Source organism: Cololabis saira, chromosome 23 (assembly GCF_033807715.1).
Source record: "Cololabis saira isolate AMF1-May2022 chromosome 23, fColSai1.1, whole genome shotgun sequence".
Taxonomy (NCBI): domain Eukaryota; kingdom Metazoa; phylum Chordata; class Actinopteri; order Beloniformes; family Belonidae; genus Cololabis; species Cololabis saira.
Genome location: NC_084609.1, coordinates 25,904,755 through 26,031,150, shown reverse-complemented (window position 1 = coordinate 26,031,150; position 126,396 = coordinate 25,904,755). Strand labels below are relative to the sequence as shown.

At 41.8% G+C, this 126,396-nt stretch overlaps 7 protein-coding genes across 12 annotated transcripts in view; 3 read left to right on the top strand and 4 right to left on the bottom strand.

The window, feature by feature from the left end:
- The window catches only part of zgc:162331 (uncharacterized protein LOC793007 homolog), a 25,845-nt gene extending 24,278 nt beyond the window's left edge, over positions 1–1,567 (top strand). Inside the window, exon 5 of the mRNA XM_061714613.1 lies at positions 822–1,567. Coding sequence (XP_061570597.1) covers positions 822–1,158 — 337 coding nt within the window. The 3' untranslated portion in view covers positions 1,159–1,567. The remainder of the gene's footprint in view (positions 1–821) is intronic.
- A 12,022-nt stretch (positions 1,568–13,589) lies between these two features.
- LOC133423834 (basic helix-loop-helix ARNT-like protein 2) lies at positions 13,590–32,442 on the bottom strand. Of its 5 annotated transcripts, none has more exons than XM_061714144.1 (18): positions 32,281–32,442; positions 27,406–27,447; positions 25,152–25,245; positions 24,990–25,028; positions 24,868–24,909; positions 24,536–24,693; positions 24,373–24,455; positions 24,189–24,281; positions 23,550–23,667; positions 23,312–23,452; positions 19,911–20,148; positions 18,777–18,878; positions 18,445–18,595; positions 18,196–18,251; positions 18,023–18,112; positions 17,736–17,814; positions 17,494–17,620; positions 13,590–14,152 (listed from the first exon to the last, which is right to left on the bottom strand). In XM_061714144.1, exons 1-18 carry the CDS (start codon positions 32,342–32,344, stop codon positions 13,995–13,997), a joined length of 1,875 nt encoding a protein of 624 aa, XP_061570128.1. In that variant the 5' UTR covers positions 32,345–32,442; the 3' UTR covers positions 13,590–13,994. The 5 variants fall into 5 exon arrangements, with proteins under 5 accessions (XP_061570128.1, XP_061570127.1, XP_061570130.1 ...); XM_061714143.1 differs by having other exon boundaries at positions 18,001–18,112; positions 18,772–18,878; positions 32,281–32,439; XM_061714147.1 differs by having other exon boundaries at positions 13,968–14,152; positions 18,772–18,878.
- Positions 32,443–41,302: 8,860 nt separating this feature from the next.
- LOC133423859 (serine/threonine-protein kinase 38-like) lies at positions 41,303–54,565 on the bottom strand. Its single transcript, XM_061714180.1, has 14 exons — positions 54,207–54,565; positions 46,694–46,833; positions 45,503–45,554; positions 45,293–45,415; positions 45,108–45,191; positions 44,913–45,036; positions 44,239–44,393; positions 44,041–44,143; positions 43,851–43,912; positions 43,532–43,649; positions 43,286–43,409; positions 43,084–43,179; positions 42,605–42,696; positions 41,303–42,316 (listed from the first exon to the last, which is right to left on the bottom strand). Exons 2-14 carry the CDS (start codon positions 46,825–46,827, stop codon positions 42,192–42,194), a joined length of 1,392 nt encoding a protein of 463 aa, XP_061570164.1. The 5' UTR covers positions 46,828–46,833; positions 54,207–54,565; the 3' UTR covers positions 41,303–42,191.
- Positions 54,566–56,902: 2,337 nt separating this feature from the next.
- med21 (mediator complex subunit 21) lies at positions 56,903–61,481 on the bottom strand. Its single transcript, XM_061714381.1, has 4 exons — positions 61,367–61,481; positions 60,853–60,967; positions 59,958–60,058; positions 56,903–57,734 (listed from the first exon to the last, which is right to left on the bottom strand). Exons 1-4 carry the CDS (start codon positions 61,406–61,408, stop codon positions 57,555–57,557), a joined length of 438 nt encoding a protein of 145 aa, XP_061570365.1. The 5' UTR covers positions 61,409–61,481; the 3' UTR covers positions 56,903–57,554.
- A 19-nt stretch (positions 61,482–61,500) lies between these two features.
- On the top strand, positions 61,501–66,640 carry fgfr1op2 (FGFR1 oncogene partner 2). Of its 2 annotated transcripts, XM_061714380.1 has the most exons (7): positions 61,501–61,552; positions 61,653–61,788; positions 62,796–62,932; positions 63,719–63,836; positions 65,177–65,319; positions 65,820–65,933; positions 66,196–66,640. In XM_061714380.1, exons 3-7 carry the CDS (start codon positions 62,798–62,800, stop codon positions 66,331–66,333), a joined length of 648 nt encoding a protein of 215 aa, XP_061570364.1. In that variant the 5' UTR covers positions 61,501–61,552; positions 61,653–61,788; positions 62,796–62,797; the 3' UTR covers positions 66,334–66,640. The 2 variants fall into 2 exon arrangements, with proteins under 2 accessions (XP_061570364.1, XP_061570363.1); XM_061714379.1 differs by lacking the exon at positions 61,501–61,552 and having other exon boundaries at positions 61,567–61,788.
- A 1,511-nt stretch (positions 66,641–68,151) lies between these two features.
- On the top strand, positions 68,152–87,488 carry tm7sf3 (transmembrane 7 superfamily member 3). Its single transcript, XM_061714210.1, has 12 exons — positions 68,152–68,394; positions 74,590–74,744; positions 77,619–77,769; positions 78,101–78,221; positions 81,284–81,455; positions 81,546–81,723; positions 81,809–81,895; positions 83,188–83,268; positions 83,375–83,527; positions 83,603–83,703; positions 84,935–85,097; positions 86,894–87,488. Exons 1-12 carry the CDS (start codon positions 68,325–68,327, stop codon positions 87,145–87,147), a joined length of 1,686 nt encoding a protein of 561 aa, XP_061570194.1. The 5' UTR covers positions 68,152–68,324; the 3' UTR covers positions 87,148–87,488.
- Positions 87,489–93,481: 5,993 nt separating this feature from the next.
- On the bottom strand, positions 93,482–125,913 carry gas2l3 (growth arrest-specific 2 like 3). Its single transcript, XM_061714612.1, has 9 exons — positions 125,793–125,913; positions 110,459–110,514; positions 103,742–103,928; positions 100,865–100,983; positions 99,092–99,233; positions 98,179–98,242; positions 96,881–97,022; positions 95,994–96,098; positions 93,482–94,786 (listed from the first exon to the last, which is right to left on the bottom strand). The coding sequence occupies exons 2-9, from the start codon at positions 110,480–110,482 to the stop codon at positions 93,482–93,484; spliced, it is 2,088 nt and encodes a 695-aa protein (XP_061570596.1). The 5' UTR covers positions 110,483–110,514; positions 125,793–125,913.
- Between the last annotated feature and the right edge of the window lie 483 nt (positions 125,914–126,396).

Below are 126,396 nucleotides of genomic sequence, written 5' to 3'. Positions count from 1 at the left end.
TCATCAGGGCAAAAGTACTAAATGTATTGCGTGTGCTATTTTGCTCATTTGAGAGACGCAGTCCTCTTTGCACGCTGTTAGTAGATCAGCTGGCACATTGGTTTGCGGGTGATGTCAAGTTTGCACACGTTTTTACACACGCAAACCTTTAGTAAATCAGGCCCTATGTCTTTTAATTTCTGTTAATACCAGCTGGTTTAAGGGGGTGGAGTCAGCATCTTCACCCCGCCCTCTACTGGGGAGTTTAGCTGTTTTGTTTCCACAGCGTTCATCAGAGGTTCAGCAAATGTTACAAGATATGAAACTGGGTGGAGTTAGATGCAGACAGGGAAGATAATACTGCACTGATGTGGGCCTGTGATGTCACAGTTCTCTGCAAATCTAAACAGTTCATTCAAGTATGTATGTTCAGTCTGAATCGGGCCCAAGCAAATTTACAAGGTGGTGTTATGTAAAGGATTTTCCGTATCTCGTCACTTTAGCCTCTAAAACATTCATGAAAACACTTTTTTTCATGAAATGTTCCCTTTAAGATTTTTATTGTATGTTTGACCTAAATCCTTTCTGTTTCCAGGGTCGTTTCTACTAAAAGTTTATGAGCCACTTTTAGTAGAAACCTGAAAAACACATGAGTATAAGGCTGCATAATATCTGTTTAATGATGACCACTGGTTCGGGTATTTTCTACCAACAAAACCTCTAATGACGCAGGATGATCTTTTGAGTGATTTCACTGCTCAGAACAGTAGCGTGTAACTGGGTTGTGTCGGTGAGAGCTGACGGTGCGTCTGTCGTTGCTCTTTGTGTCTCCCTCCATCCAGGAGTCAGGAGAGCTTGCTGAAGGCCTCTCATCCCGGACTCTACCGCTCTGAGTCTCAGCTATACCCACATGTGGTCCTGCAGCGAGTCCCGACCCCGACCGCGCCCTCCGCCCCCGCGGCTCCCTCCGCCCCTCTCTACCTCCACCTGCCATCCTCCTCCGCCGCGACCACCTCGGCGGCCCACACCGCCTCCCAGAGCCAGCCCCGGCTGGTGGCCCAGTACCCCACGCCGACGTACCCGCCCAACCCCAACACAGCCGTGCCCACCTACCCCCTCCCGACGCCGGCACCCATCTACCCCAACCCCAACCCCCAACCGCAGAGGCCCTGGCAGTAGCTCTGTCTTCCGCTGTCCTTATTTTCAGGGCCCCGCCGTCGCTGTCCCTCCCAGAGGTGCTGAAGCGGGGACGAAAACATCACAAGCATGTTGTGGAGACACGTGAAGTTTTTTTTTACTCTTTCTTATCCTTGTTTTCTCCCACAGAAGTCAGCAAATACCATGTTCCAAAGCAGACATGAAGGACATGCAGCCAGTATAGAAGCGCCCCGTTTTACCGCATGCTTGAAGAACTTTTGCTGCCATTTGAAATCTATATAACGTAGATTTCACAGATGCTTGCTTCTTCTTCTTTTTTTTTCTTTTGTTTTTCTTGCCGAACTGCAACTGCAGGATTTCCTGCAGAAGAGGAGCTCTTTAGAGGAAACCCTAGTTTCTATTTACTACCCCAGGAACACTTCCTGGAGTCAGTCAAGTGTCAAGTGGATGCAGCGATGGGAATTTGGGGTGTGATAATTATCTTCTAGGAAAAGAAAAGAAAAGAAAGAAAGAAAGAAAGAAAGAAAGAAAGAAAGAAAGAAAGAAAGAAAGAAAGAAAGAAAGAAAGAAAGAAAGAAAGAAAGAAAGAAAGAAAGAAAGAAAGAAAGAAAGAAAGAAAGAAAGAAAGAAAGAAAAGAAATGCCACATCAGGCATGTTTCTTTTTTTCAATGATTTGCTTTAATGAAACAGCTCTATCAGAGTTCCTGAGGTCTAGTCCGATAATCCAGCTGTAAATAAAGTGACAGATGCACATATTGACTCAACATCTGGACTCTCATTCGTGACTAGATCTGTGTATGATTTTATAAATTCTACTCGTACTAATTTATTCTCACTGAGTGGGGGACGCAGACCGAAAAGGTGTATCTGCAGCTAGTACACTGTGATTAAATGGTTGCCGTTGTTACGAGCACTGAGAGATGCCAGTTTTGCAGCACTTATGTGCATCTGAAATGTAGCCATCTTTGTCAGCTGATGTGCCATCGGGACAGTCCTGCGAGTGTTTACTGTCTCTGCCGCGGCCCTTTGTGTGACTTTGTTTGAATCATTCCCATCGAAAGCACGTTTCGCTGTTTAACTTCTAAGATACTCTGGTATCCAGGGGCCGCTGTTTTGTTTAAGATCATGGACTCATGAGTCCAATAATTATTGCAAATGTGTCATGCTGGTAAATACTGGAGAAGTTATAAAAATAACTTATAGTCTAATGGAGTAATTTTTTTAAAAGCGCTTGTATGATGTAGAGAAGTGAGACAAACTTAATTCTGGATGCATTGAACTAACATGTGAGGTTTAAGCACTTAGATGGAAAAACGTCATAACTTTAAACATCACTGCTCCCTTTGAGGTTTGTAATTGCATTTAAATCATCTGTCCCAAGGCTCCTTTACTGCCAAGAGTTTTATTTTTAGTAGACTGATGTGAACAGAAACAATGTAAATAAAAACAATGAAGCTGCACTTTACTGTTCTTGTGTGTTAAACAACTTGAGCTTGACGGTCCAAGTAAAGTCTTTCACTGTGAACTGTCTTTGCTTATAACCGTGAGACTGCCGCTGAGGCTGAAATAAAGAGATTTTTGTCTAGTTCAACCGTCCACCGGCTTCAGCTCGTTCTTTCTGTGGGGAATTTCTGACAGCGACAAAGGAGGACGGAGCGTACGGAGAAATTCAGACTTCAGCCGTCACTGTGTCAGGACAGCTGGAGGTGAAGAAATGAGCTCATTCGCCTGCAGAGAGACTGATCCCAGAGGAAAATGGAGCGGTTTGTTTGTGTGCACGTGACTTCTGTGAGAGAAACATTGTGTAAGACCGTGTTTACGTCGTCCAATTGTTCACGGACTTTTTCCTCAGTTATATAAACTCCCAGTCCACTTCGTTAGATACACACATCCAGTTACTACAAATATCTAGATTGCAGCATCACGGTGTGCAGGTATGTAGACGAGGTCAAGACCGCTTGATGAGGTTCAAACGGAGCATCAGAAGGAGGATGAAGGTGATTTCACTGACTTTGAACGGTTGTTGTTGCCAGGCGGTGGACGCTGGATTTTCATGCACGGCCACGTTTACAGAGAGCGGCCCATAAAAGAGAAAATCTCCAGTGTGCTGCAGGTCTCGGGGTGAAAGTGCCCTGATGATGCCTGCGACAGAAGAGAAAAATGATACAGCCATATAATAGCATCTCACATCATCGCTCATTACAGCCACGGTGTGTGGAGGATCATTTCTGAGGGCGCAATACATCACACCGTGACATAAGAGGCCTGTTTACACATGGTATCAACATCTGTTCACCAGACGTTTTCACACTAAGTATAGTTGTTAAATCCCACCGGTCACACTGAGATCCAATCACTCAAACCATATTCTGAGATGGTCTGGGCCACATGTACCCACATTATTTTAGAATTCAAGCTTTATTTTCACAGCACAAGAAGTACACCGGAAATTAATAAAGAGCTAACTAGATATAGTAGATACAGTCTGTATGATAATAATTAAATGGGTGGGAAGGGTTATGAAAGTTCAGTTTAGTAAAGGCTATCAGAAAAAAAGCTATTATTTTAGTCTGAATGTTCTGTTTCATTGTCTTTTCCAGATGTTAGCAGCGCAACATCCTTCGGGATAGTGGAGCCTCTGCTCCCCAAAGATATCGTCCAAAGAGAGCAGTGTGAGTCCTGTTAGTTTTGGATGTGTTTATTACGGTGGCCGACAAGGGCCAAACGCACCGCAACGGCCTAATGCGTCTCAGTAAAGGAAAACGGCTTCAAGTACAAATTCACAAACTCAAAACGAGGTATAAAAAGAGGAACGTGGTGCAAATGAAAAAACGTGCTGTAAAAAACAAAGACAAATGAAGCATCATCAAACGCGCTGCAAATAGAGAAACGATGCAAAGCACAAAACGATATAAAACAAGAAACCCTCTTCAAAAGAAAAACGCTTCATAACCAGTTACCAAACCTGCAGGGGGCGCTCTCAGCGTAACAGCTCAATGGACAGACACACGGGATGTAGAGAGAGACCGAACAGCTGACTATAACGTTAAAATATAATAAAGAATCGTCTCGTAATGTACAGCGTTGTACAGTGATATAAACCACATTATATCACATTACCGTTCCCGCTGTATGTTTAAACCATGGATGTAAACACTGTGGTTCAGTCAGCTGTTAGATTAGATTAGATTAGAGGTTTCGGGTGGCGATAAATGTCCTAATCTACACATAGAGTGTTACTGAGACTCATGAAGCAGCTGAGTGACTGCTGGGGACAGAAGTGTTAAATGCGGAGTCGTCGTCAATAAATTACATTCTCACATATGTTCCCTTAGGGAAGATTTGTGTGAGTCCGGCGTGTCCTCTGTGGACCTGTGTGTTCTGAACTGGTAAGGACTGAGGTCGGCAGGAAGCCTGGAGTTGATATGTTTGATATTATGGGAAGTGAGTACTGCCAGTCCGTAGTCATCCAAAGAGGTGATGTTAGGCTGTTTGAGCACCGCGGGGGGGGAGTGGCTGCTTTTAACTCTGCAAGCATAAAGCATCCAGGGGAATATTCAAGGACCATCTACTTAACTAATAATTAAGTTGAAAGGATGCATACATTCATGCAACAGCAGCATCATATTAAGTGCAAAACAAAAAGCAATAACAGTGGACACAACACCACAGGGGAGAAATTCAAGACTGTCTATATTAGTTAGCTTTCACACTTAGTAGTATTAGTAGAAGTAGTTGTTTGGTTTAGTATTACAACTAAACCAAATAGGTTTGCTATTTGTAAAAATTATCAACAAAATAACTATGACACATGAACAGGTGAGACTCAGATTAGAGTGCTGCGCAGAGGTGTCAAAAGTATTCACATTCATTACTCAGGTAGAAGTATAGATACTAGAGTTTAAAAATACGCCTGTAGAAGTTGAAGTATCAACTCAAGTTTTTTACTCAAGTAAAAGTATAAAAGTACTGGTTTCAAAACTACTTAAAGTATAAAAGTAAAAGTAATGTAAGGGGGAAAAAGCCATTAAGGACAAAAGCCATTGAAAATGAATTGCTGAAGGTACTGAAACATTTTCGAAAGAAAATGAATGAATCTTAGTATAATGCAAATATATTAAAGAACCATATATGTGTACTATTGAGCATTAACATGTGTTTCAGAGAGCAGGCGCGTACAAACCAATAGGGTGTCGGAATGGTATTATGTTTATACTAACAAGGCTGTTTTTAAAATGTAAGGAATAAAAAGTACAGATAATTGTGTGAAAATGTAAGGAGTAAAAGTAAAAAGTCGTCTGAAAAATAATTACTCCAGTGAAGTATAGATAACCAAAATTTCTACTTAAGTAAGGTAACAAAGTATTTGTACTTCGTTATTTGACACCTCTGGTGCTGCGATTAGGCCATACAAACATTTAAAACATTTTCAACTTTCTTGCAACTGTTCAACTCTGATGAAGAACCTGTATCTTTTGCAAACGGTAAACCTTAATGTTTTAATGTTGTATAGCCGGGTGCAATTACCACATGGCCTTTAACTACAAAATGATCCAGTAAATAGTATTACATATCTCCACTTATACACTGGAAAGGGGTTCTTCTAGGTTCTGCTAGGTTAATTGATCATTCTAAATTGCCCGTAGGTGTGAGTGTGTCTGGTTGTTTGTGGGGACTGCGGGTGGAAACTAGCATTTCTGCTAAACCCGGTGTATTTACACTGCTTAATGTAGTGTTCATGAATATGCATTGTCCCGTCTAAATAAACTTTGAAACTTCTTCTTTGGGGTAACGGACACTTTTTAGTGTATTGCCTCCACCTGCAGGTAAACGAGTAACACCACATCCAGTCTTTGCAAGAGGATGGCGTGTATTTGGTTGTGAGGATTAGAGGCAGGGAGTGAGATCTGCTCATAATCTGTAAATAAAGGCACATGTAGAGACACGTTATGGCCATGTGCATACAGATGTGTCTACAGCTGTCCACTTGTGATCAGATCACCGAGGACGGATGGCAACACCAGGACCAAACTTCATTATTTACAGCTGAAACCAGAAGTTTACATACACTGCAAAAAGACATAACATTTTTTGTCTCACTGTGAAGTTAAATCAGACTAAACTTCTCCTGTTTCAGGTCGATCAGGATTACCCAAATTATTTAATTTTGTCTTTTGAAATGTTTTTACAATTTATGAAGTAGATTCTGGGTTCAAATATGTCCTGATTGTCCATTCAGCCCCATTTAGATAGTTCCATATGGGCATTAGTGGTTTATGGGCACCTGATTAGGTTTTGAAATGTGGGAGAAAACATGATAGATACATGGTAGTTGTTTTTTGACTCACCAAGTCTGTATTACATGGCCGTTACCAGAAACTGACAACAGCAACTGAGCACTAACACTTAAACTTCCATGTTTATAGTGCTGAAGAGTGGATGGAGATCTTTTCCCACGTTGCTGCGCTGCTAGTTTAATGTGCAACTTGTGACAGACAGCAGTTCATGCCTGTAGCCGCAGAGGGAGAGAGTGGCTTTATCAGTCATAAATGTTTCACTCCTCGCGGAGATGCACGTATGGGATGTGAGCATGTGAAGAGAGCGTGCAAAGATCATAGTCAAGGAGCCACTTTACACTTGGGAGGGCTGACTGTGAACATCCATCGCCACAGCAGTCGACAGGCGGCCTGGCGAAGTCGTTAAATGTTAAACTGCAAAAGGTTGAAGTCATGTTTAAATGTGCAGACTGACTTCTGCAGGTCAACTGCTTCGGTGGTTACATAAAACCCCAAAATGCATGTATATTTCTGTGCAGTTCAGGTAGGCTACTATAATACAATCCTCTCATCGTGGTACCTTTTTACCTCCTCAGATGTAAATGTGTTCAGTAGTCACTGCTGTTTTATTCATATTCACAATGACATCAATATTTCACTATCTGAATATCAAAATAATCATCTTTGCTGGTTTATGGCATCAAGTTTACGAAGTATAATTTTCATATTAAAGTGCATACATGTTGTTTCACTGATGGGGGAACAGTAAATCAGCAGGATCCGGCTGTAAGGACAATCACCTGCTCGGTGAAGGCGCTCATTCATGGAAAAACACTCAAAAACACAGCATTCAAGAGAGAGAAATCAACAGCAAACACCTGCTCATGGGTTTTGTGTCTGCCCGGTTCATAATTGTGGGATTGTGTTTGCATGTGGAGGAGGCTGCAGGGGCTTCTAATAGCAGGAGGGGAAGAGTGTGAGTGGCGGCTGATACAAGCTTCGGAGACTGGCATGGAGAAAATGATTGGAAGGAGGTAAGAGGGTAAGAGGTTTTGATTTACTTTTAACTTCTCTTCTCATAAACAAATAGAATAAAAATAAATTATAAGATAACAATAGTAATAATAGGAATTTAACTGACGATTTGTGAGACGTCGACTTTCTGCATGAAATCTGAATAAAATGACATTAGATTAGATTAGATTAGATTCACTTTATTGTCATTGCACATGTCAAAAGTACAGGGCAACAGAATGCAGTTAGCATCTAACCAGAAGTGCTTATGCAGTGAAATAAACACATATATACACACACACACATATATATATATATATATATATATATATATATATATATATATATATATATATATATATATATATATATATATATATATATATATATATATGTATATATATATATATATATATGTATATATATATATATATCCTAAGCGGGGTTTCTCATTGGTGGGTAAAGCTTTAAAGTCCGGCTTCTGAGCACCAGACGCCACCACATTGCTCCACAGACGTTTAGTTGAAGATCCTTCGGTACCAGGCATAGTTATTGTTTTTTTCCAATAAGACGATTTAAAAGTACTGTTAGAAATGAGTTTGGTAAGTTGAAGTTGAAGTTATGGTAAAAAGTTATGGTAAAAGTTATGGTAAAACCGTGATGTGTGTCATACGAACGAAGTCTAAAAGGTTTGTGAAGAAACTGATCCTTTGAGGTCATCAGCCTCTGTGATGTCATCATTAATGTCATCAGGCTGTGTGATGTCATCAGCCTCTGTGATGTCATCATTGATGTCATCAGGCTCTGTGATGTCATCAGGCTGTGTGATGTCATCAGGCTGTGTGATGTCATAAGGCTCTGTGTTGTCAATTCTAGAATGGGAGGGCGAAGCTAAAAAGGGCCGGAATCACAGGCCCAAGTGTTCCAAATCACTTCTATGGTCTCTGTCGTGGAAAATTCTATTAAAACACTCTTTTTTTGTGAATCTTATTAAAGCAGCAAGAGGTTTAGTCAGAGATCTATCCTCAGGGAGTTCTTCAATTAAAAAGGCATATTCATCCTGACCACAGGGTTGCCCTGCTTGGGAGAGGAGGACTCCCAAGCATAAAAAAAAGTTAAAAAAAAAAAAAATTAAAGATAACATTTGAATAAAACACAAACATATTTCATTTAATTTTCATTTATATTCAAATTTTTAGCTTCTTGTGTCTTGCAGGTTTGATAAAAGACTATTGATTAAGATGATGGTGCCGTTTCTATCATCATTTCTTGCCTCTTCCTCAATGATTTTGTTGTTTTGTTGAGTGTTTTTTCATTCATGCCTTGAAAAAGGTCTATGACCGAAACGTTGGCCCAATAAACACGAGTACGGTGAGAAGAAGGTGTGCGGGAGTTTTCTTTTTAAAATTGGCTGCAGCTTTCCTCCTCCGACGCACCTTTCTGCATATCTGGTGTGCTAAAAGGTTTCTACTTTGGACACTCCTTCATTATGATTCACAAAATTACAAAAACACACAAGTGCATTTTTTCATGACTTTTATACGTTTGATTAAATTTCATGGCTTTGGTACATTTCCAATGCATGTCTGGTCATATTTCTCTCTTTGCTTCATTACCATACATTATACTACATTTAGCAGAGGCTTTTATCCAACGCGACCTACAACAGAGTCAGTCAAGCCACAGTAACATAATGGATCACAAAGTGCAGTTAAGTCAGTATTCAGCTAAGTGCAGCTAACACGGCATTCAAGTGCAGTCCTGGAGGTTTAAGAGAAGCTGCATTTTCACATAGAATATGTTTTTTTAAAGAGGAAAACCTTCAAGAGCTTCTTTTTTATGTATATTGAAAAGTGACACAACCAGGAGACCGAGACAATGTGGTCAGAGAATGATAACTGGTCATCAAACCTGACGCTCAGGTTCGTTGTAAACTTTGTGGGAGTGACGGTGGTAGATGCAATATTTAGGTTGATATTGAGGCTGATCAAATGATGAGCAGAGATAATCCACACCTGAGTGTTAGACAGGTTAAGTCGAAAGTGGTGACCCTTCATCCAGGTTGGCAGATTGGTCGAGACTTTGGGGTCATCCGGTGGGAATGACAAGTAGAGTCTTGTGTCATCTGCATAAAGTTATATGAGAAGCCATGTGATTGAATAATCTGGCCCAGAGAGGTGGCCTATCTGGCAAAGAAGAGGGACCCAAGTACCAAGGCTTGGGGCATCCCTGTGGCGAGGTGATGTATCGATGTTTATAAAATGTTTTCCCTTGCCATGACACTTTAAAGCAGGGGTCACCAATCCTGGTCCTCGAGGGCCGGTGTCCTGCATGTTTTAGAGTTTTCTCTGCTTTAACACACCTGATTCTAATTAATCATCGTCATCAGCTTGTCATTGAGGTCTGCACAATTCTCTTAACGACACAGTCACTTTTATCACGGTGCAATGAAGCAGCGAAACATGTAAAACATGCAGGACACCGGCCCTCGAGGACCAGGATTGGTGACCCCTGCTGTAAAGGCACGCCCTGTATGGTAGGATCAGAACCAAGAATGCGCTAAGCCTTAGATGCCCAAGTTTGAGAGTATAGTTAGCAATATCTTGTGCTTAAAGGAGCAATGTGAATATGAAGATAAAAATTCAATTCATAGCCCACACTTAAATCCAAATGAGGGCAGTATAGCTGCATAAAATGAGTTAGTCGCAGTCCCTCCTTGTTAATTCTGTAGCATAAACTCAATGCCAAATGTATTTCCAATCAAAATGCAAAATCTGAGACTCAAAACACAGAATCTGTAAACAAGAAATTAAAAATCTCTACCGTGTTTCTCAGTTACCCCTTTTCTTGCCATCATTTTTAAAACCAACTCCATGACCTTTCTTAGGTGCGCTTTTTCTTTTTATGGTGGCAATTCTGAAACAAGTCCAGTCAGAACTAGATCAACGCACTGTGGGTAGGTGGGACATAGATCATCACATCTGTTGTTAAATTAACGTCAGAGTAACTTGACTTACCATTACAATTGCAGGGGAATAGGAGGAAACACAGCTGATATTTATTCTGGTTTTAGCCCCCAGATTTTATCTGCTCTTTTTTTGTTGAACAATACTTTTTTCCAGTATCATAAGGTTGTGGTATTGGCAGTTCTCCTGCTGTCACTGTTTTCCTATCCTAAAATGGTAACTAGGGGGCGATACCTCCATGACTTGTGGGTGTTTAGCTACACCCACAAACCTTGCAACTTCCTTGTGTCATTATGTTGCACTGAGGCCTTCATGTTGCATGCTACCGCCACACATGGCAGAAACTGGTTTTACGAGGCTTTACGGACTAAAGCTAGACATTTAGCATGCTAACTCGCTAGATGCCTCAACAGCCAAATACATATACATGATTTTTGAGTCATGACTGCACATATTTCTTCTCATTCTCCTGCTGTTGTAGGTAATTCTAGGTTTTCATTGAGATGGGGGATGCTAGGTCCTCTACAGATGATGTCTTGGAAATGAACGGTCACATATGATCCGCACAAAAACGCTGATCTGAATATCTATATAAACTTTTTAAATAGAAATCAATTTAGACTTTGGACAATTCATGAAAAAACATCTATTTTTACTGTCGAAGACTTCAGCTTCTATACTCATTACAGCAGATGTTTGATAACAATCACATACACGTAGCAACAACGGTGTCTTTTTGAAAACAGGGCATGTTCAGGATGCTTGAGTGTCTATTTCAGATGGCACAGATGGCAACAGCAAATACGATCAGTTCTGCTTTTACATCCAAAAAGAGTGCATAAGTGGATTCGCAACAGAACCTTGTCAGAAGCGACACGCATTCAAGGCAAATCGATCACATCTTATTTTCAGGAGAACCAGCGGTGGTTTGGGAGTGCAGTTTTGAACCGAGTTATACTTAAATCCACGAGTCAAACGCTCTCATAATGCTAACATGGAAACACTGAAAACTCTGGGGTTGTTCTGTGATATATTTAAATTTAGAATCAGCTCCATTTCTGTCCATCTTAAGACAATTACTAGTTGATACGATTCTAGTAAACTGACAGACCAAGGTGAAATGAATTCAGCTTACATGAATCTCCCTGAAGTTTATTTGACTCGATGCTGGCAGAATAGCTGCGTTAGAAATGTCAGAACGCTACAAGACAGAGTTTCTACTTAGAAAATGATCCTGTGGGACATGGGCACTCAGAAACTGCAACGTGTTTGTCTCCCTGGTAACACAAGCCCTATTCCACATTTCTGTTTAAATACTAGTAACCCACAACAGGATACACAAAACATGACACAATGAACTACTGTATGTTGACCTGTCTCTTGTTAACACTGGAAAACATTTACACATCTGTGAAGGCAGTACTCGAGTTGTAAAAAAAAAATCAGGGGGGATGGTGGATTTTATCATATGGGGACACATAATTTGTGCTGATTACAAATAATATAATATATTACAAATAATAGCAGTGACCAAAACACCTGCAGAAATACTGCAGGAATGACATAGCAGCAGTTAAATGCAGCCTTCTGTAAGCTTTAAATATCCACTGGGCTTACATCAAATACATCAAAACACAACAATAAAAAACAGTTTTCTGAACTTATCAATATGACTCTGTCCTTCACAGGATAAGTAAAATGGATCACTGCAAAAACTCAAAATCTTAACAAGAATATTTGTCTTATTTCTAGTTAAAATGTCTCATTTTAGTAAAAAAAATATCATTACACTTAAAACAAGACTCATCACTGGAAAAAACAACAATTGTCACCTGTTTCAAGTAGATTTTCACTTGAAATAAGTAGAAAAGATTTTTTTGCTTGTAAAGATAAATCTTGTTCCACTGGCAGATTTTTCTACTTATGTCAAGTGAAAATTTACTTGAAACAGGTGAAAATTGTCAAATAAGTTATTTTTCTGGTGTTATTTTTCTGGTGATGACTCTAAATGTTGAAATAGCAGTAAAACCACATTCATTGATGAAATGACATAAGGGATGGAAAGGGGGGATGGCAGTTTTACAGGGGGGATGATTTTGACCGTTTTTATTTCAGGGGGGGGTGCCATCTCCCCTCATCCCCCTTCATCTCGAGTACTGTGTGAAGGCCCTTCTGTATTCCACCAGGAGCTCAGTGGTCATCTTCATAACACAGATCTGATATGTTACGTTGTGTGGACCCCAACCTTTTATTTTCTCTCCACAGATGTACATTCACTTAGATGTGATTTTCACCAGCAACCTGGAGTAAAAGGAAAGGGAGCTGTCCGTGTCAGGTTTCATCTTCAGGTTTTCTTCTCTAATAAGAAATGTGATGATCAGAGACGACTTCCTTTTTTTTTTTTTCTTGTTTTTTGCCAGCCTACTATTTATCCGGGTATGGATATGGTATACAAGGTATACAAGGCTCAGAATTCAAGTATTTATCAAGAACAATCCTCAAACTGCCACTTTCCCGTGCAGTTTGTTTTACATCAACTCTGACTTAAAACATAGTAAAGTAATAAACTCATTCATTCAAAACTCAACATGAGTGTGGCGAATACCTTTTCTGAACAGTCTTTGTAGAGGTCCTGCAGTTCTGATTATTGGTTTTCACAATTCAAAATCTGCCCCAGGGAAGAGGAAACTATAGTATAGTTAAGAATGGTTTTTGGGGCCTTAATCCTGGTACCGGTGTTAGCCGTTGTTATGCAAGGTTCTTTATAGTTACAGATACAATGAAAATACTACCATTTTACATTTCTAGAAATCAGTTAGTCTGTGATGGCGGATGAGGTGTTTGCAAAAACCCTCATCTTATACTTCCACGGTAACAATTTCAATCCAAATTCATTTGATCCCAAAAATGTTTAAATTCTTGCTTTTTTGAAGATGAGCTACAAGATCAGTCTTGTAGATCATAAAACTATTCAGCTTGAAGTTCACATCTTTTATTCTATTTGGAATGTAACTGAACCAGTAATTATCGCCGGAGGCACCTCTACATTGGCAACATGGGACGAATAACTTATCTTTTTTTTTCTTTAACTTTTACATGAAATGGATCCAGTGGGGTCTTCAGAAAACAGTAAAAAAAAACAACCCAATCAGACCACATAATAAAACAGTCACCGTGTACCCAGAGATCCAAATGTTTCTCTAGCAGCGCCGTACACGGCAGGAGTCTGTTTCTCCTCCACACTGAGGTCACTGAGGTCAGCAGACGTCCTTCTGCTGGGGAAAGTGTCGGCCGACGCCCCCTGGAGATGCTACAGTGTCAGTGAGGAAGACACAGGATCACCACAAGGTTCGGGGCCACTTCGACCTCACTTTCCTTCAAGCAAGAACCCAGGAACCAACATCACAGTCACAATTATTCCTATGAGCTTTCTTTTTTGACGTCCTCAAGTATGACATGTCGCGACCTTTGGCGCAGGTTGGTTGGGTTCCACCGTGCGAAACCAGACGAGCCTTGAGATCACACACAGCTGGACAGGCGGTGTCTCAGCGAATGGTAAAAAAAAACGGCACGTGAAAGGATGAGAGTCAGAGGCGCCCGCTAGAAAGGCCAGTGTAAGTCCTCGAAGTCCCCCGACTGACCCAGGTTTGCGTCCGTCTCCAGCAGGCTCATGATGACGGCCATGGCTGCCTCGTCGCTGCTGAAGCTGCTCAGCCCGGGGACAGCCAGGCTGTCCAGGTCCAGCTGCAACGCATCGCCTGGGGGAACACAAGACAAAGCTTCAGGAAGGATCCTCTCCTTCAGACATGCATACATGACTGTGTGGGATAATACTTTATTTTCTGTATTTATACAGAAAATTATTTATACGCCTAAGGTGCTTGAGTCCTGATTTGTTAACTGGTATTTAAGGTGCCAATTTGTAGAAAAGAACCCAACTTGTGGCACATTTATGACACACTCCCAATGCATGTGTCACTGTTCTGTATAATTATAGCAAACAAATATTACTGCTGTTCCCAGGGGACATGTATAACTTGTTATATTACAGTTTTACAAGATGTATCCATCTCAAAGGCAGTCTCAGATTTCAGTGTTAAGTTTTGTTTCTGTTCTATGAACAATGGGCACTTGTACATGTCATGAAGCTTAAAGGGGACCTATTATGGCATCTAATACCTATTTTAAACAGGCCTTGAATGTCTTAAAAACAAGCCTTTGATTGTTTTTGCTTAATAAATTAGAAATTCAGCCTCTGAGCCATGTCTTTATCTTCCCATTCTCTAACCTCATTATCTATGCGGGATTCTGAGTGGGCGGGGCTATGATAATGAGGCTCTGTGCTGATTGGCTGCCTGAATGACACGATACACCGCTACGAAAAAATGGCGGAAGCTCCGGCCGGCGGAGTTGTTGTTATTGTTGTTCCGGCCAGAGTTAGTTGTGGGCGTAGTTTCACGCATCGGAGGCCAACCTTTGTAAATCACATTTTCATTACGTTACGAAGGGAGCAGAATCTGAACGGCTCGTAGATCCACATCACACTGGACGGCTCATCCGGGCGGCTGTACAGACACTGCAGAATTTGGTTGCTTTTTGGCAGGCTGAGGGGAGACCACTTTATATATGTTAAAGCAAGAAAAAACGTGTTTTTCATAATATGTCCCCTTTAAATTAATAACAAAGATGGATGTTCAGGGCAGAAGTCCCCTGCCATGGACCAGAGACCTGTCCAGGGTGTTCCCCTGTTTTTCACCCGTAGTGAGATGGGAAAGGCTCCAGCAGACCCCCGTCAATGCATATTATACACTTTAGAATATACTGGGTTCACGCTGCAATAGTGACATGCTCAGTGAGTATTTCTCATGTTTGCTGCACATGAATCCAGAGCAGGCCTTTCTTCTCCTGAGCCTGATTATCAGCTTTGGCTCAGTACTTGCTTCATGTGACTTCTGAATGAACTCAGCCTTTACTGTTAGCTCTTCCAAGCCGTGACCTGCACGTTCCGGGGCTTCTTAGAAGAAAGGTAACGTTGGGATGGGGACTCTTTTTTTGTGCCACAGGCTGGATCTGCTGCCTGCTTATCACGCTGCCCCGGGACGGGGACTTTATAAGAGCTCTACATTAAAGTTGTGATGTTGTGACATCTGGTGGAATAAAATGGAGATTACAACATGGGGGGTGGTTATGATCATCGTGAAAGATCTGCCCTAGAGCCACGTGTGGCTCCTATTTGCTACTGTATTAATGTGGCAGAGGGCAAGAACAAGGACTCAGGATTGATGGATATAAACTGATCATTCTCAGCTAAATAAAAATGCAACTATTCTTTTTTAATGTGGATTAGTCCTAATTAAAATGTAGTTATGAATTATTTATGTTGTGAATTTTTCATATGTGCTAAAGGGGGTTTGCTAAAGGTTTCGCACCAGAACAAACTGCTGATGAGTTTACGTGTTGAGCCCTTGAGGCTCTTTGGATCAGCACATCCCAGAATAGTAATAGTCCCAGAGATGGAACGTGAGCAGAGCTGCTCTGTGGGTCGCTGACTATCTGTCAACCCTAGGTTTGTGCACATAGGGGGAGCCTCCCGTCTACGTGATGGTTGGTAATAAAGGTGTTTACAGCCCCAGATTTGTAGTTGAACTGTGGGTCACGCCGCCGGTAGCAGCTCTCTCATCACTCTAACTTGCTGGGGTGTGTCAGAGGGGGGCAGAAGATGGAGGGAAATACTGAACAGTTTTGCAGACCGGTCCTGCAAGAATCAGGGAGATGGTGGTTGAGTTTTAGGAGGATCTCTTACCAAGTACCCTCGCGTCATGGTCTCTAGGAGGCCGAAGTGGTAGAAAAGCACAGCCACTATTATTGTTTAACATCAACTGCAGTGCAAAAACTCAAAATCTTAACAAGAATATTTGTCATATTTCTAGTTAAAATGTCAAATTTTTAGTCAAATAAATCTCATTACACTTAAGACAAGACTCAAAAACTCAAAAAACAACTATTTTCACCTGTTTCAAGCAGATCCACCTGGAACTCATTACAAAGCACTTTAAAAATCAATTCACTAGTATCTTTTGGTCATTTTAAATCCCTGATCTTAAATCTTTTAAGCACTGTTTGTATCTATTTTAATTGATTTTATTGTTACATTATTTATTAATTGCAACTTCATATTTGTTTAATTGACTGTTCTTTTGTTGTTTTGTTTTTGTTTTTGGCTCGCCCTCAATGATTTTCGAGTTTAAATAAAGATATATATATATATTTTCACTTAAAATAAGTAGAAAAATCTGCCAGTGGAACAAGATTTTTTAGCTTGTAATGAGAAGATAAATCTTTGTTCCACTGGCAGATTTTTTGACTTATTTCAAGTGAAAATTTACTTGAAACAGGTGAAAATTGTCAAATAACAAGTTATTTTTCTGGTGATGAGTCTTGTTTTAAGTGTAATGAGAGTTTTTGATTAAAAATGAGACATTTTAACTAGAAATAAGACAAATATTCTTGTTAAGATTTTGAGGTTTTGCAGTGTGATCCTGCGTATGAGAGGGGTATCTGAAGAGGGTGGTGTCTCAGGGAGATCACATCTTTGATCACGTTAAATTAACTGTCTGATCTACCGGTCTGTGGCGGTGAGGCCAGTTGATTTTACTGTGGTCTGCTAGGTGAGGTGGATTGATGCTTCAAATGCCAATGGGATTAAATGGGATTTTAAATGGGATTAAAATTCATTTGTAAAACTACTATAATTATCAGAAAGAGCCTAGAGACATCTGCGTCAGAGAAGGGGAAAGTACTGAAGAATAAAACCTCTTGCCATCAGGGGCAATGGTGTTTAATGCTTTAGGCTACTAATTACTATATTGTTCATCTATCTACCTGTCTGTCTGATGGGGAAAAATAACTTTCAACAAAAGCAACTCATTATTCAGATGTCATAACAGATTTAGCCACATTGAGCGTTGTTTTCCTTTGTATTGGTTTTCAGTGACGTCACTGTCACGTGTTTCATGTCCCACGGCTCTAAAAACATGGGTGTGATCAGTAATTATAATGAGGTGCACGCAGAAACTGAAGATCATGCAGCAGACAGAACCTGAGGTTTCAGACGTTGCACTGCTGCCATCTGCTGCCATCCTGGAGTCGGCCTGGGACTGGGACTGGGACTGGGAACAGGACTGGGACTGGGACGAGTTGCCTGCTTCCTCTTCTCTACTGGAAGCCTGGAACAAGCCGTCACATATCAATTCAGAGGGGCTCGTGCTTCCATATTTCTCATGTTAGACGAGGATTCTGTCCACAGCTGGAGCAGGACAGTATCTTCATTTTGCAACTTACACTAGTGCTGGTCTGTGAAGATTTGTCTGGCACAAGATGAAAGGGACTTGAAGCTCCGCTTGATGGAGACGAGTTTGCCCTATCAACAACGGAAACAATACGGTTTTATTTTTATTGAACATATTCTTATAAATTCATCGTACCGTACATATTATCTCATCCGTCTTTTATATAACTGTTTATTTACCAATTGTACCATAATATTCAGGAAAAACGTTGCGTCTCATGTGATAATTTCCTTTTCCACACGAGTTCACGGATGTACCTGTAAGTGTCGATGAGCTCACTTGCGATTTGCGTCCCTATGCTGCCTGCATAGATCATCGTTCCCACCGCACTGGAAAGGCCAGGAATTTCTGGTATTTGCTTGGCGTCTTCTGTTGACACGTAAAGATACAGACAAAGGTCACAAATGACACAAATGTCAAACTGAGAGTGCCCTGCAGCAAGCGTTTCCTACCCTGAAGTAACTTTGAGCTGCCGGCCTCCTCCACGTATTGTGCTTGAGCAGCTCCCCTGCAGGTGAAAACAAAAATAGTGTTGCTTTATATAACTTTGAAGGCATCTTACAAAATCAACACATAATAAGGGATTTGGGGCTTTTAATAGATGTAAAAGCTTGAATTAATTTTTCAGTTGGAAAATGTGAACTAAAAGAAGGGATGAGCATCCTTCCTTCATTAAATCTTCATAAATGATCAATACTCACGAGAGGACTCTGTTCGAAGACACGATGAACTCGATTTCTTTGGTCCATGGATTTGTGAAACCAAACCACTGACTTTGGAGAGAAATATAGGAGCCGTATTTTGTTTTGAACCTGTAGGACTGCGTCTCGATCTTGTCTTTGCTTCGAAGAACTGCAGAGAGATCAGACATGACAGTCAACAGAATTACACGAGGAAGAAAACATTGACATTTGTTTTAATACATACTATGTGAAAAAAACAACATTTTATCAGCAAGACATTTGCATTTTCTAAGACTTGCTGTGTACATTTGTTTATCCTTGAAACACGGACATGTGCTCCATCACCTTGCCTGTGTTTCGCTGCTAGGTGCTGTAGGTCGTCCTGGTGAAAGTATTCATAACACGACGTGCCCAGAACTTCTTGCGGCAGATATCCTATAACCGTTGTTGCTCTAAAAAAAATGAAAGGAGGATGAAGTTCATTTATTTATTTTAGTTTTCTGTCTCTCACACCATCTCTCAGCATTTTGCCAGACACTGACAGCTTTTTAGATTTAAATCAAATTTAAATTTATATTTTTTATTTCAAACATAAGCACAAAAAATATATATAAAACAGCAGAACAATAAATCAATAAAATAAAACAGAACAATAATAATCACTAAATAATAAATGTTATATAAACAAAGTAGACGAGAATTAATAAACATAATAGCAAATGTGTCATGCTCGACAAACAGAATATATTCATATAGAAATCTGATTCAAATAGACAATGTAAAATATTTCTATAAAATAATAATGTGGTTCTTGAATTATTTTCAGACTTCTGAGCCCAAGACGATGTTTTATCTTTTTTTTATTTGTATATATTTGTTCATAAACTTCATTTCAATCGTTGATAAACTGTTGTTTTTGGCGTGTAACAGATTTTAAATTATTTTCTAATGTTGCAATAATGATCGTTAACTTTTCCTGGATTCTGCTTCACCTGCTTTAATCAACAGTGTCATATTTTTATTTTGCTATTTTGAATGTGGTTAAGTCATAAAATTGATCAAAAATGGATGTATATTAAAAAAAGAAAGGTAAGAAAGGGTTCACACTGCACTGCAAAGCAACCAAATCAGAGTAAACATCAGAATTGTCTATTTTTCATCTGAACTTCTTCTCATTTGCTGTTGCAGGTAAACTGATACACTGTACAGTACATGTGGGGTGTAATTACGTTCCAAAAAAAGGGAAGAGATTGTCATGTGATGCCACCAAGATGCACAGCTTCTTCTGAGAAACAACGGCAAAGACAGAAACAATTATCTCCACTGACAGGTGAACTGAAAAACTCATGCAGTCACACTCAGAGACCTCAGCACAACATGCCTCTGCCATTGCTTTCTCAGCAGAGCCGTGTTTTCAGGACAAATTCATGACCGAGGAAAGAGTCAATGATGTAGAAGGATGTAGTTAGAAACAGGAAACTCACTGCTGATCTACAAAAGTGAACTTGCCGTCGATTGCACACCGGGTGACAAACTCGGTGGCTTTGACGTTGACGTCTTTGGAAGGATCTTGGGAAGGGTGAGAGTGGAGGCGGCACATCATCACCAGGCAGTTTAGGCTGGAGCTTTCGAAGTCAGCGCTGTCGGTCTCGGGGTCCAGCTGGCTGCTCGGCCAGCTGCGCATGTAACCGGTGCAGTGGAGGGTACAGTATCTGTGACTATCTGCAGGCAGCAAAACAAGCACTTTATTAAAGGATCATTTATTAAAGCAGAGACACTGATTCTGGTTTATTTCATTAAATCAGTACTTTTGATCCCTTTACTAATGATGACTATCATTATCTACTAAAGAGAATCATGGAGTCATGTTTTTGTTGCAAAGTTAATAACGTTTTTTGCATTTTGATGATTTTCATTTTGTCCTTATAATTAACTTTAGACTTTATCAATGAACAAATGTGTTAACTGTGTATAATTCAATGCATAACATGTCCAAATCATATATCATCAAACACAGTCAAAAAGTTAGGATTAGAAGTGTGAGAGTTATCTTGTGGTGAGCCATCACGCATGTTTGTTTTAGAAAGACTGAGGACATGTTTGAAACTGCACACTACAGTGAATGATAAAAAATATGCACTGATTTTGACTGAATGGAAACTCCATACCAAGCAATTTCACAATCTGCAGAATATTTAAAAATACCTGGATCATGTACTACTTTAGGCTGAGGTCGCAACTTACCCGTCTAGCTTGCATGCTTTCATGCTACATCCCAAAATCCATCGAGGTCAGAGATACTACATACTCTGTACTTTTTATTATGTGTAGTACGAAGAACGTGGTTTAAAAAAAATATACATTCAAGTTGGCATGTCAACTGAACACTGAAAATCATTTTCCAGGTACTGTTAGGAATAAATGTATTTTAGCCTTTGCAGGAGGTGCAGAGAACTGGGAGACAGATTTAAAAAGGCCCAAACATCATTTGTGACTTGTGACCTGGCTCACAAAGCCTGTATGATACGGAGGTATCACCCACGTTTACGCAGTTTAGCTCATAATCACTTGAAGTAGTTCCTTTATCTCAAGCAAAGAGCGATAAAGAGGAGCCAGCCCAGACTGGCTACTTGAGTACAAGGCCAAACCTACGATGTTTGGAGCGAAAGAAGACGAATAGAGCTGAGTGATTGGGAGCAATCAAGGCTCCAATGAAGGGAGGGCTAAGTCTAAACCACGGTTCCTCCCATCAGTTTAGCCAATTATGTGGTAATCATTTATCTAAATATTTACATTTTTGTCAGTAGAAAACTACGATGCATATTCTTGATGTGGTCTTTTCTGGGATTTGGCTGCTGAACAAAAAACGGTGTGTAAACTTACTTTGAATCTCCAATAAGAAACTTTAATTGAGAGAAGTTTGTCTTTATTTCTAACCCAGTGTCTACTTTCTCACCCCAACGAGCATGCAGGTTTAAAATACCTAATAATACTTATATCTGTTGAATAAAGGTTGAAACAAATTGCAGATTCCAGTTTTTGTTGCATTTTAAGCAACTTCACAAAAGGCCTAGAGGATTTTTGTTTGTTCGGTGTGATTTAAAGAGGTAATTTTAAAGAGGATTTGTGGTAGGGATAAACTAAATAAAAAAAAATAAGTTAAATAAAATTTGTTCATCAAATTGATGGCCCACTCTTGACATTTCAAAAGGATCAACTTTTATTCCTAAAGTTAATATTACCTAAAGTGGAAAAGAAACCAGCAGAGGCTGACTGTGATGACAGAAGAGTAGGGAATGCATCCATCGAGATACTTATGAAATTAAATACAAAAACATATGGCTTTTTATACATTAATGTCATGATACTCAGAGATGTAAATTACGAACGTCATGAAACTACATCATAAATCATGCAAACTGTTCAAGTTCTAGTAAAAGGAAACTGATGCTGGCAGGTGAAGCTACAGATGCTGAAGTGCAGTTGCACAGGTTTGCCACTATGTGGCGCCTAACTCCTGCCTGTGCTGGAGCCTGGATCTTCGGAGTGAGAAGTTTGGCCCGTCTTCACACTTTGAAGTTATGTGGTGTGACAACACTGGCCTCCTGCCTGTGCAGGATATTGTGCAAACAACAGGACTATTTTTAACCGATAGGTCACTCCCTAAGCACTTTTTTACAAACTAAACAGTTGTGAAACAGCATCTTAAATCAGATTATAATTAGATTACTCCCACACGTCAACGGGGCATAAAACATCAACTGTGCAGGTCACGTTGCCTAGAAAGCATTTTAATCTTAATATTCGTCACGTTTGGATTGTCTACCATCCCCCTCGGCTGTCTGGGCTTCAGAACCCTGCAGTCTCAAGACTAAATCTGGCTGTGTACTCCAACTTCATCTAGAGTTTCTCCAGGGATCACATTCACACAGATGGGGATGAAAATAGGAGGCACGGTCTGCTGTTTCTTAGAAAATCACAGATAGTTTTAAAATATATTTCAGGCTGACTCTTGTGGCACCTTTTCGTGTAGTTAAGTATTCTCTTAATTTGAACGCACACAAGCAATGGTCGTGTGAACATGAAAAAACACACCACTTGTAGCAGCTGATGCTGATCATCATTCATTGAGTCGTGATTTAGAGGATCCCAGTCCTAATACACTGATACAAATATTGTGCTTGATCTATTTAAAAAAAATAAGTCAACTTTTTGGATGAGATTATTATGTAGATCAAGAAAGACTAGTCTTTGTATTAACTACTTAATTTTTTGTATGTAAATACATTTTGCAAGTACAGTCAACTTAATTGTGTTAAGTTTACTTTATTTATCAAAATTAAGTTGACTTTACTTGCAATGAATTTTGTACATACTAAAAATTAAGTAGTTTATACAAAGACTATTCTTTCTTTATCTACATAAAAATCTCATCCGAAAAAGTTGCCTTAATATTTTTAAAGTACAGTAGATCAAGAAAGATATATTTTACTGTGGTGTTCTACTCAAACAAATAAAGCATGTTTCATCTAAAAACTGTTCAATCTGCCCAATAGATTAAAATTGTTAAAGGAAAGGTAAATACAACAAGATCATTGCTTGTTGTTTGTGTGTAAATTAAAAGATTGCCTGGGATTACATAAATAATGTTTGCTAAGGAAAAAATGCACAAAGTCTTGTTTTTTGAGCAAATGCAGATTAAGTTCAAAACTAGATGTATTCATGTAAAGCAACAAACTTCATTTTTAATTGTTGATATCACAGATTTAAATATGTTACATTTACATGCGCTTAGATTTATTTTTTTCAGTGTAGGAAGCAGCATGCCCATCAGATGACTCGTTACCTGGACAGCACAGATATATACAGCACACTGTGGACTCACCTTTCTTTTTAGAGATGCTGGGCAGGGACTGCTTGCCTTCGTGTTTCCTCGAGTGTTTCATGCGACAGAAGAAGGACCGCCGGGCTCCGGTGGCCAACTGGGAGGTCCTTACAGGAGCCTCTGCATGGACCTGGACCCCAGCTGCACACAGAAACCTCTTGAGACTACAACTCACAGCACTCGTTTCCGGTTCCTTTACCTCTCCAGGTAATGAATATTGATCAGTCAGTGATCTTACTTGATGCATCGATGAGGCGCTGGCGAGGGAGCATCTCTGAAGAGGACAGTTGCTCTTTCACCTTGTTAATGTCTTTGGGGTGGATGAAGTCAAACAAGCTCTTACCAGCAAGCTCCACCTGGAATTACAACCACAAAAAACTTCTGTTGAAGCTTTTTTTTAGACGGCCACTAGTTTCTTTAATGAAAATGTATGTATGCACTGCAAAAACCCAAAATCTTAACAAGAATATTTGTCTTATTTCTAGTTAAAATGTCTCATTTTTAGTCAAAAAAAATTCACCTGTTAGAAAAATCTGCCAGTGGAACAAGATTTTTTTGCTTGTAATGAGAAGATAAATCTTGTCCCACTGGCAGATTTTTTTACTTATTTCAAGTGAAAATTTACTTGAAACAGGTGAAAATTGTCAATGCTGAACAGTAGTTGTTTTAAAAAATAGCAGAATAATGTTTTGTTTTTTTTTATGAATTTTTGGTGTTTTTTTTTTTTAGGCTTTTTCTACAGGCTTTTCACAATTTTTTTTACTTTTAAATTAGATGAATATTCATCTAATTTAAAAGGTGAATCGGCTAAAGGTGAATCAGCAAAAGACAACCCAATTTCCCCTCGTTGCTCCAAATCAGCGGTAATGAAACAGACCTGGCTGAAGTTGAGGATCTTGGAGACGGACTCGGAGATGAACAGGATCTTGGCCCGGTCACATCTTACCACTAACAGGAAACCATTTGCAGTCTGGTGAGCACATCATAGAAAGATTAAGCACCCGTGTGCATGTGTGTGTATAATCAAACCAGATGAGTGGGTGTTGCAGGCGTGCGTCTACCCTGAGCAGGAGTTGCCTCAGGTCGTCATAAGGCATGATAGAAGGCTTGCAGCTGGTGTCATTGAAGGGGCCGCTCGTCCCACCTGGAAACACACAAGTTTAAACTCAAAACAGAACTCTCATCACCCACACGTCTAACTGCAGGTGCTGCTTTAAGACCTACCTTTGAGGGATTTCAGGTATTGTACAGCTTTCCGTAACACAGTGAGCTTGTCCAGTTTCCGGGACATGGGCTGACAGGAGGGGATCATGGCGGACAGCTCGTCAATCAGATTGTTCATTTTGTCTCTTCGTCTCTTTTCAATCTGGCGGTGAGGCTCCCTGTAGGCACATTAAGTTAATTTCAACATTTCTAACAGTTATTGAGTTCCTGGGAAAAACAACATCAAATAAAATTAGATTATCTGTGGTCTGGTTTGTCCGGTTTGTCCATGTCAACACCCAGATACCAGGTTACAAGCACAGATAGCACAATAACTGATATAAAAACTTCACCTAAAGCATTTCATTTTGACTTGCTGATCCTCCCCTTCAGATCTGTAAATGAAAGGATTTAAATCAAACTTGATGCCAGTATCTCCCCCAGTGAAAACATAAAGCCCGGGGCTGAGCGGTACCTGTGGAAGTCGTCGTCCACATCCATGTCCAGGTCTTCCCTGAAAGATCAGATCAACACGTTGTATGTCACTGAATATGCCACACGGACTCCATGTGCACTATTCAGTAGCACATGTATTATAAAACACTCATCAAATGTGAACTGTACATGACTGCCTGACCTCTCTTCCACATCTCCCTTTCGTTTCCTTGGCAACTCAGCAGCTGGTGTGGAGCATCCTACGTGGCTCTGCCCCTCTTCCTCTGCAGCAATATCTGATGGAGGGATGTGAGATGATATAAACAGAGAAACAAAAAGCTTGAGCTCTTCAATAGAGACATTTTAGTATGTTCTATTTAATAAAAAAATAAAAATCCAACAGATATGAAGCATAAAAGCCTTCTTTTATTACCAAGATCAGAAGTTCAGATAAACCAAACTTGTCCTTCAACTTTGTCGCATCACAATTTCATTGATTACTAGTAGGATGTGCAGTAGTTCATTTTGAAAATGAGTTTTTTCAGTATAGTTTGAAGGTTCACCCAGGGTTACGCAGGTTTTCTCTGGTCTAAAACATACTTGTTAATTTGACGAAATACTCAGAAAACTGTCTCTTTGTGCTGTAATGACGTAGCGTCAGGTTCAGAGTGTACCTCACCTATCGCCGGCTCCAGCTCCCCAGAAACCCTGAAGAGTACTGAAACCAGTACGGAAAACTGATAGATGGCTTGATATTACGTTATTTTTGCATATCTGAAACTTTTTTAATGTCAAAGTCTGATTTTTTTGGTTTGTTTGTTATATATAGTGGGTGGTATTTATCACATAAGGCTGACAGCTCACTCAGGAATACTTACATTTAAAATCATGGAAAATCTGGTTGACAAAACACTCGCCTCTGTCTAATAATTCTAACAATAACTCCTCCGTCAGAGACAGAAACTACACAAGGATCAAAACCCGATGTCCTGACTCACTGCATTTCTGCAGTCATCTGTTTCTGGGCAAGTTGTCAGCAGAGCCTGAATCCTGCCGTTGCATGGCGCAACATCTCTGCGTGAGCTGACAGTTTATGAGGTTAGGCGGCACGTGAGGGAGAGGTTTTGGGCTGCTGTCTTGCCTAATGCTTGTGTAATGCTGTAATACTGACCTACTTCTCTCTCAGGACCGCATACTTTAAAATGAGATGTTCACTTGTGGGAAAAAAAAGAACTGCAGATAAAAGCAAAGGAAAGAAAAGGCTTTTCAAAGCTCCTGCCAACCAGGTCTGACCTGATTTTTCTTCTCGAGAGGATGAAAAGTAAACAGTAGAAAGATCAACCATGCTTTAAATGTGATAAATAACCCATATTATTTTCAAATGTTTCTTATTTAATACTACCAGTCAAAAACTTTCCACAATACTTTGAATTTTCAAGTTCTAAGTTTTGATTCTCAACTTTTGCTGAGGTGTGAATAAAACCTGATTCAGTATAAATGTCTGTCTGATATGTCAACCCACAAGAGAAGAACTTAACCAACGGTTGAGTGAATTTCAATGATATTTACAGTATTGTTTTTTTTCTAAAGCCCTCTGGTGGAGTTTAATGGGTCATCGCTGACGCAGTTGGGGAGTGTAGGAGTGTAGGAGTGAGCACTCGCCGGCTCTCCTTCCACCCACCACAGCTCTCCAGCACTGCTGCTGCACGGCTGCTGACTCCACATTAACACGTTTGGTCCTGTTTTCATTTTTTGTTTTGCCTTGTTTTCCCGGGAATTTCCCCCGAGCACCTACATAACCCCTGCCAGCTGACTGGTGCGGCATCGAGGAAGTGACTCTCTGCTTCAAGCTGTGCCCAGTGCAGGCACAGATGGTCAACACTCGGGTCACGAGGGGGCCAAGAGCACCGATCGTGACTGGAGCACTCATGAGAGGCCGAGTCTGCAGGGGAGCATGTGACTTACTGGAGGGCAGAAAACCACCCACGGTGGCAATGTGCTTTTCCTAGATGTAAAAAGGTGCATAACATGACCTGCATGACCTTCTTCATGTTGTTTAATCTCACGTGAATAACTTTGATGGTGGAAAATATATGCTGATTTGGACTGTGAGGAAAAAAGTATATATATACTGTATATATATCTTATCTACAGAGCTGATGAAAGCAAACATTTTACAGTAAATACTTTTATTTTTATTTATGCAATGCCAAAAAACAACAAAAAGACACTTTGAGGAAACAGAGACTAGCCCTAATACTACATTCAGTTATAACAGACACACACACACATGAACAGACTACAAAACCCACACAATGGTATTAATTTAAAAGTAAAGAGGGAGAATTACGTGTCCTAATAGGAAAAGTTACAGCTGGAGAATTGGGATTGTTTCAATAAGAGACATCATCACTGTACACAGAGTCAAATCAGAGAAAATGAGACTTTCCAATCACCTTCATCCATCATCCCTGGACTGGCCTGCCTGCAGTACTGACCTGTCATCAATAAAGAATGTGCGGAGAATTTAACATTAAAATGTGTTGCATTCCTGAAATGCACAAACTGATGCACAGTGTATACACAAATGAAATGAAGCGGGACGAAACAAAAGATATCTTGGGTTTATACTTTTATTTCAAATTATTCCAAATATCTCATTTACACTGAACAGTTTAGTTTACAATAACGTTTTGGAAGCGGTTTCAATCATTTTTTTGCAAATAGAAACATATAATCTCATTTGCGAATTGTAATTTTTCAAATTAGTCAAATAAGTTTTTATTTTATGTACAGTCTCCTTTCTTATATTTTTCATCTTAATTTACCCAGTAAAGGTCTGGAGGCTGATGCACACCTAAAAAAGACTTGGTGAAACAGGTGCGTAGGAGTAGGTAGGAGTGAATCAAGGAAAAAAAAAGGGGGTCTCCCGCACACTGTAAGGTCAAGTGCAAAAAACTTTAATAGGGTAAACAAAAAAGCAACGTTTCGGTCCACAGGACCTTTCTCAAGCAGAGAATCTCTGCTTGAGAAAGGTCCTGTGGACCGAAACGTTGCTTTTTTGTTTACCCTATTAAAGTTTTTTGCACTTGACCTTACAGTGTGCGGGAGACCCCCTTTTTTTTATCTTAATTTACCCAAACAGGTGTGCATATTTTCATCATCATTCTAATTTAGTTGTAACCTTTCATGTCTTGTGTTTTACATGACAGTACAACGTTTGGTTCTAACAGTTTGGTTCAGAGGATCCAGAGGTATTTGGACGATGATGCTCTGGAATCAGATTCTTTAGACAGATAACAGATAAACTTGTTTAAAGGTGATGGAAAAAGAGCAATACAAAAACAGGAAGGAAGAGCAAACCGCGTCATGAGTCAAGCATGGTGGAGGCAGTGTCATGGTGGAGCCATGTATGGCAGGTCAATAAACTAGCAGATTAATGAAGGTCTGGCAAAGTATCCCCAGGTGTGTAGGAGCCCCGGACCCGCCTTTGACTGCAAAGGGCTTTCATCCAAAAATGATGGGCATATTAACAATTATGTCAAGTTCTTTTGAGCCCCTGAGAATTGAAGTTTTTTGCTTCAAATGGCTTCAATTCCTGGCGGTAAATGCAACAGGTTTGTGAAACCTCTTAAAAACCACTGAGGTGGTGCAATAATTTTAAAAAGTCTGTCATTGTCGAAAGACTTCTGAACCTGAATGTAACTAGCTTCATCACGCTCCTAAAAGACACTTAAAGATCACTTTATTTCATTTTTCAGTCCTGCCATCCTGCCATACCTGTACATACTATACATTTTTTACTTACTTATAATATTTTTTTCTATTTTTATTTCTAATTGTTATTTTATTGCTCAGTGGTGCGGTTTTTACCAAATTCCTGTGTACATTGTACATTTGGTGAAATAAATAGATTTCTGATTCTGATTCTTATTTGGACAACTTTTACAAAACTCAGACAGTGATGATTTTATTCATAAAACAAATATGAGTAGAAAATGAACCTTCCACGTGTTAAATTGAGCTATTTCCACAGTTTAAACTGGAACGTCATTTTTGATGATGATCATCAACACATTTCAACACAATGCACGGGTTCATTGGGAGTCAGACTAGCTGAACCAGTGATTGTTCACCACTTTCAAAAGAGTCTGGTATCTACAACAGGATGTCATACATTATATAGTTTGAATGAGGCAGGAAGCGTTTCAGATAAAACAATAGTCACAGTTATTGATATCTTCATTTTAAAAAACTTCCTTTTAAACTAGCGACTTATCTCATCCTGCTCGTGCAGCCAGTCAGGACTCATGAACTGCAGAGCCTGGACTCACATTTCTGTTTTGCTGAAGGTGTACACTCAGCACTTCCTTTTGTTGATATTAAAGGCCACAGCAACGGGATTGTTAGTGCCCTACTTTCACATGGCCGCTGTGTACCTATGGATCAGAACTGCCACGTCACATTACTGAGACAATTTTTGTTCTTTTTGTTAACTTTAACTGCAAAACATAACTTTTTTCGGTGCTGCTGCCCTGCTGCCCGCTCTGGGGAACGTTTAAAAGCACCAGTGCTGGAGTTTTGGATGGATGTGGTGAAGTCGAGCATAAAATCCTGTAGTTACAGGACCGTGTGTTCTCAATTACTTCTGGCTGATTGGCCTACAGCAGAAGAAACTCCTGACCCCATGTATGAAAACCATAAAGAAGCTTTGGCGCGGGCCGTTATATCGTCACGTGTGTGTGGTTGACCAATGTGGGTTTTTCTGTGACTGATGTTGACTTTTAGAAATCAGACCGATGGTGCCGATTTTTATTTTTCGGCCAAAATATATTGGGCTGATTTTCTTCCCTGTCAAACTATTTTTTTTATTTGTAAGATTCCTTGTTCTTCCCCAGAAATTTAAGACAGTGTTTTTCTTCTTACAAAATTACTAGAAACATACTGGGTTCTGCTTGGCAGACCCAAAGGGAAACCCCATGGGTTTAACAACACAGAGCTGAGTACACTTGCCCACTAATTAACTAGATATTCTTAAACTTTGGTGAATGTCCATCATCAGAAATTATAATAATACATTATTTAATTAAAACAATAGCTAATGATTGGGCTGATTAACAAGTCTGCCTTTTAGTTTTAACATGGAATTATATACAAGTGAATCAAAAAGGCAGACATTTTAAATAAATAAATAAAAGAAAATACATTTAGTGGCAATAATAGCATTTGGGAACAAGAGATTACCCACAAATAAAACAACTTTCTTTAAATATACTGTATGATAAACAAACAAACAGTTTGTATTATTTAAGGGTTTCATTCGCTTCATTTGCAGAAAAAGCCCAGTATGTCGTGCAGTACAGTTTAACTGGATTAGTGGTGACAAAACTGAACTTTAAGTGTTTAAGACTTTCTTCTTCTTTTTTGGCCCCTGCATATGCTCAACCCTCTGACACATTGAGAGGTTGCCGTGAAAATGAGAAATAAACGCTTGTACACTGTTTTCATCCACTTTTTCACTTGTTCTTTTGCAAGAATTTGAATTTTAAACACTTTTGATAAAAGTTTGTAGTACATGTAATTGTGTTTTACAACATTTCATATGACTTAGAAGAGTTTACTGACATCAGGCGGGTTTATTGTCTGTAATAAAGGCCTCTTAACACAGGAGAGACTGGATCATTATGCATATGTAGATGTATACGAAAGACAAAGGGGAATAAACTGGATCATGTCTTCAGTGGATCGTGGTCCAGAATAAACTCGCTGATGATGTGTATGTTACTGGGTGTCATTTCTTTAACTGGCTACTTATGTTAAATACAGAGGTGGGTAGTAATGAGTTAAATTTACTCCGTTACATTTACTTGAGTAAGTTTTGGGAAATTTTGTACTTTTAGGAGTAGTTTAGAATCACTATACTTTTTACTTTTACTTGAGTAGATTTGTGAAGAAGAAACTGTTACTCTTACTCCGCTACATTAGGCTACGTTGAGCTTGTTACTTTTCTTTTATCCCTTTTATCCGCGTACGCGTTAAACTCATGACATCACTGGGTGATTCTTTGGGAAAAATGTTTGTTTTTGCATGTTTTGTCACATATACAGACTCAAACACACACACAGAGTTTCTATGAGTTCATGGGCTTGTTCTAGTTCTGCCTGGTTAAAAAAGAAAAGTACAAAGACTTGAAATTTTGTGCTACTTGTGCTTAATTAATTTTTTTATTCTGTTATTATTTTATTTATTTTATCATTTATTAAAGTACTTGAATTTACTTTAAGATTATTTTAATTTAAGCATTTTTTTTCTTTTTTATTAATGTTAATTTATTTTATTATTTTATTGATTTAATTTGCCTGAAGATGATTATTTTGTACTTTTGTCTGTTTGAATGGTTGTGTTAAAAAAATAAATCAGACGTTACTCAACAGTTACTCAGTACTTGAGTAGTTTTTTCACCAAGTACTTTTTTACTTTTACTCAAGTAATTATTTGATGACTACTTTTTACTTCTACTTGAGTCATATTATTCTGAAGTAACAGTACTTTTACTTGAGTACAAGTTTTGGCTACTCTACCCAGCTCTGGTTAAATATATAATATTAAGTGTGTTCAAACTTGACGACCTTTTTTCTCTTGCCTCAGCTGTGCAGGAGCGGCGCAGAGCGTGTGGCTCCCTCTGCTGGCCGCCGGCGGCATTGCTGCTCCACTGATCTACTGACCCACTTTTCAAGGGAAGCTGCACGAGAGGAATACGGAGCTCCTGCGGTCACGTGACCCGCTAAGCTCATCTAGTTTGGCAAATTACACTAAAATGCCGCATGAAAGTACGAACTTCAAAACTAATGACAACCGAAGACGCAGGAAAACGCATCTTCGTTGTTATAGTGATAAGTTTGAGGGACTGGAAAAAGGAAAATGAAAAAAAAAAAAAAGATAACAGACGGAGTTCCACCGGCACGCCCGGGCTGGAAGCGCGCCCCCGCCCCGCGGACACGAGCACGTAGTACGGAGAGATGAATGAACCGCAGACGCCGCTCAGGCGACCGGCATCTTCAAAACCCGAGTTAAATGTCCTCGACAAGACTGTTTTCAAACTACTGTAAAGTCGGAATTTTTAAGAGAAAGCGGTCACTCATGTTGTCAGCTCCAATTACTGTCACATAAAGTTTATATTAAACACAAATGATAGCCTAAAACCGCTCACTGTGTGAATAAAACTTTTAAAACAACTACTTAATGTCCTGCAAATGATGCAACAGATATTTTGATTAAATTTGACTAAATGATAAGAGCATTTCCATGGTGATGGAGCACCGGGCGCCTACCTGCCGGCGTGTCCGCTGTCCCGTCGGAGCCCCCGGCAGACATGCCCGCGGAGGGAGCGAGCATCAGCCCCGGCCGCAGCGGTGCAGCGTATGCGAGCCGGCCGGGGAGGAGGGAGCTTCATACACCCGGCTGTTGTATAAGTGACTTCATTTTTTTCTTCTCCCACCCTCCTCCTCACGTATCTTTTTTTTTTTTTTTTTTTTGTAAACCAAGAAGAGGGAGGGTGTGTGTGTGTGCGTGTGTGTGAGTATACAGTCGGGTGGGGTGAGGAGTACAGAAACGTGAGTGACCTATGTCCTATAGAGAACAAGGAAACGAGGATGAGTTCATCCTCGTCTCCTCCTCCGTCGCCCTTTTGGTTCATTCATGCGTCCGTGTTCCCTTGAACTCCAGAACAGCTGCAGGCCATTCATTCCTGTCTGTCCGTCACAACTCACCCTGCACAGGGGGAACGGACTATGTTAACAATTACAATTAAATAAATAACATGAAAAGGGATTGGTTGATTCACTATGGGGTACACTGATGGAATTAACGTATTATTGTTTGTTTTTTTGTTTGTTTTTTTTACGTATTATTGTTTTTAAATAGTAGCTATTTTCTTTTTTTCCTATACCAATAAAGAAATATCGTTCCTAGGTGTCATGCACGTTTTGGTGACCTGAATAAAAGCCCTCGGGCGCGTTACCGATCTGACTTTGCTACAAGCTTTCTTGCTTTCTTCCACCCAGAGAAGAAGGGAGGATGTCACACTCTGAATGTTTTTCTTGGTCTTCCAATATTGCTACATCAACACTATTTTAAATATATTTACATTCATGTAAGGATACAGCACTTTAAGGTTCACATTCCAAATAAAGGGAGCAGCGTATTTAAATATTTTTCCTTTCCTCATCTCATCTTGGTTTGGGCATGCAGTGGTGCGTAAACGTAAGGTTTGTGATAAATCCCCATGTTCCATGGTAGACTGAGTCCAGACTGAGTCCAGTCCATGTTCACATTGTGAAGAAGCCTGCACACAAATGGCATCAGCAAATTCCTCAACAGATAACGTGCACAAGTTTCACAGTAGTAAAACTGACCTTGAATCATCTTCAGCACTTGTTGCAGTCCATACAGACGATAAGGCATGTCGCAGCCTGAACAGATCTACGTGGATATAAATCAAGTTGAATGCACATATTTAAAGAAATGCACACAAAAGGAGTGAAAATACATTTTATTTTCAAATGTTTGCATAAACCTTTAGAGATAAGGAACGTTCCTTATAGGATAATGCTCTGGATTAAGAGGAGGTGTGCTCTTTGGGAATAAAACGTTTTACTGTTGTCACTGGCAACAGATCAAATCCCATAATGAAAGGTCCACCTTGCCTTCAATAAAACGTGCTGCGAGGCTAATTTGATACTATGAGATAAATGGATGATGAAATCAGAACACATTGTAAATGTCACCCAGTGTCATATAAGTGTGTGTGTGTGTGTGTGTGTGTGTGTGTGTGTGTGTGTGTGTGTGTGTGTGTGTGTGTGTGTGTGTGTGTGTGTGTGTGTGTGTGTGTGTGTGTGTGTGTGTGTGTGTGTGTGTGTGTGTGTGTGTGTGTGTGTGTGTGTCAAAACACAAATACAGAATGTACCCTTAAGTTAGTAGTTATTACAATGTGCCTGTAAAAATAAAGCGTACAGAAACATGTTGCAGTGACCCATCACTGCTACACTGACAATCTTCGGCCATCACCTACATAGTGTAATTCGAGACCTTTGCACGAGACTTTATGTAAGAGAGAAGGCTGCACGTGCCAGTCAGAAACGTGTTGACCTATATATTATATAACTTAGCGGTCACGTGTGGCGGTGGTTGCTTCATTAACCCATTTATAGCGCGTCCGCGGAGAAAGTACGTCGTGTCCGCGACTCGGCACCCCGGAAACGCCATCAGTGCAAGTGGACAGGAAATACCAAAAGACGTCATAAATCGTGACCAAACTACTGTCCGCTGACACAGTGCATGATAAAACTTGGGAATTATTCTGTCCCAACACTACAAAGCCGTGGACTATGCTTAATTTTAACCATACATGTTTATTTTTAAGCTTCCCTTGGGGATCACAACTGAACAGATGTGTTTTGATAAGTGTCACACATTAGTTAGTGAGTAGGTGGATTGTGTTCACTGAATTTAATTTATTATTTTTAATCTATTTTATTTCAGTGTCTCAGGATCCCTGCCGGTGCTTTCACATTTAAAAACATCCCAGCTTTAAATAGCCTTGTTTTGATGTTTGATGTCCATGTTTTTGGGGAGGCAGTCTGTTTAAAATGTTGATTCTTGTCCTGGTTCAGTTGTGACCTTTCACTTCTGGGATCTCAGTTTGGAGTCGTGTTTATGGCCTTTCTGGCTCCTTAGGGGAAAGTTTGAACTTCTGGAAAACTATTTTCCCTTCGCTATCAGGATCAAGAAGCATTTAAGGTTATTTATTTATATATATATATATATATATATATATATATATATATATATTATATATATATATATATATATATATATATATATATATATATATATATATATATATATATATATATATATATATATATATATATATATGTGTGTGTATATATATATATATATATAGCTTATTATTATTATGTATACATCTATTTAATTTGCCAAATAGTGACCCTTGTGTCACGTGATCAAACTAAACAAGCATAATTGCTTGTTTAGTTTGATCACGTGACACGGGGGTCACTATTTAGCAAATTACAGGATCATTGATTTTATAAAAACACGCTCATAAGAGGGTAATATCAGCCAGACCACATTAAATGTTTACCTTTTATTATTCTGGTGGTGATAAAAGGTCCTTACACAACTGTTGCCTGTGCAGCAGGTGAGTTTGGGAGCACGCTAGTAACCTGATTTACTCATGAAAACCAGAAACCCGGTTTCCTTGTGCGGGTGAGAGATTAGAGAAACCCGGTTAACTGCAGGAGAGTTGTGTCTCCGTGCCAGCCCGCACGTGTGTGTCATTGATTGTCCGGTGCGGTTCTGATGTCATGGTAGAGTAATATAGTGCAGAATGACACATAGAGGAGAATCATTTTGAGGTAGAATCTGAGGAAAATTGTTCTTCTTAAAAGAGTAGAAAATATAAGCCTTTCAGAAAAAACCTTCGAGTCACAGTTCTTTAGTAATCCTTGGCTTTTATTTATTCATCCACTTCTCTACGCATGTTGACAACCTTTGTCCGTCAATATCCGCCAAGCTTGGAAAAATTAAAGTCTATTTCAACAACTAAGCCCATTCAAGAAGATCCTGATCAGTAGAATAAACATTGAAGTGTCTTCAGCGCCCTCTAGAGGTCACGACGAAGCACTGCAACAAGCTGAAAAAAGAAAAAACTGTTCTCAAAATCTGTCCTGCACACTGTCAGTGCTAAGTGTCCTAGTTTTGAAAGTATCTTGTTTCGCTCATTCACAGCTCCGAGTTGGAAACTTTTATAGTTCTAATACCGTTTGAACACTTTTAAACCTGTTTCTTTACTAAATTGTGTTTTTGCACACTTGCACTTTTTGCACACTACTTGCTCTTGCACATGTACTGGACTTTTATTCTCTTAAACTGTTTTTATTACAGACTAATCTACTCTGCTTTTTAACTTAACTCTTAACTTAACTTTTTTTCTTCTTCTTTTTAACTTATTTTAACTCTTCTTAAACTGTTCTGTTGCTGGCTGACAAACCGAATCTCCCTACGGGGACAATAAATGTTTTCATTCAGATTCATTTAAATATGGGGAACTCTGGCCAACATGTCTTAATGCTTAATGTCTACGATTTTACTATTACTATTTACTATTCTATTCTTGACTTACTATAACAAAATTCCTAAGAAAATAATGAACCTTGAGTTTGAATGGGTAATATTTAATAGATATGATTAATTCAAAAGATTAACCCGATGAAAACACACCAGTGGAAGGTGGAGGACAGTGTGCAAAGTGACTAAAGGGTCCGAAGCGATTCATTCTCTCTCTCTTTCGAGTTCTTGTTTGGCCATAGCCACAGTAAACCCCTTCAAAGACAAAGACAGTATAGCAGGTTTGCTTATAAACTAGTTATGCAAGTGAAGGTTAGATGATCCTGTACTCGCTGAACTATTCACAGCATAAAGGACAGAAGTTCAGACATGATATGTGCTAAAGTTAATGTCACCTCTTTTATTGCTAAGCAGAAATCCTCTGATCATCGTGGGTACCTGGAAAATACATCCTCAGACAAAAGCATATTTTTTATTTTCCTGCATGCAATTATTAATTTAACTACAATGAAGCCAAAAAGGAAAAAAAAAGCATTGATGATTCAATAGCTTGTAGGACTGCATAAAGCAGAGAGTTCGCTCACATTGCTGTGGGGGATTTTGGACCACTCTTCCTTACAATTTTGGCTCAGTTCATTGAGGTTTTAGACTTGCTGAAAAGAAAACTCACTTAAAGACAGCATTTAAATGGGTTTGAGGTCTGGGCTTTGGCTACTGTCCTTTTGCATGACCCAATTTCAACCGCTGTCTGACAGATGGGCTCACGTTTGCCTCCAGAATATTCTGGTGTGCAGAGTTCACGGTGGACCCAAAGCCTGTAAGGTGGCCGGGTCGTGTGGCTGCAGAACAACGCTCCGCCGTCATGCCTGACAGTGGCTGAGAAGTGTTTCTGCTGAAATCCTGTTTTTGCCTTCGCTCAGATGCAGTTTTCAAAGCCGTAGTCATGTTTAGTCATGGACTTTAAAAACACAGATCAAAATCAGTCCAACATTCATAATGACGCTCTTTTTTTGCTTTTTCGGTTAAATCTTGAACTCAAACTTGTTTCAAAAGGGTTTTATAATCCTTCCCAGATAGATTCTAAAATCCCATTGCTTATGTCTTTCCCTTTTGGCGTTGTGTTAACACACGCCTGAATGCTCCAGATTAGCTACAGCCACAATTTCTACTTTTATAGTGGTCTGAACACCTGCTGGTGATTAACCCATCGATGGAAATAACTCCCATGGATTTCCCATAAATCCCGTGGAAGTAGTCGGGGGTGGAGCTAAGTGTCAGTCACACTTTCCTTTTCTTCTTGGCTTCATGTTTGTTGAATAAATGGTGGAAAAAGTTGAATGTTGTTCCTCATCTGAGGTTGCGACTTACCCCAAGCTATCTATCTATCTATCTATCTATCTATCTATCTATCTATCTATCTATCTATCTATCTATCTATCTATCTATCTATCTATCTATCTATCCTTTCATCCATCCATCCATCCATCCATCCATCATCCATCCATCCATCCATCATCTATAAATCCTTTCATCCATCCATCCATCCATCATCTATAAATCCTTTCATCCATCCATCCATCCATCCATCCATCCATCCATCATCCATCCATCCATCCATCATCTATAAATCCTTTCATCCATCCATCCATCCATCATCTATATATCCTTTCATCCATCCATCCATCCATCCATCATCCATCCATCCATCCATCTTCTATATATCCTTTCATCCATCCATCCATCCATCATCTATATATCCTTTCATCAATCCATCCATCCATCATCTATATATCCTTTCATCCATCCATCCATCCATCCATCATCTATATATCCTTTCATCCATCCATCCATCCATCCATCCATCCATCATCCATCCATCTTCTATATATCCTTTCATCCATCCATCATCTATAAATCCTTTCATCCATCCATCCATCCATCCATCATCTATATATCCTTTCATCCATCCATCCATCCATCCATCCATCCATCATCTATATATCCTTTCATCCATCCATCAATCCATCCGTCAATCATCTATATATCCTTTCATCCATCCATCAATCATCTATATATCCTTTCATCCATCCATCCATCCATCCATCATCTATATATCCTTTCATCCATCCACATATCCATCCATCCATCCATCCACCCATCTATATATCCTTTCATCCATCCATGCATCCATCATCCATCCATCATCCATCCATCCATCCATCCATCCATCCATCTCTTGCCCCTCACAACCACATATGACAGAAACCTGGGATTTTAAGTGTTTGAATTTTATTATTTTGGAGCATTTTTCTCAACATAAAACCCACCGACATGAATAATGAGTATATTAATTAGCGTTTCCTCCTTCGCTCTGGGGACAGTCGCCTTCAAGTGTTCACAACAGCATGTACACATCATTACACAAACACCCGACAACGTGGCCCAGACCTGTGGAGGTCGGGGGGGGAGGGTGGGGGGTCAACGGGGGGGGGGGACATATATTAAATTAGATTTGATTGCCTAACCTGCTTTCTTCATTTCTTGTTAAATAGGATGTATGTACACGTTTCCCTGTTCTCCTGGTTAATGTGGACTATCTTAGTAACTGAAATACTACGTGACACGATCCTCCTAACGTCACAGAGCTGGTTTGGTCCATCAGAAGTTCACGGCCTTTCTCGGTCAAAGAGAGACGTGAAATGTTTCTTGAACTCTTTCCTACCTCGTGATAAATTAAAGTTAGACCTAATAACTTTAAATCCCTTTCCATAAAGCATACATACGTAAAAGAGAGCGATGCCAAACACAGTCTTCACCTTCCTAAAAGAGCAAAGCAAGGTCGTTTCCCTTCACAAAGCTGTCACACATCACCCGACGACGGGAAGATGTCACATTTGTCTCTTGCAGTCCCAACGTGAGACTCTGGTCTCGTCTGCAGAGGTGAAGCGGGACTCTGAGTACGGCGCCGTCTGTTTTTCAGCAGTCAGGCACAAGTGGGAATCTGCAGCGTCGGCGCAATCCTTCACGCACCCGCAGCGCCGCCGTCCCGCTGCAGCTTCCCCGTCTTCCCTTTGGAACAGATGCCTACATGTGAGCTCAAGGAGGCTCCATCATCTGTTGTCATGTGGACGGTTGTGGGAAATCTTTCACACCGTTTCCCATCAATTTTACACAGAACGCTAATTTTAATCATCACTCTTCTCGTGAAAACAGAGAAAAATCAGGTCTAATTTTGCTCTGAAGTCTGGAAAAAAAAACAACAACGACCCTGATAATGTCACAGTGATGTCGCCCAGCCTGCATTTACTGCAAATTGTGAAAAGGTAACCTTCCGACCAGGCAGAGCAGCAGTTTGGAAGACGTGAACATTCGCCAGACGTGGAGAATGCAATGGAAGCCGCATCTAGTTGCATCATGGGAAGGGAAGGGCTCCCTCTTTTTTTGGAGAGTTGCGCATAAAGGCTGAGTTAGGCCCGTGAGTCTGCACATCTCAGCTGCTGCATCAGCATGTTTTTCTCCCCCCACCTTGTCCTCGTGCGAGGCGGATCAGCAGGAGCGCTCCTTTAAAATGAAATTCAAATACAGGGAGTAATAGCAAATAGCCAATCCTCATGAGTAAAGATAAATAATACAAAAATACACATTTCAGTCATTTAAAAACACCAAAAACACGTCCCCGTTCTGTGAGCGGCTGACGGAGTTTTAGGTAATGAAGGTTCCACAGATCAGATCTGAGGAGGGAGTGATGATGACCAGGTTTCTACAGCAGGAAGAGCCCAACGGGCCGACATGTGTGACGTCAACGGGCCGACGTGCACGTCCTGCGTCCACATGGATGTCGACAGCTCCACGCCTCACAGAAACATCCGTCCCCGCAAACATCCTCTCATCACAGGTACAGAAACTGAAATGGAAAACTATCCCACAACCACATCTAGCTCTCTAGCATCTTTTTTTATTTTATGTATTTTACTTTTAGGTAGTTTAAAGTTTAGTGCAGTAAGCGGCAGCTACATCTGAATTGGGATCACGTCGTGAGCTCTTTGGTGACTTCTCTTAGCGCTCCGAGCAGACGGGGGGGGACGGGGTCACGGGGTTCAGAAGAAGTCAGGCCTGTGAAAGCGACTAAAACACATCCACGCGAGACACTTAATTCAACACTGAAAATAATTAAAAAAACAACACTAAAATGGGAAAGCTTGGGCCACACAGAGACACCCACCGGGCCGTTTCTACTCCCGTGTTTTCCTCGGCTCTCCTTCAGTTATCTTCCTCAACAGAGACGTGTTATTCCTCGGGCCCGCCTGCTTTTACGAGCCTCCGGTTTTATGACGCGTCCATAAAACCCTGCTTCTCTATACCGCCTTTGTTTCTTTAGTACTTCTCATAAGCTTTATGCCTGCAGACCCTGAAAGTGGCAGAAACACTAGAGCCTTGTATTTGCTTTAAAAAACAACAGACCCTCCTCTCTCTCCCTCCCTCTCTCTCTCCTTTCTCCACAGCTTATATCAATCTAAATTTTAATGAACATCTTCTAATTAATCCCTACTAAATTACAGCGAAACCTCAGGCAATATTCATCAGCTACTTAAAAAAAGGCACTTGACATGTTTTGTCCACTGGGTCTGGGACTAATTAGAGATCAAATGCAGCGTAGCGGCTTTACGGGGGGGGATAGGGGGCGCACACAGCGGTTTGTTTGGCAGCGTGGATGAATGGAGGAGACTCCACGGTAACAGAGAGCGAGCACGTGACCGGCGCGTCTCCGTGTCTGAGGGCAGCACGCGGGGGTCACCGGTCACTGGTTAAAGGAGTATTCCAGCATGATTGGAGTGCATGTGCTCGTCTGCTCGTCTGGATATGCTGCGACTCTTAGAGGTATTGGGTTTTAGTTCTTCTTTTCTTTCTTTCTGAATCTCTATTCTAGTCATTTTTTTTTTGTTTTGCAGAGGTAGCGGAGAGCAAACGAGAAGAAGCAGGAGGAGAGTCAGTGACATTTTACTAAAACTAGTCAGGATTACAGACGAGGCCCGAACAGGACGCTGCGGATAAAAGAGAACCATCTTCCATTCTTCAAACATGTCAAAAATCCTTAATCTACAACCATAAACGGTGCATAACGTCTTCAAACATTCTGAGTTTCTATGATATTAGTCAGTGAGGATCAGAAGTATCAGCAGCTGTTTTTTCGTCTGGGTTTAAGTTTGACACGTTAGATGAAAACCAGAACCCTTGACTCTTACTGGGACCTCTTACTCTTGCTTTAAAGCAACAAAAAGTCACTCTCAGTTGTGTCCTTTATCTTTATCAGGACGCTGTCCTGATGGGACTGGTCTCAATCCCTTCATCTACATGGTTCAGGATGCCAGTCATGTTTATACTGCTGCTGGATCTCAAGTCCACCAAACATCTATCTGAAGCTGATGTCTTAGATAGCGTCACTATTAGACAATATCTTCATGTTCCACCTAACTGATATCTGTTTCAACTGTGTTTGATGCTCATGTTATTTAGATTATATGAATCTACGTTTAATCTCGGCTAGAAATTTAAAAGCAAAAAAAGGTTGCAGACGCTGAATCATGCTGGAACCTTCCTTCCAGAGTAACTTCTTATCGCTCATCCAGAGTTTGACTACAGTGTTCAGAGCTTGCCTTCAATGAGAAACTCAAGCTTGCATCTGAGTTCGTTCAGCCACCAGTGTAAGAACTACCAGCGTGAGGATCGTTTTCAAGCCTCAGCCCCTCTGTCACTTTTAGAAAGTTAAAAAAAAAAAAAAAAAAGCAAGAGGCTGTGATCATGCAGAATATCCTGATTTAGTGTCCTAGTTGATGAGCTGGCCTGAGAGCTATGGCTAAATACGGCACGTATGATACAAACAACCGAGGTAATGCGGTAAGGCTCCTTCAATTCTGAGCTGTTGGCGTTCTCGTGGCGGCTGAACAGACCTAAGTAACTTGTGATGAGGGTTAAATTTAGACTGACGGGCTGGCGGCGCAGCCTCCAGCACCAGCGGGGGCTCCACGGCCCGACCCTGTGTCCGTAAAAGTCTCAAGTTTTCCGCAGGACGCTGCCTCGCCGCGTGAGTGCGTCAGGCCTTCCCTGCCTTCATGTATGTGGGAATGGTGCCTCGCTGAGTCAGGCCCTCGAAGCGCTTGTACGTGTAGTTGAGGAACACCCAGTCCTTTGATTTGAAGTCGGGCTCCGTCGTGTTGGCTGTTCACAAAAAAACACAGGAAATCCTATTAATTCAATTATAATAACTAAATAAAAACAGCAACAGCAATTTGTTATTGTTTTCAATTTTACATAAGTGACCAGATGTTAAAATTCCTCTTGTAATGGAGCAATGTTGTAATGCTCAACTTCACCACTAGATGTCACCAAATCCGTCAAAATCTTTAAATACGCAGAATGATGGATTTAAATTTCATGAACATCCTCCTCTGCTGAGCAAACCTGAACCAAAGATAATTTCCTCATTACAGATGAAACATGACAAACCTGGCTGAAGAATGTCTGACTCTGGGAAATCGTCGAAGTTTGACGTGTCATCGATACTTTTGATTTCGATAGAAATGGCTGCCGGCCGCTCCCTGTGGAAGGAAAATTGTCGTTTATTTATTTGCGTTCTGAATAAGCCAGGTCACGTTTCTTTCACGTAGACTCAAGATTCAAGATTCAAGACAACTTTATTAATCCCTTGAAGGGGCAATTTGATTTGGCAGCTCGCGCCCAAACACACACATAACAAACACATAACACATTCAATAGAAAACAGAGAGAAAGTTGGCAGCTGTGTGCAAAAATCTGCAATTTGTTGCATTTAAAAAAAAGTGCTGATACCAATAAATGAATTAAAAAAACAGTCTATACAAACACTGTATACACATTCCTAGAAGGTACACAGCACCTAAATACACATTCCAAACAAATTCATAAGGATACATTTAAATTTAATAGCCTCTTAATAGACTCTTCACCTGATGTGCTCCCAGTCCACGGACTCAAAGAACGGGTGAGTCTTGATCTCCTCCACGCTCACGGCTCCGATCCTGTTCTCCGCATCAGTGCAGTACCTTAAATACACACACAGCAAATTAAAAATCACATGGCTCAATTAAACGAGAAAATAGTGGCTGATCAGAGCTACAAGTTTAGTGCTTGATGTCCACGAATAAAAACCTTAGTATCAAGTCTTTGGCCTTCTCTGAAATGGGGACTTCAGGGGGAAAGACGAGCGTTTCCTTCCAGTTCATGACCTTCCTGTATGTCTCCTGCGGCGTCTCTGAGCAGAACGGTGGATAACCTGCAAAAAGCCAAGCAGACAAGAGATCCCTCTTACGCTGTGCTTTTATTCCTGATATTTCCCCCCGTGTCATTCCCCTGAACGCTCCCCAGTTCCGTCTGTGTCCGGACTAACGTGCTTACCGATGAGCATTTCATACATGATGACGCCCAGAGACCACCAGTCACACAGCTTGTTGTATCCCGTCTGCATGAAGACTTCGGGAGCGATGTAGTCTGGCGTTCCCACCGTGGAGTAAGCCTGAAAGAGCAGGATATTGATCGGTGACATCTCCATACAGAACCTTGGAGAGTCTGCACGAACTAGAACATCTGACCGTATAAATCAATGCTGGACAAAATCCAGGTGCAATCTACATTTATATTCCTACATGCATCCTTTCTTTTCCCCTTAAACACTGACTTCTTATTGGCTGATTTCATAAACTGGACTCCACCATACCAGCTGTCTCCTGTTCTTCTTCCATGTTTCTGCTTTCCTCTTCGAATTCATATTCTGAAAAGCTGAAAGACCCAGAAGAGAAAAAGAGAGGAGAGTTGATCAGCATCAGACATCCCCAAAGATGCACTTTCATTTGTGTCTGGCAACACAATAGCTACACTTTATGGGGAATCTTAGATTAATGACTCACAGAAATCGCTGGGCGGGTTGTGCGTCAGGTTCCTATAAAATTCAGTGCGATGAGCCTTCTTCAGTCCCGTGCACAGGCCAAAATCCGACAGTTTTACGTGCCCCTGTGAGAAAACACACCCCATTGGTTATTTAATCAGCAGCTTCCCTCCCTGCTCGGCTCTGCTTCGTGCAGGAGGTTACGGGTCCGCGTTCTGACCCGGGAGTCCAGCAGCAGGTTGTCTGGCTTGATGTCCCGGTGGATGAAGCCCAGCTGGTGGATGGAGTCGATGGCCAGAACCGTCTCTGCGATGTAGAACTGCGTGGCCTCTTCAGACAGCGTGTCCTTCTTCATCAGCAGCGTCATCATGTCACCTGGCAACAAGAATCAGGATTCTCTCAGCCTGGATTTCATGGATTTGAAGTGACTCTAGGGGACTTTCACACTGCAAAAACTCAAAATCTTAAAAAGAATATTTGTCTTATTTCTAGTTAAAATTTCTCATTTCTAGTTAAAATGTCTCATTTTCAGTAAAAAAAAAATCTCATTACACTTAAAACAAGACTCATCACTGAAAAAAAAAACAATTTTCACCTGTTTCAAGTAGATTTTCACTTAAAATAAGTAGAAAAATCTGCCAGTGGAAGATTTTTTTGAGATAAATCTTGTCCCACTGGCATATTTTTCTACTTATTTCAAGTGAAAATTTACTTGAAACAAGTGAAAATTGTCAAATAACAAGTTATTTTTCTGGTAATGACTCTTGTTTTAAGTGTAATGAGATATTTTTACAAAAAATGAGACATTTTAACTAGAAATAAGACAAATATTCCTGATAAGATTTTGAGTTTTTGCAGTGCATCAGTGCTCCTGCATCACTGCATCATACGCACCCCCGGGCAGGAACTCCATGATGAGGTAGAGGTTCCTCTTGTCCTGGAAGCTGTAGAACATCTTGACCACCCAAGCGCTGTCCGCCTCCACCAGAATGTCCCTCTCTGCCCGGATGTGAGCCACCTGCAGGAGAGGAGGACCGTCAGGTGGTGAAAGCAACAGCTCCACCAGTGTGGCTCTTTAAAATACTTCACCTGTTCTTTCTCCAGCATATCTGCTTTTCTTAAAATCTTCATGGCATAGATGTGCCCCGTGTCTTTCTTCTGTACCAACCGGACCTGAAGGAGACGGTTAAAGTAAAATAAATGATGAGAAGTGCACTAGAAGGAGAGCAGATGCTCTGGCAACCTCCCAACATTTGAGTCCTCTGATGTCGCACCTCTCCAAATGCACCTCGTCCAATAACCTTGAGGGACTCGAAGTCATCCAGGCCAAGTCGCGTCCTCTTTAGGCGCAGGAACTCGGTCTCCTTACGGGCGTGCTGCGAGCGCCGCATTACTTTCTGCAGTTCACAAGACAAGAGGTGTCACACTCAGCTAGATATGGAAGGACAAGTGAAGCTCTGGACATGTGCTGGACCCTACTGTACCTCTTCATCATGCAGACCCTCTTCGTCCATGGCCTTCTCAAGCTTCTTCTGCCTGGAAACACATGTTTTTTAGGAGAGTCTGACTGAACCGTTTATTTTCTGTACACAAAGGGGGGGAATGTTGCGGAGTGGAAACTACTGAGGAGATATGAAGGTGTCAGATCTGGGTAAAATGCTTTGAACGAGCAGCTCAGGTGTCTCTGAACTGTTACCTGGACCGACAGGGAGATCAGCTCTCGGGTAACATGAGAACAGAGGTGATGGTTTATGAGCTGCCCTTTGTCTCGTTAACACTTCATGTGAACTTCTGTTGTTCGGTGGGGGATGAGGTGTCACCTGCAGCGTTAAACACCAGCTGCATCTGCCCCTCAGAGACCAGGCCCGACTTACGAGGGGGAAATAAACGCCTCACACGGCTTGGTTTTCCAGACCAAGCTCAGCTTTCATAAAGTCAAGTGTTGATGAGGAAATGGTGGGGTGGTTGAGCTTGAGATGGTGAGGAAAACAACATGCAGAGCTCCGGGTGGGGGGGGGTTGGCAGGTTAGGGCTGGGCGATATATCGAGATTTTAATATATATCGATATATTTTCAAACGTGATATGGTACGAGACAATATCGTTTATATCTATTTAAAAAAAAAATATATATATATATTTTTTTTTTTTTTTTATGATTTTGATATAGCTTATTTTGTGACAAATTGACTTGAATGTTTTATTTGAGATTTGCACAAATGTTTTGTTATTTGACAAACTGTCAACCTCAGTGGAAAAGTCTGCCTGTTACTGTCTACATTGTATTAATTGCACAGTGTATTTTAATTTAATTGTTATGCAGGAAAGGTATATTTGTTTTATTTTATTCAAGAAGCATCTTTATTCTATATATGCAGGCAGTTTATTTTTTATTTCATTTGTTTTATACATTTTGATATTGTGCAGACCTCTGTTAATAAAGGAACCTGTGTGACATTTGGCACGAGGCTTTGTATTAAAACTGTTTTTTTAAGGGTTTGCCTCAGAAAAAAATGAAGCTAACAGAGATGCTATGCTATAATGCTTTGGGGGAAACCCCAATTATGGCACAGAAAAAATATCGATATATATCGAGTATCGCCATTCAGCTAGAAAATATCGAGATATGACTTTTGGTCCATATCGCCTAGGGCAGGTGCGTTGGGGTAGCCTCACCTCATCTCGCGCTCCTCGTGCTGCGTGAGCAGAGTGCTGTAGAAATTCTCCAGGGTCAGCTTGGCCACGGTCACCCTCTCCCGGGTGTGGTTGCTCATGGGAAGGGATGCTGCCGTCCCTCCCGTCATGGCCATACTATCCTGTGACACAATCAAATAAATAACAAAGATCAATGAGCACATCAGTACATCAGCCTTCGAAAGTGCCATTACATCTAATTGATTTACATGAGTCTTGAGCTCTCATCCCCCCGATATCTTTATCAACTCACAAACCAGAAAGCTGATTTTTAAACCTTTTTTTATTCAAATACAGGGATCTCTCTCCATTTCTCTCTCTCTCTTTGTCTGTACACTGTTCTGTAAAACAAGGAGTTGGACTTGATTCATGAAACAATCACAAATTCCAGCGGTTGCATCATCGGTCAGGACCCAGGAGTTTGATACACAACTGCTGACCAACACACAGACCTGACCAGCTAATGTTCTTCCAGACATTTATTTTTAGAAGCTTTCAACAATTCAATACCTATCAATTATACATACCTTTTACTGTCCTTTCAACCTGACTTCTACTTTATTTTTTCCCTCCTAAATTACTCTTTTGTACTGAACTGGTAACAGTTTTGCATCAGTTATCATTTTGAATTGAATCATATAAAATAGTTCGGTCCAGACTTATTTGGAAAATGATTGTTTTTATTATCTGAAATAAAATAATCAAGATGTCATAAAAAGTATAGACTTTCGGCTTTAATTAAAGAGTTGGACCTTTTAGTAAATTATACTTCCATTTTCAGAGACTCAAAACGTTTTGCACTGAAATGAACCCTTAAATGCTGCATTATATTTGATACATGCATTTTTAAGGCCTCTTTACCACGGCCACGATGAAAAAATGGTTTTATACAATAATACAAAAAGTAAAAATGATTAAAATGACCTAATGTATTCATAATGACACAACAAAAATATTATTGTGAAAATGTTCAAGGCTAGATTGAGTGTTTTTAATTTCAATATAAAATAAATACTTCAAATAAAGAAAATAAGATTTTCTGAGCATTATTTAAGGGTTATGTCCAGGTCCAAGTCCAGGGTCCACCCTGGACACATTAGCAGCACTTTCACACTCAAACCTAAAGGCTACTTAACTCATCAATCAACCATCCGGCCTGTTTTTGCAACAAAAAAGAAAAGAAAAAAAAGCAAACTCCAAACATAAAAGCTTCCACTGGAATCTGAAGTACGTAGTTCCTTCCAGCTGTGAAGCAACGGCGCTGTAGCTTCCCTCCAAACCCACCCTGGTGTTGTGAATGTTGTTGTGAAATAGTCGTCATTGTTTGTGCACCCTGAAAATGACACAAGAAAACTGAAATGCCTCCAAACCTCTCCCACACTGTGGATATCCTGAGTGTGTTCACTGACAGAGGGAGGCAGACACATTTACAGCAACTATCCAGTCAGGAACCTCAGGTTAAATGTAAGTGCCCAGCAGCTGAGTGTTGTAAACAAGTTACTTCATGGAAACTCAATCAGTCATAAAGACACTGTGGAAACAATCTACTCCACAAAGAACTCGATAAACAGTCAGCAAAGAAATTATGCATAAGGGTCAACTTTGCTCAGTGCCTCAACTCTCCACATCCGAACTGAATCGTGCACACAAACAGATCCGAGACTCTCCATGCATATTAATTTTATCAGACAAAACTCCTTGCAAAGGAGCATAGAGGAATTGTGGCTAATGATTAGTCTGATCCAGGAGACTGATCCAGGTGTATGCAAAGTTCATACACACACCGAACTGTGCACCGCTTTGATTCTGCTGAAAAGGTCGACCTGGGCATATCCTTCTGCAGAAAGATTCCCGTAAGCCCAGATAAGAGCATCACATGCTGGTTGGTCACGGTCTACGGGCTTTTATTCCAGGAACTGATCGCTCAAATGTCCACAGGAATATCATCACACACGCACACACACACACACACCCGGTGGTTGGGATGAGAATGAAGACGCATAAATCTTCTCAGAGCTATCTATTCTGCTTTCAGTCAAGAGCTTGGGTATCGTGCATCTCAGAGGTTGTTTTTTTAACTAAGCTTACGTGTTGAAGTTGATGTGAAACTGATGTGGAGGAAGCCACGAGCCGCATTAAATCCTCTCAATGACATAATGATCATGAGATGAAGGAAGACAAAATAAGAGGGAAGTTTAATTTTCCTTTATATGATGTGTGCACGCACAAGTGAGGACGAAACAAGGATGGTGGATGTGCGTCTACAGTTGTGTGAAATAAGACCTGGAAACAGGCATCGTGGCATAGATTTGGGTACGTTTAATTCACCGTATGAATTGTTACAGATTACTTTTGTAATACTCTATTTGACCCGGTCTTTGTACATTTTGACCGTATAGAAACGTAATTCTTGCCATTGTAAGAATGAGACGTGTACCTGCTGAAATCACTTGCCTTTCCTTTCCTTGCCTTGCCTTGCCTTGCCTTGCCTTGCCCTGCCTTGCCTTGCCTTGCCTTGCCTTGCCTTGCCTTGCCTTGCCTTGCCTTGCCTAGCCTTGCGTATCTTCTCAACAATATCCTTGTGCGCCATCAGAACAGCATGAGTGGGCTTGATTAACAGACAGAGATTAAACAGCTCTGCGGCCCCGAGATACGAGCCCTGTTTCTTCCATTCATCGAGCCCTTTCCCGTCCCGGCCCTAACAATCCCACAACAACAGGACGCTTCCTGACTTCTGAGAAAATTTGTCGTAAGCTGCTCGGTCTGGACAAAAACAGGGACACCGGCGAAATGACTCACATGACCAGCAATTAAATAACAAACCTGAACAAACACCCAGTAGCACAAGCAGACTCTGTCTGCTCTCCTCTATATGCATACTGTATATGGCACGATATTAATCATTTATATCATTTATGGCAGGAGCTCAAAGGTGCCGGCCTGTGATTCCAGCTCAAAGTCGGGTTTCATCACGTCGTTATTTTGACTCATGATGATTGGACTGCACCTTCCCAAACAATTATAACTAAATACTAAAGCTGGATTACAGGATATATGTCCAAAAGACGATGTCAGTTATAGCTGACTATTAAAAAAACAACAAAGAGAAAGAAAGAAAGGCGAGCCAACAAGCTGTCTCACCTCGGCCCACCGGCGCTGAGGAGATGAGACCAGCGATGCGGGATGGGGGGGGGACTACGCTGATGTTTGGGTCACTACAGGCAACTCTAAAGCTGTGAAAGGTCACAAGCTTGTCATGGCTGAAACATTCAAGCTGCGGAGTGACGCGAAGAAACACAGAACCAGCAATGACGGATGCTTTCCGCTTCGATTTTCAGACTAATTGTTATGTGAAAGACGTCAGGATGTGACTCACTTATGCTCTGAAAAAATGGAGAAAGGTGGAAAAACAATCACGAATGATCCCCAAGTGAATTATAATCACAGCGCGTGTACACACACAACACACATATATTGTGTGTGTATATATATACTATATGAATAGAGTACATACTCTTTCTGTACTAAGGTTTACATATGAGGACATACTGTTTCTTTTTTTAATCATCTGGTGCTTTCCAGGTTTTAAAATGTAAGTAATCACAGCCTCAGATGAATAACAACAAACGACATTTCCTCTGACAGTATCCTCCTAATTCCTCCTCATCAGGAGCAGCCAGGCGCTGCTGATCAAACAATTGATAAGAAACAATTGATCAGCTGATCATCCAGTAAAACCATCACCACTAAGGTTTGGGGCTTCAGTTTGCTGGTCCACTATTATGCGTTAACATAATAATCCTGCAGATTATAGCCGCTGCCCGTCATTCTGCAAAGAATTTAAGGTTATTTCTGACCAATATTGAGTGTATCATTTGACAGTGAGAAAGATTATTCACACAACAGCCTCCGTGCACAACCAGGTGAGTTATCCAGCAGCCCAACCCAAACATATGGCCCTAATGGTCGTATAAATTTGACAAGTTGCATCTGAACAAACCACAAGACTCCTGGAATAAAGTTATTTGACAAGAAAAGGCTTGACAACTATGTTTATCATCAGACATTCGTGTTTGATATGAAACTGTGGTGTGTTTTAGGATGGAACGGTGCTGATTTGCACTTTTCAGCAGCCACAGTACCTGGGAGCATTGAAGCCATCGGGTCTACCATGAATTTCTCTGTGCATCAAAGTATCCTGATTCAAACGTGAGGTTCTCTGTCTGACGGTCACCACTTAGAGATCTGTAGCACGTCAGCAAATCAGGAGAACGTCTGAATGAAGAAAGTGTCAAGGTGCTGCAATGGCACGGACCTCCCTCCGACTGGGATGCTGCAGCAGAAGCTCAGAGAGCCGTGCATAAACCAACACCAGCCATTCTCAATGAACTGAAGCAAAGTTGTAAAAACGAGCAGGCCGTAATTCCTGCGGCAATGTTACACACTGATAAAGTCATAAAGAAGATGTATAACTCAAGCTAATGCTGCTAGAGGTAGCCCTGGAAACTATCAAGCGGTTGAATTATGGAGTTTATAAAGTTTTAGTTTAGTCAATTTGCAAATAAAAATGTCACGGGTTTAAAGACAACGTTACTAAGTTAATGTAGACTGACGTTTAACGGTTGAGGTCCAACTCCGTCATGAAACTACAGTTAAATAGTTTTTCATCATATTTAGGGAGATGATGAACATGGAAGTGACGCCTCAAAACCTGCAGAAATGTTGTGTTGCTAACTTGAGAAAAATGATCATTTGTAAACTAAATATTACAAATTTCAAAAGATAAATCATAGCATTTCCAAAGCTCTGACTTTCACTGAGACTAAACAGCCATGTAGACTTAAGCCAATTTAAAATAATAATCATATTAGTTTTGTGGAAAGCATAAATACTATACTGCAGTGGAAAATTCACTGTGACGGGGGCGTCAGCTCAAGAAGAGCAGCACATAAAGAGATACATCCCACCTGTGTCAGGCCTTTCATACAAGCCTGCAGTGGAGGTATTATGGTATGGGGTTGTTTCAGTTGATCAGATATAGATTCAGTAACATGATTTGATCAAAACTTTAGGTCAGCTCTCTACCTGAACACACTGAATAACCACTTTATCCACATAGCTGGTCCAACAAAATATTACAGTGTGACTTTTCTTCTTTTTCGGCATGCAGGCAGGACCTTATCAGGACCTTGTTTACCTCCTTTCACCTTATCATGTCCTGTTGTGACGAACTGACAAAGGTAGTCGGACCAGTGCTTCCAGTGGAAAGGCTTGCATGGAGTCTTTGTAGACGATATTGCTGCGAAGCTTTTAAGATCATTGTTCAGTGTTGGCTCTTAGTGTTTGTGTTTGCTTTGGGAGTGACTGGAAATGCACATCAATAATGTTATATATTTAACGTAAAATGTATTAATGTAAAATGATTTTTTTATTTTGATCAGAAATTGATGACTAAGCATTTTTGCGCCAGGTATTTTGACAAGGACACTTTCAAATTAGGACAAGCACCATTATTATAATGTAATAACAAGGCTTTATACTAATTCAGGATAGCATGCTGTTTTCAGGCTGAACTTATTCTGTTTCATCAGTCTACCGGTTCTCTTGGGAAACTGGTGTTACAGCTTTGTCTCCACTTCACAGTTACAGTAAATGCAGTTAGATGTGACGTTGAAAGAAGATAAAGATGGGGAACCTGGATGATCTGATTGCTGGATCTGGATCTGTGTCTGTGACGTCACAGGACCCTACAATCCTGAACGGCTCACTGAATGAAAAACTTTCCAACATTGTGGTTCCCAAAGTTGTGTTGTCTCAAGGTTTTTGAGTTGTGGGTCACCTCAGACACCCAAACTAGCAATACATGAAAGTAATATTCATAATATGTATCCTTTAATGTGATGTGTGTATGCACATCTGTGTTTGTGCTTGCCATCGCACCGAGGTGGGAAATGAAGCGTTGCATCACAGCTGAGGCAGCCAGGCCTTTAACTCTGGCTGGAGGGATTCAGCTTGACTTGAGGCTCGCCAGATCCACCCTATAGCTAAACAAACAAGGCCGTGCCACTCCAACACTCACAAGGAAGGCATTATAAAAGCAAGCTGGCTATTAAAAAGCTCAAGCATGCAGCCTAAAATTGGCAGTCAAAACTGACATCAACAGCGGGCTCCGTCCAGTTAAGCACCTGGGCCCAAAAAAGAAATTGCTATTCATGTTCAATGGTATTGAACAAATCAATGAATACAAGACAGGGGCAATAGGTTCATCAGTTATTTTGTATATAGAACAGGTTCCTCATGTTAAAATTTTGTCATTAGTATTGAGTTTATCTCCATGAGGAGATAAAAACAGTCAACAACTGCAACAGGAACAAAACAAGAGTGAAATTCACCTCCAGCCTGCCAGCTGAGAGTTTCACTATTTCTGTGTGAGTTATATCATTTTCCAGATTTTACAAAAACAGATAAAAAAAAAGGAAAATTCAGACAGGAGATCGTTAATGTCACTTTTTCCTCTTTAAAGGTGGATGTGTCAGTTCGGGGTAACAGTCTTCGGTCGGTGACTCCCAAACAGACACACTCCACCCTCAGATTACCGTACAGGAAACCTTTTCCACCAAGAATGAAAGGCCTCTAGTCATGACGCCGGTGAGAACACACATGTGAGCTTACGCACATTATTCACACACACACACACACACACACACAATTCAAACCTCTTAAAGGGCAAATAGTTGTGGCTCAAGCTTTCTGTTTATTTAATATTAACTACAGCTGAGTTGAAAAGTCATTTGAACCTTTCCATAATGGGATCCTACAGTAACATCTATATAAACAATTATAGCTTTATTATTTTAGTCTGGAAGTTCCCACCGGGTAAATTGCACCATAATCACTATGCAAGGCTGTGGTTTAAAAATGTGGGACGAATATTGCTCCAAATAAGACGAGCAACCTTATTTAGTATTGAAGGAGCCATCGTGTGATAAAGTACATGTTTATCAAGTCAGAGAGAAAGAAGGAAGAACTGCAGCAGAACTATTTGAAGGTTATTTTCCAGAAAGCCAGAAAACAGTAAAGTGATGGATAAAGTTCATTATCCTGAAAGGCATAAAATGACAGCCAATAAATCAGCTTTAAAAACATTCAAACATATGGACCCCCAAAGTGTTTAAATAGTAAAATATAAATGCCTTTCCCCCTGTGTGTTCAGCTTGTTATATCATTGAGTATTAGTGTCATGTAGTTTGTTTGAAAGTCACCTGCATGTTAAATTACTAACATGTTTACTAATGTTTTACTACAGCACCCTTCCAGTCCTGCTCCATCACTACACCACAGTAATGCTCAGTATTCCTCTCTAAAACACAGTTAATGGTATAAACCTGGGTGTATTAATAGAAATCTGCAGCCAGTTTGATCCAGTGTTATTGGATCTGTCAGCGTCTGTTATTATAGGCAGCATTAAACAGTTTTTAGGAATAAAATCACTCACCTCCGTGTCCTGCTCCAGAGTAAATTATTGGCGTGTCGCCAACCCACGACCCAGCAGAAAAGTAGATGAATAAATGAGATGTGTTATTACGTTTCTGCCTAATTCCTAGGCAGCTGAGCTGCAGCAGTTATTGGCTGCCCGTCACAGAACCCGACTAACAGTAAACATCGCCGATATCAGCGCCAAATCATAACAAAATCCCACACACGTCACGAGAAACCTGCCGTCAAATAATTCGGCAATATTTAACCGCCTACATCTGTGCCGCTGTTGCCCGAAATCCTACGTTTCCCTCGATTTTATCGCAACAAAATATGAAATAAGCACCGCTGCTTCCTGAGACCGACGTTCTTCTGGCAACGCAACGACGTACTGTGAACATGAATGACGCTCGCGAGAGCCAATCAGAAAAGAGCCACGGGGACCGTCTTCTCCTCCAGCCAATCACAACTTGGGATATATTTGAGTGACAGGTGCGTAAACCAATAAGAAAACCGTACAATCCGGCAAGGTTAATTCTGCTTGCAGAGAGAATATAGTGTAGTACCTACAGCTGAGATCTTTGTTACATCACTGTAGGGGTCCTTCTTTGTGCAGACCTTTACTAAAAATAGCAAAAATATTAATGTGATGTTAATGTAGAATATTGCATAAAACAACTGCAATATAGCTTGCTTCATCAAATAGCAAATTACATATGAACAAGAGAGTAAGAGCAATAATAAATAAGGTATAAATGGAGGTTTATAATTCATAATGCTTTATAAAATACAGTCAGAAAACATTTTATGTACTCATACTATAATGATGTCACTACATAAATGCAAAAGCTAAAAACGTATCCCATTGGTACAAAAGAGTCAATATTTGTCTAAAGACAATATGCAAAGATAAGACACCATAAAGCACGATAAGAGTCACACAGACAGACAGCAATTCTGAGGAAATTTATTTTTCTTCAGCCAGGAGCAGAGACTTTGCTCTAACTGCTGAAAATAATTGTAGCAGTGTATCAACCAATTCATAAAAGAAGTCATTATTTAATCATGACACTGCAGATTAGGCTTTCATGTTCCAGTATTGTTGCACAACAGTTGTTTCTTCCAAAGATCCCATGAAAATTGTTGGGACATGTGATCACACTGCCTGGGAACCTGTAGTTCCTTGTACACATCCAAAAGGTCTTGAGAACAAAGAGCAGGTGCATGGAAGTGGGGAAAAAATAATAAAAAACATGTTCCGCTCCAGCTGATTAGCTCTTAAAAACACAGATAAAAGTTTAAAACTGGCAACAAAGTTCTGCAACTAAAACACAACAGAGAAGCGTTCATATGGGACTGGAGAGTTTCCCTATCATGAATCTCCTTATTTGGACGGGTCGTGTCATTTTTACCGTAAGGGCCATGATGTCACCCGGCTGAGAGGCGGGTGTACCCTGCTAACACTTTTGGGTGTGGTGTCCAGCAGACAAGGCTGTTTTTATATTTCTCACATCAATGGGGCCCACTGAGCTGTGACTCGGCACCTATATTTAGATTTGGGCCGTAAACTCTCTGGCCTGCAGCCTATGCTGCGTAGAGTGCAGTTTAAAATGGATTCAGACCTGCAAGCCACATTTTTGCTGCAAACGAGACTAGATGGTTAATATGTGAAATATTATAACATCGGGACGGTCAAATGTAAATCTGGAATTTAAGACCATTCAGCAGAAGCACAGATTCAGCAGATTTATGTGGAGTCATGACTAATTAATTCATGTAATAAAGTAATGTGAAGGTGGTATTGCCTGGTGAGCAAATGCAGTCACTTGTTAGCATTAAATGTGATAATAAACACCTCAGTAGCAAAGGTCGCAGGGGTGAAACAGTATCATTAAGAGATTAAGACAATCTGGGCACATTGTTCACCCAGGGGGCACGTTTGGAAACTCTCGCTGTGGCTGCGATCATCAAACCTTCAGGCAGCACTTCATCAAAGGCAGATAGCGTGTGATTCTTTCGGTTTATTCGTTTCAAACAAATTAAGGTGCAACCTGCTCTGTGGTCCCGTTTTATGAGGTTTCTTGTGCACCTTCAAATATTGCCTTGAAAGGCACTGTTAATGTTAAACAGCAAGTGCAGGTTTTGTATAGGCGTGCGCTACTACACAGACATCTTCCTCGAGATAAGACTTGTTTATTTCTCAAACACAATGCAAAACCATGATTGGTATGCACTGCAGCAGCATAATAATGTCCGCAGTCCAGAGCAGTCACCCACTGAAAACAAAGACTGCAACAAAGGAGGCCCCAGAACTGTCAGGCAGCAGAAATCCTTCAGTGAGCAGTGACGGAGGTGAAGAAAACCTACATAAATCAACTAAACAGGGGAGGGCTGCTGCCAGGTCCAGAGAGAAATAGTCCCACCGGTCCCCAGACACTGAGGTAAACCTGCTCCTGTCTGAACTCCAGTTAAAATCTATTTTTGGAATTGATTTTAAAACATTTGTATTTGTTACATTTGAATTGGGAGAGCTTACGTGATGCTCAAATGGTTAGAGGTGGTGTATGCGATTAAATGTATGACCAGGTGTGAGATGAAAGAAGAAAAACTCCAAAATGAGACCGTTGATCATCTGAAGGATTTCAGATTTGGACCCTCAGAAACGCACAAGCCAAGTTTAAATAATGTGAAAAGAAGCGTGTGAAAAAAGTAAAGCACTTGTAAACATCCGTCATTTATTAATGAGATGTAACATAATAATTCTTTAAAATTAACAATTCATGAGAATATACAAGTTCAAACTAATCAAATCTGTGTTGGGCTGATGTTTATTTAAAAATGTATTCACGGGTTCACAAGAAGTTATGTACCGGTAACCTTCAACAAACAGACTTAAGGGGGAGCAGTGCTTTACAATATATAAACAAAAAAAGAACACGTGAATATATCATTGATAATATACAAAATAAACTTTACAAAACTTGACAGTTCAAAGATGAAGAGGAACTTTTGAAGATCTTTGTCAAGAAAAATATCACAAACAAAAGTGACGTATACATGATGATGTTGTGTTCCTTTCTTTTTAACTTGGACTGAAAAAGAAAAAAATTGATTTTTATCTACATCTTAATGACAACCTACCTTAAGGAAACAAGTAAATACTCGTTTTCTTTTTGTGTGTGGGGGGTACAAATCCAGCCCCATTACATGATTTAATTTGTATCAGCTAAAGTTTTTCACCCAGACAACACTGTGTTTGAGAGTTTGGAGGTCTATTTTTGGTGGAGGAAAAAAAAAAAAGAAGAAAGAGTCAAAACTGAAAGAAATTAGTGAAAATTGTCCAAAATGTGGCGCTTTTTGCCGTGGGTCAGGAGTCGGCCGGTGACGGCAGACTGGGTGCTCCATTGCGAGTGCGCAGCTGAGACTGAGCGATGTCGGCCAGGGCGTTCTGGATCTTCTCCAGCAGCATGTCCCCCCGATAGACCACCTCCTCCAGACGAGCCGCTGCGTCGTGGTTCTCCTCCTCCAGCTGCCGCAGGCTGGCCGCCTGATGGGAAGTCACAGGGGTCACCCATTATAGCAACATCCATTCTTTTTTTCTTGTTTCAAAGAACAGGCACAAATACATGAAAGGGCATCTTCCCTTTGACTCCTAAAAATAAAAATGCTTGAAGATGATGTGCTAATCTGATTGTCCGGTCAGATGAAGACGTTGCATTTGTAAACCACAGTAGTGTGCTTTGTGCTTTGTCCCATCCATAACTTACCTAAAACACAGCAGTGACAGCACACAATGAAGTTCATTCTCTCACCTACAAGCCTATAAAACTAATTAAAAATAACTAAAAATGAAAAGAAATCTCAAATTTCTTCATACACATCTTTTTGGCACAATACTGACTTTAACCCCCTCTGAGATATTATTTGTTACTGCTATTCCTTCGGATCTGTTGAGAAGTAAATCGATTTTCATATTCTGCTTTGATATTTGAGTCTGTAGAGACTCTTGATTTAAAGATGTGCAGCCTTGTCAATGGCTTACGTTTGTTTTTTATTAATACAAACAAATCTTAGATGAGTTTCTACACTTGCCAGTTATAGTAGCTGCTAAGAAAGTCTCTCATAATTATGTTGTGATGGTTGCTTGTAGACAGACTGTCTTTTTAATCTTATTTGAACTGAAATGGAGCCAGCACTTCAGTATTCTTGGCCATCATTAAATTAACCAGTCACACAGCGCACCACAGAGTGTCAACAATTGTCTTTGCCATTTTCTTGATTGATATCATTCCCACTTACTTTGAAAAATGTTCCTCTCAGCTTTAGTATCGCCTGCTGGGAATTTAAGATCCCATCAGTCCATGATAAAAAGCAATTGCCTGGTATTAGGCCACTTTCAGAATCTTCTGTTCACATTATATGACTTTTGTTTTGTTACCAGGAGTCTAGAAGTATTTTTACTGAATGGGTCACCAGGTCAGCTGACTGCTGAAGCATGTTATCAACAAAACACATGTGGGAAATGAGCTGCCACCACGTGCAAAACGTGATGCAATTATTTGAAAATGGTCTGGCGGAGCAAAAGGTGTAAGCTGTCCTCCTAACAGAAGAATGTAAAAATTTAAGAAGCTAATTTCTAATCAATTCTACGACAAATAAGTAATTTAGAGTCAGAAAAATGTCACACATTAATTGACGGATCCTGAAGTTGTCATCAAAGGACTGTTTATGCTTTTATTGCTTTAATTATATACATCTACTGTTTTGAGGCAATTTGCAAAATGGTAAAATCTAAATGTTCTTTACATCTCTTTATATATTTTATTTAGACTAGGACTGTAAATTTATACTATAGCAAACAATGTAAGCAGCTAAGGATGTTTTAACTCAGATTCGGGAGACACACTGACTATTTATTTATTGCTAAATAAATATAATCTTATCACTGTGAGACAAATAGCATTGATCTTTTATCTCCTGAGCTGAGGGCAATTTGGAGTACATTTTGTAGTTATTTTATTATTTTTGTCTAGAGATAATAAAAAGGTTAAAAGAAAAACAAGGAACAAGAAAGATATTTGTACTAGAAAGTGTTATTTAAAGCACTGCATGTTGCACTTTGCTATTGCACTTAATTTTCTCCCATAAATTATATAACCAAAAAATTGCCTTGAGAAGAAAATAAGGAGAATTTTCATCATAAATGTGAATTTTCATTTGTTTATTTATTTGGATTTTGTGGATTTCAGCTCACGTATAAGTTTAGATCTATTGGTAAAAACAGAGCTTAAAAACATCTGGGTCCTTACCCACACTTGATCTATTTAGATATCCTGATGCTTACTCCAAAAATACATTGCCCACACGCTCATATGACTTGCATTATTTTTTGACCCAGTTGTCCTGAGGGAGCCGTGTTAAATCTCGGATATCCTTTCATTTCCATGAAAGGAATCAACACAGATATAGCATCAGTCTCCACAACTTCCAAAGTGGAAAAAAAGAAAGTGGCTCATTACTGTGCAGCTAGATTTCAATTTGTATCTCAGATTCAGAATTATTGTATTAAAAAAAGAAAATTTTACACTTTAACAATTACTAAAGGATTTTTTTTAATAATGAAGAGAGATAATTTAGGTTTCCAGAACACTTCACTGTCACTATTGAAAGCAAAAATAGCTCCCTCTGTTGCCAAAAAGATAGAAATCCTAGAAGGGTGCATGATGTGCATGTGTGAATAGTTATTAGAAGGATTTGTGAGTGTGCTGACCTGCAGAGCTGCTGTGGACTCCTCACTGGGCAGAGAGTCAATCAGCACATCCACATCTTTGGCTGTTCTGGCTATGAGAGCTGCAAACAGCTGGGCATACTCTGGACCAAGATGAAGCAGATAAAGTGTCATTATATTACAATACAGGTGTTACTAAATACATCCAACAAGACTAAGAGCTCACGCAATGAAACCTGAACAGCACAGAAGATAAATGTAAAAGAAATATGTACTAATGTAGCAGATGTGCGTAGTAACAAGTTACATTTACTCCGTTACATTTACTTGAGTAAGTTTTGGGAAATGTTGTACTTTTAGGAGTAGTTTTGAATCACTATACTTTTTACTTGAGTAGATTTGTGAAGAAGAAACTGTTACTCTTACTCCGCTACATTAGGCTACGTTGAGATGTTACTTTTCTTTTATCCCTTTTATCCACGTACGTGTCAATCTCATGAATCACTGGGTGATTCTTTGGGAAAAATGTTTGTTTTTGCATGTTTTGTCACATTTACACAGACTCAAACTCAAACACAAACACAAACACACACACACACACAGTTATACGAGTTTGTGGGCTTGTTCTAGTTGAAAAAGAAAAGTACAAAGGCTTGAAATTTTGTGTGCATTTACTTTAAGATTATTTGAATTTAAGCTATTTTTTTTTTTAAATTTATTTTATTATGTTATTGATTTAATTTGCCTGAAGATGATTATTTTGTACTTTTGTCTGTTTGAATGGTTGTGTTAAAAAAAATAATTATTTGGATGACTACTTTTTACTTGTACTTGAGTCATATTATTCTGAAGTAACAGTACTTTTACTTGAGTACAATCTTTGGCTACTCTACCCACCTCTACTAATGTGTCAGTATTTATGTGTTAAATCACAAACCTTCCGTGGGGTTTGCGGGCTGGTCCTTGTTGATAGCCGTCTGGATGTTGCTGAAGGATGCAGGAGGCGCACATTGTTGCAGAACACCGATTGCGTTACAAAACTGATCTGCGAGCTGCAGAAAGAAATACATTTAGTCAAATATGTCTCATTTTGAGAAGAAATAAAGCTAATAATTGCTTGAATCTGTCACCCAGAATCTAGTAACTTTGGGCTAGGGGTGATTTTAATGTCTCCATCACAGCTTTGACATGTCAGTGAAACACCACTGAAACCCTTGTAATAAACGTGTCTGGATCTTTAATGTTTTGTTCTTGTTTTTCTACACAAACATCATACTATGAACTTTTAGCATCTTTAGCTTCACTGTCACCTGAAACCATGCGTCAACAGCTGCATACTACAAATGAGTGGAGCTATTAAAGTGACATTACGGGATGACTAGCGTATTCATTTACGTCTCTTCCCTATAAAATTGGTGCCTAATGTGAAGAAGAACAAAGATCTAATTCACCGAATTAACAGCGTCTTGTAGTTGCGTTAGCCGGTCCGCCATCGCGCCTGTGTGCGCCGGGCAGATCCCGCGGCTGTTCTCGCGAGAGCGAGTCGATCCCGCGGCTGTTCGCGTCTCGCGGGATCGACGCGTTCTCGCGAGAGAACAGCAGTCCTTGAGTTAGCAGCAGAGACAGCACAGACATCGGTAACAGCCACTTGAGGTTCTACTTAAGGCTTAACAATTACATTAAACACTGCTTAGATTAATGTTTATACAATATCTTACATTCCTTGTGTTTTAAAAGGGACAAGAAGCTCAACCAAGACTTCAGTTGGAGGCAAACCCCACATGTAGGCATGTAGCTGAAGTTAGCTACTAAACATCAACAGGAAGAGGCTGATAAAGTCAAGTTTTCTGCACTTTGAGCTCTGCAGGACCAGGTAATGGAGTTTCTTCCATGATTAAAACGCTTTTCGTATACCAGTCGATAAAGTACACGAAGTTATCTGCGGTATAAGCCCATAAGTGGATTTGCATCTTCCCTGTGATGATTAAGCTGATCAGGAAAGTCATGTATTATTATGTTTAGATATTTATGTAGTATATATTATCTGTTGAGAGGGATAGTTGAAACTATGTAATGTATGTTATATATTTATTGGGTATGTAGCACATATATATTTATAGGGATATTTATGTAGTTTATATAGTGTATATTTATATAGATGTATATAATATAATATAATATAATAATAATATTGTATTTTCTAGATATTGATATAACATGTATGTAATATTTATATTGTCTATATACTTATTATTGTATTATTATGTAATAATAGGCATGTTTACATAGTAAATACATATAGTATTTATATAGATTATATTTATATGGATATTGTGTAGATATAATACTGTAATAGCAATAAAGTAAATCCATAGTGTTATAAAGGGGTAGGACCTAGGAAAAAGGGTACACTTCTTCCTACTCCTTTTTTTTCAAACATATGTTTATATGAAGATGTAAATGTTTATCTTTTTATTATTATGTTTTACTTTCATTTTATATACATGCTCGAAATAAAAATTCCTTCATTATTATTATAAGTGTCGAGTCTATTAACAAACGTTGTGCGTAACGAAAATATGAATAAATATATAAACATTGCAGTTAGATGATGTAGTTTTAAGTAAATTATCCATCAGAACTGCTATTGAAGGAAGTTGAATGTTCAGATTAATGCCAGTCCTAACCCTAACCCACTCATATAAAACCTGATTAAAATGCAAAATAAAGAATAATCATAGGCATAAGTACATTGACGCATCACTGCGTTTTTTACTCATAGAATAATTGATTGCTCTCAGCCAGTGTCAGCCACTAAATGCATTACCTTGTTTAAATGATCCGATGTTGATGTGATTTCTGTGGCTTGTTGTTCTCCAGCCATGAATTGTACTCTGGAGAAAGTCCTGGCAGATGCCAAATCGTTAGTGGAAAGGCTTCGTAACCATGACAACGCTGCTGAGATGTTAATTGAACAGACAACATCTTTGAATAAGCGAGTGGACGCCATGAAACAGGTTTGCTTTCACATTAATTATTTTGCTGTTTGTATGTGAATGTTGTTATAAAATGTATTTTTAAGGGAACATTTTGAAAGTTATGGCCCCTGGGTGGCAGCATCGTACCAGAGGAGAAACTGGGCTGTAGCACCTAAAGATTATTGGGATTTAGGAAACAATGCAAGTTCAGAATAATGCTTCATACCATTATTTGACATTTACTGTTTGACGGAACTAGTGGAAACAGCTCTGTTTTTCTTTTTTATTTATGTTGCTTTTTGTGTTGATGTGTTTTTTTGTTTCTTTGTGTCCTCTGACAGGACATAGTGTGGGAGATGCCCCCCTTCTCTTTCCTAGTGTCATCCTTTTATGACCTAATGAAAGGGCTGCACTGAACTTTTTGCTGCAGCCTCAGGCATCTGTCTACCCATGTCTTACGTTGTTTGTTAGTCTTTTTTTTGCTTTTCTTTGGACGGGCCATGCTGAAATTAAATTTCGTTGTACGCTGGCTCAATGACAAATAAAATAATCTTGAATCTTGTTCACTGGATTTGGACTGAGGTCATACAAGACACAACAGTGATTCAGTGTACCTATATTTAGGGCAATAAGAAAATATATAAAAAATCTTATCCATAATTCTTACCTTTTATGAAACTATTTATCTTAATGTTTTGAACTGCTTTAAAAACCAAAATCATAACATAATAACAGCCCATTTGTAAATAAAAAAATCTGAAAGCTAATGAGATGTAAGTTTACCTTTGTTCACTTGGAGCTGGTTTGGTTATTTGCTGTTTGCAGTACCAGGAGGAGATTGATGCACTGAACCAGGTCGCACGGCATCGGCCTCGATCCAGTCTGGTTTTAGGAATCCAGCAGGAAAACCGTCAGATTAGAGAGCTCCAGCAGGAAAACAAAGGTGGGCAACTCAATGAATGATTCTGCTCAGGTAGGTCCTGGCTAAGAGTTTTTGTTGATTTATAAAGCAAATTATGAAGAAAGGTTGTACAATAAAAGCTAAATGGCAATGAAGGAAAATTCTAGAAAAAAAAGAGTACAAAAAATTAACTATATGAAAGTTAATAAATCTGAACAAACAAGGCGGGGAGGTGGGGGTGTCATCTCTTGAGAAAGGAGCAGCACTTTTCATATGAAAGAAGGTTAAGCAACTGCAAGAATGTGTTTATATCTTGGAAACATCTCAGGGTCTGTTTCCACAACTTGGTCTAAATGATCATATTCCAATTTTTGCATGGATTCAGATGTTCTCAGATCAGCTTCAGGCCTCATTCATATGTGGAAATAAATCTGATTTTTGCATTTGCGACTGCTGTCCAAGTAAACGGATCCCTTTTATTATTATTCATACATCCTTGAAAAAGTCACAGTGGTTCTTCTCTACTCTTAAATATTCCTAATCATTTGTGGACCTCCAGGTATGCTTCATAAAAAACAATGCTGTGAACAATATGCTCATTAGTATGTGTCATAACTTCAAGAATAACAAGAAAAACTTGAAGTGTTAGTCATGGCCCTCTCCTTTTACTGAATCAACTGAAAACAGGAGTAAAAAAACAGTTTGAACACTGAGGATGAGAGTCACTGTGCAAATAGAAATAGATCAATACACGGTTTCACCTGCATTCATTGAAAATAGCATTGATGTTTCTTCCCTTCCCTAAATTTTTCCAGATTATTAGCCAAGCCCAGCTACTCTGGATATCTTTTCTCAAGGTGTTAGTCTGTGTTAATGCAGATTTTGGATACTTTTAAAAGCTACCTGCACGTCACTGTTGGAGATATACAAAGAATACAGATAGTGAAAAACGTAAGACAAGCTTCACTAAACAACTGAGTTGATCTGTGTCAAATCTAAATAATTTGTAATTTGCTTTTTTTGTTTTAAATAGATAAATCATAGGAAGCAAACAACAATAACTGCCTGCAGGTTTATCTAAAAAGTTTTAATAATCCAAGCATGGAGATTGAGAAAGTTTAACTTCACCCATACCTGAATTAATTGAAATGATCACACAAATTTAGTTTTTACATTTGTGGGCAGATTCTGCAGATTTTATTTCCTCCTTTTTTTTTTTTTGCAAAACAGTGGCAGGATCTTGTGCATTTCTTAAAGAAACAAGCAGCGTTGAGGAACTTAACGTGTTGCCTAATGTTGATGTAGCTGGGGAAACGAGTTGACGGATGTCTTTCCGCAGTGTTTAACGGTAAACTGAACAAATGTGTTCACTCTTCTTGCAGAGCTACGAATGTCACTGGAGGAGCACCAGTCTGCGCTGGAGCTCATCATGACCAAATACAGGGAGCAGGTTTTTAGACTCCTCATGGCCAGCAAGAGGGACGACCCCGCCATCGTCACCCAGCTGAAGGAGCAGCACACCACGGTCAATTAACAACACTGATTCCTCCAATTGATCATTGTGATTTTAGTCTTCTTTGACAGGAGCAGTCTCAGGTCCTAATAAACTTTGTGAGATCAGACTGCCAAAGTTTCTGGTGAAGGACACATTCACCCTCACATATATACAAGGAAACTTACAATTGCTGCATCAAATTGCATGTAAAAAGGGCTCATTTTGCCAGTGTTGGCACTAACCCATCATATGTATGCAAATAGTTGTAAAAGTATATATATATTATATATATATACATGTATGTATGTATGTATATATATATATATATATATATATATATATATATATATATATATATATATATATATATATATATATATATATTTCCAACTTTTTTAAATCATGCTTTTTAACAAAGGGACACTAAGAAATAACAACGCTTGAATAAACAGCCGTAGAACAAATATTTCCTCTGTTACAGCTTTCCCTTCTTGAACATTCATTAACTTGTTACATTTTTTTTCTTTTAGGAAATGCAAGCGCACATAGATAAGATTAACGAGATGGCCTCTGTCATGAGGAAAGCAATAGAGGTGGACGACGGGCGGGTATGTGAAGACGAGGAGAGGATCAAACAATTAGAGGTAAATATTATGTCCCTATATAATACATTTTATGTCCCTTTTTTTAACTTGGGTTATGATTCATATACATATTTAATGTTATATTACATCAAACCAGATCATCTTTAAATATTCTGAGAAATTTGAAAACTACAGATTTTTAAACTTTAAATCAATCTTTAACCAGTTGTTGTAGGAACAATGTTTTGCACTTGTCGCATTGACAAGAGTTGGCATTAATCAGCAACTGAAGCAGAAGTGTATTTTTGTTTCTGTGTTCCAGCTGGAGAATAGTGGACTCAGGGAGCTGCTGGGAATCAGTCGTGAGGCGTTCCTGGTCCTGAAAAGGGACGACCCATCAGAGAGTACGTCGCTATCGCCTCTGATGACCAGCGGTGACGTTAGTTTACGGAAAAGCTAGAGTCCAAGCTCCGCAGCAGCCGCAACAGTGTACAGAATGTACAGTTTAATGCCACTTACCAACATCAGCTTTCAGCCCCCAGACTCTTAAGGCAAACTCTCTTACAGCATGTTGCTCCAGAGCCGCCATTCTGTCTGGTTTATTCAGACGCAAGCTTTACACCCCTTTACCTTTTTGTTTTTGTTTGTGTTTCAGCAATTTCTGCCTTTTTTTTGCCAGCATGCGTGATTCTTTGGTGCCTGTGAGGTTTTAAAGTATGAATGAATGATAGAAAAGCCTAACTTAAAATAAATCTGAGATTATAAGATTGTCACTGTTGACTTCATATTTATTTACTTTGAAATGTCACACACAGTACAGATTGTCATGTTTGTGGTTCTGTTTTTATTGTCTCGGTAGATTCACGTTTCTCACTTTCACTACCCGTGTTGTTGCGTATTGTCTTCAGCCACAAAAAAACAGGAATGGAAACAGCACTCAGCACGTACAGTTGCTCCTTTTCTCCTCAGTCAGTGAACAAAGGCTGGAAATTCATACGGCTACCCTTCCTATTAAAACAGATGCGTGACTTGAATTACAGTATATAAATATAAACAAGGAAAATTGAATATTAGAGATACGAATGGTTGGGGCACTTGATGCACAAACATAGTCTGCATATATACATGCATATACATGGGGTATGTGGTGATTTCTTTATTTTTTGTTTGGGGGGGCGGGGTGCACATGCAAAATAATTGTTGATTAATCATAACCAAGGTAAAATGTTCAAATGATCTTGATGTTCACATGAGGCCATGTTCACCCAGCCCTAACATTTAGATTAATTTTGTGTTTTAATGAAAGATATTATTCCATGCAGCGGAAATTATTTATTTTTTTATGGTTATTAACATAAAACATTAAAAGAATTAGGCGTAGGGGCTTTTACTTTTATAAAATGTCATTTTAGTATAATAAGAGTTAAGTTCGTCATAAAAATGTTTTAGTCAGCTGTCTGCCATTTAACTATTTTTGTTCTTTTATTTTTCAGTATGACATGTTATGGAGTCTATACCAAGTCTTATATTTTGTGAAGGAATAAAAACTGGAGTGAAGTGGAGTAAAAGAATAAATCAAAAGTGCTTAAGGTTCATTACTAGAGAAGTTCTTGTGTGAGTGTTTATAAACCTAATGGCGTTTTGGGTAACAGGTTGTATTTATTTTATTTATTGATTGATTGATTGAATTGTTTATTTCGAACACATAAGGAAAAAAATATAAAATTTTAAAACAAATTCAAAACATACAGAAAAAAAGCAACAACAAAAACGTAATACAAACAGGGAAAAAAAAAAACAGTGTCCGAAAAGGAGCAGGTAGAAGTAAAACTTATTTAACCCTGCCCCTTTGTTACCTCTATCATAAATTAAACATAAATATTAATAATAAATACCTATTTATGATATATATATATATATATATATATATATATATATATATTATTTATTTATGAATGTATAACAGCTTTATTTAACACATTCCTTGTGAATAAAATTACTTCTATCTTGCCGTCAAAAAAACGAAAACAAGACGAGCAAATAGGATAAGAACTGAAATCACAACACTTCAAACTTTGAAAAGTCTGTGGCGCACTTAAGGCTGATTTATGGTTCCGCGTTACACCAACGTAGAGCCTACGGCGTAGTGGGCGCGTCGCCGCGTACCTTTCGCCGTAGGCCCTGCGTCGATTTCAGTGTAGTGAAGGCGTCAGTGTAGTGAATGGTTACCAGGAGGGTGAGTTCTCGCGAGACTTGGAGGGAGCGGTCCATAGACGGCGGCGAGGCAGCAGCAGCAGAGAGCGGTTCAAACACCAGCATGTCTCCCCCGTCTCCTCCGTCTCCTCCGCCGCGGCGGCGGCTCCAGCACCGGCCCCGACGGGCTTTCGGGGGGTTTTAATGACTCAAACGTTAACGGGGTTTGTTGTTGTGAGATAAACGAAGCAGAAGAAAATGTCTCGCCGGATTAGGTGGTCGTTGCTGTTTCTGCTCTTGGTTTGTGAAGTTCAAGCCCAAGTAGAAAGTGAGTATCGTGACTGCAGCTTAAGCTGGATGTGACCTTTATATTATGTCTTTACCCTCATTTTTTCTTTTCTCTTTCTATTTCTTCCCCTTTCTCTTATGTTTTCTTTTGTTATAAAACTGTGTAAAACAGATAAATACAGTTCTGGATTTGTGCAAGGTTGCTTTAAACCAGAATAGTTAACTATAAATGTCAGTTTAACAAACTATTTCACCAGTCTATATGTACATTGATCTCCACAGAAACGTCAAATATTTATTACAGCTGTCAACAAAATCGTGGATTTAATCTTTAACACATTTTCCTTCGTAAATACTACAGTGAAGACCTTTGTAAAGTGCATTTATGTCCACTTGTGTTGAGTTTAATAGATCAGATTCAGTGGGCAACAACATATGTTATGGTATTGCTCCAGAGGCACAACAATCCTGTTTATGTTTCTGGTTTCACTTACATTTTTTTGACTTGGTTCCCTCAGCTTTCATACAACTAGAGCAATGTTTACCAAATCAATAGTTCATCTGGATCTGCTCCAGATACCAACAACAACATGCTTCAAGTTATAATTTAATGTGTGAGGACATTTGGAGAATGTCAGATGACAACTTAAGGCACAAGAAAGCAACGATGCATGCCAGTGTGGTTTTATCAAAGCAAAGTTCAACAGTGATAACTTGTGAGTGGATTGTTGAGATTGTTGAGTCGTGACAGGTTTGGATCCATAGGTTTGCACTTGGACCAGACTCGGGTCTGAGCTGGACTCAGATCTGAAGACTATCTGGATAATGCACGTGTGACCTGCAGCAGATCACTCAGCTTCAGCTTTCATACTTGACATTCTTCTCCGTGTGAGAGAAACTAGCATGGTTAACACATCAGCAAACCTGCAAACACGATAAATCTGCACACTTGAGCGATGAAACTGAGGTTCTGCAGCGTTACAAGCAGCTACAAGCCTTTTACTCTTCCTCTTGCAAACTTTAAGGCCTGCTAAAATCAATCAGTCACAGATCATCAATTTGTAATTTATTTATTTCAAAACAGGGACAGTGCACAATAAGGGTGCGTCCCAATACTCCCCCTCGCCCTCCTTTTCTTCCCTAACCCTAACTTTTGCGCGTTCCCGTGAAGGTAGTGGTGTCCCAATTCCTCTTTTCACCTAGGGGGAGGGGGCATAACGAGGGCTAGGGGCTGAGAATAGCCCCTTCAAATCGAGGGATTTCAGATGCTGACTTGGCGAGCGAGGGGGTATGAAAAAAAGAGGCTCTGCGTCGATTTGACTCGCCGACCGAAGGCAAACAGGCAGACTGGTCTCAGAGAAATAGAGAGAAATAATCCTGTGACTCGTCAGATTTGTTTTGGATGTTTCTGATATAATAGTCTTCAGAAACCACAAAGTAATCCAGCTGTTATCTGGGTAATTTACACACTTTCAGATAAAGTTGCGGAAGATCACGCCAGAATAAAGGGATTTATGGTTCCGCGTTACACCAACGCAGATCCTACGGCGGAGGTTACGCAACCTACGCCGTAGGCTCTGCGTCGATTTAACGCGGACCCAAGCTCCGGACCCGGCAGACAGAAATCTCTAAATTTCGGAGCAAATTTCTTAACAGGCGTAGCTACAACTGTTAGATTTAATCTATTAAACCAACATATTCCTAAATGATTTATTTCAGCCGGCGTGATTCTCAACAGAGCTGCGTCCCGGGAGAGAGTGTCTCTCCCTTGGCTGACGGAGCAGCCTGACCCAGCGATCTCGTCTCTTCTCGGGCTGTGAGCTGAGGCTGCTCCCCGGGGCCGGCGGCTCTTCTCATCTCCGAAAACATCGGGTCAAATTTCTTAACAGGCGTTATTTGGATAAACTGAGCCCCGGTCGGGGATCTTAAGGTTACCATTATACCTGAAAAAATATTAAAACTTAATAAAGTGCCATATTAACAGCGCTACAGCTGAAATTAAAACAGCTTTTGGCTCTCAGCTTCCTGATCAGGGAAGGGATGAAAACGAGGGGTAGGGGGAGAATTGGGACAGGCACCTGGGCCAAGTGCCCTAGATCTCAAGTGCCCTAAAATCTCCCCCTTCTTTTTTAGGGCTTAGGGAAGAAAAGAAGTGCGAGTGGAGAAAAGAAGGGCGAGTGAAGGAGAATTGGGATTGGGCCTAAGACATTAATCTTTTGCAAGAGAATATGCATTGTGCCAGGTTGTAGCAACTTGCTATTTTCCACCTGTAGTCCCTGGGCAGGTTGATGGAAAACTACATAAAAATTAGTATAGAAAAAGAAAAAATAAGTAAAAGAGCATAACAAAGCAAAAAGACCATAGATAAAATAGATAAATAAAACATGGAAGCAGATTCAAGCTAGGCTGCCACCCCAACACACACACACACACACACACACACAACGCACTTCATAAATGTACACACTTGTCTTGACAGGAACCAACGCTTGGCAAGATGTGAGAAGGTGTGAGGACTTGACTTGTACATGAAATAATGTTGGTTGGCAGAGTTTTCCATTGAGTCATTGCAATACATGAGAATGATGACTTCCCAAATGCAGTTTTGCGTTGGGGTCCACGACACTCACCCATCACTCTTGTAACAGATCTTGTTGTTCGTGTTGACTTCTCAGAGCAGAGATAGTTCAGTCTCAAACTCTTAGGAGTGGGGCACCACTGATAGTGTGATACATTTCTCAACGGGGAAGCAGTGTGCATGGTTGTCAAATGTTTTCCTCTTCTTGAGTTATTGTTGGTCAACTTGCACGTGCTTGTCAGATCCAACCACTGGATCATCCCTGTTTCAGCATGATCACTTCAAGTATTGTTGCACATAGTTCAGAGTGTTTCTCTCCACTCATACAGACCGAGGAGCTGAAACCTCCATAGTTAATTAATTTCTAGGGATTTATGGAAATTAAAAAGAACCCAAGAGAAAAACTTTGCAGTTGCGTAAGCAGATGATCAGAAAATGACCTTTTATTAATCCCAATCAAAGGGGTACTGACAGTTTTGAAGCTTGTGACAATTCTCCATCTGAATGTGGTATTTGCAGGTTTGTATATTAGTAGTGTTTTACAGAGTTTTAAGTGTTAGTTGGTAAATAAAATGTTAAAGAATTGGTTGAGATATTGAAGTCAGCAATATTACGCGAGACTTATCTCTTTAATAAAACACTTCTTTCACTTTTTTAATAGAAATAAATCGCTTTAACCAGCCTAGAGGGGGATAATCATAATACTTTTCCAATTTATTATTGAACACATTTATCAGTCCTCCAGAAAATTAAATTGAGGCTGTGGTGTCAAGACAGGATCTGAATAATCTTTATTTTTGAAAAATGGGCCGATAGTTAATAGACCAAACATAAGTGAGTGCAACATTAAAGAGTTTAAGTTGGTAACAGTTTCAGGGATGATGCTGATTAGAAGTAATGAAGGAGATTGATAATAACTGATGTTTGAAATCAAAATGCATATGCATCAAAAAAAATGAAAAAATATCTGTTGAAATAAAGAAGAATCCAACCCAAACATTTATTAAAATAGCCTTAAAGCAGGTGCATAACCAATGAAGCATCTCTTTTATCTTGGCTCATGAAGATGGGAAAACTATAATAATTAACACATGGCCCGCCCTCAGTCCTGTAGGAGCTGCTCTCAGTATCAGCAGGACGAAGATACTTATGGATGAAAACTCCTGCCTCATGTCCTCCAAACCATCCGCCTCTCAGCAGTTACCATAGCAACACGTCCGGTCCCTAACCTGGTACAGATAACTCACTACAAATGAACAGAGAGCAATGGAAAGTTATATAAGGTCAGCCCTACGGTGCGAAAAACTTCAAGCGACAGGCAAAAGATTGTTGTTTAAATGTATTTAAGATATTAGTAAGAGAAACGGTAACAGTGACCAAGCCCCCAGCTTTGATGAACATGGACTTAAATACTCATCATAAGCTCCTCCCCTCCAGACTATGTTTCTATGGTGATTAAGACACTCGTAAAATCGAATACTCAGGTTCGTTGCTTTCTCTTGAGTTACTTTTGCAGGTTTGATGATGAAACCATTCATACAGTAATCGATTTGATAGCTATCGCTTGTAACTTTAACTTCACCATAGTTTGCTTTACCAATTAATACCGCTTATTCTAGCTGTAACATGTCGTCTTACAGCCAAAAACTACGTGTTTTAATGTCAACTTGAAGGGACTAATAGCAATAGAGTAATAATGTTATGTAAAAAAAGCTTTAGATAAGCTTCATATGTGCTGGACTCAAGGCTGTGACTGCATCTGTACTTCGATCCTGGCATAGATAATTGCACTAAGAGCACATGTTGTGCATTTTCAGCATGAAAGAGCATGGATACCAACATAGAAACAAATATGAGACTGGCGTTCTGCAATATTAACATTAATAGTGGAGGTTTGTTCATATTTTCAGCCTCATGGGCAGTTTCTGTTGCAGCGGTTCAGTCTCACCTTCTTTCAGATTGCGGTCACCTTAGAAACGTTATTTATTACTCACTGATGGTTTGCAGGTTGACACGTGGTGATGTCAGACAAATTAGATAGTGCTGTGAGCGAGATGTCGACCACAGTGATGTGACCACAGAGTAGCCACATAAAAAAATGTATAGAAAGGTAAAATATTGGCAGCGACAGCCTGTCCATAGTCTAAACTAACGTTATATAAGCTGTTTTTTGGCATATTTCCAAGGATTTCTATTTACAACCTAATGTTTCATGCTCCCTTTAACCGCTCTTTCATTATATGAGCCTGATTAAACCTGGCATCGTTATCTTGGGACGTTTCCAGCCATCAGGGAGGACAAACATCTGTGTATGTATGCGTCTCCTGGGCATCAAAGTTCCTCTGCACCAAAAAACGTACATCCTTTTCCACATTCGTGGCGGGATTTACTAAAACCAGCTTTGAGTGGATTTGTGTGCTTTTATACACCAAAACAGGCGTCGCTACATTTCCTGAAATCAAGAGGGATTTGAAAACAATATTTCCTCCTGGATTTGAACACTTATGATTTCTACCTGAATGAAGAAAAAAAAACACACTAATTCTCCCATAAATGTTCTGCCTTAAAACTCATTGCCAGGATGCCAGCCGTATTCGGATGATCACATTAATCAATAACAAGTCACATGAAATCAATTGTAAAATGAAAATAAGTAGAAGAGTTTGGCGGGAGCGTGTGTTCAGGGACCACGCCCACCGGCTGGTCCAGGGGGACGGCCGGCTCAGAATCAGCTGCTTTAAATTACCAGGGACAATCTTCCTGGACGTCTGCTGAGCCGGTCCAGCCCCGCTCTGAATCTGGGTCATCCCTGAGCAGCACGGCGCCGCCAGCATGGGACTCTGATCCAGTTGACGTCCAGATATTAAAAATGTCCCTAAACTGTGGCCAAACAGACAAACATAGTCTGTGTACAGTATTCTAACATGTCACTAAACGTTTGGTTGCTACGAACTGATGGGACCAAGTAACGTCTCAATACTGTTTGCTGTCTGCAGCAATCGACTTTCATGTCAGATAATTTTATTTCTTTATTTTGGCCGTGGTAGGATGTTCAGACCCGCCTGGTTTACAGTCTTAAAATGCTCCCGACTGTACCAAAGAAACTTGTTGGCTTTTTTTTTTTTTTTTTTTTTTTAATTTATTTTATTTTACTTTACTTATTTATTTTATCTGGAGGGGGTATTTACTATTTTAAGGTGACTCCTCGGAATGTTTGAGAGATGAAAGTGAAGGTCCCTTTTTTGCTGTCCCCTTACAGATGCATCTTCTTTTTGATTTCTTCTTGATTTATCTATTTACTTGGTATTAGTCTTGGATTGACTGTACATCAGATTTTGGTTGATGATTTGTTTTACTTATTCATTGATTGATTTATTTTTTTATTTTCTCCTTCTCCTCCCTTTTTTTTCTCTCTTTTTTATGAAAAACAATGCCCGATTGATACTGTGATGATGTAAATCTCATATGGCTGACTTTAATTCTTTAATAAAAAGCTTAATAACAAAAATGCTCCCAACTCAATTTATTTTCTTTTACTACTTTCACCGGAGAAAAGACGATCAAATAAAATAAGTTTCCTGGTGGGAGTGTCTCGACTCACAGGCAGCGATGTAAAAATGTTTTTTAAAATTATTATTTGACTTGTTTCTGTTTCAGATCGGGTGGTGTTCCTGCCGGGCGCCTTCCAGAACGTGAGCGTCTCTCAGAACGAGACGGTGCAGGCCGTGGTGTCCAGGATCCCCTCGGAGGTCGCCTTCATCACCCTGCAGTTTCACACTCAGCACCGCAACGCCACACTGTCCTACACCAGGGTGAGAACCAGTTACAACATCTCCACACGTTTTATTTCCTTTGCTGCATATGAACGCGTCGCTAACCCTTCTGTGCACCTTTTACAAAAAATCTTGCAACAGACGTCAGAGTAGTATAGTCATCTGTGTACCGGTAGTATGAAATGCATTAGAAAAAACATATTATGAACTAGTAGTTGTCTGTTTGAACAGATATGAATATACATTTTTCTGTTCAGAAGGCAGTAAAACAAATCCTGCAGCACTTGATGATCCCGCTATTGTTAGCGGCCGTCCTGATAAACAACCCCCTGCTGATTATATTCACCATATTCAAAACAAATAATTTCTTCTATGCATGCAGCATTTGATTAACTAAACTGCTTAATCTAATGAAATGCAAGGAAATAGAAGACATACAGTAATTGTTTAGCGTCAGCTGGCGCTGTAGGGTACTGATCTCAGACTACGGTCGCTTAGACGGGTTTAGCTGATCGATGTAACGGGAGGGGTTTAAAGCTCAGTGATGTAAGAGTTAAAGAAACAAATTATCAGCTTAAATCAGTGAAACAAATCCTTTTACGGTTTAAATTTATCCACGTCTCTCGTTGGTTGCTTGTGTTAATGTTGTGGTCATGTGACCTGGTAAAAATGCAACCTTGACTGGGGATTACAGGCGTGTTTCAGAGCGTGTCCACCGGGAGTTGGTTCTGCCGCCGCGTCATGAATGAGGCTTTGTGAGCGAGGTCGTCTGACCCCCCGAGAGCGGTCGCAGTCAGCTGATGCACACGGGTCGCGAGCGGCAGACGGGGCGTCCCCGGGGGGGGGGGGGGGCGCCCAACTGGCACAACTGGTGCAAAGCAGCATGACTCATAAATCCAGCAGATGAAAAATGAATGTATATATCTACAGGACTGTCTCAGAAAATTAGAATATTGTGATAAAGTTCTTTATTTTCTGTAATGCAATTAAAAAAACAAAAATGTCATACATTCTGGATTAATTACAAATCAACTGAAATATTGCAAGCCTTTTATTATTTTAATAATATATAATATTAATAATATAGGATATTTGAGTTTTCTTAAGCTGTAAGCCATGATCAGCAATATTAAAATAATAAAAGGCTTGCAATATTTCAGTTGATTTGTAATGAATCCAGAATGTATGACATTTTTGGTTTTGTAATTGCATTACAGAAAATCACAATATTCTAATTTTCTGAGACAGTCCTGTATTTTTATTTATTTATCTATCAAGGAGCCTTCCGACCTAAATGAGAAGAAAAATAGAGAAAAGGAGGAAGTGTGCTTTTTGCTGTCAAGCAAAAAATTTAGTAAAAGTTCATCAACAGTGACCTGATTCCTTCAGCTTCCGCTTATATGAAATCTTTCACTCATTTGTGAAAGATTTCTTAAGTTTTAATCACCATGACTCAGCCGGAGGTGGTGGTTGATCTCTGTTTATTAGTCACCATATCTGCGTCTGCTGTTCACGTAATCTCTCCATCATCTTCAGCGAAGCAGAAGTGGAAAACCAACCAGATAGGCAGTTTTTTCAGAAACTGAATATGCTTTCAGAAAGACGTTATGCTGCTCCATCGATCGCCGCTGCCCCCGGTTCCTGTTGGCAGCACGCTTTTCATTAGAGCAGTTTGCCGCTGCTCCAGCAGCCCCCCCCCTCATAACAACCACATTGTGGTTGCACTGAAAGTCCTGCCGTGTGGCCACTGCCATCTTTCAGCAATCTCTCGGCTCTTTTTTACCAGAAATGTACCGTGCAAGCGATCGGCTTCCGCCTGCTTTTATTCACAAGTATATTTCCACACATGAGCAAATACAGCGGCTGTGAAGCGGTTTCAGAGCTGCTTCGTCTCAGAATTGTTTGCAGGATGTTTGTGTGGAGGTTTGGTGCAACGCATTATGGTCTGGGCTCTGACTGGGCCATCATGGGTTATCATTGATCAACTTGGAAACTATTCTTTTCCTCAATGATGACAAGTGAGGGGAGGTGAAGCACGCTGACTCTGTAGCCGTCTCTGGAGATCTCTTTTGGGGATGCAGGGTTCACATGAGCAATCAAAGTAGCTCTAAACACCAGCAGCTCGTTTAATTAATGCAAACTACTGACTCCAGTTAGCGCTCACTCACTCTTTCCTTCACTGCTGCGGATGTTTACTGTTTATCAGCACAAGTACATTGTGTTTTTCTGTTAATGTGACTTGCATGAAGATCAGATGCCATTTTATGGCAAATAAATGGAGAAAAATTAATTATTTCCACAGTTTCACATTGATTTCACATGTTTTTTTTTTTCTTCTCGTCACTGTATGTCCACCCTCTTTTTTCACGTCTCAATTTCAAGTTAATGACACTTGACTTCAGCAGTTTCATCGTCACTATGAAATGGGGGAAAAAGAGGAGAAAAATGGTCTCAAATAGAATCTCGTATCATTTAAAAGCCTCAGTTATTTCCTGAAGCAGCTTGGGTTTTTTTTTTTTTAATAGGATTTAATTAGCAAGAAGCACGTTGTGTATTAGTCTGAACCTGTTTTCTGTAGTGGATCGTTCACTGCTGCAGGATGGTTGGCAGTTGGTGTTTCACTGATGTTCATGTCTGCGATGTTGAAGTTAACATTTGTAGTTTTCAATAAAAGGTCACAAGTTTTTGGATTTTGTCCATAAAATGAGTTCAGAATATCTGTGTTCCACTCGGGGTCAACAGCAGGGTCTTTGATCTCTCAATAAGCAGATCATTTTAATGAGCAACGGTTGGCATTCAGAGATGCATTTAATCTTTTCACGCTCAATAAACCAGATTTTTCTTTTTATTATGATGTTCTTTTTGCATAATGATGTGTATTTGCTGACCAAAACTGGATCTTGTTGGTGTCAGATGCCGGGCCGGGGTCTGTCCCTGACGGCCGTGGACTCGGGGCTGCTGTCGGCTCTGCAGCCGAGCCAGACGTCGCTGTCCCTGTTCCTGTCCTCCCCCAGCAGCGACGCCGTGGCCGGCACCGGGGTCATCCTGCCCTACTCCAGTGCCGGTAACTCTGCAAAAAGCCCTTGCAACACATCACACCCCCGTTTCTGAAAAGGAGGAAGTTGCACACTGCCGCTCACGAAAACAATCTCTGGGGAAATCCCACCACAGAGGGTTTCACCACAGCACTACGGCCGACTGCCACTTGATTTCATACTTCAGGAAATGTGTGCAGACCATAAGACCCTGCAATTATTGTCTGTGGCTGCTGTGTTGAAACTCTCTTACACCAAGTCCCCCTGCCGGGGCAGCATGCTGCTAAATCTCCAGGGGGCTTTTTGCATGTTTCAGCTTAACATTCCCATCAACGTAGTAACGTAAACGTCTTGTTTCAGATCCAGTCCCTGGAGGCTGCAACATGGAGTTCAACCTGGATGTGGACCCCAACATCTACATCTACTACAACCTCTATGAAACCACCATCCGCTTCGCGCCGGCTAATATAGGATACGAGAGGTGAGGCCTGCTGGCCGACTGGCGGCGTTTGCCCAACTTCCTGCCCATTTAGTGTTGTTTCTGGCAGCCTGTTTCAATTAGTTTTAGTCTAGTCTTTGGGTCAAGCTATCATTTTAGTTTTTATTAGTTTTAGTCACGTTCATTCTCCTTTTTAGTCGTGTCAAGTCTGAACATTTTAGTCTTATTTTAGTCAGAATTGTCCAGGACCATTTTAGTCTAGTTTTAGTCAAAGATTGTATTTAGCCAAACCCATTTTACAATTCAAACAAGGTTATCTTATTATTATATCATTATTACCTTATAGACTCAATAATACATTCATTCCAGATACAGAAGACTCTAATTTGAGTTTACAACATTTTTATTTTTCCGCATTTTCTCCCCATCTTTTTTTTTTTTCGACGACCCATTGGGTTTTCTTTTCCACGTAGGAAAGTGTATCCAAAGATGTTTCTTCTTCTTCTCCCCCCCCAGAGCAGATCCCTGCGTTTCTCTATGTAACTTTGTTTTTAATGGACGTGAACCTAGAGCTCTGCGTTAACGGCATCAGCCTCTAACTCTGCAGCTGCATCTTCTGGATCTGATTCATCTGGTCAACGAAAATGAAGACACATTTTAGCCGAGGTTTTATTCTGTAATCTACATTTTAGTCTTGTTTTTATTCCTCTACGATATTGCATTATATATTTAATTATCGTTATCGTCACATGACCAGCATTTTAGTTTTCCTCAGGTGATATAGGTTCGTTGAGGATGATTTTTAGTCATAATTTTCACTGACGAAAGCAGCTTTAGTTGGGTTGCAGGCGCCGGCGTAGCGCTCATCTGCTGGGACCGGCTCACAAACACTGTCTCTGTCCGGCAGCGATGTGAAGAGCTTGTGTTTTCTCCGTCACAGCCTCCCTCCCTCCCCCCTACTCACACTCAGGGGCTTGTTTTTTTTGTTTGTTTGTTTGTTTGTTTTGTTTTGTTTTGTTTTTCCTTTTGTTTGTGTTTATCTGACGCGGTCAGTCGGTCACTTCCTGCCAGGTCTGTAAACCTACTGACTGCAGATGAGTTTTGTTCATCTGGACAAAAAGTCCCAAACATGCAGGTTTGAATTAATTTCATTGCAGGCACGTGGAGATAAATGCGTGCTGCTGATTGTCCTCTGGATGGAGACTCACCCGGGAGCTCATTTCACTGATTGTGGACTTTTTTTCTTCTTTTTTTTTAGTTGTTGCTAATTCCAGAGAGCACGCTTGTCATGGAGCAAATTAAGTCCTGACTGGTCAGCAGCCGAGGTCTGGACCGTGAAAGCTAATGTCTTTCCTTTAACCGTCTCTGGCTGCCGTTGAGCTCAGCAGACCTTCACCTGAGTCTGGCTCTGTTTCAAGTGTTTGCCACCTCGTTTGACGCGTCTGACCGGAATAACCCGCTATTGTCAGGTGACAGGATGGTCCGATGACCACGTTCCAGCAAGTAAACTCACATCAGCCACTTTTCAGGAGCCTTGAATGATTTCTGGTTTTTTCTTTTTTGTTGATGCAAAACAGTTAACAATACAAATGTTCAAAACAAAAACGCATACAGATACAGGACAAGAAGGGAGACTAGAAAACAAACGAAACAGTACAAAACAACAAAGTTAATGCCAGGGAGGGACCGGTCCGGACGGCAGAGCCAGTTTTTTTTTTAGTTTTTTGTTTTCCCTTTTCCCCTTTAATTTGGTATTTTTCATATTTTTTTCATATTATTCATATCCTCTTTTCCTTTTATTATAAGTTCTCAATTCCCCCCTCCACTTCCTTCTAGCTGTCTCTTACTTTGGGCCGCCATCAGCCTTGAAGGATTTAGACGTAGCACACATGGTGTGAGTTTAGTGGACATGTGATCCTGGCTGAGGTTTGTTTTGATTTTAAGCCAAAGTCTTTTAAAGCTTTTAACTGGTGTGTCTTCATCATAAAGGCTCAGTAACAATAAACCAAACGTGTGCCGGGAGACGGTTAATGACCCTCACGCAGCTGTTTGATAGCTTACGTCAGAGTTGCTTTGGGACAAAGTGCATGGAGGGAACAAAGGTCACGATGAGCAGAGATGCATCAGAGCAGTTTCCCCTCGCTGCAAACCTTCAACCCATAAACTGTGCCGCTCAGTTAGTTTCATTTTCTAGAGCTCAGATTTACTTTCTGGTAACTGGGATATAAAAACATCTTTTGTTTGCAAAGCTAGACCTCACATGAGCCTTTTACTCGTTACAAAGCAGCGGAAGAGAGGAAAGATGAAAGATAACAATCACTCTGTCTCCTTAAAGTCATCTGCAGCTCATCTTATTAATTCATCCATCCATCCATCCATCAATGTTGAACTCATTTCCAGCGCTGAGATCTTTCTCTTTTATTTGTTCATAATTGTGGTAGGGCACTGCCACTGCTTCAACTCCCCGAGACTCCTCTTTTGATGCAAACAAACCCACAAAATAGCTAGTTTGGGAGAACTGATCCCATTTCTAGAAAGATGAAGGGTCTGAAAACGGTCCATAGGGCCTCCAAGTCCAAGCTGCCTTTGCGGGCAGCTGCTTCACGCTGCTTAGCGCTACAACCAGGTGATCAGATATTCTGATTTGATTGATAGTTCATGAGCCCCAGCAGATGGTAGCTTGATCACATTCAATGCAAATCTAAATACCTCCAGATTTTAGAGGCTACAAAATAGCAGGCTGTGCTGTTAAAGGGGAGTTGAGCGGGATGCTAGACTGGATATATTTCCATTACCTTACATTGATAAGAACAACCAGACATGTTGGAGTTCATGCAGCTTTTCATCTGTTCTTATACGCTGAGCTTTGTAGTTACTGACTGTTATACGGAGCTCTAAATACCTGCAAAAAGATGCAACCCCTTTATTTTTAGGCCTTCTGAGTTGTGGCGTGACGGTGCACTACGCTGTCTCGTGCTTATTGAAGATGATAACTTCTGCAGCAACTTTTTCTCTTGTTGATTGAAATGAGCCACATCTGGCCTGAGATGCCTAAAGTGGTGAATCTGGACTGTGCAGTAATAAAACCTTCCGATCTCTGCCAGAGGCCTGACTCCTCCAGCCTGCGACGCGTCCACAGACGCCAGCACCCGCTGGCGGCTGCGCTATGACGTCTACCAGTACTTCCTGCCGGAGAACGACCTGTCGGAGCGCAGCCTGTTCGACGGGCTGCAGGCCGTGGCCGACATCAGCGGCATGGCGGCCAGCGGCAGACGGGTAAACGGCACAAGCGTGCGTCTAATGCTCTTAATTGCTAATTAATTGCTGAATTGCTGATGTCGTCTCACCGCGTTTCCCCCCCCGAAGGTCATCACGCTGCTGTCCACCGACAAGACCACGGCAGAGTTCAACACCATCCCCGGTCAGGGCGTCATCTACTCGGTCATCGTCAGAGATCCACAGCTGAACACCTCTGCGTCTTACGTCCCAGCACACACCTACGCCTGCAGCTTCAAGTCCACCCTGGACGGCTGCCAGACACTCGGTGAGCCCTCCCACCTTCTACTACTCCACCTTTAAGTTTAAAAAAAGAAAAGAAGAACCATATTTGGATTTCATTCATATTTAAGGGCTGGTCTTCACTAAGATCTTCTTCACCATCACCGGCCTGGCCGGACTGTTCGTCTGCTTCTTCGGCCATCGTTTCTTCAAATGTGGTGAGCAGTTCGTCTTTGCTTCAAACGCTTTAGTCATCACTTTTACAGCGTTAAACACGCAAACTTTTGCTCTGATTTTCTACAAACATCATCTTTGATTTGATTTGTTTTTATTTGTCTCAAACATGCACAAGCATTAAACAAAAGGTACATATAACAATATAAAAAAGAGCACATTATGATGCAGTGCAAGTTCAAGAAGGAGCTGAAGGAAGCAAAGCTTATCAAGTTCAGCCCCCCCTACATTGCCACACAGCATACAATACAATTATATATAAAATACAATTATTTATTTATATATATATATATATATATATATATATATATATATATATACACATATACATAAACCTATACATATACACATCCATTTCCACACACATATATTCACACATTCATAGATACAGGACTGTCTCAGAAAATTAGAATATTGTGATAAAGTTCTTTATTTTCTGTAATGCAATTTAAAAAAAAAAAAAAAAAAAAAAAAAAAAAAAAAAATGTCATACATTCTGGATTCATTACAAATCAACTGAAATATTGCAAGCCTTTTATTATTTTAATATTGCTGATTATGGCTTACAGTTTAAGATTAAGATTCCCAGAATATTCAAATTTTTTGAGATAGGATATTTGAGTTTTCATAAGCTGTAAGCCATGATCAGCAATATTAAAATAATAAAAGGCTTTCAATATTTCAGTTGATTTATAATGAATCCAGAATGTATGACATTTTTGTTTTTGTAATTGCATTACAGAAAATCACAATATTCTCATTTTCTGAGACAGCCCTGTACATACACGCACACACACGGATACAGACACCCGTACAAATTTCAATCCATAAGAATATTCATAATCTATGCATCAATGCAATCTAAAACATTAGAACATTTAACTTTAATATGAATGAATATAAATAAGTAATCTTCCGGTTACAGTTCATTTGACGTCAACTAATGAAACAGATGATCCGGTCAGATGATTGCAGATGTTTAACTTCAAAGAAGTGCGGTGTGATGCTAATCTTCAGTCCCATACGGTGCATGTCTGTATGTGTGTGAGGTGAACATGAGCCCCCGGCCGGCCGTCATGTGGGCTCCCTCAGCCGCCACAAAGAAACGCATTTGTTCCCAGCTGAAGTCTTTATTCCAGAGCATGTGGTTCCATCTCAATGTTCATGGGTTACGGGTCTTTATTGGACTTTAGATATGTTCTGAATACATTCTTCAGTGTGTCATGTCCTTTTCTCTAATGCGTGTTTTCCTCTTTGTTTCCGTCTGCCGTCACAGAGATGTTCTGCATGGGATTCAGCTTCGCAGCGTTTTTCTTCTTTGTCCTCATCACGAGGACCACGGATCTAGACTACAGCAGTCAGTTTTTTTTCAACTTTTACTTTGAGGATGTTTGATTTATTGGTTTTCTGATTGCATCCCTTGTTGGCGGCGTACTCTCACCAGTGCTTGTCTCTCCCTGCAGTCCGTCTGGCCGTGTCGGCGGTGGTGGGCGTCGTAGGCGGAGTCTTCCTGGTCATGAGCTGGTGGCGCTTCGGCTCCGTCATGGCCTGCGTGGTCGTGGTCGGCCTAATGCTCGGCTTCCTCATCTCGTCCACCGTCCTCTTCACCCCGTTAGGTTCGGATGACCTGCCCCGATGTTTGATGCTCAACAAGACGCTCAGAGTAAACGCGCATGTTTGTCTTTCTTCAGGTGATTTGGACGCGTTCAGGAACTCGGACGTGGTTTTCTGGGTGACCTTCTGCTGCATAATGATCATCGTTCCCCTCTTCTTCGTACGGTGGCCCAGAGAGGTAAAGGATTTATCTCCCAAACCTGCAAGAAGTCTTTTTAAAATCCTTTACTTTGGCGCCATCTGGTGGTCAACAAAAGAGGTTCAGTTTGTCACATAAACGCATCATAAGGGTCTTTTCCTGGTGCAGATCAGTGATAGTAAAGATCAAGTTGAGTTTTGGGTCCATTATAACCTTTGACAATAATTTTAATGAAGAAACAAAGTCATTTTTTTAATTAACAGAATTAACAAAAAAGAAGGTTGGAGGGGTTTTTGTCTTCTGCTGATTTTTGTTTATATATTTCTATTCAGCTGGGAAATAAAAATGATAACGAAGCCACACCAGCCAGAAACACGATATAGAAGTCCCTGGATTAAAAAACAACAGCTTTTGATTATTATTATTTTTGTGAGACACTTTGTTTTCAGTTCCCGGTTGTACATTCATTAATGAGTAAGGACGACTAGACTGGAGACTAGACGTGTCCAGTAGGGACACGGATCACAACATGTGACGTACCGGCAGGAGCAGTTCCCAAAACATCGATAAGAGTCACTTCATCATTTGTATTTATGTTTCATCAGTTAAAAACAAGTGTAGTCAATAGACATGATATAAACCCCACAGCAGAAACAGACTCATACAGCCCATCATTTGTTGTAATCAAGTTCATAAATCCATGTTTTTAGTTTAATATGATGGTTCTTATATGGTGTAAAGTTAAAAACACATATTTTTTTTATTACTCTTTACTCTTTACTCTATTACTCTTTATTACTCTTGTTTTCTGAGTAAAAGCTGAGTTTGAACATCTAGCCCAGGGGTCGGCAACCCAAAATGTTGAAAGAGCCATATTGGATCAAAAACACAAAAAACAAATATCTCTGGAGCCGCAAAAGTCTTTTATCAGCCTTAGAATGAAGACAACACATGCCATGCAGGCGAAGATGTTGGGGTTTCAGCATCTTTACAAGACGCCTGCTTGTCTTTAAGTAGGAGACCGAAACCACCTGAAAAGACGTTTTGAAGAAGTTACCTTTTTAAAAGAAACATCTGAACGGTAAACAGAGTTCAGAGGCGTAAATGAGGCGCGTCTCTTTAGTTGAGGACTTCTCATCCTTTGAAAACTTTTCAACTGCAGGGAAAAAGTGTGACAACACTGAGGAAACGGGGAAAGCCCAGTCTGTTAACGTGTCGTCAGGTTTCTGTTCTTCCAGTACTCAAATGAAGAATGGTTGGTGTGTTTCAGGGGAACATCACCACCTGCGGCATCGTGGGGGCGTACGCCGTCGTTCTGGCCGTCAACGCCTACATCTACACCAGCCTCTCCTTCATCACCCTGAACATCCTCAAACGCCTCCTCAACAACAACTTCAGCGCAGCTTTCACCGACGTGCCGTTCCAGGCCATCGGTGAGTCTCTCAGAAACCCCGACGCCAGCAGATGTTTAAGCCCCCCCCCCCACTTATTGTCTATAATAGACAATAAGCTGACATTTGCGAGTAACACCAACTTAATTTACAAGAAAAGTCTGCAGCGTCTGTACCGTTTTAGAAAACTGTCCAAATTCCATGTTGATTCATCCTTGATGTCCATGTTCTATCGTTCTTTTATTGAGTCTGTATTCACTTTTTATTTCATTTGTTGGTTTTCATCACTAAGGGAAAAGCAGAAAACTGTTCTTACCAAGGTGGTTAATGTCTGTAGTAAAATAATTGGCTCTGCTCAGGTGACTCTACAGGACCTGTATAACAAACAGCTGTATAGGAAAGCAAAAACTATCCTATCCGACTGTTCCATCCTCTACACCAGGGGTGTCAAATGTGCGGCCCGCGGGCCGTGTGTGGACCGAGAGAGATTTTCATGCGGCCCGCGAGAAGTTTCCAACGCTAAAAAACGAAATGTTAATTTGCTAAAAAGGAAGGCATAAATAATTGCCATGAATCGCAGCATATCCGATAATATATTTCTTCTACAAATCCATCGTTATTCCACAAAGAGCAGTTTTCTACATTTTTTTAGTTTTCTAGAATGCATTTGCCGATTTTTTTTCTTTGTAGACGGTCGTTTATTTTTATTAACTGACTACTATTATATATTTTCGCAGGAAAAATAACACTGCTAAAAAAGATGATAGAAGATATTTATTCACGTAAAGTTATTACTCTTGTTGTTTTCTGAGTAAAAGCTGAGTTTGAGCATCTGTCCTCACGGTGTCCTCTGGTCTCAAGGGACACTACTGGTGGGAGACGGGTCTGTCCTGAGTCGTCCTGGAGACGACCTGATATCAAAGTCAGGCCAAGGTGTTGGGGTTTCAGCATCTTTACAAGATCCCTGCTTGTCTTTAAGTAGGAGACCGAAACCACCTGAAAAGACGTTTTGAAGAAGTTACCTTTTTAATAGAAACATTTGAACGATAAACAGAGTTCAGAGCCGTAAATGAGGCGTGTCCCTTAGTTGAGGACTTCTCATCCTTTGAAAACTTTTCAACTGCAGGGAAAATAATAAAAAAAGTAGTAGTAGTATTTTTTTTTAATAATTTTTAAAAATAAATACACTTAATTGTACTAGAAAAATCATAAAGAAACACTCTCGGATGTAAGAAAGATTTAGCTTTAATTAAATTTCCTATAAAAAAACTAAATATAAAAAAAAACATGTTTCTGTTTATCTTTGTAAAATGATATTAAAAGTATCTTACATAATTTGAAAAAAAAACGCGAAATTTCAAGAAAAGATCCTGAAGAAATATATTTTACATAATTAGAGTGTAAACAAAGTGCATATTTCCTTTAAAATTAACTAAACTGATATTGGATTAGATAACAATAGTAAAAAAAAATCTTCGCACCATTTTTGTTATTTTGAGCGTGCGGCCCGCGAGAAAAAAAATTGGTAAAATCCTGCCTGCCAAGCAAAATGAGTTTGACACCCCTGCTCTACACCAAGAGTTTCAGTTTATCCCATCGGGTAAATTGCTCAGACTTCCACTTGTCAACACTAACAGATATAAACATTCTTTTGTACCTTCTGCATCTCCCTTCTCAATTCCACGAGGGAAAGGTAGCTGTTGTGGGGCTTGGATTTTTAGTTTTAAACTCGTTGTCGTTTACTATGTGTTTATATTGCTGCAAAATTAATTGCCCCATTGGGGACAAATAAAGTGATTGATTGATTGATTGAAGTCCCTCTGCCTCCCTCCCCCCAGACTACGCCATGATCACGGTGTGGGTGGTCCTGAGCGTCGTCGGCATCATCCTGCAGCTGTACGGCGAGCGCTCCCGCCCCTTCTTCCCGCCCAGCCCGTACCTCATGTGGCTTCAGGAGCGTGAGCGCCGCAAGACCAACGTCCTGGACCCGAGCCACCACTTCCCCTCGCTGCCCAGCCGGCTGCTGGAGCGGGCGCGGCAGCTGACCAGGCGCAGGGAGCCGGCGGGGGAGCACACGCCGCTGCTGCTGTAGCCGACTGCCGGGACACTTTAGCCCGCGGTTGAGCGGCGCTGCAGCCAGACCTCGGAGAGGACTCCTCCGGACCACTAACACCACTTTTAAACTCTGAAGTCAGATGTCAGCAGTGCACAAGAGACTCTCGCTGTGGACCGCCACGCGCCTCTTTGGATTGGTCAGAAAGTCGCTTTCACTCGACCGTTTGCACTAAAACCACAAACCACTACATTTTTACTAGCAAGGTGTTTTATATCAGCGACGCAGCTCATCAGTCAGCCGAGTAATCGTTGCAGGACGTCCTGCAGCCCAGCTGCAGCTTTGAGCTGCACATTCTGGCTCATGGAAGATGAAACTCAACGTCCGATGATGACGATGTCTGGTTTAACTTGTTTTAGACTTAAATCTTGATCACCGTAGTTTTTATCCTGGAGTCGGAGCCAGACTGAACGTTTGTCCTTCTCTGCACCTTTGTGCCTCAGCAGATGTTTTAACTTCCTCTGGTTGTCTTCAGTCGGACCAAACTCAGGTCCTCCAGTCTCTTTTTGTACTTTTTGCACATTGAATTTTAATATATTTAATTGCTCTCGCTGTCACGGTGCTGGCGATGCGTAGAAGCGCTGCAGCCCGACTCGGCGGCGCTCCTCAGGGAGTCGTGCAGACTACCGACGAGCGCTCTGACGACGCACGAAGCCTTCCATTTTAAACCCCACAAGCACCTGTGTTTTATGTACATAGAAGTATCTGATCACATCTTTACAAAGTAAATCACAGGAAAATGTGTTATGAAAAATTAGGGCGTTTGTAATTTAAGGTTTTAATAATTAATAAAATGTCGAAAGTTAAAACCTGGTTTTCATTTGGTGTGTGTGTGTGTGTGTTTTTTATTAATGACATTGATTAGAACATACAAATTGATCCAGAATTTGCCGACCAGCTTTTATTTGACGTAAACATGAGCGAACAGCATCCCGGCTGGTATCTCCTGGCTGGTGTCTCTGATGATATGGGGCTGCATGGGTGATTGGTGTCTGTGTGGAGTTGCCATGGACACGGAGGCGTACGGCAGGATGCTGCCGTTCTTCCAACCAGCTCCATGAGGTCATGACCTGGAATACGTTAGATGTTCACAGCCTTCTTTTCCAGCTCATCCCAAACCCCCTAAAGTGGATTTAGATCAGCCAGGTCATGTGATGCAGTGCCTCTTCACCTTGGTTTTATATATATATATATATATATATATATATATATATATACAGTAGGGCAAAAAAGTATTTAGTCAGCCACCAATTGTGCAAGTTCTCCCACTTAAAAAGGAGAGAGGCCTGTAATTTTCCTCATTGGTTCACTTCAACTATGAGAGACAGAATGGGGGGAAAGAATCCAGCAAATCACATTGTAGGATTTTTACTGAATTAATTGGTAAATTCCTCTGTAAAATAAGTATTTGGTCACCTACAAACAAGCAAGATTTCTGGCTTTCACAGACCTGTAACTTCTTCTTTAAGAGGCTCCTCTGTCCTCCACTCATTACCTGTATTAATGACACCAGTTTTAACTGGTTATCAGTATAAAAGACATCTGTCCACAACCTCAAACAGTCACACTCCAAACTCCCTTATGGCCAAGACCAAAGAGCTGTCAAAGGACGTGAGAAACTAAATTGTAGACCTGCACCAGGCTGGGAAGACTGAATCTGCAATAGATAACAGCTCGGTGTGAAGAAATCAACTGTAGGAGCAATTATTAGAAAATGGAAGACACACTGATAATCTCCCTCCATCTGGAGCTCCATGCAAGATCTCCCCCCGTGGTAAAAATGATCACAAGAACGGTGAGTAAAAATCCCAGAACCACACGGGGAACTAGTTAATGACCTGCAGGGAGCTGAGACCAGAGTAACCATGACTACCATCAGTAACACACTACGCCGCCAGGGATCCTGCAGTGCCAGAAGTGTCCCCCTGCTGAAACCAGTACATGTCCAGGTCTGAAGTTTGCTAGAGAGCATTTGGATGATGCAGAAGAGAACTGGGAGAATGTTATATGGTCAGATGAAACCAGAATAGAACTTTTTGGTAGAAACACAACTTGTCGTGTTTGGAGGAGAAAGAAAGCTGAGTTGTATCCAAAGAACACCAAACCTACTGTGAAGCACGGGGGTGGAAACATCGTGCTTTTAGGATGTTTTTCTGCAAAGGGACCAGGACGACTGATTCATGTAGGGAAAGAATGAATGGGGCCATGTAACGTGAGATTTTGAGTGAAAACCTCAGCCATCAGCAGGGCATTGAAGATGAAACGTGGCCGGGTCTTTCAGCAGGACAATGATCCCAAACACATCGCCCAGCCAACGAAGGAGTGGCTTTGTAAGTAACATTCAAGGTCTTGAAGTGGCCTAGCCAGTCTCCAGATCTCAACCCCATCGAGAATCTTTGGAGGGAGCTGAAAGTCCGTGCCCAGCGACAGCCCCAAAACATCACTGCTCTAGAGGAGATCTGCATGGAGGAACGGACCAAAATACCAGAGACGGTGTGTGAAAACCTTGTGAAGACTTACAGAAAACCTTGGCCTGTCATTGCCAACAAAGGTATTGAGGTGAACTTTTGTTATTGACCAAATATTTTTTTCCACTATAATTTATAATTCTTTAAAAATCAGACAATTACAGGCCTCTCTCATATTTTTAAGTGGGTGAAGTTGCACAACTGGTGTCTGACTAAATAGTTTTTTGCCCCACTGTATATATATTTATTTCTGATCATTGCCCTGTTGGAAAGACACATGAGGTTGTGTTGATGTTTACCAAAACTAGTCTAGAGCACATCAGCAACTCATCCAGGAGGTCATGAAGGAACCCAGAACAACATCTGAAGACCTCCAGACCTCACCAGCCTCGGTTAAGGTCAGAGTTCATGAATCAGCAATGAGAGAGACCAAACCCTCTTACTAACGGTGAAACACGGCGGCGTGGGGTGGTGGTCTGGGTCCGCCGGGCTGCTGCGGGTCCCTTGATGGGACCACGACTTTTGCTCTCCAGTAGGAATTCCTGAAGGAGAATGTCCACCCACAGTTTGTGACCTTATTTTCAGGTAAACTGGGGTTGAGTTTAAAGGGGATCTATTATGAAAAACAAGTTTTTTCTTGCTGTCTTGCAGAGGCTGAATTTCTAATTTATTTAGCAAAAACAATCAAAACCTTGTTTTTAAGACTTTCAAGGCCTGTTTAAAATAGGGATTAGATGCCATAATAGGTCCCCTTTACGGACTTGAGGGATTTAAAGTGGCCTAGTTAAAGTTTGGACTTAAATCCGATTGAGTTGTTACGACCTGAAACAGGAAGTTTCATGCTTGAAAGCCCTCCAATAGGGCTGAATCCAAACGCGCTCCCCCAGTTCCATGATTTTACGCCAGGAAACACTGAAGCTGCAGCAGTGAAGCACCAATGTTCTGGGATTAATGTTGTATAATAATAAGCATAAAAGACTTGGTGGGGTTGTTGCCAACCCATTCCCATTGGGTGCTACAGCCAGGTGTGACATCACACCCGTGCAAGGTCATGTCTGCAGGTGAGGAAGAACAGTGGAAAACGCTCAGCTCATTTCATTCTTTCTCAGCTAAAAGAAGCCCAGCTTGAATTGAGAAAACACTACAAAATTGTGGTTCTCGTGTTTTTCCTTCATGTCACATGGAAGAGATGATGGTTGTGGACCAATCAGCTGGCTGCAGTGGTCCTGGCTCCACATTTTGAGTAGCACTGGCACTGGTACTCCTACAGAAATGTGCCAAACACCAGCACGATACACTTCTATTAATATAGTTTGCAGCTTTTGATATGAACTCAAATTATGGTCTGTTGTACTGAACCGAACCCCTGAACAGGCTGAGTGTGTTGTAGGCTTCAGATGTCTGAGCACAGAAGTACTTCTATCTTAGATACTCCATCCTTTAGGAGAAAGAGGTACAAAGCAAGTCTTTGTTACAGTGGTTCATTGACACAGACATGGATCTAAGCTACAGGCCTGGATTCACCAGCTGATGCATGAACCCCCCAGTAATGACAAAGATAAGCAGCATAAATCCAGACCTAACTAAGCTCTGATTGTTTTGTAAAGTAAAGAAACACGCCAGGAACACCTCAGAGTTGTATGTTTTTAGACCAGCTGCTCTAATATTTATCTTGGACATACACTAAGTGGAGTGAGGATGAGTTTGTGTGGACATGAAGAGGAAGGACAGAGAGTACAGTACAAAGAGACTTTGTATTTGTTAAGACAATAAACACGAATGATCCACCTCGTCATTCCCTAAAAGAGGAAGTTGGGATGTTTACTGCTGTTTGAAGAGATTACTGTAATTACAAAGTGAATGATGCCTTCAGAGACTTGTCCATGTGTAAGGTGTATATATATATATATATATACACATATATACACACACACACACAGTACTGGAGTTGAGGGGGTGTGGCATCCCCCCTGAAATAAAAACGGTCCAAATCACCCCCCCTGTAAAACTGCCATCCCCCCTTTCCATCCCTTATGTCATTTCATCAATGAATGTGGTTCTACTGCTATTTCAACATTTAGAGTCATGACCAGAAAAATAACACCAGAAAAATAACTTATTTGACAATTTTCACCTGTTTCAAGTAAATTTTCACTTGCAATAAGTAGGAAAATCTGCCAGTGGGACAATATTTATCTTATTACAAGCAAAAAAATCTTGTTCCACTGGCAGATTTTTCTACTTATTTCAAGTGAAAATCTACTTGAAACAGGTGAAAATTGTTGTTTTTTCCAGTGATGAGTCTTGTTTTAAGTGAAATGAGATTTTTTTTACTAAAATGAGACATTTTAACTAGAAATAAGAAATATTCTTGTTAAGATTTAGAGTTTTTGCAGTGATCCATTTTACTTATCCTGTGAAGGACAGAGTCATATTGATAAGTTCAGAAAAGTGTTTTTTATTGTTGTGTTTGATGTATTTGATGTAAGCCCAGTGGATATTTAAAGCTTACAGAAGGCTGCATTTAACTGCTGCTATGTCATTCCTGCAGTATTTCTGCAGGTGTTTTGGTCACTGCTATTATTTGTAATATATTATATTATTTGTAATCAGCACAAATTATCTGTCCCCATATGATAAAATCCACCATCCCCCCTGATTTATTTTTACAACTCGAGTACTGTATATAAAAATCTTTCATATATAAAATATTTATAAAAACCTTTTCAGTGCAAACCTTTCCGTTCTATACAAGTGAAACTGCAGTACTGTATTGCCACCACTAGAGGTCGGTGCAGCACAGATGTGAGATTACCTTCACAAACTAACCACTTCATATTAATGAACAGATTTCAGCTTCAGTCCTGCAAATGGTATTTTTCAGTATTTAGTGAATATATTCGACAGCAATAAAACACCACGATTGAGTTGATTTTAAAACAATTTGTACATTTAATAATCAGAATGACAAAAGTAGTAGGAAGAAGGGACAATCAAACATTCAAACTGTGACAAACACATTTCTGTAAAGTGCCCAACATGAAAAAAAGGTCTAATATCCACAGACGCACGGACGGCACCACATAGAAAACTAGACTTTTATTACGCACAAAAAAAAACACATAAAAAAGTAGTTTGTAGCAAGCAGACTCTGCTCTACGATAACGTCGGCCTTGAGCGTTTTCAGGTGGAGAGAAAAGGAGGCGTCTGATCAGTAGTTTCATGAGTCATGAGTGCTTGTTCGCACTGTGCAAGTTCCATCAGTAACAACGCCATCGCCCTCGGTCATGTGATACATTCTCACGCCGCTCAGAAACCAGGGGTTACTGGTGAAGGCACACAACAGGGAGGACTGCACAGCGACTCCAACCCCCCACCAACCAAACCAGTGGAACACTGGATCTCACTGGGAAAAGACACAGATTCCTGTCCCTGCTCACAACTTTGGTAACCTGCTGGAGACGCCGCCGGGTCATCACGACATCCACCACTTAAAAACAGTTGAGGTTAGTATTGAAACATGATTTTTCTACAAAACTCGAGCCTTGACGGTGTAAAACCTGTCTGCGACGTCTGATAAAGTCACTGAGATCGAGAGGAATAAAATAAACATTGTGCAAATTTATTGTTAGTTCTGTTCGAGCATCTCTGGAGAGATTGCTGGGTCACGAACATCTCTGAAGCCACTGGATTAGAAACATCTAGAGACTATTAAATACAGAAACACAGAGTTACAGACCAGCGCTGGTCAGAGATGGCGAGCGGCGGGAGGAGGAGGAGTCCTGGTATCTGAAGAGTCACGGCTGGAAGTGCTGTCTTGTGATGAGAGGCTTCAGAAACCGCCGTTACGTCTTCAGCTTCCTCCCACAGTTCATCTCAAAGTAAGAGTCCTCCGTCTTGCCGTGGACGGGGGGGAGCTTCTTGGTGGCGGCGGCAAGGGTGGGGGTGCTGCCTTTCTGCAGGGCTCCGGCTGGACCTGGTCCGGGTTTTGAGGAGGCCTTGGCGTTGCCCGGGTTACCGGCGGCTGCTTGTCTCCGCCCCGCCCTCTGAGCTGCGGCCGGTGTTCTCTGATTGGCTTTAGTGGGGTTGGCGGTGGTGCTCACTGCTGGGACCCGCCCAGCGATGGGGGCACCGCCCTGCGGAGCGGCAGCTCTGCTCGGCGCTGCCACCTTGGCTCTGGCTGCAGCCTCCTTGGGGGGGCCGGCAGGTCTGGTCAGGGCTGGGGGGGCTGTCCGTGAGCTGGGCGGGGGGTTCCGGGGCAGCGGGGCGGCTGCGGCGGCCCCCGCTCTGGGCGTTGGCGTGGTCACGCCCCTGGTGGCCGCCCTGGCCCGCCTGGCCGCCTCCAGGCGCAGGCGCGAGGCCGGGGAGCCGGGGCGGCGCTGCGCCAGGCGGGGGCGCTGGCTGGCGCCCGTGGGGGGGCGGGTATCCTTAGAGGCGGGGGCTGGTTCTGCTGCGGCGGCGGCGGGGCGGGCCAGGCGGGCGGCGGCGGGGGGGGAGGTGCAGGGGCTGGAGGGCTTGGGGCACTTGGACGAGGGCTCGGGGCAGACGGGGCTCCGGGGCTGGGGGGGGGCGCCCTGCGGCCGGAGCTTGGCTCTGGAGGGGGGGTTTCTAGCCGGAGCTGCTGACGGGGTCAGGACTCTCCGCTGCCCCCCCGGGCTGGGCCCGCCGGCACCGGCGCCCCCCAGGGGCGTGGAGGGCTGGGAGCCGGGAGCCCTGCTGGAGGGGGTTATGGGGAGCTGGGTGGGCTTCCGGGGGGAGGGGGATGGGGGGGCCGTTTGGAGGAGCTTCTTTGGCACAGAACCCTTCCTGGGGGGCGGGGGGGTGCAGGCGGGGGAGGGGGTGTACGGGCGACCCGGCGGACCGGCGCCGGGCGCAGACGAGGAGGACGAGGAGCAGCTGGAGGAGGAGGCCGAGGAGGAGGAGGAGATGAGGTCGTTGACGGCGGTGAGAGGGTCCATGTCCGGCGGGGGGGGTGGCGCTGCGTTGCCGTGGTGACCCCCCAGCCCCGGCGGGCCCTTCTGGAAGGCCAGGATCTTCTGCTCCAGCGTGGTGAACTGCAGCACCCTCAGCGGGTCGTACTTGGTCAGGAAGCCACGCAGGGTGTCCCAGCCGCCGCCCACGCGCACCATCACGTGTTTCCCATGAAGCATCTGGGGGGGGGACACGCAGATCCAGATTTAGACAGTCAAACGTCAACCACACTCTCGTAACGTCCAGGAATAACCGTGGTTACGGCTTAACCCGTCTGCCCCTGCCGCGAATAGCAGCGTAATCGTGATGTAATCGCAACCCGCCACTACGGGCTAACGGGATTACGGGCGTTCACACAAACACCCATTACAGCTGTGTTCACAGAACCAGCCCCGCTCACCTAGTAGATGTACAAACGGGAGTACGGACAGTTCTGACATCAGAGTCGGTCCTGAGATTAAAGAACACAGTCGACACAATTCCCCTGACTTGTGTTGTCTTTGGCAGTCTTTTTCAATTCTAGTTTTAGTCTAGTCTTTGGGTCAAGCTATCATTTTAGTTTTTATTAGTTTTAGTCACGTTCGTTCTCCTTTTAGTCGTGTCAAGTTTCAGTCGACTAAAAGTCTGAACATTTTAGTCTTATTTTAGTCAGAATTGTCCAGGACCATTTTAGTCTAGTTTTAGTCAAAGATTGTATTTAGCCAAACCCATTTTACAATTCAAACAAGGTTATCTTAATATTATATTATTGTTTCCTTATAGACTCAAGAATACATTTATTCCAGATACAGAAAACTCTAATTTGAGTTTGCAACATATTTATTTCTCCACATCTTTTTCGACAATACATTTGGTTTTCTTTTCCATGTCTATGTAGGAAAGTGTATCCAAAGAACTAAAGACTAAACCAGAGGAAACAACTTAAAAAAATGTATATAAAAGGATCTTTGTTATTACATTATAACATAGTTTTTATTTTGTAATCTACATTTTAGTCTCGTTTTCATTCCTCTACGATATTGCATTATATATTTAATTATCGTTGTCGTCACATGACCAGTATTTTCGTTGCATCTCGTCTCATTTTCCTCAGGTAATAAAGGTTCGTTGACGGCGATATTTAGTCATCATTTCTGTTGACGAAAGCAACTTTAATTACAGCTGTGTTCACAGAACCGACCTGGCTCACCTAGTAGAAGTAAAACCGGGACTACGAACGGTTCTGACATCACTAGAGTCGAACTGAGCCAACACAATTCCCATGACTTTGTTCCCCTCGAAGGGAAATGACATGTTTTGGCCTAGTTCAGAGCCAACCTAGTAAACGCTCTCAGCTGTGGTCTAGTGTGAGTGTGAGTGTGTGAGGGTGAGAGTGCGTGTTCTCACCCGGATGAAGATGGTCTTGTCTCCCAGCCTATATCGTCCCTCGGACAGGTACTCGATGGAGACCCTGTTGGAGCAGTTGCAGGGCGGCTCATCCATGTTCTGCTCCTGCACAACACAACAAAACACAATAAAATAAAAACACTCGCATGGGGCAAAGTAAAGCAAGTTCTTTTCACGTCATGTCCATCAATGGTCCCTAGCGGCTGGATTCATTTCTAGAAGCTTACATCCAGAGTAATCCACCTCTCCCATCACGAGACCACGCCTCCAGGACACAAACTCATATCCACATGTACATACATCTGCTCAAAACCATAATTTAACAATAATCGTGCAGTAGATACACGCTCGTTCCATCTACCTGCTTGCTAACATCGGCCCGCTCACTGACCAGTGTTCCTGCCGCTACCATGGAAACGAGCAGCTGATGGCAGAGAGGATGCCGAGTCTTTTCCCCTGGCTCAACTAACATGACTTAGTTTATATCAGACTCCAGCATCCAGAGATGTTTCTCCATACTAACGCTCAGAAGATAGGGTTCAGGTTCAAGTATCCCCTCTCCATCACGACAAGGACACACTGATCCAAAGTCATCGGCACCCACAATGCAGAGCAGCTTTTACTGAAGAGCAGATACGCCTGAATGACGGCCGTTTATATCCAAACCAACTTCCACTTCAGTGACTGGAGCTATTTTTAGCACAGCTGCTTCCCGTGGTTAGAAAAGAAATCAGCCCGACAGCGTTATGGCTTGTTGAGCCGGAATAAATTAAAGATGAAAAGATTGAACCAGAACTTCAACCCCCCAAAATCAATGCCGGCTGCAGAGCCGACCATCTAGGAGTGTGTACGTCTGACGTCAGGTCACATGACCCCGCTGCACTCACCCCGGGCTGGTACAGGCAGCCGTGCTGGCAGCACACGCTGAAGGTCTTCACCGCCACGCGGGGCGGCTCCGTCATCAGCAGGGTCTCCTCCAGCTCGATCTCCTTCTCCAGCTTTACCAGCACGGGGGGCTCCACGCCGTACCTGAGCACAAGAGTCCGGGTCAGCCAGGGCCGACCCAGCGGCGCCTGCACGTGGGGAGACAAAGGGCCTGTCCCAATACTCCCCCTACCCCTAGTTTTCATCCCTACCCCTAAATTTTGCGCGTTCCCGTGAGGGTAGTGGTGTCCCAATTCCTCTTTCCACCTAGGGGTAGTGAAGAAAAGTAGTGTAGTGGCTATGGATCTGTCCCTACGGATCAAGTGTTTTCGGATGCCGACTAGCTGATCTAGGGACAAAAACATTTCCCAGAATGCTTTTCGTCATCATTTGCGGACTGAATAAAAAAAAACAAAACATGGCGGACACTTCTTATTTTTTAGTGAATAAAATCAATATTTTGAGTTAGTTTCTGCATAAAAATGCGTTTTGATTAAATTTCAAGCGAGAAATATATATTTTACTTTCATAATATTCACTCAGTGAATGTACATAATCACTTGTTTGCCCGTTGTTGCAACCTCGCCAGAATAAAGGCTGATTTATGGTTCCGGGTTACACCAACGCAGAGCCTACGGCGTAGGTTACGCGGCGACGCACACCGTACCCTACGCCGTAGGCTCTGCGTCGATTTAACGCGGAACCATAAATCCCGAAATTTTCGGAGCAAATTTCTTAACAGGCGTAGCTACATCTGTTAGATTTCATCTATTAAACCAACATTTATCTTCCTAAATGATTTATTTCAGCCAGCTGTAATTCTCCACAGAGCTGCAGGTTTCTCCCCCGGGACGACGGCGCAGGTTGACCTGGCGATCACGTCTGTACTACGGCTGCTTTCGCTGCTGCTGCTGCTGCGCCCCGGTCTCATCGCCGAAAACATCAGATCAAAATTTCATAACAGGCGTTATTTGGATAAACTGAGCCCAGGTTGGGGATCTTAACGGTTACTTTTACGCCTGAAAAAATATTAAAACTTAAGTGCCATATTAACAGCGCTACAGCTGAAATTAAAACAGCTTTTGGCTCTCCGCTTCCTGATTTTAGTGGTGGTGCTGAAAGTAGGAGTAGTGGGAGTATTGGGACAGAGCCCTGGGAAGATTTCAAGTGCCCTAAAATCTGTCCCTTCTTTTTTAGGGGTAGTGGTAGTGAGGGAGGGCTAGTGAAGAAAAGTAGGGGGTGTATTGGGATTGGGCCTTACTTGGAGACGATGCGGCCGATCTCCAGCAGACAGAGGCAGACCTGCCGGGGCTCCTTGTGCAGAACTGGAGAGAGAAACCACAACCATCAGCCCAAACCCAGCAGGACCAGCAGCTGGTTCTGGACAAGCAGCGTCCCGACGGCTCAGAAGGACAAGACTCCACATTTTAACAACGGTCAGATCTGACCTCATCATGAGCACGTAACGGAGGTAAAGTTGGAGATTCATGTTCAGGAGGAAAAACAAAGAAGGTTTAATTCCACAATTACTGAGCAGAAGTTGCTGGGCTTTCCTGCTAAGTTGTCTCAAATCGGGTTTTGGAAAGCCGTTAATTGTGATGAAGTGATCGCATACGGAGAGTACTCAGAGTGATTGAACATCTCATCTCATGAGGTCTCACTAAACCCCCCAGAAGAGCAGCTTAGCTGCAGACTCTGAACCCAGATCTGCTGCATTAGGAGCTTCCAGCTGAGACTCGTCTGCTGCCCGGGTGGTGGAGGAATGGAGGGAGGGATGGATAGATGGATAGATGGATAGATGATGGGTCTGGAAAGTCACCAGTGACATTCAGACTTGTGTTATTAAGTTAAAGTTTTAAACTCTAAAGTCTGACTGATTATGAGCGTCCCCCTCAAACGGGCCCTGACCTTTGACCTTTCCTGCTTCCCAGTAATTATGGGCTCATCAGGAAGATTATCAGCCGTGGAACTTTAACGAGTTACTGAGTTTTAGTGCCGAGACTCGACAGGTCGGATTCAGAGACGTGATGCTCGGGTCACTTCTGCAGAAACAGACTAATGTTGTCCGTTTTGGACCTGGACGGTCCAGACACGTCTGACTGAACCAGAGAGAGAGGTAAGAGGAGGAGGAGAAGGAGGAGGAAGAGGAGGGGTGGGGGGTGGGAGGCAGTTACCGAGGCCCTCCGACTCAAACAGGTACGTCTCCTCCACGCCCACATGGCGACACCAGGACAGGAAGTTGGCCGTGTTGTCTCGAGCAAAGAAGGAGCCTGGGGAGGCGTCGCGCTTGCAGGAAACCTTCCTCATGGGGAAGAGCTGCCGGGAGGAAACAGACAGACAAACAAAACAAAAACAAACAGAGTTTAATATCAGTTTTAAAAGAAAGTTCACGTGAGACTAAAGCGGCTCGTTTGTTGGGGAGGTTTTACGAGCTTTGATCAAACTGCTGAGGAAAGTTCAGAGTCTCTCTGGAGGCGATCAGACGAGCTGTACAGGTTCACCCTGTTTTACGGGAAACAAAGCATTTACGAGCTCCCACTCTGCCTGGACCACGTTCACTCCACCGCAGACAGAGACGGCAGTAAAAGCAGCCAGAACAACAGATCCGCCTGGGCGGCCTGCGTGATACCTGGGGGATAAACGCTTAGACCAATAAAACAACATTAACATGCTTCATAAGCCCAACAGGATCCTGCATCAGCCCCATCACACGCTCAGGAACTGGGACGCCCCACAGGAAGCCCGGTGGTCCCGCTCAGTACTGGTGGGTCTGGATCTGGGCTGCGGACTAGAGCCCTGCGCGGGACTGTTCTCTTCATCCCGCTCCTGCTGCATTTCTGACCATTACTGCCCGCAACATGTGTGCTACACTCCCGCTCGCATCCGCAAAACTCAGAATTCATGCCGCACAATAATAGAGATGCATTGATTTAGTGTCTTCTCCTGTCCCGCAAGAGAAATGTCCCAGACAAATCCATCTGATTTAATGTTAACATGATCATTGTGGAGCTTGATGGATAATTGACAGTTCATAGGCACCTGACTGAAAGTTAGATGCATCATTGTCATTGAGCAACCAAAATTGTAAAATTAGAAGATGCAGGACAACATTTGGTCAGTCATCCCTTTCAGTGCTGGGTACACACCTATGGAATTCTCTACCACCAGAAATAAAATCCCAAACAGAATTAAGGATATTTAGTGCCAAAGCTAAACATTGGCTTAAGCAGCAGCAGAAATGCGAACATTAACTTCTCTCAAGTCACTGTCAATACAGTATTTTACTAAGGTTTGAGCTGTGTTTATTTGTTTATGATATCTGTTCACTGCATTATTCACTGTATTTGTATTATTGTATTCAGTATCTTTTATCCTTCTTTTGCCTGACCAGGGACAAAGACTGCAAATTAGCTGAAGCTAGACGTCTTGTATGCATCACATTTTTCATTCTTTGTGACAATGTTGTATGTATCGTCCCTGTTAAATAAACATTACAAATTAAAAAAAATTGAAAAAAATTACGGTAAAAAAAAAAAAAATCATCGCACAAGCTATTTCACCTTTCGCGCACGCATCAATTATGTGATTGAGGTTATAGCAACAAGAGTAGGCTGTGAGTGGCTCAAATAACACTAATAAATAACAAAGTTAATGAATGAAATGAATTAATTTAACAAATTAATCGCTTGGCCATTACATTGCTGTAGAGGAAGAGAATGTTGCTGACTGACTGAGGTCCCAATCCCTGCGTCTCTTCCAAGATGATCCACAGACACTAAACAACGTTTCTCCAAATATCTGACTTGCCTTGCTTTGTCTTTGTTTTGTAAAGACCTTGTTTGAGGTTCTTTTCCACGTCATTGATTTCCATTTTGTCGCTAGACTACATGCCGATCCCGCAGTGTTTTTTTTAGCCGCCCGCAGCAAAGTTGAAACCTCCCGCTCACCTTGCTGAGAGCGGCGGGGCAGTTCTGGGCCACCTTCTCCTGCAGCACGCCGATGAGCCGGCACAGCTTCACGCCGTTGTTCAGCTCCTCCATGAAGAACTCGGCCCGGACCTCCTCTCCTGGAAGACAGGAACAACCCCTGAATGATAAACAGGTCTGGAGCTTTACGAAGCCTCGGTGTGATGTTTGTCTTTATTAAAACTCTCTCACTGACACAAGGATGCCACGGGAGCATCATCTGTATCTCAGGGGTTTATGGTTCTCCCATGACCCCCCCCTGACTGTAAATCACAGCCTGAGGGTTTCCCTGGAGACCGCTGACCCGCCCGGCCTAGAAGAGAGGCCGACCCCCCCCCCCAGAGGCCTGAAACTTCATCCACCGCAGCATCCGCTCTGAAGATTGACGACCGGAGTAGATTTGAAGCGGAGATGTGGGGTGCGGGTCACGGTGGTCACGGGGGCCTCACGGTGACTACCTGCCCTCATTCCTCATGAATACGCTTAGGAAAACAGTTTCAGCAGCAGACAATAGAGTCAGTTTCTGCTTGGCTCCCGTTTCCTCGCTGCTCCGTTGTGAGCCCAGGGACAATAGATGTCTGGATAAAAGGCAGGGACGGGTGAAATGGAGGATTTGGTTCCACTCCTCCTTTCTGTGGTTTCCTGAGAGCCGGCTGCAAAAGGCAGCATTAAAGTCCAATTACACGCCGGTTTCCTGGCCCGGGGGACACACACCCTCACACGTGAACCTGGTAGGAGAGTCCTGGGGGCAGGTACTGGTGTTTTTGGCAGCCTTTAGGTTAGTCTTTGGGTCAAGCTATTATTTTAGTTTTAGTCACGTTCATTCTCCTTTTAGTCGTGTCAAGTTTCAGTCGACTAAAAGTCTAATTTTAGTCTAATTTTAGCCAGAATTGTCCTTTTTAGTCTAGTTTTAGTCAAAGATTGTATTTAGCCAAACCCATTTTACAATTCTAACAAGGTTCTCTTATTTTTATGTTATCGAGTGTGTTTACATGAGAAGTTTGATTACTTTTTAATTCAGAATTAAAATTAAATCCTTAACCTATAAAAACTGACGTAAGTGGCTGGTTTATTCCGATTTTAAATCCGAATAGATTAATTCCGCGATCATGTATCCACTCATTCCTCTTTAAATTAATTCCGGTCTTTCTGCGCTGCTCATACCCTCGCCCGTCTGTCTCCATGACGCTTTTACTCCACGCTGGGATTGTTTTCAAACAAAGTTTCAAGATGGCAGCACACAATAAACGTCAAGAGCAGAGAGGATTTATTTAATAAATAGCTTAGAGGACCTGGAAATAATTAAAGGAGCCGTCTGTAAGAAATGTCCAAAACTGGTACTGCAGTCACTTTCAAAATATTGTTGAGCGGCGTGTACCCTCCCCCTCCTCCCCCTGACCAGAGGTTGCCAGGTAGGCTGCAGAATGCAGCAGGAACGTAGGCTGCCATGGCTGCCATAATTAGAGCCGAGCTGGCAACCCGGATGCCGAAACAATACTGACTTGGTGATTGGGAGATAGGTGGAGGGTGGAGCTTCAGAAACAATACTGACTTGGTGATTGGGAGATAGGTGGAGGGTGGAGCTTCAGAAACAATACTGACTTGGTGATTGGGAGATAGGTGGAGGGTGGAGCTTCAGAAACAATACTGACTTGGTGATTGGGAGATAGGTGGAGGGTGGAGCTTCAGAAACAATACTGACTTGGTGATTGGGAGATAGGTGGAGGGTGAAGCTTCAGAAACAATACTGACTTGGTGATTGGGAGATAGGTGGAGGGTGGAGCTTCAGGCCAAAACAAAAAATGACAACATAAACATCAGTTGAGGGCTGCAACTCCTCTTTTTAAACTGGAATATCCTGGCTTGAGTGCTGTTGTCAGTGACATTAGTATTTGAAATGAACATGATTTTTAAATGTCTGTTGACATATCGGGGTCATTTTATGATTCGTTTTATTATTGCTCTTACATACAGCTCCTTTAAAAGAAAAGATGGCAAAAAACATTAGAATTGTGAGCTTTTCAAAGTTGCAGCAGTTAAGTTAGTTTTTCTTCCGGTAGACGTAACTTCCGGTCCGCCCCCCTATCCAATCAGAACCTTCTCAACCCCCAGACCTTAAGAGGAATTGGATAAAGCCGATCAAACGTGTTTTCCATGTAAACCTCAATTCAGAATTACTATTTCCATGTAAACTCGAAGGAAAATAGTTTAATTCGGAATTATTAATTCTGAATTAAAAAACATCATGTAACCGTGGCCATTGTTACCTTATACACTCAAGAATACATTCATTCCAGATACAGAAGACTCTAATTTTAGTTTACAACATATTTATTTTTCCGCATTTCTCCCCATCTTTCTCGACGACACATTGGGTTTTCTTTTCCACATCTATGTAGGAAAGTGTATCCAAAGATGGTTCTTCTTCTTCTTCTTCTTCTTCTCCTCCAGCCCCAGAGCAGATCCCCGCGTTTCTCTATGTAACTTTGTTTTTAATAACGTGAACCTAGAGCTCTGCGTTAACGGCATCAGCCTCTAATTCTGCAGCTGCTTCTTCTGGATCTGATTCCCCGCTGCAGCGACTGGGATTGAGGACCAACGTCACCAGCAGAACTAAACCAGAGAAACTACTGAAAACATGGACATTAACGATCTTTGGTAGAACATTTGTCTCATTTTGGTCAACGAAAATGAAGACACATTTTAGCAGAGCTTTTATTTTGTAATCTACATTTTAGTCTTGTTTATATTCCTCTACGATATTGCATTATATATTTATTCCTTGACGACGATATTTAGTCATAATTTTCATTGATGAAAGCACCTCGAGTGCCAGGTGAGCTGGACGCGTGCACCTACCCAGCATGGCGGAGAGCCAGAGCGCCAGGTCCTCCTGCATGGGCACCAGCGTGGCCTCGTGTCGCACCGCCAGCCACTGGTCGTACTGGAAGACGTCGGCCAGGCCGGGGCCGTGCCGCTGCGCCAGCGGGCTGCGGGGGCTCCTGGGGCTCATCAGGGGGGCGTCGAACTTCTCGCCGAACCACGCCTGAGGAGAGAAGGGGAGAGTTGGATGTTATTCCTCTGGTCAGCGAGGGATTGTGGGTCACCCGTGCACCACTCGGGTCAGCAGACCCAAAATGCTCCTGGAAACAACGACTCTGTGAATGCTGGCGGCTGCTCGTCACGTTTCAGCCCTCTGAGCCGTCACATGGAGAGGACGTGACATGACCTGGTGACCGCAGTCATCAGTTCATCATCAGTTCATCATCATCATCTGTGCTGCAACTAAACATTTAGTAACGCTTGCTGAGATGGTTCAAAATGTCTCGCTTAGACTCTACAGACCAACAGTTCAATTCAATATTATTCATATAGCATCTATTACAACAGAAGTTGTCTCTAGGATCTTTCCAGAGACCAGAACATGAACCCAGAGCAATTATTACATAAACATAATATAAACTGGCAGGTAAAAACTCCCCTAGTGGGAGAAAAACCTTAAGCCAAACAGTGGCAAGAAAAACTCCCCTTTAGGAGGAAGAAACCTGGACCTGGATCATGAGGGGGGAGTCTCCTGCTGAAGGCCAGCTGGACAGAGCAGAGGTTTTCATAACTAATGTCATCTGTGTTTTTATGGGGGCAGATCTGCAACCACTCAGTTGTTGAAAACACAGATTTTAAAACAAGTTTTATATTTTGTTTAATTTGAGAATATTTTATTTATTGGAGGACTTGGTAATAGATTCAACCAGTATTCTATGTTTTTATTACTATCTTCATAATTTGTTTTATTTTGTAAGCCGTTTCCAACAGCTAGATGTTTCTGCACGTCTAAGCGCATCGAGCTCTGGTTTAGTCTGCAGCGCCTAAAGCCGGGATGGGGGGGGGGGGGGGGGTCATGGCTCTCCATGTCCCATCAGATCAGCCTCCCCGTCTCCCCCGGTCCTCCCAGCCCGGGACTGAATCAGTGGGAGAAAGAGGATCTGTGTGACGAGGTTCAGGGAGGAGCATGTTCACTGGCAGCAGGGCGGGTGAAACCAGACCCAGATGTGTCCTCCAGACGTTGCATAACTCGCATCCGGATCCCTCCGCCTGTTCGGGTCGTTGACGTCTGTGCACGATGCAGTGTTCAGCCTCGGCGCTCATCACGTGCCACCGAGCACCCGCCGGGCTGAGAGGCTGCCTGTGCAGCAACAAGGTCCGGGTTCACCGCCTCTGCTCGGTCCGCGGGCGGGAGAGCTTCTGGCCGCCGGACAGAGATGCACTTCTGCTCGGGGCTGGAGCCGCTCCAGCCCCACCGACCCACCAGATCCTCCTGCCTCCAGGAATCATCAACTCTCCAGTTCATGGGGACTTTTATCTCTAAACACTGGTGTCATTGAAAACACACGTTAATGTCAGATTAGAGGAAAGTTTGCCATCTAACTTGATGTTAAAGGGGACCTATTATGGCATCTACTGTAATCCCTATTTTAAACAGGTCTTGAATGTCTTAAAAACAAGCTTTTGATTGTTTTTGCTAAATAAATTAGAAATTCAGCCTCTAAACCATGTCTTTATCTTCCCATTCTCTAACCTCATTATCTATGTGGGATTCTGAGTGGGCGGGGCTATGATAATGAGGCTCTGTGCTGATTGGCCTGCTGAATGACGTGATACACCGCTACGAAAAAATGGCGGAAGCTCCGGCCGGTGGAGTTAGTTGTGGGTGTGGTTTCACGCATCGGAGGTCAACCTATGTAAATCACATTTTGGTTACGTAACGAAAGGGGGCAGAATCTGAACGGGTCGTAGAAGTCACATCACACTGGACGGCTCATCCGGGCGGCTGTACAGACACTGCAGAATTTGGTTGCTTTCCTCCTTCTCTGAGTTGGCAGGCTGAGGGGAGACCACTTTATACATGTTAAAGCAAGAGAAAACCTGTTTTTCATAATAGGTCCCCTTTAAGTTTGTTTCTTTCCACCAAAGAGGATTGTTTTGAAGATGCTGTTTGGATAAACGTGATTCCCATGAATCTGCATACACTCGTTCCACCCGTCCACCACCTGCAGACGGGTTTCAGTTTCACTTATTATTAGTGAGTGTAACGGTACAGGCCGTCGGTACGGGGCAGATGTGTACCGATCCGGATACAGTACAACATTTAACAGTAAGTTAAGAGTAAGCAGCCATCATGGTTGATGCAAACAAGACGCCAGAGCTTGAAGACCCTCCCTCATCTTTAAAGGCTCCTGTTTGGGAACACTTGGGTTTCCCGGTGAAAGACAACAAGTACAAGTAGATCAGAAGAGAACAGTGTTGTTCACCAGCAACATGCAGCACGCCAAACCTCATAACGCATAAACGGCGCCAAACAAATGTGAATATCGCTGCTGCGAGGAAAGAAATCAGCATCGTGTCAACGCAGCTGCTTTTGGCAATTACACAGGCTTTTGCCAGTAGTTCAGATCGGGCTAAAGCTATAACTAATGTCATCTGTGTTTTTATGGGGGCGGATCTGCGATGACTCAGTTGTTGAGAACACAGGTTTTAAACACACGCTTTATATTTTGTTTAATTTGAGAATATTTTATTTATTGGTAATAGATTTAAGTAGTATTCTATTACTGTTTTTATAATTGTTTTTATTTTGTAACGTTTCATTTTTATAAGAAAGTGTATAAACCCTAATTTGCAAAAGTTGAAAATTAATCAAAAAGCTGGTTTTGCTGTTTTTTTCCCTTGCTGTACCGAAAATGAACTGAACCGTGACCTCAAAACCGAGGTACGTGCCGAGTCTGGACTTTCTTGTACCGTTACACACGAGAGGTTTTATGTTTGTAGTGAAACTGCACTCATTTACAAAAGTCCTCATCGTGCATCTGTTTAAATATTTCCATCACTTCTGCGAGGATTAAGGGGGTTAGGTGGCCACTCAACTTCCTGCTGCTTTATGCACACTTCAAGTACAAAACTAAAAGACTTAATTTGTCTAATTTGTGCTCCATTATTACTTTTTGCTGAAAACTTAATTGCAGTTAAAACAGCAGCCATTCACAAACTGGTTAAACTGCAGATGTTCTGAGCAGAAGTCCATCCCAGACTAATCTCTTTCATTCAAGCAGGTGGGGGCGGAAGCAGGAGGAGTGACGGTGTGACATAAACACCTGATCTTGAAAAAGGACATGCGTTACATAACAGTAACAGTAGAGCGGGGCGGCTCCAGGCCGCTCAGCCTGATCCTGATCCCCCCCGGGGATGATGTGCGCTTGAGTCCCGATGTCCAGCTACCGAAGCAGCGCTGAGAGATACGTCAAAGATGCTGCCCAGATGAGCAGGTGACGCTGGCGGAGCGGAGGTAATCCAGCCTTGCACCATTTAAAGCTGCAGTCTAAAAACAGGCGCAATCTCACTTAATCTGCCACCTCTTTCTCCACCGAGCGCAGGAATGTGGACGTTTGATCCGGCAGAGAAATGCACAATACCCCCGATCCTGGAAGTATTTGCTTGTGTACCAATCAGGCCTCGGTTGCTGATGCTCTTAACTTGAGCCACTTACATGGAAGCTGAATAAACTCCCTGAAATAGGAAACAGCAGTGAGGCCTGGGGGGGGTGATAACACACAAGGACTTGTCCTTCATGGCTCTAAACGGAGGAATGCTCATCTACATCCAATCGGACCGTAATGATAAATTTTCAAACTTCCCAAACACGTTTTGTCTTGTTGAAACTTCCCATGGCCCGGTTCTGACCTCCAACCAACCCGGGACTGTTCAGCCAGGCTGAACTAACAAGCTCAGGTTGCCCCGTTTAGATGCTTAGGGAACTTAAAGCTTTCCTTTTGTTTGTTTTAATCCCAAAGTCCAGCGAAGAATTATGACGTCATAAATTAAGGAGCCCTGGAAACGTGGAAAACATCTTCCTGGGGGTCGGGGGGGCCGAGCAGCATGGAGTTAGGACTGGACGGCCGTGACAACCAGCTCACGCGGTCGTATCACCATCGTCATGTTTACAGGTTCCTGAGGCCTCAAGAACAGTGCCCCCCCTCAGCCTCTTAAACCCCAACATCTGGGGGGAGGCAGGATTGTTACGGAGATCACTTTCAGAGGACTGGTGTACGTCACAGCCAAGTCTACTTGACTTCTTTGAACTGGGAGGTCAAAGGTCACGGAGGAGCACAAACCATCACGGAGGAAAGAGGTTTCAGACAGCTGATACCAGCAACGCCTCCGTATCCCTGGTCACTGATGTAAATCTAAAAAAGAGCCAAGCTGCAAATGTAGATTTAGCATATTTGTGATGGTTGAACCCCCAACCATCCCAAAAACCTGCAGACGGGAGACTCTGGTTGTGTTTTGCAGACGAGTGCATAACGGTACTTATACGGAAAGTTGCTTTCGTCAACAAAAATTATGACTAAATATCGTCGTCAACAAACCTTTATCACCTGAGGAAAACGAGACGCAATGAAAATGCTGTTCATGTGACGATAATTAAATATATGATGTAATATCGTAGACGAATAAAAATGAGACTAAAATGTAGATTACAAAATAAAAACTGCTAAAATGTGTCTTCATTTTCGTTGGCCAAAATGAGACAAATGTTCTACCAAAGATCCTTAATGTCCATGTTTTCAGTAGTTTCTCTGGTTTAGTTCTGCTGGGTGACGTTAGTCCTCAATCCCAGTCGCTGCAGCGGGGAATCAGATCCAGAAGATGCAGCTGCAGAGTTAGAGGCTGATGCCGTTAACGCAGAGCTCTAGGTTCACGTCCATTAAAAACAAAGTTACATAGAAAAACGCTGGATCTGCTCTGGGGCTGGAGAAGAAGAAGAACCATCTTTGGATCCACTTTCCTACATAGACGTGGAAAAGAAAACCCAATGTGTCGTCGAAAAAGAAAAAGATGGAGAAATGTGGAAAAATCAATATGTTGTAAACTCAAATTAGAGTCTTCTGTATCTGGAATGAATGTATTTTTGAGTAAATGGTAACAATAATATAATAATAAGATAACCTTGTTTGAACTGTAAAATGGGTTTGGCTAAATACAATCTTTGACTAAAATGGTCCTGGACAATTCTGACTAAAATCAGACTAAAATGCTCAGACTTTTAGTCGACTGAAACTTGACACGACTAAAAGGAGAATGAACGTGACTAAAACTAATAAAAACTAAAATAATAGCTTGACCCAAAGACTCGACTAAAACTAAAATGGAAACAGGACGACCAAAACAACACTACTGGCTCTGAAATAGGCCAAAACTTGTAATTTCCCTTCGGGGGGAACAAAGTCAGGGGAATCGTGTCGGCTGTGTTCTTTAATCTCAGGACCGACTCTGGTGTCAGAACCGTCCGTATCCTCAGTTTTACATCTACTAGGTGAGCCGGGTCTGTTCTGTGAACACAGCTGTAATGGGTGTTTGTGTGAACGCCCGTAATCCCGTTAGCCCGTAGTGGTGGGTTGCGATTACATCACGATTACGCTGCTATTCGCGGCAGGGGACTAAAATGGTCGTGTACAATTCTGACTAAAATAAGACTAAAATGCTCAGACTTTTAGTCGACTGCAACTTGATACGACTAAAAGAACGTGACTAAAACTAATAAAAACTAAAATGATAACTTGACCCAAAGACTAGACTAAAACTGAAACAGGCTGCCAAAAACAACACTAACTATCCGTCCATGAGCGGGAGCATCGTTGGCACGGGGGACCAGAGCAGTCAGAGCGTGTCCGGATATCCAGTCTGACGCTGTGAATCAAATCTAGCTCCGGGAAAGAAGAGATGCAGCGTTTCAGCGGGATAGGGATCAATATCCTCACGCTGCTTCTGACATAAACAAGGTAGGGCTCGTTCACCCGCTTCAAACACACGTTCACATCATGACGGATGATCGAAGGACACTTTCATTGCATTTGCTCTTCAATTATTCATGTTTTTTGAAAAACCACAGCTGCTGTTCTGCACAAATCACCGTCATTAACATTAAATATGGGCAGCGTCCCACCACAGAGGCTCTGCACAGCCCGATCAATCAGCCCCATCCATACGTCAGCATCAGCCCGACGGGCGTCCCACGCCGCGCGAGTCGCTCTGGGACACATACTTTGCACATCTGCAAAACTTCCCGGAGCGAAGCCCCCGTGTCAGGGAGGTGTTGCAGATGTCACGAGTTTGTAACACGATATGTTTGTTTTTGCGTGTTTTGGGACGGCTGGCGCGGCGTTACTGGGAGGGGACGGGAGAAGGATCGTCGAGCATTCCACCCGCTTTCCCCCCCCAAAGAAACACGAGGGGGAACTCCTCAGGGTCCCGCCGTGGAACGTCACACATGCATAACAACAGCCGACAGCGTGCTGGAACACAGGTGGGCTCGCCACGGTTTCCCAGCAGCAGTTGGACGTCTGCAGCTCCTCGTTTAGTCCACATATCTGCGGCCACTTCTCCCTCCGTTGTTGCATTCGCCGCTGGTGACTCACAGCGGTTCTGAGGACTGAGGCTCCAGCTCGGCTCAGTCCGGCTGCAGTTTCAACACGACGTGCAGGAATCAAACACACAAAGACTTGGAGGAGGCGGTGAACGTACCTGGATGCCGGCCTGGACAGCCATGACGGTGCTCGCAGCAGACTCACTTCTTCATTCTGTTGAAAGATGGGAAACTGGTGAAGACTAATAAACACTTTGTGGGTTGTAACATCGTGTCCCAGTTTAGTATCGAGTAAACAAGAAGGTCCGGACAATAGCATCTGTGTTGCTGAGCGCGGCTCATCCAGATGCACATGGTGTGTGATCAGTGGGGTTTAAGGCTCCACTTCCTCTCAGCTGGGAACGAGACGCAGACATTTATGCGTCTAATGTCCGAGTGCATCATTACGACTGGAAAGAGAAGCCTGGACCGGCAGCTGCCACCTCCTCTCCTGTCCTCTCCATCAGCCTCTCGCTGCCTCAAACCTCATTAACTTCCAGGTGCCAAACAAACAGCAGATAAAAATCACACAACCACCGCTAACCACATTTGTTCCGCCACTTTCACTTTAGTTTGCAGGTTAAACAATCAGTAAAACATCTATTTACTTTAGAAAGGTCTGTAAAGTGTGTCTTTTCCTCAGTTTCCTCTGCGAGGGTCGTCACCAACGTTCAAATACAGAAACTACAGTGGTCGTGTGGTTTCCAACATGCTGAACCACTCATTAAAATAAAAAAGAAATGAAAAAAACTGCATAAATATATAAGTTTATCATTTAACACAGAGCAGCAAGTCGTCACTGGTTCAGCTTTTTACTTCATTGATCAAGATTTAATGATAAAACTACTCAGCGTCACATTTTAAAAATCATATCTTTATTATTTGGTAAAGTTGGCTTCCTTTTGGCCCCACAACAACGAAGAGTTACAGCTGCGGCCGTGTTAAACATTAAAACACTGTTGGTGCAGAGGATTTGTACAAACTTCAGTCTTAGTACAACAGCAACCAAGACTTGGTTTTCTGAAACATGTCAGAAGCTCGTGGAGCTACAGAGAAAGTTATACTTCCACCGTCAAAACTAAAAGGTACAAGTACTTCAGGTGACAATTTTGGCCTAAATTTAAGTCATCTTGTATCGTGACAGGCTTTTATAAAATGTACTTTCAACGTAGCAGTGAACGGGTTCATCACCGGAATGAGATGAAATGATCTTAATTAATGTTTCAGCTCATTTAAATTCACGAGACGTGTGAAGGACTGAGACCGGTCGAGGATGAGCCCCGATGACATCTGGGACGAGATCCAGCAGACCCCGTGAACCTGGAGGTTTTATTTAAGAACTCAGACTGTTATTCATTTATTTTCTGTGTTTGCTTAATCTTTTATTGTGTATTTATTTATTTCAATCGGTGAGACCTCTTTACCTACTTTATAAACTACACAAACTCATCATTACATAAACTATGCTGCACACACACTTGGCTCTGCTTTCTTTGCTCAAATTACAAATATTGTAATGAAGGATTTTACAGTTATATTGGAGAGGAACCATTAAAATCTGAGTATTGGATGAACCAGATCAGTAATTTTTGTTTCTAAAGCCGCCACTTCAGCTTTTATAAGCTGCGGTCCGCTTGCTGCTCACACAAGACAAACAGTTTTAAATGCGTTAACCCGACCTTTGAGCAACCACCAACCAAAATCAATGAGGTCAAATTAAATCAATAATGGAAATAAGTGAGGGCATGGCCTTAAATTCAATACATTCCTTTTCTCGCCAGGTCTCACAAGAACCCATTGACTCCTCAGACAACAGGGTTGTGATAAAAACAAAAAACCCAAGAAGGACCTCTTTCTGAGTCCAGGGCGCCACTCGGGACGGATCCGATTATTCAATCTACCTTATAAACTGATTTCAAGCATGAAGCCTTTCAACTCCATCCTTTGATCGTCAGTTCACATCCTCACCCATGAGGACATGACATGACTCAGTGCCGGGGTGAAGCGGCAGGTCCAGCAGGACGAGAGCTGCGACCCGCTCAGGATGCGTCTGCGTTTTCATCCGACGCGCTGGATTCCAGCAGATCAAAACTTTCCCACGAGGAAGCGGCGGTTAGCCCGGGTTCTGCTCTCTCCCCGTTTCCCCACACAGGATGTGCGGGATTACCCCGACCCTCAGCTGTCCCCGGGGGGGTTTGACACAGGGGAGGCAGCGGGGGAGAAAGCAATCACAGGATCCTAATAACACTGCTGATTTTCTCAAACACAGCTGAGGCAATAGTCGTCCATCACCGAGACACCCAGCCCTCCCCGTCCCCGTCCCTCGCCCCCCCCAAAACACAGAAATAGCAGCTCACAGCCACAACAGCGGCTGCTGAAACTTATTTTCTGGTAGTTTCCACTGATGATGTCATGCTCAGATTGAGGAAACTGAAGTAAATAAAAAGCGACAACTCCATCAGTGGTTCTTCCCAGGCCCGTCAGAGCTGCATCCAGACACCCGACACCGGGACCAAAACCCACAGGGGAGGAGATGCAAGTTAGCGCCCACGCAGAGGACGGGACGACCCGACAGCACTCACCTCGGAGAGGAAACGCTGCGGTACCGAGGGAGGACACTTCAGCACGCAGCTCTGACCGGCCTCAGAAGTGCATCGTCATCCAACGCAGAGCCCGAAACGCTGCTGATGTTCAGCCTGAGCTCAGCCAGAGAGACTCCTGCGGCTCTGCAGCTCTGCAGCTCTGACTCTGCTCCCACCAGTGAGCGGGGAGGGAAATGTGCCGGGAGGGAGGGACGGAGAGGGAGGGAGGGAGGGAAGATGGATGGATGGGAGGAGGTGCAAGAGGAGAGCCCTGACTAATGAAGTGGCCACGCTTGGCTAAGCTCTGACCCCCCCCCCCCCCCCAATCCTATCACAGCGGGACCCTCTCACAAAGCAACCATTGTTTTGTTATTTCCCCCAAACAAACAACCTCCACACCAGGAAAACTCCAACCGGGAAGTAATAAAATGTACAGAAGATGGGGCTTGGGGGATTATTTCCACCACAACAAGACCTGGTCCAACCTTTCCGGCACTTCTCCGACCAACAGGGTTGGAGGTGTGAAGTAGGACCCGAGTCCAGCGGGTGATCCAGGTCTGCTCTCGAGCTCCGAGGGTCAGGACAGACGTCTGCAACGGCCACGTGGAAACTACCCCAACAAAACCGCCGGGAAGAGCAGCGAGCGGCACACGTGAAGTCGTGAGCCAGGTGTAGGTTTCCCCAGCTGTTCAAATCAGCTTTGCTCTAATGATGACCGGACTCGGGGGATTACAAGCAGCATCCCGTGAAAAGGACACCGTGTACGACACTCACAAGCCTCATTTAGAGCTTCAGAAATGCCCTCAAGACGCTACGTGGGATAAAGAAAACCTTTCAAAATGTCTAGAAAGAGGAACAGCTCAGAAATTCTCTCCTAAATATCAGCTCGCTGCCTCTGTGAGGGACAAAGGGCAGCGCTCTGCTCTGGACTCCAGTTGTTTGCATCTGGGCCCCGGCTCCCTGCAGGGACCCACATCACCCACTCACTCAGAGAAATGTCACGCTCAGGGAGTTAGAGGGCCGAGGCCAGGACAAAACGGCTTTATTCTGCTGCTGAACTTGGAAACTGGGAGTCGTGCGTTGAAAGGGCAGCGGCACGGAGCACGACCACGCACATTCTCCAACGGTCACCCCGGACGGAAAGGAAAGTCCTACAATGCAGTTCTTATGTTCAAGTCCTTTTCACCTTTGAGCGCTGTTTTCATCCCACGACAATGATTCTCCAGCGCGTCCCTCCCCAGTGGCTGGGTCTAGTCGGGTTTAGTCAGGTTAGGGTCGGGTTTAGTCAATTTTAGTCAGGCTAGGGTTGGATTTAGTCAGGCTAGGGTTGGATTTAGTCAGGCTAGGGTTGGATTTAGTCAGGCTAGGGTTGGATTTAGTCAGGCTAGGGTTGGATTTAGTCAGGCTAGGGTTGGATTTAGTCACTTTTAGTCAGGTTAGGGTCGGGTTTAGCCAGGTTAGGGTCGAGTTAAGTTAAGTCAGCCATACAGGTTAGGGCTGGATTTAGTCAGGTTAGTGCAGGTTTAGTCTAGTCAGGTTTAGTCAGGTTAATCAACCAGAGATAACCAAGTTTGGGTTAATGATACGTTTGCCTGATTTTAAGATTAAGAGACAAACAGCAGGACTTGTTTATCATTTTGCAGCTTCCACCATCCGTCAAAAAACAAGGTTTTACATCCACAGGACTGAATTTTGTGATTATGTTTTTTAGTTCCCCCTTCAGGAACAAACATGTACAAAAACAGTGTGAATCCACCTTTTGCAACCGAGAACGAAGCCCACTATTTAACCCGTCTTTGCTAGATGAGGACATGAATTGGGATGCTGCTCCGACAGCATTTGATCAGGTTTTACAAGCTTACAAGGACCTAAAATACAGAAAACAATGCATATTGAGGAATGTTGATCATTCCACTTCGTTACACAAGAGAAAAAGGAATATGAAAATTATTTGATCAGAGGCGTGACGGGTCCCTTCAGGTGTGGCATCACTATCGTTTGGGCTCTTATGCAAACACAGACCTGACGGTTGATAAGCTGCAGGTTGTGTGTTCAACTAACGCTCCACAGGATGATGCTTTAAGTGTTCAATTTATCGTCAGAGTTTAATTAATTTCCCTTTGGGGATAAGCAACATATTTTTAGGAAACCTCTCCTCATGCATGATTCACATCTCTTCTCAAACCCTCTGGACGGTTCGTCCACAGCATCCACAGGGTAACATCCCAGTACAAGTCAGAGCGTGCTCTTGAGTCCCTGTGTTGTGTTCACAACACAAGATCTTCTTCCTGTGTTTATATTTGTGTGTGTTGGAGATATCCAAATAAAAAAGGGAGAAGGTTGTAGTCTTTGGGGGTACCCCCTAAAGCCTTATCAACCTTGATGACGAGCTGACGGTGGTCAGTTCATTCAGTCAGGTGTGTTTGAGCAGGAAAACATGCAGGGCGGCAGGTTAAACAAGGTATAAATCAAAAGAACTCCTCTGAGGACGCCAGGCTGTCCACAGTCCTTCCCCTCAACCATGCTGCCTTTGTTTTCAAGAAACCACTTCCACCATCCGACGTGTGGCGACCTTGCCTGAACAGACACACTTGTGTTACGTGGAGTAAACATGCTCGAACATCTGCAATTATTTTAATAAGATTTAAACAATTCCTCCAGAAAACAGATCTCATGCCAAACCAAGATCATCCCACATTCTTCCAGCCGAGTATTCAGACTCAAAACAACGGCCATGTTTTGGGTCGTTCCACCTAAATCCTCTTTTTATTTCAAGTCTATTCACGCCACATGATGTCTGAAGATGTTAAAGCGGCACCGAGAGCTTCGTGGTGCCTGATAAAAGATTCTGATGTGCAAATACAAAACTGATCGGGTCACGCAATTATCTGTACTTTTTACTCCTTACATTTTAAAAACAGCCTCGTTACTCTATTTCATTTCGGCCTTTAAAAAAAACTATCCAGTTAAATTGCTCCATCCGGATAGAGTGAATTTGGTTGTGGTTGTTTCAGATGTTCTTGTCCAGTTTTGTTCTTACATCCGTTCCCTCAGATTCCTGCAACTAAACTTGGATGTACATTCCAATAAAGGTTAGGATAAATGATAACATGCCTCTGAAGTTTGACTTTTTGCACCATTACAATACTTATAGGCAACTAGTCATCATATCTTCTGCTCTCTGAAACACATGTTAATGCTCAATAGTACACATATATGGTTCTTTAATATATTTGCATTATACTAAGATGCATTCATTTTCAATTGCTTTTGTCCTTAATGGCTTTTTTCCCCCCTTACATTACTTTTACTTTTATACTTTTAAGTAGTTTTGAAACCAGTACTTTTACTCGAGTAAAAAACTTGAGTTGATACTTCAACTTCTACAGGAGTATTTTTAAACTCTAGTATCTATACTTCTACCTGAGTAATGAATGTGAATACTTTTGACACCTCTGTGAGCATCATAACGGGTCGAGTCTGTGAGCGGATCCAGGCAGGACTTCCTCTTGCCATGACCTGAACACAGATGCCGCCGGCGTGTTTTGTTTTGGGGGGCGAGGGTCAGACATCTGTCCGTGTGTTCAGGACTCCTCGCTCTCTGCTCGCGGGCCAATAATCATTTAAGAGGATCAGCTCTATTCCAGACAGCAGAGCGCATCCATCTCTGTGACGCCCCACCACTACAACAACACTCTGCACGTGGAAAATGCGTGTAGCCGGCGGCGCTCTGGTGGAGCGTGAGAGCGCCCGTGCGTAAGTGCGAGAAAGTGTTATGTAACGAGTTAAAAGGAGACTGTTGGGGCAGTGATGTCTTTTTGATTCTCTGCTATATGGCAGTTAGTGTCAGGGGGCTAAAAATAAACGCACATAATTAAAAAGAGTCTGATGACACAGTAAAGCTCTCCAGGGCTTTGAATAAACAAATAAAATGTATAACAGATGTGTACGCCACTGGTTTCTGCATTAATTAGCAATAAAACTGAGCTTTTCTGCCCTCAGTGGGATGAGGCCTCATGTGTCACCATGTTCAGCAGCCACAGTACGAAACTGGCTGTTTTAAATATTACACGTGTGACTTTTTTGCAGGGCACAGTCCACATTAGCATACAATTCTTCTGAATAGCAACTTAAAAAGCTTAAACTACCATTAAACCACACTTCCAAACTCATTTAAATAACTGTACTCCAAGTATGCAAACCAACGACTCAATGTGCTTTTGTAGAGATAATTAGTTTATAGGTTCTTTTATCCCTCCCAGACTGGGGATATTTACTGAATCGGTTCATCGGGAGCCAAGAAATTATATTTTCAGAGTCATTGACCAGATTTTCCCCTAAAGTGAAGATCTGATTACATTTACTTGCTGGTTTTCATGTTCCTTAGATAAGCACGTCGTTGGCCATCTATTCACCTCTACACACAGTAATAGGAACGTCAGGCCACTGTCCACTTCACATGATTAACTGACTGCGTTGCAACAATCCCGAGGCGACCCCTCCCTGAAGAATCTGAGGAAGGCAGCACATCTGGACATTGTGTCAAAGCTCTTTATGGAGATGAACGCTTCAATCGTCACGTTATCTAACCAGGGAAGGCATGTTTTTCTAGGCAACTGCAGTCAATGAATAATGAAAGTTTCTTCTTGTGCACTCTTATGTGACTAGAAAGCAGAAGCGATGCATTTGCTGACAAATTACATCGTGGTATGTTGGACACGAGCCCTAAAGCATGACTGATGTTTTCCGTAGCAACTACACCTGGAGCCTACTCCGTTGTTGGCATTTCTCTCTCTACCTGGCTTTAAAATGACAAAGAAGAAAATCAATTATCTAAGATTATGGAGTATTTTAAGCTTTCGGAACTTCCCTTTTTGTGAACTTTGATTTATTTCCATGATATATAATTTTATAGGATGAGGTTTTACAGGCTTGTGTGATTTTCACATCAATATAGGAATTATATTTTATCCCAATATTAAAAAATATATATAAATGTTGGCTTTAACATCCAGCCTCAGGCATAAAAACTAGAGGTGGTCCTGTCCCACAAACATATCAAAGTCTCTATATGACAATTATGCAGGATCCTAGGGCTGGGCGATATATCGAGATTTTAATATATATCGATATATTTTCAAACGCGATATGGTACGAGACAACATCATTTATATCGATATAGCTTTTTTTTTATGATTTTGATATAGCTCATTTTGTGACAAATTGACTTGAATGTTTTATTTGAGATTTGCACAAATGTTTTGTTATTTGCACAACTGTCAACCTCAGTGGAAAAGTCTGCCTGTTACTGTCTACATTGTATCAATTGCACAGTGTATTTTAATTTAATTGTTATGCAGGAAAGGGATATTTGTTTTATTTTATTCAAGAGGCATTTTTATTCTATATATGCAGGCAGTTTATTTTTATTTCATTTGTTTTATACATTTTGATATTGTGCAGACCTCTGTTAATAAATGTACCTGTGCGAGGCTTTGTATTAAAACTGACTGTTTTTTTAAGAGTTTGCCTCAGAAAAAAATGAAGCTAACAGAGATGCTATGCTATAATGCTTTGGGGGAAACCCCAATTATGTCACAGAAAAAATATCGATATATATCGAGTATCGCCATTCAGCTAGAAAATATCGAGATATGACTTTTGGTCCATATCGCCCAGCCCTACAGGATCCTACCATTTAATATAGCTTTCATGTGTGTGTCTCAGCTTTTAGTTTAATAGCACACATGAATAAGTAATAGCCCTCTGTGATTTCTCTTTACCCAGTGTGAAATGGCCCTGAGCCAGAGTCCAGGATCGGTAAACCTCCTGCGCCCCTTCCCTGCAGTCAAAGGAGTTCTGCTGGACCCAGCCGGTCCCCGGAGAATACCAACTCCTCCTCTATTAGACTCCTTCCTGCTGGGTCCTTTGTGTCTGGACTTAATTACCCCGTCAGAGAAGTGTTTCATTTAAAGCCTGGCCTCCCCCTTTTCAATACAGATGGGGCCCTGGCTGCTCTGTGTGGAGAGGGGAATTAATTTAGTTGAGGAGAATGAAAGAAAGTAAATAATATGTCAATGCCCCGTCGCTGAACTGAGCCTCGCTTCTTTAATGAAACTTTCCAGAGCTATTTAGTCCCCCACCCCAAGGCCTGTACAAGTCAGCTCATCCCGGTTGTCCTTGGTAAAATGCTGGTCCCCTTTCAAGTGGGATTAAGTTCCTTCTTGGCCTTGACCCTCTCGTCCTTGTTGGAGCGGCTTCTCCTGAGAGGCGAGACAGGGGGAATAAAGCCCATCTTAAAGGGCTCCAATGGGTGGGAGCCACCTGCCAATCCCATTTTGATTTGTTGATGCTAATCCACAGCTCACTACGCCTCGCCGGGTCAGCTCCAGGATATCAAAGCCCCTCGGTGCTGACTCAGAATCAGACTTCCTCCACGGCCGTGCTCAACCTTGACCAGCGGAGGAAACGACGCGGGCCCATTCCAGGTCCGACATTGTCTCTGCAGTCAACACGGAAACAGAAGACAGTCGGACCCGCATTTCCTGCAGCTGGGGGCAAACCATTATTTTTTCCAAACGATTAATTGGGCGATTATTTTATCGATTAGTCGACTAATTGGACGATTATTTTTCTGTTGTTCGATTAATTAAAACCACGATCAAATTAATATCAAAAATCCTTAATATAATTTATTAAACAATTTTGCACAGCAAAATAAAAATATAGAATAAAATTATGCGAGATGAAAAGGCCCGCCTGTTTATTCTTACAGTCCAACAAAAGTCTCTCCTGTACATTTTTTTTTTTTTTTTTTTTTTTGTTAAATGCAGTGCAATGCAAAACATTGCGCCCTACAATGTTTTGCATTGCACTGCATATTATCTAAAAGGTGTTCAAAATAACATGTTAAAAATAACATATTTTGCATAAAACACTAAATTACATATTTTTATTACATAAAAAAAGTCTAATAACGAAAGGAATCTTTCTATCCCGGATGGAACTAAGAAACAGTTGTTTTCGGTAGGAATCATTTTCTGGTGGCACGTTAGCTTCTGCTAACCGATTAATCGTTTTTTTTATGCAGTTAAACGGAGTTATGACCAGAAAACGTCAAATGTAGGAGCTGATTTATACCATAATTTGATCATATGACGTTTGTTTTTGCAATTAATATTGTCCCGCCCACAAGAGACAAGGTGGGCGGGGCCTCCGATTTAGATGCGACGACGTCGCTGTTGTGCTGGTCTGGTGTGCCGATTCCAAAAGGCATCGGGACTAAATTTAAAGTATTCCCATGTTTTTAATGAATTAATTTAATACATTTTTTGCAGGGCTTAGTTGGGCTGCTGTGAGATGGTCTCCATTTCCACAAAGTGGGAACGGTTTGTTTTGGTGACCCTGGTTGGCGCCATGACAAAATGACCTTGACGATATTTTGAAGTCGACGTCGTCGACCATCGCTACAGGCCTATTATTTCCACTGACTTGTAGCCTAAACAAATCTCTCATATTAAGGTTATTTGTTTCCTGCTAACGCATAATTGTCATGTTGAATTAATACTAAGGATGAAGCATCAGATTTTCATCACTGGTAAACAAGGGTGAAACTTTAGTTTCAGAGGTGGGGGGGACACAAGTAGGAACGGAAAATTTGTGCATATAGCTGTAGCGTGGATGTGCAGTGTGGCTTTGTAAGACTGTGTGTGTGAATGCGAACAATCAAACAATTTTAATATGCTTTTACTTTTTTAGACATTAACTTTTTTTGTGCCCATTTTGGGAAAATGTTGGATCTGCATTCTTGGCCAGGCTTGATTTTTCATTTTCAAAAGCTTGGGCACAGAAAAAACATAGGATTCCATTGACTCCTCCTTGTTTATAATGGAGCCAAGGAAATTCACAGTATGACTTCTCTTGAAATCTTAAGGTTTTGTTGCTGCAATCACTTTTGGGCTAACATGGTTGGGTTCCTGCCTGCACTTCACTTGCGCCCGTCTCCACATATTTCTCCTATGAAATATGAAAATAGATCATGTTCATTCCTTCCTTTCCAAAAAAAAGGGCTGTCACTCAGTACCTTTGCACAGGGTGTCTTGATGATTCGCAATTACAGGCTGAGCCTACTGTTGAACCCATGCTGAAACCAGGCTAAAGAGCCGTGTCTTAACTGCTCTCCAAGTTACTTGAAGAGACTCGGCTGCAGACTACAAACATGAAACCAAACCAACTCCACCGTCTTTCCAGGATAGACCCTAATGAGACTCCACACTAAGAGAAATATGAATGACTGAGTCGGATGATGAACTGATCACCTGGAGAAGCACGAGCACCATGTCACAATAACAAACATTTGCAATCATCTCTAATTTGGATTATTGATTCTGAGCCAAATTCCTACCATTCCGGCCACTATCTGACTGAGGTCCACAACGGAGAAAGAATGCAGCAGCTGCTAAGTTCGACTCATCACTTCAAAACAAACATGTCACACTCTCACAGATGTCCCCCTTTTTTTGAGTTTCTTCCTTGTCACCAGTCAGCTGTCTGAGTCTCTCAGCAGCCGAGCAGTTGAAGATGCTGCTCTAAAATGCATCGGACCTGGCGGGAAGCCCACCATGAGCCGTTTCTGCCAACTAACTCCAGTGATATCATCGTGGCTGGCTATGAGGTCACCTGACCCAACTGCCAAACGGACTCGACCGTTGATGTTTCCATTTGAAAATGAATCACATTGAGCTCATTACATTAATGGGCAGGGACATAAACTGTGGACTGAAAACTTCCTAGAGAGGAAAAGACTTCTAACACAGAAAGTTTGTCTATTCATCAAAAGCTGCCAGTGTGTCATAATGACAGTCTAGTACCACCAAAAGCGTCATGTAATCACAGCCTGTGAAAAAGGGCTCTTCCTCACACATAGACGTAAAGGCTTTCAAAATAAAAATGTAAAAAAAAAAAAGATAAAAACAGACACATTTTACGTGTAAAACTGTTAAACGACCTTAGCAGACACTGATACTCCAGACAACCTTGAGATAAGTTGAGATTAACTTCTGCAGAGCTGTGTTGTTCAGCAGCTCAACTGGAGTTTAGAGAGCACGAATGAATGAGAGTTTTAAAAGACTAAAATACTATATGAGCTGAGCGGCCAAACAAAGGCAGCACAAAACAGCAAATGTAACATTTTGCATATTTTGATCTCTACACTATGATTTTCTGCAGCTACTGGCCCGCCCATCTCCTTAAAGCACATACATTGTGTAGTTTAGGACAACATGCCACATGCAGCCATCCACACGCGCTCAGCTAAGACAAAGAAGGCTTAATGAGTTAAATTTCACATGAGCACATATGGGGACACAATGGAGATGATAATGAAATCGTGGATTACCCCTCATTTATTAAGGATACAGCTTACAGGAACGGGGGTGGGGGGCTCAGGGTAAGCGTGTGCATGTCTTAACTTCTCGGGGCCCTGGCGGGCCCAGGACGCAAGGCCCGCTGCCAAAGATCAAGCAGATGGTGATTATGAAGATAGCTGGAAATGAGGTTGCTACTCTTGTGTGAGCTCATTTATTAGAGCTGCTGGCAGCAGCTTTGTCTGGGACACAAAGACGTACTGTACCGTTGCCGGTCCGAAGCAGGGGGACCAGCAACAATGACAATAAGTGTCACATTCAGTTTGATCCAGTGACGCGAGACTTGAAACACTAAGATCATATGGGCCGGTTCTTTTGTAGGGCTGTCAGGGTGCTGTAGGGGTGTAAGGGTCGTCATCATGGCTCAGTGTTTTTGGTGGCTCTCATGAGAGCTCTGGTGGCGCAGCAAAAACGTGATTTAAAGTTTGTTACTGACCAACAACTGAATATGATTCAGGTGTTTAAGACGACAGATATTAAAATGGCACCAGAACATTGAGCTCTGATCCAGACCAACTTGGAGACGACGACAGTCTTTTTAAGGCAGGACCGTCGCTGCAACATTCAACCTCGTTCTGCACGTCCATGAGCCTGAGGCAGAGCGGCGGGGTATTTCACCTTGGGAAGCTTAAAACAAAACGCAGTCCAGATTGACACAGAACCACCACCCTTTGCATTGTGCATCTGGAGCATAACGCCGGCCTGCCGTATGATTTATACCAGCATCATACGACAGTCAGGCTGCACAGAGGAAAACAGCTGCAGCTCCACATGCAGGTTGAGCTTCTGCAGGGGAGATCAATAGAGGGGCTATAACGATTGAAACAGAAGGACAGTGGGCTCCTTTGGGAGAAGGCAGTCTATCTCAGGTAGAGATTTCAATCATCATCCCATAGTTCTGGTTCGTGGTTAAAAGAAGGGCAGGCAGCTACGGCACCAGGCAAAGCTCTTACATCAGCAGTTGGTCCACAACTGCACACCCAGATCTGATTTTTACCACATCCTGTACATGTCTTAAAGAAAAAGCCAAATGTGATTTAAATGTCCCAAATTATTTTCAGCAGTAAATAAGAGTTTTAAAACAACAACGATGGGCCGCTGGGTGGCACAGTGGTTAAAGCAAGCGGCCCATGTACTGAGGCTACAGTCCTCCTGCAGCGGTTGCAGGTTCGAGTCCCGACTTGTGGCCCTTTGCTGCATGTCATCCCCATTCTCTCTCTCTACCTCCTTCCTGTCTAAACTTTGAATAAAGGCCAATAGAACCACAAAAATCTAAAAAAATAAATAAAAAAAAGCAACGACTACAGGTAGGGCTGGGGATCGATTCAAATGTCAAGAATCGATTCGATTCCGATTCAGAATCGATTATCAAGATTTGATTCCGATATTGATTTGGGTTAGTGTTATTAAAACTGTTTCTTGAGCTGTTGCATGAATTATATGACTGTAGTTATGCAAAATATTACTACTAGTATTATATTGAGACATTAAACAGCAAGTATTGCAGCTAATGATGCTGTAAGGACCAATCAGCTCCCAGAATGCTGATAGAACTGCTTTCAGAAACATGTGGGTCAGAATTACCAAACAGATCCAGGGAGGAAACAGAGACGGATGAAATCGGTTTTATTTTTTCCCACATTCCGTTTTTATTTGTTCCATTTTCGGTCTATTTTGGTTTTTAATTTTTGAGAATTTGGTTTTTAGCAATTTTTGCAAATGTAACCCCAAGACAGTATATAAAGTAATGAAATATAGACAATTTATGCAATTATAACCTAACACTTTAATGTTTTCATACCTTTAAACATATTTAAAGGCAAAAACATGGCACCAGTTATTCTCGTGTCCAACAAAACATTCCTTTTTTGGGCATGAACAAAAAAATAACCAAAAGTTGTAATGTAATGATGAAAAAAAAAATACATAAATTAAATTAAAAAAAAAAAAAAAAGATCTTTAGACATGTGAATCGATTTTTAGGAATTAATATGAGAATCGATTTAGAATTGGGAAATCGATTTTTTCAACAAAGGCCTAATTACAGGAGTTTCTGCAGGTTAGTTTTTCCTCAAACCAATGTTCAACTCACACAAGCAGACTGGCCCTCTAAACTCCCAGCATCCACCCCTGTGTGGGGTCAGCCCGTCCCCATCCAAACCCCTTTCACTACAATCACTTCTGGTTTGTGTGCATCAGCTCTATGGTGAAGGTTACCATAGAAACCTCAGCAAGCACACACGGAGCAGATCTAGTAAAGACTCCCACAGGACCCGCTAGACTTCAAGGGTAGGCCACAATCTGCACAGAGCCGATGAAAGCATCCCCAGCAACGGTCACGACCTTTAACCCCCAGCCAATACACAAAGATCACAAACCCAACTGGCAGGATTTACACCGTTCTCCTCCGGAGTGGCTCAGCTCACGGAGACCCGGTCCTCCTAAACACCGAGTAACAAGATGAGATGGTTCAAGCACCTCCTTGTAGAGGTTTACCAGGCAAGGTGTGTGACAATGAGATCACACTCTGATTCACGCAGTACCAGATAAGAGCTGATGACTTCATTCAAAGCCATAATTACAAATCTAAGAAACTGGGCTGTCACAGGGACGGTCGTAAAGGTAAAGTCCTCTCCAGCGTCTGCAGGGTTGTGTGACCGGCTCTGGTCTGGTGTCGTCACCTTGCAGGAAACACCTGTCCACCCTTTGCATTATCCTTTTTCCTCCAACAGGAAACCAGGATAGTGACAACTATAAAAGTTAATATACCCGTCTTTATTGTTCTGGCACAACAGAAACAGCGGGCAGGAAGAAACTGCCAGGGAGTGTGAGCTTTGATCCTAAAATAAAAAACAAAACTAACTGAGGTATGAGCATTTACTCCCTTGTCCAGCACCATGACAACATTAACTTGACCTTTCAGGCCACTTGGAGCAGGTTGTCATCATTCACCAGCTCAGACACATCTCAGGAAAAGTGCTGATCCTCTAACCTCGCTGTGATGACCTGTCAATCAGGGATAAACCACAGCAGACCTGTCACAACCCATTAACTCGCTTTTTAAACTAGGAACACTGCATAAATTGTTGTGAGGGTAACACTTTTCTTTCTTTTTTTTTTTGGTCAAAAGTAACTCAAGACCAAAAAGTGCTTAAAAGAGAGCACCCAAAGCGTGCCAGATAACTTCACTTATACTTCAAATATAAAGTTTTATTCAGATCTTTTATTCAGATCTGAATAAACTGAGAAACTTTTTTATATTTTATGAGTTTCAGTGCAAAAGTGGGCAGTCATACAGCCTGTGTCGGTGATAGGATGACGGTTTTCCAGCACTTTTCCCGGTGCCGAGCTGGCAGCTCCACGAGGCTTCCTCATGGAGAAACAAGCGCAGACTCGGAAAACTTTCCCCCTCTTTACACTGCTGCCAGATAAAGCTGCAAACTCACCGGGAAAGCTGCAGATAACAAGTCCCAGGCTTCTCACGGAGGATGTCGGTGTGTTTGCTGCTGGAGCTGGTGTTTAAGTGGTCGGGTCTCCAGCGGTCTCTCGTGTCTGTATCACTCCCGTCCTCCGCTGCAGCAGCTGTGTTTGTTGGCAGCGCTGTTCGAACCAGCCAATGGGAGCGCGAGCTGGGCGGGGGGCGGGGCCTCCGCCTCACCTGAGAGTCTACTGGAGGAATAAACTCATTCAAAGCAATACAACCCCAGTACCTGACCGCACTTACAGTTATATACAGAGGTGGGTAGAGTAGCCAAAAATTGTACTCAAGTAAAAGTACTGTTACTTCAGAATAATGACTCAAGTAGAAGTAAAAAGTAGTCATCCAAATAATTACTTGAGTAAAAGTAAAAAAGTACTTGGTGAAAAAACTACTCAAGTACTGTGTAACTGTTGAGTAACGTCTGATTTATTTTTTTAACACAAACATTCAAACAGACAAAAGTACAAAATAATCATCTTCAGGAAAATTAAATCAATAAAATAATAAAATTAATTAAAATTAATAAAAGATAAAAAATAGCTTAAATTAAAATAATCTTAATGTAAATT

What these genes read in the sequence shown, in the direction of transcription:
- tm7sf3 (XM_061714210.1), top strand. Translation starts at nt 68,325, where the DNA reads ATGTCTCGCCGGATTAGGTGGTCGTTGCTGTTTCTGCTCTTGGTTTGT. An exon ending in CGTCCTCTTCACCCCGTTAG is followed by an intron (nt 83,528 to 83,602) that starts GTTCGGATGACC and finishes GTCTTTCTTCAG; the next exon opens with GTGATTTGGACGCGTTCAGG. An exon ending in CGTGCCGTTCCAGGCCATCG is followed by an intron (nt 85,098 to 86,893) that starts GTGAGTCTCTCA and finishes CCCTCCCCCCAG; the next exon opens with ACTACGCCATGATCACGGTG.
- LOC133423834 (XM_061714143.1), bottom strand. Translation starts at nt 32,344, where the DNA reads ATGCTCGCTCCCTCCGCGGGCATGTCTGCCGGGGGCTCCGACGGGACA. An exon ending in GTGGACGACGACTTCCACAG is followed by an intron (nt 24,910 to 24,989) that starts GTACCGCTCAGC and finishes TTTCATTTACAG; the next exon opens with ATCTGAAGGGGAGGATCAGC. An exon ending in ATACCTGAAATCCCTCAAAG is followed by an intron (nt 24,456 to 24,535) that starts GTAGGTCTTAAA and finishes GTGTGTTTCCAG; the next exon opens with GTGGGACGAGCGGCCCCTTC.
- LOC133423859 (XM_061714180.1), bottom strand. Translation starts at nt 46,827, where the DNA reads ATGGCCATGACGGGAGGGACGGCAGCATCCCTTCCCATGAGCAACCAC. An exon ending in AGGGTCTGCATGATGAAGAG is followed by an intron (nt 45,416 to 45,502) that starts GTACAGTAGGGT and finishes TGTGAACTGCAG; the next exon opens with AAAGTAATGCGGCGCTCGCA. An exon ending in GTCAGACATTCTTCAGCCAG is followed by an intron (nt 42,317 to 42,604) that starts GTTTGTCATGTT and finishes TTTTGTGAACAG; the next exon opens with CCAACACGACGGAGCCCGAC.
- med21 (XM_061714381.1), bottom strand. Translation starts at nt 61,408, where the DNA reads ATGGCGGACCGGCTAACGCAACTACAAGACGCTGTTAATTCG. An exon ending in GCCCGCAAACCCCACGGAAG is followed by an intron (nt 60,059 to 60,852) that starts GTTTGTGATTTA and finishes ATCTTGGTCCAG; the next exon opens with AGTATGCCCAGCTGTTTGCA. An exon ending in AGTCCACAGCAGCTCTGCAG is followed by an intron (nt 57,735 to 59,957) that starts GTCAGCACACTC and finishes ACTTCCCATCAG; the next exon opens with GCGGCCAGCCTGCGGCAGCT.
- gas2l3 (XM_061714612.1), bottom strand. Translation starts at nt 110,482, where the DNA reads ATGGCTGTCCAGGCCGGCATCCAG. An exon ending in GCCCCGCCGCTCTCAGCAAG is followed by an intron (nt 99,234 to 100,864) that starts GTGAGCGGGAGG and finishes TCCTCCCGGCAG; the next exon opens with CTCTTCCCCATGAGGAAGGT. An exon ending in ATCGGCCGCATCGTCTCCAA is followed by an intron (nt 97,023 to 98,178) that starts GTAAGGCCCAAT and finishes TCTTGTGCTCAG; the next exon opens with GTACGGCGTGGAGCCCCCCG.
- fgfr1op2 (XM_061714380.1), top strand. Translation starts at nt 62,798, where the DNA reads ATGAATTGTACTCTGGAGAAAGTCCTGGCAGATGCCAAATCGTTAGTG. An exon ending in GAGTGGACGCCATGAAACAG is followed by an intron (nt 62,933 to 63,718) that starts GTTTGCTTTCAC and finishes TGCTGTTTGCAG; the next exon opens with TACCAGGAGGAGATTGATGC. An exon ending in GCTCCAGCAGGAAAACAAAG is followed by an intron (nt 63,837 to 65,176) that starts GTGGGCAACTCA and finishes CTCTTCTTGCAG; the next exon opens with AGCTACGAATGTCACTGGAG.